Source organism: Fistularia commersonii, chromosome 22 (genome assembly GCF_037954325.1).
Source record: "Fistularia commersonii isolate RoL2024-O1a breed Wild chromosome 22, RoL_Fcom_v1.0, whole genome shotgun sequence".
Taxonomy (NCBI): domain Eukaryota; kingdom Metazoa; phylum Chordata; class Actinopteri; order Syngnathiformes; family Fistulariidae; genus Fistularia; species Fistularia commersonii.
The window spans coordinates 13,807,880-13,952,058 of NC_141305.1; the positions used below are offsets into that span (position 1 = coordinate 13,807,880).

Consider the following 144,179-nt stretch of genomic DNA (forward strand, 5'->3'; position numbering starts at 1 on the left):
CAGGCACTTTGATCATGTACATGTCGACCTGGTGGGCCCTCTACCTCCTTTGCAGGGCTTTACACACCTGCTCACCATTGTAGATTGGACCACTAGGTTGGGAGAGGCCATCCCGCAGTCCTCTACGATGCCCTCAGACGTTGCACGGGCGGTTCTTTCCTCCTTGGTCGCCCATTTTGGTGACACCTGATCTTTGTCTCAGTACCCAAACATGTTTGGACTCACATTTTTGGGTGGGATTTGCTAGCTATGAGGTATGTTTTATTTGTGTAAAGATGTTTTTCTTTCTTTTCAATGGTGTACATACTCACACAGAGGGTTGTGAGAGGCCTGAGGCCAAGGTCAGCTGGCACAGAGCAGAAGGTTGGGTTTAACCTGGAGCCTTCACTCGTCAATCACAGAGCTACAAATACTGAATGAGAGAGGAACCACTCGCTCTCTCAATCGCACCTACGGCAGATTTACAGTCTGCACCTAACAGAGAGATTCCAAAAAAAGATTATAATGTCTACTTTTAAAATTACACACAAATTAAACATGAAATTGGTGTGTGAACACCGATGCAATTGCGTGCTCGTCTGACATTGGTCTGAAAGGCAAATTGGACAGATCTATGGGGTGCGGCACATTTTGTGGATTATTTTGGTCTCCCTCTATTATTTTGCAATAAATAAACAGTGTGTGAAGCAGTGTGTCATTTGAATTGTAAAAAATGAGACAACTGGGCCTTCTGAATTTCTTCAAAGCTGCACTGTAAATAGTTGTATTTAAAAATGGATCAAATGAGCCAGATGATCACAAACCAACAGAACTGTCAACTCAGATCTACAAAGATTTGTCTCCAATTTGTCTTTAATAACAGTGGTTTACCCAGTATTCTGATAGGATTTAAAAGAAAACCTAATTATTATTAGATCGTATGAGCTTACATTCTTACTGAACTTGTATTAACAAAACAATGCTCTTATTCTCCAAAAAAAATAAAATACATCTGTATTCCTTGCAACATTAAATGAATGAATATATATGGTCACAGATACTAAATAACTGACTGGGGTCCAATAGTGATTGACTTTTCGAGCACTAACCTTCAAACAGTAGTGCAAAATCTTGGCAACATCCTTGGAATTAATGCTCAAGTACTTTTTGGATTATTTCAAACAAATCGGAGGGACTTTGAGGCAGCTTTTGGGTCATTTTACCGCTTATGTCACAATAGTCACTTCTTCTACCCTTTGCTTCTTTCGTTTTCATTCATTCACTCTTTAAAGCATTCTTTCAATCTTCTCTTCCCATCACTCTTCTCACATCTGTCATGCATTTCCATCTCTGTCTTTATTCACCCAGACCTGCAGTATGTCCTTCCCATCTCTATCTCTCTGTTTTGTCAGTCTGTATCAATCATTTTCTCCAACCTAGCATACAAATCATCTTGCACCCCTTGTTTGGCCTTTGCTACCTCTTCCTTTCCTTGGCGCTGCATCTCCCTATACTCCTGTCTGCCTTCTTTAGTACCCTCAAGGTCCCACTACCTCTTTGGTAGCCTGTTCCTCTGTACATATATATTACTGCACTTACTCATTCCACCACCAATTCTCATTTTTACTTTCCTTCTAGATGAGTACTCTCCTACCAGTCTCCCTAATAACACTAGCTGCCATTGTCCAGTCATCTGGAAGCTTTCCCTGACTTCTGAGAGCCTTTCTGAACTCCTCCCTGAAAACCATACAACACCCCTGCTTTTTCAGATTCCACCACTTCATCCTTTATTCTGCCTTTGTCTTGTTCATCTTCGTTGTCACCACACTCATCCCACAAACCACCATCCTAGGAGCATGACTACATTCTCACCTACCATTACTTTGCAGTCACTGATCTCTACAAGATGTAGTCTACTTGCGTGCTCCTACCTCCACTATTACTAGTTACCCTATGTTCCTGTTTTTTCTGGAAAAAAAATATTTACTGCAGCCATTTCCAGTCTTTTTTCAAAGTCTACCACCATCTGTCTATCTGCATTCCAATCCTGGATCCAAAACCTGCCCATCACTGCTTCCTCACCTCTATTTCCCGCACCAACATGTCGACTGAAGCCTGCCCCCAATTACCACCCTCTCTAGAATATTCTGCATCACTTCATCTAACTTACTACAGAATTTTTCCTTCTCTTCTAACTCACATCCCATCTGCGGGGCATAGCCACTGACAAAATTTAGCAACACGCCTTCAATTACTAGTTTCAGACTCATCAGTCTATTGAACACTCTTTGCACTTTCACAACCTTCTTAACAATCCCCTCCGTCAAGATAACTCCTGCCTCATTTCTCTGTGATACCATATCAAAACCATGTTAGTAAAACTTAAAGTCTGCTCCTAAGCTTCTAGCCTTGTTTCCACTCCACCTGATGTCCTGGACACACTGTATATCCACTTTCCTTCTCTGCATCATGTCAACCAACTCTCAAGCCTTTTCTGTCATCATCCCAGCCTCCCAACCTTCAAAATCCCACTCTAGGTCAAAACTCCTGCCTTTTCTTTTCTCTCTCTGCTTTGGAACACACAGTCCTTCTCGCATTCTTCCACCCCAGTGGTTTAATTTCCACAGGTGCCCTGTAGGACATCGGCGCCAGTGGCGGTCGATGTTAACCAGCAGAGATGATGGAGCAGAAAGTTTCAGCGACTCCACGGCAAGAACAGTGGAAGAGAAAGTGAAAGCTGGTGCTGGCCAAGCAGGTGGCAGGGAAACATGTGGTCTCAAATAGCAGTGATTGTGAGCACTGCTGTTCTAACGATAGTGACGTTTCAGTCCTGAACACACGGTTGACCAGCCAGACCAAATTGATGAAAGTTGTTAAATGAGAACTCCTCTTTCTGGGCCGGACAATGTTTCATCATTCAGCATATACACAACGCATTGTGTTTTCACCGACCAAGAAGTGTGGATTAAAAAAAGGAATGTTAGAGGACAGATTGTATGAGTGTATTGCTGGACAGAACTCCATCATCACTGTCCATTTCTTATTGCCTGTTTTAGTTTCGCTCTTCAAGCCTCTCATCTTACATGGCACCCTTTAACATCGGCGGCTTACATCATAACTGTGCCAGAGATGTAAGGGACAAGAACTATTGATCTTCTTCTTATTATAAAATTCCTTTGAGCTTTTCCCTTCAGGAATCGCCACAGCGAATCCACCTTCTCCGTCTTCTCTGAATCCTCCTCTCTCACACCAGCTACCTTCGTATCCTCTCTCACTACGTCCATCAATCTTCTCTTTGGTCTTCCTAGGGACCTCCAAATCCAGCATCCGTCTACCTGTGGAATTTGAAACACAACTCAATATGATGTCATAGCGTCACAGTATTTAATCCGTTGTAGTGAGTAACAAATCTTGGGGCTTATGTCATGTTTAAATCATAATGCTTGTTTTCTGTGATGTTGGGGTTGCTGGGAATGATGTCGGTGTGGTTTGGGGTGCAATATTTTTTTTTTTTTTACCTGGAATTGAGCGGGAACAGTTGGTTAACTTGCAGACTCGTGTGGCGTGGCTCCGGCCAACAACAGCTAGACGTTTTAGCGTCACCCGGGTGTTTCCCTGCCAAAAACGCAACACCATCATGAGATAATGCCAGACGAACAGATTGTTTTTTTATCATCTGTCACTACCTGAAGTCACCGTGAGGAGTCAGGCTGCAGTGATAGTACGAAACTATGAAAACAGTGCGTGTGACCCACATGACAGTTTGTGCACAGGATGTGCAGGAAGTGAGAGTGTGCAGTTTAGTGGGCCATGAACTCATAAATGGGTCCCGACCGAGGCCACGCCCACTCATCTCCTATTGGCCGCCTCGCTAGACACGTCACGCTCCCCCTCCCGATCATTTAAATAGCCGCTTTGCGCAAGTTGATGAATAGTGTCGCTGTCAAAAGAGTCAGAGTCGACGGAAGGCATGTTGACATACTCACCGCCGTCACAGGGAGCGATGAGGCAGAGGAGCCGCCTCATGTTTCCTCCTCTCCCCTCCGTCTAGTTACTTCTCGGCCGGGCTCCGTGTCGGAGAGTTTCCCCCAACTATCCCCGTCCCAGGAATATACGCCGCGTTTCTTTGCCTCTTCCTGGAACACCGCGGAGCCCTCCGGGCGTGTCGAGGCGTTTCTGACATCAGTTTCCACTTTTGTAAAGTTCAACGCAGGTGGAGGAGGCTTCGCGACACTTCCACGCAGGTGGGAGCAGCTCGGCTGAGGCAAAGGTAACGTCTTTTGCGTGTCTTCCGCTTCACGCGCGGGTTCCAAATCGCCGAGGCTCGTGATGACGTCACAATCGCGGTTGCAAAAGTATTCAAGGTGAAACTTGGGTAAGAATAACCGTGTCTTTCTAACATTCGGTTTGAGAGCAGGACTCTTCCCGTTTGTTGACTTCCCCCATTTCCAAAGTAGACGTCAGAACTTCATGTTAAGCCTGCAACCTCCGCCTGCGAGTCAGTGAAAGGTTCGCATCTTTTTTCATTATTTGGATAAATATTCTGTACGTAGTGGAATATTGGCTGCACATGCGGGGGCGTTGGCGGTTTTTGCATGACTGTATTTTTGTGTCCAGGCCAACGGGAGCTCTGGGTGTAGGGGTCACCGCAAAGTTGGGTGTCCTTTATCCTACCGGCCTAACCTACAACCCCGATGGTTTTCCGTGTTGCAGGAGCCGCGGAGGGCCCGCGTCAACATGGTGAACAGCCAAGCCTCAGGCGTACCAGCAACCCCCAGGTCCTGTGCAGGATGTGGGGGGAAGATCGCAGACCGCTTCCTGCTCTTCTCCATGGAGCGATACTGGCATACTCGCTGCCTCAAGTGCTCTTGCTGCCAAGCCCAGCTGGGGGACATTGGCACCACCTGCTACAGCAAAGGGGGCATGATTCTGTGTCGGAGCGACTACATCAGGTGAGGTCTTGAGATGAGCGGAAGCTGGTAATTATGTTTATTTTTTCCATTCGGAGGCGACCCAGCAATCTGTGTTTTTGTGTTCGCAGGCTGTTCGGGCACAGCGGGGCATGCAGCGCCTGCGGCCAGTCGATCCCGGCCAACGAGATGGTTATGAGGGCACAGGGAAATGTTTACCACCTCAAGGTAAAGCCCCCAGCGCTCACATCAGCTTGTTCAGTCTCCCGCTGCTTGTTTGACAGAAACATCTGGGATTTGGTGCAAAGCGACAGGAGGATGCGTTCCCACATTACGTGTAGAGGAACAAAATGTGCTCTCCCTTTTTCCTGAGCACTAAGTACATGCCCAAATACATTTTTTTACACATTAAATTATAACATTACATTGTTCCCCAAGTATCACCACCCTCGGACGAGATAGAAGATTTTCACCTTTCTTTTGCTGTTTTGACTTGATTTTAGAGTAAAGGTTGCCCGAATTTGGTTCGATGCCAGCTGGATTATTTTGAATGCTTGTTTGTCTGCTTTAGTGTTTCAGCTGCGCTACGTGTAGAAACAGACTGATGCCCGGAGATCGTTTCCATTACATCAACGGGACAATCTTCTGCGAGCACGACAGACCCGGCGCTGCCCTGCTCAACAGCCACCTGCCTCCACTTCAGAGCAACTCGGTGTTGACAGACCAGAAGGTGAATAGCTTGCACTGTGGCCATGGTGTACGTTGTCTTCCCGAGAACTTGGTTAACTGCAGAAAGATGCAGCCAAGCGGGTAAAGAAAAAAATTTGAATTGGCACTCGCAATACGTGGCTAATCGTGAGTACGTGAGTACGGAGAGATCTGCGAAATCTCAGCAGATCAAGTAGAAAGAAGGAGGGGTGGCCTTCAGGAACAGCATCGTCGTTACTTAAGCCGAAAGTTTATTCTCTCAAGAAATGTCTGTTCCTGACTTTGAGTACCACATTTCAGAGCAAATTGAATTATGTGTAAGTCAAGTTGCTTTATAAATGATTTCTTACAGATACATTACGTCATCTTGCAGACTATGATTCATTTTGATTGTTTGAAATAAGCTTTATTTTGAATCAAATGCTGCATTACGATGCTCCTTACATGTTCTTGCATGAGTATTATTGCCATAGCAATGAGCTATTACTCCATTCTGTTATTCATTCTTCAAGATAATATGAATTTACTATATTTATGCATATCGTTTTACTCGATGAGCTAGAACACGTCATAGATCAATGATTCTGTTTCTCCTTCGACACATGAAAAATAGCCATTATGGAGACAAATCAGTCACACAAATCATAGTTTTGTTGTGATTTTTATTGGTATTTTAATGTACACTACGTAGCGATCGGTCACAAGTACATCAATTATCAGTGAACCAAATGACATTGAAATGTCTTTCCTCGTTCAAATTTCTTCACTGGGGATCAATAAAGCCTTATCTTAATTAAAAAAGGATATATTTGTATGAAGAATTTCAGACCAAACCTTTTTCCTACACTGTATTTCTTTAATTTGGGCTTTAGCAAAAGTTAAAGGTAAGGGTTAGTAAAGCAATTTGTGTTACGTCATGGAAATATCTTCTTCTCCTTTGGGCTTTTCCCTTCAGGGGTCTCTACGTCGAATCCACCTTTTCCATCTAACCCTATTCTCTGGATCCTCCTCTCTCACACCAACTATCTTCATATCCTCTCTAGTAACATCCATCAATCATCTCTTTGGTCGTCCTCGAGACCTCCAATACCAGCATCCATCTACCAATTGATTCACTGTCCCTCCTCTGTCCATGACCCAACCATCTCTGACCTTCTTTCCAAAACATCTAACCATCCCTCTGATGGACTCATTCCCGATGTTCTCGATCCCGATCACTCCCAACGAGAACCTCAGCATCTTCATCTCTGCGACCTCCAGCTCTGCCTCCCGTCTTTTCTTCATTGTCAGTGTTTGTAGATGAACTCACCACCGTCTCCTCCACCTTTCCTTTCATTCTGGCTGATAGTCTTCTATCTTGTAGTGAGACTGACACTTCCAACGTGTTTTCCACACTCTACATTGTGGAAATATATAGATATATTTTTGATTTATTGGGTTTTATCAGATTGGATTATTTGGTTAAAATCAAATGAATGAGAAATCAGATTTGACTTATTAGTATTGTAGGAATAGTCCTCTTGGATATAGCTCGGTGCCCAAAAGAGTCTCCTGCTAGTCTACTAAAACACATGTATGACAGAAGAAAACACAGCATGTGTTACAGTAGTGTATCAGTCTTGTACGAAATGAATGGTATTGGAACAGGTGCATTCACTGCAATATCCTTTTCTACAAATGCTGAAATGCCATGTGATATTAGCGAATGAAAAAAGATGAATCTGCAGGAAACAGAAACTTTGGTAGTCGCATGACCAGATGACTGTAGTGTTCGAGCTGACATGTTTTAACTGTCTGCAGGTTTGCTGAGTGGCTGGTTTTTCCCCCCCGAGTCACCCCAGAGGCTTCACATGCTCTTCTGCTATTGTCACCGTCGTCGTGGATTCTCATCCTCGCCCCACATCTTTCTCTCTCTGAGAGGACGGGTTTTCAGCGAGATGTCCCGTCCCAGACTCTATACAAAGTCCCATTATTGTTGTATCCAATATTAAAGCTCTGTGCATCACGCGAGGACGTGCAGTGTGAATGGACTCCACTGAATTCCCTGGACTTGGACTGAGTCGCAGAACTTTGTCGAAAAGAGCCGGCGTGATCAACCGGAGGCCGAGTGAACAGTTATCGGACTACAGTAACAGTCAGTAAAGCCGAGTTGCATCGTGTTTTGAATGAACTTCTTGATCTCTCTTGTAAATGTTGTTCTGAGATCACTGGGCAGTGAATATAAATGAATTGGAGTGAGGCAAAAAAGAAACCTATGCATTCGCATAAAAACAACTGTCAAGGTGTACTCGATCCAAGAAACTTTTCCGAGGAGAACTCTGACGTCACATTTTTCAGACACCCTGCCATGGAACCACCCAGTGAACTTGCTTTTATCATCTGTAGAGGTTTATTTCTTTATTAGCTGCCTGTTCAGTGTGTGGAAAACAAAATGCGATTAAAATGATCACGTAGTGAGTGGAGGTGATTTTGAAGCCCCTTGGCGACACGAGGGGTGGCACTGCAGAGCACGGTACCTTGCATGGTGGATGCGTTGCTCCCTCTCACTCTGCACAGCCCTGTAGAGTGAAAACATGCCTGATTACCCCAAGGAATGGAATTAGGGAGCTTGAGCTTTGACCATTTACAGAAGCAATTAAACATGAGCCCTGTATCTGCTGTAGGAGCTCCTGGGGGTCTGAACTTGGGGCATGTCCTGTGGCTGACTGGCTCCATTGCTGCATGCCTCTAATAAAGCCTAATCTGGAAGAAGGCTAATTAAAGGGGAGTGGCCCCCTCTGCATCCAGGGCGTTAGAAACAATCTGATGTATTTACTGTTTACCGTGTTCCAATTAACGCTCCCACACAGCTTGGTTTGTTTCCCATCACAGCTCTTTGTTCCACTCCGCTTTCCACGCGGCCCCTGAAAGTCATCTCTCCGAGCTGCATCTAATTTGCTTTAATTCAGGTTGCCGTTTTAATGCTATGTAAAAACTTTAAGTCTCAGCGTTCCATCAGAGGTTGGGAGTTAATCTCTATGATAGCGGCGATGAGTGCGCGGCGTGCAGTTAGCAGAAGATAGCATCTGTTCCACTTTCACACCTTGCCTGCGAGCATGGCAGCCATCAAACTTGCACCTTAATGCGCTTAGCTAATTCGAAATGTCCCACTTGTCATGGTAGGTGCTGATACCGCATCAATTATTTATTCCATGTCTGATCAAGAGGTGTCACGCAAATTCATTAACGTATGCAAATGCTCACAATTACAATTATCTTCGTATCATGATGGTGAAGAAATAAAACCCCGGCACATTCCCGAGTCCCACCGCACCACGAGTTACACTTTGCATTCAAACTAATCAAGCCTCATCTGCCTTCTCCTAATTAGCCAGAACGTTCTCAGATGCCAATTAGCAGGTCTCAAGAAAAGGTTCTTTGCCATGAGGCGTTGTCTTTTATCAGAGCTTCTGCAGGTGTGCGGCTCACCATGTAGCTTGTGTCATAGGAGTGTTTATTCCTGCTAATTAATCATATTAACACATGCAGATGAGAGTAATTGCCTGAGCTCCTCCACCTCACACTGTGTGACGACACGAAACGATGCCAGGGTATTTTTACATGCTCATGATGAAGAGGGAGACTGCTGAGTGTCTCCTTCTTGCCCAGACACTCCTTTGATACAGATCCAAGATGGCTGCCTTCCTCGTGCCCCTTTTCCTTGTGACGGGATGCATCGAGGGTAGCCGGGAGGTGGGAGCTCTGTGTGCGGAAAACCGTCGGCCGATTTGCCAGCCTTAGCGGCTGCGAATACTTTCACAGCCACATTGTATCTTTGCGGTGTCCCCGGCTGTTTGTTGAATTTCAGCCACTTTACCGTTGTTCACATTTTTCTGGGTTTGAGCTCTCCAGTCACATCCTCCGAAAACTCAACGTCTCCGAAGACATCAAAATAGGACGTATTTGTATCATCATACATCGCTATTTTGTTCCTTTTTGAAAAAATGTTCAGAATGGCATCAGAATAATGTCCGGTTTGATTGATTTATTTATACGTTCTTTTTGCGTGCCCTCGGGACTGTGGATAAAATACACAAGGGCAGTTAAATGTTAATGTTAAAAAAAGTCTATTGGGAAATATAAGGGAAAAATCTATGTAAAATATTTTTGGAGAAAACAAAACACATACACTGTATCTACAATGCAAAACCTTGGAAATAGTCAGTATGGGTCATTGACACAGAGGTCTCCTAAATTTTATTTATTCATTTATTTTACTATCTTGTATATCTCGATTGAAATGTACGAATACCAAGAAAAGGATATGTTCCTTTCCTTCTTCTCTACTGGTCCCTTTAATGCATGCATCGCATGACTTCAGTCATGGTATTTAGTATTTTCTGCTTAAACCTCACATACACATACAAACCCTTATTATTTATCTATAACCTAATAAACTAAAAGTCTAACAAGAGAAAATATGCGAGGAAAGTGTCCAGATTCCAAATATACACAGTTGCAAAAGACGCTTTCTTTATTTCAAGACAGTGAATTTATGTCTCTGAAATGAACCAAGCTAAACAGTTTCGGCTCCCCACATTCTATGTTCCACCTTCCAGGATCCAGGTTCAAGGTTGAAGATAAAGAGTAGACAAGACTTGTCTCACAAATTCTGTTCAGATGAAGAGGATGGAGAGAGTGACCGAGGCAGGTTAAGGCAACATTGTTTTATGTAAGAGTACAGATGGGTGATATTTTCATTTGAAATGAATTGCAATATTCAACTTTTAGCGACCTTCACGTCTCTGTATCGACAAATGGACTTGTTATCTGCTGGGCTGAGATGTAAAGCATCAAATCAGGAGCCTGCTGTCGAACCAAACCATTACCAATAAAAATTCCAATCTACTCCAAATGCTTTGGATTATTTCTCGGTGACTGATGACTTGATATATAACCGAGTCCGGGAAACGGCCAACACATTTCCTTGACAAGTAACCTCGTTTTTAGTCTTTTATTTTGAAACGTCCAAGCAGCAAAAGTGCTTTTCTTAGTTCAGGCAACCAAACCGCTTGGTGAGGATTTTAGAAGCAAAGAATCATGGAAGCAAAAATGACTGCAACCGAGGTTTTGGTCACTGTCCGACAAAACGGAGAACCATCAAAATGATCTTAATTTAAAGTTAGTATTCACTGATTGAGTTAAAGCTCAGAGGAAAATGTGTCCTGTTCTGCCTCACAGCCCTGGTCTTCTGCATTCACAGCTGCACAGTTCAACCTACTTCCACTATTTTTTTTTTACTGCAGCTTAAATCGCTGCATGTTGCTTTTTTTCCTGCCGCCCCATCTTCAACAGATGGCCGTTTTGTTGTTGTTGCTTTGTTTCTTTCAGTGTTCATAAAGTACACAGATTCCAGAAGAGAGTCGACGTTTGCTAAATTTTCACAATCAGTGGCCAATTCCACAGAGCAATGGACAGGTAGAGTTCATGGTGTCTGAATAAATTGTCTTTTGCCCCAATCTGTTCCAGCAGGTTCTACACAAGTTAAGCTTCCTGCAGATTTTATATGATGATGAGATGTGTGACTTTGCATCAAGGACAACAAGAAAGGTCCCTGTTTAGATAGCAGTTGCGCAATCTAGTGTGCTTGCTCCTTGTTTGAAGTTAATTGGTTCAACAATCACGTTCATATCTTTATGTGTGTTTGCAGAGATATCGGGCTTTATTTTTTTTCCTCTCCTGCTGTTTCACAAAATATTGTAAAACTTTACCTCTTTTAATTTCATATAAACTGGATCCCCAACATCTTTGATATCCCGCTGTAATTAATTTTTGTTACGCATCTGTCATATCTTTTCCAAACCTCGACAGATTTGCATGGTGTGACATTTCGTTGTTCTTTTCTTTCTTCTTCTTCTAACTGGCAAGCGGTATAGGAGGTGTGGTTGAGAGAGGATGAGCCTTTGTATTGTTCTTTTTGACAAAGAACCCCAGATAGATAGATAGATAGATAGATAGATAGATAGATAGATAGATAGATAGATAGATAGATAGATAGATAGATAGATAGATAGATAGATAGATAGATAGATAGATAGATAGATAGATTGTATATTTGAACTTAACCCAAATGTGGAAAAATTATGTCACTTTCACAATTTCACAACAGAAAATGAATGTGAATGATTATGGCCTTAAATAAATATATACTAAAGGTCAGGTTGAAGTCGCAGGTCATGCGGCCCTGTTGTAAAGCCATCCTGATGAGATGAAATCAACCAATGGAGAGAAAAGTCTTGTCCGCCCTTAGGCGATGAAGCACAATGTAAGCATGTTTGCAGTAAATCCGCCATCTGCTTGTCACCATTTAGAAAGAAAAAAAAGCAAAGAAAGAAAATAAAGAAAAGCCACAAAGACACACACACACACACACACACACACACACACACACACACACACATTCATGCCAATGCAAAAGTAGTGTGCTGAAGTCCTGGTGAAAGACGCCCAGGCTGCCAGAGCTATTATATGGCACCAGATGACTGTTCAGATGCTACTACCACAACTTCTGACTTCCCCCCAATTTGTCACAACCATGGTTTGTTAAATGGTGTAAAGTCATCTTTGAACTGTCGACGTGGTGCCGTGCGCTGCTCTGGGCGCGAGTGAAACACGAGACACTGCTGGAACATGTAAGAACTGAGGCACGTTGCGGCCACAACTCGCTGCCTTCAGCTTCGGAGGAGCAGAGAGGCATAATGACAAAGAGCGAGAAGGAGAGACTACACAACTCTGAGCTTCATACAGGAATGTCAACGCAGAAGGAGGGATGGGGAGCTGGGGGGGTTGGGGGTGTAGAAAACTTCTCCTGGCCAATCAGAATGCTTTGAATAATTAAAGTGATCGGCTTAATTAGCTCAATTACGTTAATTTGACCACGGAACACGACCATATGGTGAAAGGAAACAAAAGAGGGGGGAACTAATTAAAAGTAAAATAATGAGGATTTTAATTAACTGGCTCCCCAGACAGTGGAGCGCAGGGATCAGGAGCCTGCTACCATAATTAAAGTGCTGTAACGCTGGCAACATCTCTCCTCTCTTGCTTATATCTGTGAGGGCTCTATCCATCTAATTAAATCTGTAAATAAATTAGCAACATTGAGGGTTCCTGCTTGACTTAACACTGCCTACAATCCACAATCCACCCCCCCTACCTTCCCAATAACACGCTCACCTTACTCTCAGCACACTTAAAGTAAGCGACGGCGGAGCTGAGGTCTGTCGTTCACGGAGAGATGTGGCCGGATGAGTGTGTTTCCCTGTATTACGTTTGTGCAGCCTGACGCCCATGTTTGCTCCCTGATAATGTTTTGAGGCTCGATCCTCCGCCTGACACTGATCATGGGAGGGCGAGGCCGAGGTGACGGTGATGTCACCTTATCCGGCTTCAGCCGTCCGCCATGCCCTCAGCGTGCAGGCTAGTTATTCTTCAACCCTTTCTTTGGCCTGCTACACCCACAGCCGCTGTCGACTCGCACCACCCACCCGCCTTACAGAAGCGTTTTCATGAAGATGCGCTCTGATTGACGAGAGACTGATTTGCATATTAAATTAACAAGCACTTAAGAGTTCGGAGCGAACCATTACACTGTCAACTCCAAGCGTGTGAGGAACGAGCAAGCATTCGTCTGTCATTAACCGCGGTGACAGTGCTGGACACGGCTGAGGAAGCGGAGATAGAGAGGCAAACACAGATGAATGTTACTAAAGCAACGCCTCTATTCTCTTACGCCTCCAAGAATATTTAAATTCCACGTTTGATACTCCTCCATAGGCTCGAATGGTGGTCTTTGGAAAGACGAACATTAAGAGCATTATATTTGGAGCAGCATTAACATCGCCTTGATGAAAATAAAACATTGAATTTACAATGAGGTTTTCTGTAGGGCTTTCTTGCTGTGCGCTACCTTTAAGAAAATTCTGAATGTTTTTACGTGAAAAAACATGCGACTGCTTCGAGTGGTGTAAGTAATTACAGTTGGTGACACACACAGTAAATCAGTGCAAGCTTCCATTTTTAAACAGTATTAGGAGAATTAACAGTAGCGCAGCAACAGGGCCTTTACAGTGTCAACGACACGCTTGTGAGGAGCTCTATTAGTCATGAGAGCTGCACGTTTTCATCTGTTTGCATATTATTCTTCGTTTACGTAAAATGAAAGCATTTATACATATATATATGTGTGTGTGTGTGTGTGTTTGTGTGTTTGTGTGTGTGTCCCTGTTTGTGTGTGCATGTATACAGAACTGTGGTGAAAAATGCATGGACAGTTTTATAAGGAATGTTTCAATGTATCAGAGGCATCAATGGCAAGGATGAAATAAAGCAGCCATGTCTTTGGGATCTTGTTGTTAAACAGAAATGAATATATATATATATATATATATATATATATATATATATATGTTGCAGGCTGAACAGCTGAAATGGTCATGATGATTCCAGGATTAATATTTCCACTATACAAGTCCACTGCTCTGTTTTTTATCAAAAACGTGTTGATAACCACGCAAATACCATGGAATAAACTCCACAGGAGGTCTTTCCTACCTGAGGCTATCAGACTTTTTAATTCCTCCTCCTTCAGCCGCAGGGAATCTTCAAATCTTTGTACTTAAGACCTTAAAACACTTAATAGCCTTTACTTTGACACTTTATAGTTTTATTTGTATTTCTAATTCCCCCTCCTTTTTTTTTACTGTTTATACAATTTCCTACTATTATTTATTATTGCTATGTTTTACTTGAAACTCTGGCACAACAATTTCCTTCGGAATAAATGAAGTTGTTCTTATTCTTATTCTTATTCTTATTCTTATTCTTATTCTTATTCTTATTCTTATTCTTATTCTTATTCTTATTCTTATTCTTATTCTTATTCTTATTCTTATTCTTATTCTTATTCTTATTCTTATTCTTATTCTTATTCTTATTCTTATTCTTATTCTTATTCTTATTCTTATTCTTAAATAAGCCAACTGACTGCCAATCACAATTTCTTTTTTTCAAGGCTGAATCTGAATATCACAAGAGGAATTGGACTGTTTTTCTAATGAAAGTTTGCACTAAAGCCACTCGCTGTTTTCAGCTGCAGGCTGCTGGTAAACTGGTAAATGGTCTCAACTTAAATAGCACTTTCACACCTTGTGGATTCAAAACATTTTACACCAGATAGCGTTCACTCTCGCACACAGAGCGGCAGAGCTAGCCAGGCCATCGGGGGCCACTTGAGGTTCGGTATCTTGCCTAAGGATACTCCAGCATGCAGACAGAAGGCGCCTGGAAGCAAACAGCCCACATTCCGATTAAAAGGACGTCTGCTCTACCAACATAGCCGCAGTCACCCTGACAAATAAAGTGAACGCAAATGACCCAGTAGAAAGATGCAGCAAACAGGGGTCTCGCTCATGTTGTGAGAGTCGAAGTCATCACTACTTTACAAATCTCTTGGCTAAATGTGTGAGGAGGGATTTTCATTTCACAATTAAATACATCTTAGTCATGCTGTTTATGGGGAAAAAAATGAAACTTGTCTTTCTGCTTTAATTTAATAGCTTTCCTCAGCAACTAGCCAGCGCCACAACATGGTCACTGCACTTCTAACTATTTAGATCCTAACCATTCTTTGCCTGCGCACTGCTAATATCAGCATCAGGAATTACAATTCCTGTAATATCTCAATGTGTTGAAGAAGCAAACTACATTGGGTATCCATTGGCCCTCATCAAGTGTGAATACTCACTTTATGAGAATATTTAAAGATAAATCGCATACCAGTCATACTTACCTCACCTCCAAACCCAAGTGCTGTAGCTGTCATTTAGTTTACTGAAATCAATAGTGAGTGGTTCTTACACTTATTTGAATTGTATGCATTCCAAAACCTTGGCAGCATTTTAGTAAGAAACCTCTCATTTTTCGGAAAATGGGTCCATTATCAACTTCAGTACAAAAGAAATTAAAGAATCACTCATAATCTGTGATGGAAATAAGCTGTACTAAAATTAACAGACGGCAGACCTGTCTGTGTCCTGTATGGCGATAGGATTTAGAGAAGGACGATTCATGTAAATACTCAAAAAAGACTGGGGGGTCTGATATAATGAGATGGGGACAAATAATGCGAAAAATAATGCGAGACATCACGAGGTATTTAATATAACCGATGCAAATTAGAATGGATTTAAATGCACTGACACATGCAATTAATATGGTATTAGTGATGATGTTAATTCTAACAAATCAGTAAAGTGGTAAGAGCAAATCCCCTCCATCTCAGCAATTAATGATACTCATGGATCAAAATTTCTTGGGGGGGAGTCGATGCCCGGATTCCCCCGGCATCCATGTTAAAAATAAAATGGTTTCTGTTGCAATGTTAATTTTTCCATTCGCCCTCACTTGTTACAATGATCACAGGGATATACAAGGAGCTAATGATTTGCAAACAAAATGATGGGATCCAGAAAATTATTTTCCAAGATTCTAGCTTATTGAAGCCTGTGGTGGAGATGATTTTGCCAACTGGTAAACGTTTTTGTTTGGCACAAATAACTTTTTACTTTTATAAGGTGGCAAGAGCCAGAGAGTAACGCTCACAGGTGAGGAACACAATGAAAAACACATTTTAATACTCAGAATAATCAGCAACTCCTCCTCTTTCTTGTAACGGAAAAGTCCTACAAAATGTAACATATCGCCACATCATCGAGAGGGAAGACTCCATTGAGGAAAGCTGTGACAGTAACAGCAACAATCACACCCACTTTCCACAGTATCCACTTGGCACTAATTATCAGTCGTCAACAACCTCACACTCCCTACTTTTTATTGACATCTGTCATTACAAGTCCATGATCCTGACGCCCTTAAGAGGCCACAGCTCCCTCTATCCTGTGAGACTGTGGTGACGATGTCCCCGATCCCATGTAGTGTGTGCAGTCGTGTGTCATACGGATGTGAACCTCAGCAGGCTGGGGGAACGACCCAAGGGAAGACTTACCGCCGCAGAGACATGTACCAGCTGCAGATCAACAGGAGCAAGCTGTTTGCAAAGTAACCGCAGTGTCAGGTCGCATACCTTTCCTTACTGCTACTCTGTTGATCGATTTGTTCTTTTGTGATTCTATGGCAAGATAGTTCCTCTATCTATATGATTACTACGCTTGAATTAATCTCCATGCTCACTTTGGCAAGAGAGTAGTGTTGATATTCATTGGATTTTCCACCCTGTTTGCCAATCTGCCTCAAAATGAAGCTAATAAAAATCAACATACATATGATTGAGATACGTCACCAAAATGTGATTTATAGCGAACAAATATTTGATAGAGACGGTTTCCTTGACTGCCCACCAGAGCGGCAAATTTCCCCTGCAACTCCAAACTTGCTTCACTTTGTTTTCTTGTTTGATTGATTGTTATCGTCGTTCTGATTGTCATGTTATTATTTCTTCATTTTATTACTGCTCCCGGTGATTTATTATCTGTTCATTTTATCGTTGCCATTTCACCACTTTTTCATTTTGGTTTATCGTGTTCCTCATAAGGCATTTAATGCTGTATAACTTGTTTTCAGTGCAAGGTGCAGGCAAACAAGTAGAGGTATTTCTGTGTATGTACTGTTCATCGCTGTATGCCTGCCAGTTATTTGCTAATATGTCTGTCAGAGCCAACGCGTTTGTACATCAACAAGCAGCAGTAACATATTCAAAAGATCCCATCAAGCTCGGAGTACTGGAAAGCAAAGAGACCAAGAGTGCATGAGAAGGAAATGGCAATATATCTGACCCATAATTGAACGTTTGGAAAACAGAACTATATTGTATAAATGTGTTTTGCACTTGATGTCTGGGAATCCTTCATGGCAGACTAACTGAGTCTGACAGACTGCTTGGATGTCACAGATACCGCATGTGGGATAGCCACTATGTCTAAAAACCACATATTAAATGTTGATGTTACATCGGTGCAATCTCTGTTGTCCATGGGCCAGACCCATAATTTAACATTGAGATGAACTAAATCTGACATTTGTTTTATTTTATTCATCAGCAGATTATGTTTGGATATCATAGCTATTGCTGATCACGGCTTAAAATTGAGTTGTTGAATCAACCGAAACCGAAAAATCAGTTTTTGGAGTTAGTTTGTAAGGTAGTAACACGGCATACCACTACGCAGATCAAACCAGACATTTTTATTGCTTTTTAAATAAATAAAGTGATGATCATCAATCAAATACTGCTGCTGATAAAGTAGACAATACAATCAAAAAGAAGAAAAGCAGATGGAAAGGCCAATGTAAACACCCCTCCCCAAAGCTTTTAGTTTATTGTATCTGGATGCTTGCTTACAGAGCTCAATGCTTGTGCAACATTTTCTAGCTTTGTAGAAGAACCATTGGAACAGCTTTTCCCCATTCTGGCAAAAGAAGAAGAGGCTGTGCTACAAAAATATTATTTTCAAATCTATTTGGTTGAATGAAAGAAGTAATAGAAGTAGAAGTGAGAAATCAGACATATAACTCTGCACACAGTACAATCCAGTAAGAATATTGTGAAATCAAGAAAGGAAAAAAACAATGATGAGTGAGCTGAGAAACATCTCGATCCATTGATTAGTGTGCATCAGCAGCCTCGGGCCGGACTTGGAGACAGCCACAGGGTTGAGCATGAAGCCATTTGTCCCTGTCGGTCTCTTGAATACCTTATTAGATTCCCATGACTGGTCCAAGCGACGGGAATTTAGACACGGCTCCTTGTAGGAAGGGGCCATGTATTTTGGGGTAGTTATGATGTTTTACTGAAGCATGAGCCAAACGCCATTGCAATATCTTAAATTGCCAGCAATCAGACCCACGCGATCCCGTGTCTATCTATGAGGGTCGGAAAACCACATAGTGTCTATATGCGCTCTATAAGGAGTCAATTTGAGTATTGTAAAATCTCAATTTTGAGGGTAATTATGACATTTTCTGAGCGTGTGATGCCTGACAGACATGATTTCAGAAGCTGTGCAATGATCCTTCAGGCTTTTCTTAGTTGGTAAACTTCTTGTGTTTCTCATGTTTATCTTTGCCTCAAGAGAAATCCTTTTCAGAAGAGCCTCATCAAAGTGTGGTAGACAAGCTTGCGTAGCCTGACAGAAAAGGATAATACAGTCTGTGCCGGCCTGCTTTCCTGGCAAGCCGCTGCTTCCTTTGTCTGAAGTTGGATCTATCATTACCCTTCTGTTAATTATGTGACTCCAAAAAAAACAGCTACGATTTTGTTTGAATTGAGATTATTTAATATTTAATGGAGTCCCATGTGCAAGCTCTGCGTTGTTAAAGGAACAGATTGAATTTTATTGTGAACCTCTGTTGAACACAAAACACATCACTGATATTACCGATCAAATAATCCGGTGCAAAAGTAGAGGTAATTTATAGTACTGTCGAGAATACTTGATCCTATTGTGCGTGTTTGCCTCAAGTGTAAAATGAATATTTGATACACATCAGTTTATTTATTTGCATGTATTAACCACACACTTGCATACAGAAGTGCATATGCTATGTACTGGATGTTATTTATAAACATGCATGTACACACAGACATAAATATGCCATCCTTATGTGTGCTATAGAAAAGTAAAATAGTCAAATTTATAATTGATCTTCAATTATTGACATGTGAGCTTTGGCCTCTCCATTTGTAAGTAGTCCACCTGAATGGAACTCTAAATCTTGCCATTCATGACTAACTAACTAACAATACCTATCAAATGGCAGCTATGAAGCTTGTAGATTCGAGACGCTTGACTCCAAAACTTTCCAGAAAGCTCTAAATGTTTTGTATTACTTTTTTTTTCAACATATCCTTGAATTAATTGAGCCAAGCAATATAATTTGTCCTATCGCTTGAAAACCTTGCTGATTTGCAGACCTTTTGTCATGCACAATTGCAAACACCGGCATGGTTTGTTGAGGCCCATTTCATAGATTTCTGAAAAATAAGTCGGGTGTACCAACCACTGTCAAAAACATCTGCATCACATTCCCCAGCAATTCTCAAATAACTGTTGATTTTTTTTTTCTGAACTATATTTGTAGATAAACTGAAGAAAAACTTTTTTTTTTTTTCATTCTCTTTAACTAGGGTCTCCTGTCAAAATATTTTTCTTATAACCAGTGCAGAATTCATATGCATTAATGCAGCCTCAGGCCGGCACGGGCCAGTGTCTCCCTGAGCTGGTCCCAAACCCGGATAAATCCAGAGGGTTGGGTGAGGAAGGGCATCCGCTGTGAAACTTTTGCCAAAACCAAACATGTGAATCAAACCTGATAATCTCAAACTGGATCGGTCGAGGCCCGGGTTAACAAGGATCACCATTGGTACCAATGAGCTACATGGTCCAATGGAAACCGGGCTATTGTTGGTCAAAGGAGAGGGGAAGACGTGTTCAGAAGCAGAGAAAAAAGAGGAAAGGCAAGACTCTGGGACTTAGAGTAGGGACTTTGAATACCGGGATGATGGCAGGTAAAGGTAGAGAGTTGGTCAACATGATGCAGTGGATATACTTTGTGTCCAGGACACCGAGTGGGAAGACAGTAAGGCCAGAAGCTCAGAAGCAGGCTTTAAGTTGTACTATCATGGTACTGACAACAAGAGAAATAGAGTAGGAGTTATCTTGAAGGAGGAGTTTGTAAGGAATGTTCTAGAGATGAATAGAATGTCAGAAAGACTTAGGAGTCTGAAACTGGAAATTGAAGGTGTGATGCTCAATGTTGTTAGTGGCTATGCCCCGCAGGTGGGATGTCAGTTAGAGGAGAAGGAGAAGTTCTGGAATGTGTTAAATGAAGTGATGCAGAGATGAGAGAGTGGTCATTGGTGCAGACCTCAATGGGCATGTTGGTGCAGGCAATGGAGGTGATGAAGAAGTGATGGGCAGGTTTGGAATAAAGGATAGAAACGCAGAGGGAAAGATGATGGTAGAATTTGCAAAAGGGATGGAAATGGCTGTTGTGAACACTTTTTCCAGAAAAGACAGGAACATATGGCGACTTATAAGAGCGGAAGTAGGTCTACACAGGTAGACTACATCTTGTATAGACGGGGTAACCTGAAAGAGATCAGTGACTGCAAAGTAGTTGTAGCCAGACAGCATAGAATGGAGATTTGTAGGATGACTCTGGTGACAAGGAAGATCAAGAGGACAAAGGCAGAGCAGAGGACAAAGTGGTGTAAGGTGAAAAGGGAGGAGGGTTTTATGGTTTTCAGGGAGGAGTTGAGAAAGGCTCTGGGTGGTCAGGGAGAGCTTACGGATGAAAGGACAACTTATGTTAACTAATGTGATCAGGGAGACAGGTAGGAGAGTGCTTGGTGTATCATCTGGAAAGAAAGTAGTTAAGGAGGTGGTGGAATGAGGAAGTGCAGGAGTATATACAGAGAAAAGGGTTAGCAAAGAAGAAGTGAGATACTGAGAGGACTGAAGAAAACAGACAGGAATACAGGGCGATGCAGTGTAAGGTAGAGATAGAGGTAACAAAGGCAAAACAAAGGTGGTACGATGACCTGTATGCTCGGTTTGACAGTAAGGAGGGAGAGAGTGATCTATACAGGTTGGCGAAACAGAGAGATAAAAATGTGACGGATGTACAACAGTAACGGATGATGAAGGACAGAGAGGGAAATGTATTGACAGATGCTAGATCAGTGATGGGAAGATGGAAAGAGTACTTTGAAGAGCTGATGAATGTGGAAAATAAAAGAGAGGAAAGGGTAGAAGAGGTGACTATTGTAGACCGCAAAAAAGTAGCAGAGATTAGAAAAAGTGAGGTGAGGAAGGCATTGAAGAGGATGAAGACTGGAAAGTCAGTTGGTCCTGATGATATACCCGTTGAGGTGTGGAAGTGTCTCGGAGAGGCAGCGGTAGAGTTTATGACTAGATTATTTAACAGGATCTGTTGAGTGAGAAGATGCCTGAAGGATGGGGACGATATTAGATGGTGCCCATTTTTAAGAATAAGAGGGATGTGTAGATTGCCATTCAATTAAGTATGGGAAAGAGTGGTGGAAACTGGACTCAGAGCAGAAGTCAGCATTTGTGAACAGCAGTATGGCTTCATGCTTAGAAAGAATACTACAGATTAAAAATTTGCTTTGGGAATGCTAATACAGTAGTTCAGAGAAGGCCAGAGGGAGCTGCATTGTGTTTTTGTAGACCTAGAAAAAACATGTGACATGCCAAGAGGGGAACTCTGGTATTGTATGAGGAAATCTGGAGTGGCCGAAAAGAACGTTAGAGTGGTGCAGGACATGTATGCTAGCTGTGATACAGTGGTGTGGTGTGCTGTAGGGGTAACAGAGAAATTCATGGCAGAGCTGGGACTCCGTCAGGGATCAGCTCTGAGCCCCTTCATGTTTGCAGTGGTGATGGACAAGCTGACAGATGAGGTTAGACAGGAATCTCCATGGACCATGATGTTTGCAGATGACATTGTGATCTGTAGTGAGAGCAGAGAACAGGTTGAGGAAAATCTGAAGAGGTGGAAGTATGTGCTGGAAAAGAGAAGAATGAAAGTTGCAGCAAGACTGAAGTTATGTGTGTGAATGAGAGGAACTCGGGTCGAGCGGTGAGGCTACAGTGAATGGAGATCAAGAAGTTGGAGGATTTCAGGTAATGGTGGTCAACAGTCCAGAGCACCGGAGAGTGTGGAAAAGGGGTGAAGTGACGGGTTCTAGCAGGTTGGAATGTGTGGAGAAAAGTGTCAAAGGTACTATGAGATAGAAGACTATCAGCCAGAATGAGAGGAAAGGTGGACAAGACAGTGGTGGCCTGGAAACAGTTACAATTATGAAAAGACAGGAGGTAGAACCAGAGGTCGCAGAGATGAAGATGTTGAGGTTTTCTTTGGGAGTGACCAGGATGGATAGGATCAGGAATGAGTCCATCAGGGGAACAGAACATCTTAGATTTTTTAGAGAGAAGGTCAGAGAGGCTAGACTGAAATGGTTGGGTCATGTACAAAGGAGGGATAGTGAATACATTGGTAGACAGATGCTGGAATTGGAGCTGCCAGACAGGAGGTCTCAAGGAAGACCAAGCAGAAGATTTATGAGCTTAGCGACAGGTTATGAGGGTAGTTGGTGTGAGAGAGGAGCATATGGAGAAAAGGGTTAGTTGATTCGCTGTGACAACCCCTGAAGGGAAAATATGAAAGGAGAAGAAGAAGAAGAATCCATATGCATTGAAAATTGAGTGATGTACACAGTTCTACTGTGTGATGATAGTGATGATAGTCTCATTCTGGCTACACAGTGATGTACACAGTTCTACTGTGTACATCACTGTGTAGCCTGGCAATCAGAGGCATGGGACCGGAAGAGTACTAGGTTTTCTCATTGTGATCCAAGAATGAACAGAGCGTGTGCTTAACCTGACCAGTGTGAACCACAAGACTAGAAGTGGCAGGTTAGGACAGTTAGGATGGACCCATCGTAATCGTATTACGAAACTTAAAGATTTGGAATGAAGGGTTTTGTTTGTTTGATTATTTTATTCTTGTGTGATTTTTGTTTCTTGAGTTTTGCTATGTATACTGTCAAACATAAATCGATGGAAGACGATTACTTTTTGAGACATGCAACAGTGCGTCTTTCAGATGTGGAGTTTGGAAAACCTACAACAAGCTACAGTTAGTTTTATAGACCGAACTTTTGTCATTTCTCATTTTGCAATAACATTTTCATGAGTGTCATAACCGTTATTTTATTTGATGTTTTACTTCTTGAAACTTAAAGGAATTAATCTTGATGTGCTCTAAAAATGATGTGCTTCAACTCGGTAACATTCTAGTTTCTCTGGATAATGAGATCTGCTTGTGTTAACACTGACTTAGCACTGATCCGAAAGAAAAAAATTATCAAAACTAATCAAAGTGTAAAATAAATCACATTTTCAATCTCTACTCTCTGAATCGCTCTGCTTTTGATACATTTTACAAATTCAAAGAAAAAACAAACATCATCCTGTGTTATTTGTTTTCTTTTCAACTGACTATCCAGAAACGTCACATGATGGGAAAGATTGCCATTGTACTGAAATATTACTAAAATATTCTAAATGACCGCAGTAGCATGTTATGTGTTACCAGGAACAGGAGTGATATGAGAGTTTCATATTTTTTCTGTAGGTTGGAACGCAATTTTTCTATTGAAACACGAGCAAGTCTGCATTTAAGTGTCAGGTTGAGGCAATGTTAAGTACCGCAAAACACCAGAAAAGACACAGACCATTTTTCTTTCCAATTAATAAGTATCGGTGACATGTCTGATGGCAACATATTTCTGATGTTGTATAAACCCTCGCAGAAAGGGAGGAAGAATGTAAACATAATCCACAAAGGCAAATTTGCCCATCTGACAAATTTACATCCAGGGTTGGTAAGGTGGCCTTTTTCCATTCATGTTTATTCTAGCGGTGGGAAATGTTGATCCAAAGAGCAAATAATCCACTCTGGCCAATAATTTAGACAACAGTTTAAAAATAGAATAAAAAAAAAACACACTAAAACAAGTAATGGTCATACACACAACACTTTCCAAAATTGCCTATTACCATGACATTAGCTAAAACTCCAGTGTTCATTCACCAAAGTTTTCATACTATCACCCACCAAAGCCTGAAACTCCTTTGTGGTAGTAAGTTTCTGTAGATGAGCCAGAATGCAGCAACATGTCTCATGGCTCAAATCATGTATGTCAGAATCCTTCACTCGAATTCAATTCCATCTCATCTTCAAGATAAAATAAAAATGATCCTGCCTAAACAAGCACTTTTGACAAACAGGCCTATCCTCATTGGATTTACTGTGTAGTTACCTGATAGTGGAACGGATCATAAAACTCTGAACTGCAGACTCAGTAAATATGAGATGAATCACCTGAGTCTGTAAAAAACAACAAAAAACAAACAACAACAACAATCTAAGTTCTAGAAAAACATAGAAAATCTGCTTCTATGTATCAGATGCACTCTCCCCAAAGAGTCAACCATTTTTATTATAGCTCCTAGCATGATCATGCGTTTGTTGACTGAACAGTCGCTTTGGGTCTGATAAACAAAAACTGACATCGATGAGAGCCTTCAGACGCATTATCGTTGCTGAGAAGAAACAACAAAAACACAGTCTTGTGAGGTAGGGCCCATGGCTGAGCCGCACCACTAATAGAGGAGGAAGTGCCACGCCGCTGTTGGATCATGCACTCCTGTATTGTCTGGAGGGTGTTTTAATGACAGGAGAGCTGGGAAAGGCCAGGGCCTCACCCGCAACCCCCCTCCGTCAGACCAGGTGGAGCACACGTGCGTTCATTAGCGCCCTTTAACGAGGAGCAGATGCAACAATGCCACCTCTCACGTGCTCTCGCTCTCTCTCACAGGCACAGATTCGCACAAAGAGCCATGCAAAAAGACACAACACTCTGAAAACACACAGCTGCTGATACTGTGGGAGGTTACAGAATTAACGCTTATGCGTGTCTGCGTTCATGCACTCGCACCGGTTGGCATTGATAAGCATATGGTACTAAATGTGCGCGCATGTGCTACCGCAGTCCACAGTTTTTTTGCCCATTCGTTCAGTGGTAGAGGGGGATCTTTCACAGCTCAGATGTGTGGGCCTCATTTGTCCAATTTAGATGAATGACTGAGATCATATATCACTTCCCATATGTCAGACTATTTTTATCCTGGAGGAAGTCTATGCAGCAAACTGCAGGAGCCCGAGAATCACCGAGAAAGTGATTTGGGCCAGATCTGTAATGCTCGATCAGATGCCTCGTGTTTAAATGCTTGTGTGCTAAATGGTCCCCATTTAGCAAAATCCCCTCGAATGGGGATTTGCTGTTCAGTGACAATGAACTTGAGGTTCCCTGGCACTGAGGAGGGGAAGCTCTGTGCAAACAAGTCATTTGTGAACGCTAATGTCATTTCTAAAAGGGTCAATGCATCATCTGCATTATTTTTATATACGGTCTAATTTGTGATGATAAGGTCATCTCGAACATATAATGGATAACATACAAATATTTTAAAAGACGTATGAGCCTCATCAGACACTTTATAGAATTCAAATAACCAATCTTATTTCTTAAACAATCTCACTAAATCTTTCTTGGTCTCTTTTGTTTATCCTTTGTTATTATCTATTGATAATAGCTTAATGAATATTGAGATGTATTTTAAATATGTTAAACATTTTAATTCATCTGTAAATATTACAATTCTCGATTTGGGGGCATTATCCATTAGATTCAAATAGCTCATGCCAGTCCAATTTCATATTAGCATCTCAAATTTTGAGGAGATAACATTTTATAGGGCGTTACTTTAGTAAAACAACAGGGACGCTGACACTTTTGCATGTGCTCTCTGTTGATGATGGTGAAATTGATAAGCTGCATATAAGGTCCTCAAACAAATCCAACTATTTCAACCCTTATCTGTACTTCACCGATGCTGCAATTTCCGTCTGGAATCCGGGATCAGAAATGCTTCATTGATGAGCCAATGAGAGCGGCTGAATATTTCCTTTTGCCTTCAGTGCCATGAAAGCTATATTCAGTTACACTTGTTAAATCGATGAATACAGTGGCGAAATAGGTGGTCGACTATGCGGTGTCCTGTCAGACAGTGGGCTTTGTGTCTGGAAATGTATCGACCGCTCGAGGCCGCACTGTCACAGACAAAAACCTTCTCTTAAGGCGGCCGTTCCTTAACAAGGTTGTTTTGCCTGGATGTTCTCTCCGTGTGAGTTTTGAAGCCCCATTTCTTTCTACTGGAGGGCCAGGCTTTAAAATACAGATCCCTTTATTGCCTATTAAAGTTAACTCGCAACATCCCAGCCCTGTTCCCTAATTTAGGCCTCTGAATAGAGGCGGTGACTGGGCTTCGGGCTGCCACATCGTGCTGAGGCTCAGCACGACGCCCTTTGAGCCCTCAAACACTGCAATAGCAGGATTCCCAGAGCGGAGAGCGGGATCAAAAAAGTCAGATGGGCATTGCAAGCTCAATCTCAGAAATCAAATAAAATGTTTAGAATGCCCACTTTCTGCTTAGCCAGTTACAAAACAGAAGATGGAAATCACGAAATAAACAGACACTTTAAAACACATTGACTTGACTTTGGGGATTCTTTTGGTTGTTAGTATTGTTTAAAAAACTGTTTAAAACAATAGTTTTCGCAATTATTTTACTTCTCTATTTTTTCAAAAACTGCTTTTTATCTCTGCTTTTTAACCCCCTTTTTTTTTCTTTTCTAAGTGCCATGTGAAAACTGAAAGGTAATTTTGGCAAGATCGTAGATAAACATTGGAATAATAACAAACAAACAACAACAACAAAAAACAAACAAAAATAGAAAATACCAAAAGAGCTACCAGGTGTAATCTATTTCTTTTCAAGGTATCATTTTGACACAAGCTACCAAAACATTATCTGAAAACAACATGAAAGAAATTATTACAACAAATGTTGACAATGTTTAGCTCTAAGTAGAGTAAATGTCTCTAAATGCAAATTTTGGAGATATGAATCACCACCTTTAAAACTTCTAAAGGACTTTCATGTATGTTTTCAATATCAGTATGCATGTGTATTTTCAAGGAATATCACAAATCTATGTTCCCTTTATTGTCAGAGCGAAGACCTGAAATGTTTTGAACCCCCTTCACTTCTGCTTCTGCAAGATTTAAAGTTTCTTATTAGGACCTTTTTTTCAGACCAGATATCAAGCAGAAAGATTGGAAAATAAATGATTTAAAATTAAATTACCTTCCACCTCATGTGCAGTTATTTGCGTCCCGCTTTTAAATGACTTCTTTGCTACGTTGACTCATTTATTCTGATATTAACCTGATGCTGTCTCCGAAAGCAAACATCTGAATGACAGCCGCACCCAGGCAGTTAGAAGTTCACTGTGAATTTCATAACTTCACACCATTTTGACAACTGGGGACCAGTTAGTAAGCTGACACTCATTGGTGATTTATAATTGCCACATAGGAAATCACATTTAGTAATGTGTTTCATTATATAATAAATCTGTGCAATCATTTGTGAGCTGAAAATAGAAGCTTGATTAGAAGAATCAGTGTTAAGTAGCAGAAGTGGCTTTATGTCAACACATTGAAGGTGGGTTTGGAACTACCAGGTTGCCAGTAGCTCTGCTTACAGTTAATATTATAATGTTAGTTGATGTGTGGTTGTTCACCAGTAGTTTGGATGCGCAGTAGTAAATGTATAATATATCAGATTATGCAATGGGAACAGTACTTATGCCTCAGTTGGACCAGTTGGGAATTTACAATTGGATTTGATGGCATAAACTGTTGAGAGTTACTTCCAGAAGAAAAACAAGCAAACAAAGGGGACCTCGATGGTTCTTTAATAGCCTTCTCTTACAGCAACATGAATTTTCGAAAGCGCTCCGCAACCAACTGTTAAATCTTTTTCCTGGGTTTTTCGCACAGAAATGACAGAACTGTTTTTGTAAGATGTAGTGCCTGTTGCCAGATCTTAGATCATCCATCTGAAAATGTAATCATCAGCATACATTAGCAAATTCATCCTTTGAAAGTTGTACATGCATCAGACATAAAACTGCAGTCCATATGATCAGTGTTGCTGGGTACATGGGTGTAAGTTGGTGTCTAACATCCTTTTCCATGCTAAATATTGATGAGCTTGAATTGAACAATGGCCCAATGTCTTTCTTTTGGTCCCATGTACTTCAACTTCCACTCAGAGCAGAGTGTTTTCTAGATCATCCAGTCACATTTTGGTACCAGCATTACTGTCAGCAGTTTGATTTTTCAGTGCAACTTTGTTAAGCAGCTGTCCAGGCCTGGATAACTCATTGCACAGCTATAGTAGTACTTATGCAGCAATGACCGTCAAGGTAAATTGGTTATAATTGAAAGAAAATTGCCCAAAACCTCAGTGAACAAATGTCACCACTGCTGTCAAAATCAGTGATAATAAAGAAAATATGGAAGAGCGGTTGGAATGGCTGATGGCTACTTCAGGAAGTTTGAGATAGGTAACTGAAACTGTGTGTGTGTGTGTGTGTGTGTGTGTGTGTGTGTGTGTGTGTGTGTGTGTGTGTGTGTGTGTGTGTGTGTGTGTGTGTGTGTGTGTGCATATACACATGTTTATGTCTGCATGCACGTGTGCACTGACGGATTCATCATGGAACAATTGCTGAAGACATATAATTTATGCAAGAGATGCCAAGAAAGTGTAAAGAAAACAAATAATGACATTCAAATCCAGTTTCTACTCCGATCCCACTGAGTGGTGCCAATATCAGAAGCTTCCCCTTTTCATCCCCCGAGTATGACGGAGAAATTCTCCCACTTTGTGCTATAAGTCTGAAAGGGCATTGAGTTCAATTTTTGTCTGAAAAGGGGGCTCTGGTAGCTGAAATGGCTCTGAAATTTGTAGACTTGTTTACTTATTCATTTCCCCACCACTGACAATAAGATTTCCAGTGAAACCGTGTTTTTGCTTTTAAAATATGGCGGCCCGTAGTGCAAGTCCTCGAATGAAAGTAGGTCACTAAAGGGAAACAGGAATGGAAGGAATAAAATAAGATAAGATAAGATAAACTTCATCAATCTCCAGAGGGGACAGTCTTTTGTCAAGGCAGTAATTTTGTCAATAAATATGAATATCATGTATTTTATATTCACAAAATATGAATATTGTATCACTAAATTAAGGTGTGAAGTCTATACTCTCCTCTTCAACTGTTTTTATTCAATGATAATGTACTGATGCTGATACTGTAAATTCATAGTGACTCATTCATTGACTGCCTTTGTGTTGCGTTATCCCACCAGTAGTCACAAGCAGTTATATTCATTCTCAGATAAGAAACGTGGATGAGGGGCCATTACAGAAAGTGTGAAGTTAAATGTTGTGTTTAATGCAGCTTTTCCTTAAAGGTTTTCCTTTTTTCCATATTTTAAGGGCAATTATACAATATCAGTTAGGACTGAAAGCAATGTATTAATCAAGTGAGTCACTGTTTGTGTTTTGTTCAAACAGGCCTTATATGACACATTATGCACACATTAACACTAATGATGAACATTCATGGATGGAATATAACATGACAGAAGGTCCAGACATAACACTAGCACAAAAGATACACAACAACAGCAACATTATTATTATTATTATTATTATTATCATCATTATTGTTATCATTATTATTATTACTACTACTACTAATAATAATAATGATAATGATAGTGGAAGCAGGTATTGATTTTCAGATGGATACTCATAAGTCATTTTTCACAAAATAAAAGTTGAATGCAAAGTAGAAATTCAAACCCTGAAAATGTCTGAAATGAAGTTACCCATGAATTACAAAGAACTTAAATAACCAGTTTGCTCACTTCCTTAAGGTACAAATGTGTAAGCCCCAAAACACACACAAAAACAGCTCAGATGAAATAGTTGTCAAAGTTGCCATGGCCAGTCAATGTAATAAATATTCTATTTGCATAGTTAAGTATTTGACATATCCAGACACGAGAGCAACTGTAAGAAATCGTGATATATTTGATTTGGATCCCATTTTGTTCTCAGAAGTTTGTAAACTATTGAGTGCAAAAGCATGTTTGAACAAATGGGAGGTTTATCTTGTAACGCAAGCAGCAAATATACTGTACATATGCATACTGTAGCTTAGTCAATGACTGTGCGATCCTAAGTGAAATCTTCCCTCCATTTCAAAAGTTAAAATTTGTAATACTGGTACTGCCTTTTTATCTTCCTTCTTAAAGGTGAAAGTCCTTCGGCGCTCAATCTTTCAAATGTTTCAAGTGGTATTTGAACAATATTGTAGAACTGCTCCGTCACAGTGCCGCCAGTAGAGCAAAAACCCATCTACATGTCGGGGATAGTAAATGACATGCACAGTCACTTAAAGTTCTGACAATGGGTTGATGCTTTTTACCCATTTTTTTCTACATTACATGATCACATCAGAATGTAAATGTGATGAAATGGTGCATCCAGATATATAGACAAATAGATTCATCAATGTGTCGCCAGTGTAGTTTCAAGCTTTGAGAAGGCAAATACGGTGCATATTATGTTTGCTTCTGTTTTACACACTTGGCTTTGAAAATAATACAAGATGAATTGGAAATGTCCATGAAAAGAAATACTCAAATGAATTGAAGGCAATCATGAGCAATGTGCTGTTGGTGACATGTACCCCCATTTAAACAAGTTAATTTTACAATATCCAGACACTACCTGTGCTAGGTCTGTCTTCAAAAAGCATTGTTTTGTTCTGATGTTTTTCCAATCACTCTACTTGGGACTACTTGGTTGAGTAAAGGGATACAAAAGGGCTTTATATTGACAGGTATTCTCTTATTACCTAATCGGTGCTAAGATAACGCATAACACTCCAACTTTGACCTGAAGTCACTCAGACATCATACAATTCTAAAGGGCCGAGTTCAAGCAAAGGAGTTTACCAATCAGAAGAGGTGAGGCTGAAATGTCAGTGTGTGTGTGTGCCTCTGTGTGCGTGTGTGTGTGTGTGTGTGTGTGTGTATGAGGTCTGGCATTTCAGACAGAGATATCATTGCAGAGTAGGGTGAGAGGTGTGTTAAGCTAGTTCAGCAAGGGTGAGGGGTGTCCAGTCTCACCCTGAAAGCAGCGGGCTGTTTTTCGCTGGCCCCGTTACCAGACAGCATCGGGTGAGATGCCGGGATGCAGGCTAAGAGTTCAACTCCCTGTGGCTCTGCTAGGTGTCTGGCCCTCAGTTCTCAGCTTGATAAGAGTCACTGTTTCTGCCCTCCCCAGTAAAACTTCCCCCCCGTTGGAAATGCCAGGGAAGGACCGAGGGCAGAACTCTCCCGATGCAGCCCCATCTCGTTGAACCATGGGACACCCATGTGTCTTATCAGCACCCATGCACCTGCGCATCCGACACAATAGGAGGCCGCGGATGCAGCTGAGTGTGGTGGAAGCGGGAGGGCAAACAGAGAGACTGGCGGAGGAAAACCAATGGCTGTGCTGTTGCTGCTTTGTTCATCTCGTGTATGGGCATAGAAAGTTTGCCTGACTGTATCTGCTGTTAAACTGAAATTTCTATTTGCAGCAAAGGGTGACAAAGGTGCTGCGAGATAAGATATCATCTATTTCTCTGCTGGTTATGCTACTAGTTGTTGCCTCAAAAACAGAGGGGAGCTGAAACATGGTATTGCAAACAGAAGTGAACGCAATGATGAATTTCGAGAGGGAGACTTGATGCTCTAATGGTCTGTGCAACCTCCATGCTACCTTGCAGAGGTTAAGTTGATCTATTTTGGATTTAAGTGGGCTGCTAAATGCCTCTTTGCTTGTGTGCATGTGCACTAGCACAACACTGAGTGTATGCGTAGCAGAACACTTGTGTGTGTTTTCTGTAATTGCGTAAACCAGTGAGGACCGATAAGCCTAGTGGAGCCAGACAGCAGACACTTAAAGATGTCTGCATTGATATGAAAGACAGAGTTAGTATAGGCAACCACTCACACACACGCACACACACATGCATGTGCACACTCTCTCTCTCTTACGCTCACGCACAAGCACACACACACACACACACACATGCAAACTCACATGCGGCGCGTACAAATGAGGCAGTATCATGCCAACCTGTACTTAAGTTTCTTGCTTTGACTGAACAGTATATGCATTCACGTGTGTGTATTTCTCAAGTCAAGAAAACAGCGAAATGATTCATCTCATCGGCACCGGTGGCGGGCAAAGCTCATGTTGAATTCGGGAACACGCGATGTTATCTGAGCACCGTTTGTTGTCATAAGCATCCAAGCAGGGTGGCGCTGAATTCTTGCGGCCTCGCCGAGAAAGTTGCGCTCCTCCCTCCACCTTAATGTAAATGTCCGTATCGGGTTTGGAAACCACAATGCTTGTGTGCAGAGCCTCCGGTCTGCTCGTGAGAGATCAAAGCATGAGGCAGACAGTGCTGAGGCGGGCTTATCTAACTGTGATGGTAGGAGGTCAACAATCTTAAAGCAGCTGTGTTAAAATGAATCCTCTGTTTCTGTGCTCCGTGCAACCGTGGCCTTGAAAGAAAGGGACTGCGGAAAGGAGGTTAAAAGCTAATTGATAGCATGTTGTCAGAGTGCACGAGGCTTGAACTGTGCACAAGGACATCGTCATAGTGCTTGTGCATGTGCTGGCCTCCTCGCCCCCATCCCTCCTGTCTGTGTTTTTGAACTTGGAGATGAAGCCATCTGCACTGCTCTCCGGAGACACAGAGCTCCCTCGCCTCCTCGTCTCTCCTTCATTTTCTGCTCCCTCTGTAATGGGAAAATTGCTCTGCCTTTCCGCTCTAGTTGGGATTGGCAGCGTTGATAAGCATTGCAGGGACAATTAGAGGTAGGAGTTTCATTGAGAGGCTTTCAAACGATGCTTTGCTGTCATTGGTGGCTGACCCACGGGACATACCGTTGCACTGAACTCTCCTCGCTCGTAAAACATTTGTGCTGTTTTGCTCCCTAACTGACTTTTCGGGCTCAGAAAGAATCTTAACACACTTTATCTTCCTCTGTGAAAGCATTGATATGAAACACAATTGGGGTACCGCCTTTTCATTCTCCTTTAAGAAAAAAATGCCCGGTTTCTCTTTGCTTTGTTTGGATGTGTATACCAAGCCTGTCATTATCTCAGCGGGCTTCAACTTACACAGCCTTACCTTGCATTTCGCTGTCCCCCAGAGATGGGAATGAATTAGGGGAATATCTTGCTGTGTTGCAGCCCCTCAACTAATTACTGTTGAAAGGTCTGATATGACTGGGAGGTAGGCATGCAGTAAGAGGCTAGAGCTCGTAGGCAGACAGAAATATGAAGGTGTGGAAGGGGCCAGGGGCATTGTTTATGAGCAAAGTGAAGTGGACCATCACAGAGGGAGTCAGGCAAAGGCCAAGTAAGTGATGGAGGGAACGATTAGAGGAGAGTGAGAGGGGTATGAAAGAGGGGGAGGCAGCAGAAACATTCCTGTGTGAGACTCGACCTCCTCTTCCAGGACCAGGAGACTCATGTTTCTGCAGGATGAGCATCAAGCAAGAATGTTTTGTAGCTTTCAGGACTGCTTTGCAGTGCCTGCACTCAACACCTATAACCTGTAGCATTCCTGGGCCTCCTGGTCGCCACCCATTTTGTGTACCTAGGGGTCAAAGAAGCACCAAAGGCGCGGTTCGCGCTTTTCCAGGTCTCACCAAGGCTCTGATTAAAGCTTTTATAATCCAACGCTTGGTGAGTTGGTGGTGCTCTGCTCACAGCACACTGCTAATTGGCCATAAATGAGCCCATCTGGTTTGATTTGCTGTTTGGTGAAGCAGCAGGACAGCCAAGCTACCCACTCGGCCCTCAGCCCCACGAACACAGAGACCACCAAAGCGGAACCCATAACATGAAACCTTAACTACACCAACACATGAAGAAAAAAAAAAAACAGTAGGCAAGGCATATACTCAAACCCTCCTTCAATGGCTGTCATCAAAAAACAAAAAAACATTGACTTCACCCTACAATTGCATCCACTGGTCAATCCGAAGATGTTGAGGATGAAATATTGACATGAAAATTCAGGCACAACCCGAAGGAACTGAAATGTTTTTATTTTTTATTTTTCCAGGAAGGTTTGACTTTCTCTCAATGAGGTAAGGTAGCAAGTGTTCATGGTGGTGTTTATCAGTTTGAAATGCCAACAGCCATTTGGCAAATGCTGATAAAGTGATTTTGAGGACTGCATAATTTAGTGGGGGGCCAGGCTGAGATTTGCGTATGTAAGAAAAAACGTATATATTGTCATTTTGATCATATCTGAGCAGCTTTCGAGAAATACTATGATATTGGCCAGAATCAAAATCATATGAAAATGATGACACTTCCCCAGTAAGGAGGCCTTCAAAGATCATTGATACTGCTTAAGTTTTTTCTGCTGGGATTTAAAACAATATCAAAACACACTTGCTACATTTTCAGATAATGGTTTGAAGATAAATTTTTCATGAAGATCATTTGCTGCTTGAAAGGGAGTGTTAAGTTCATATTGTCTTGATTTGAAATGCAGTTTAAATGTTCACAAAAAATGCATTTTTTTTGAAGTTTTCTTTTCGTGTATGAATTCTTTTTCTTTTTCAAAGTGGACGGACATCGAAATGCACGTAAAGTTATCTTGGGGGTAGAAAATGATTATGTTTTGGTGTAAATATGGGTGGATCCATCAGTGCTCACATTTGAATGTTGATTGATGCAGATGAGGAAACAGTGAGGTACTCAGTCATTTGAGGGCATCTGAATTAGATCGATTTGATCACTGTTAAAACAAAAGGTAGGTGCTGGTTTGACAAACTGGGTTGTCCATTCAGGTGAACTCTTCAGAGCGGACGCCGTAGGCTTTGTCTTGTTTGAGACTGTTAAAATTAGATTTGCACATGTTAAGTACACGTTTACTGGATCATTTATTCAATAAAAAAGCCATGCCAATATAGACTTGGCGTGAACTACTTTATTCTTTTGGTGTGTGTGTGTGTGTGTGTGTGTGTGTACTTGCTGGGGGGCTCAGCTTTTCTTAGACACAAGTAGGCATGCAGGGAAGGTTAGTAATATTGGTTTGAAACCCCTGCATCTATATAGCAGCATAAACACAAGAAAAGTGAATGTAGCAATCAAATGAGGGGGAGACAGTAAAATAGCCAGAGAGGTGGCCAAATGAAATTGCAATGCCCAAAAATGTATTCCATGAAACCTTACAAAAGGAAAGTCACATTCCCAAAGTCAAAAAGTCCATTAACCTTTGCTCAGTTTAAACCCAAATAATGGTAAATTTGACTGGTTCCACTCTGTGGGGTCCAGACCTGTTGGCACCACTTCCCCACCTTTAGCCTCAGATCAATCCCAGCACATCCTGCTGACTGTTTGCACAGCTTGCTGCCCAACACTCATACTAATACAATACTTACCTCAGAGCACAAAAAAACTCACAAACCAATATCATGCACCACCTCTGTGCTGCACAGGGGTGAGGACAATGCATTTGTGACATAATTGTACGACCTGAACATTTTTATTGTCTGTGTATTTGCGTCTATTGGCTCACCCAGATCTGCGCTGCTCTCTTATAAGACCCTAAGGCAACGTCTAAACACAGAATTGATCTTGGATTCCTTCTGAGTCACTTTGCACTCTATCCTCTGTCCCTGCAGAAGCAACATCCCTAAACATAAGGTATACAATGCAACAGATGCAGCAAAAAAGTTTGCCACTAAACCCTTTCTTTATAAATATCTTTCAGTGTTTCTTGGTGTGTACAAAGCTTGAAAGTGCAAGCCAAACGCTTGTATTCTAATATGTAACAAAGGATGTGAATGCGTGGGTTCTTTCTTTTATCAGAGCTGCATTGAAATATTTCATTTTTCACCGATATGAACAACACATAATGTTGCCATTTTGTTGCTATTTCATCATCATAGCGTTCTGTCAAGAACAAACTATTAATTGTTGATGGCATATTTTGTGTCACTGTGCAGCTGTAAAACACAGCTATTGGATACAAAAAAAAATTATATTTCATCATTTGACATCATTTACAGTTTGATACAGTTTTGAAAAATGTTTTTCACATGGACTCGGAGAGAACGTGCAAGCTTGACACAGAAAGGCCCCTGCGGGAGTCAAAACACAGTCCTTGTAGCTCTTGAGCTGAAGCACAAACCACATTTTGCCCTGGGTGAGATGTGCAGATGAAATCAACCAGCTCATTTTTTTTTTCCAAATACCTTAACAATTGATCACACTGATGCCAAATCTCCATTTTTACAAACAATGGTTGCTGTTATTTTCTCATTTTACTTTTAATATTAGCACTTACATTTTGAATAATACACATGCATATATTTTCATATTTTTTATGTATGTGTGTCAGTTACATTAGTCATTTTTCCACCAACACGCTAATCAGTCAATATGATATTCAAAATGAAAGTGTACAGTTAAGTTGAAGAAATGCCTTTTGATGTGAGATATCATGTGCAGTGGAGCAGATACTATGGCAGAGGGGATCATGATCTTCACCACTGACCAATCATATGCAATTTTAACATTTGGTATTGGTAATTTTAAGTGTGAAGTTCGCTTTTCTTGTCAATTGGATACTTTTTTCCCTAATAATTTTCTACTTGAATCAGATTTTTCAATATCTTTTTAGTTTTGTCTCTTTAACCTTCTAAATATGTCTTTTTTTTAAACCCCAACATGACCTTTCATCATTGTGCATGTCCTTTGCCACTTTAGATGCACAGAATGTTTACCAGGGACAAAAGTCATTTTCCTCACAGTATCAGACAGTTTTTCTGTCTTGCAGAATTGGTTGTTAAACAGCCTTGTAAATGATTTGTATTTGTGCCGAATGACATCCTGTGAGTGAGTGCATGGAAACCACAGTATTTCCGTTTTACAATGCTTCGAAATTACACGTCATCTTAACCATGAGCGGCACACCATTACCCCTCGAGTCACTCGGATCAAGTTTCATGTGTAATATAAAAACAAATAAGGCCAGACGAGTGAGATAAGCCACTGCAAACAACTCCGTAAGTGTGACAGGTGGTAAACTGAGAAGAGCAGAAAAGCAATTTTGGTCTCATTCATTTTGGTAATAACCATGGTGCACCGGAATGTTTCCACTAGCGCATCACTTGCAGGTAACTGCCTGACAAAAATAGATTTTTAATCTCATTATCTCCAAAACAGTTATGCAGGAAGGGGGAGTGTGACAAACAGAGCAGTACTGTGTGTGTGTGTGTGTGTGTGTGTGTGTGTGTGTGTGTGTGTGTGTGTGTGTGTGTGTGTGTGTGTGTCGTGAGTGCATATGCACTGTGCGACTGTTCATTAATGACTGTGTTTGAGAGCTGGGGAAGAGACAGAAAGCAAGGAGGGCGAGCGGGGGAGGGAAAAGGGGTACAGATCGGCACCCCAGCTTCCCTCCCACCTCGGCTGTTCTCATCGAGAGGAGTTTTTTGTTACATAAATGAGAGGTAAAATGAAATGTTTGAAGAGCAGGCCACAAGCTTTTGAAAATAATATATATTCAAGTGGGTGAACACTGATCTCAAAGGGGTGCGGATGAAGAGGTGGTTATTGGCATGGAGAGCCCGCTCTCTGCACCAGAGTCAATTCTCACCTCGCCTCTCCTTCACAACAATGAACACAATAGCCGCTCAAACTCTAATCCCGCATGCTCAGATTGGATCGGCTCCTTGTTACTCTGTTTTTAACTCTGCCTCCATGTTCGGTGCTAAGCGTTCATTACCACGGCACATCCTGGAGATCAGTCAGCATGTCTGATACTCAGAAATCTTTTTGTCTTCCCATCGTGAGGTTGGAGTTTCTGCAAGTGGCATTCCTTTGAGTCTTTGGCTATGTGGCTTGCACTGTGCTAATTTGTGTTTCCGATGTGTCAGAAAGTTGGAAAGTACGACATCCTATGAGCTGCGAATCTAAATGATGAAGGCAGAAAATGTGACACCATTTGAACGACTTCGACGCAGCCCGTCTCAGATGCTTTTTAAAATACTTGTTTGTTAAAGGCGAACATTTTGGCTGGTTCGGATTAGTCACGGAAAACAACGGGTACGACGATTGCAGTAAAACTGCTCGATGAGGCTTATGTAATCACAAAAAAAGTCACTTGTGCAACATTATCTGACGAGAGGAAGGTATTGAAAGTCTGGAAATTTTCATTGCTGCGATGATTGTCACTTTACAGCAGCAAGTTCTGGTGGAGCAGTGTGCTGTGATTTGGTGCGGTCAGGTCACCGTTGGCTTGTGGCAACTACATGATGATTGCTGTTGTCCAATGTCACTCTGTGATTTCACTCCACCCATGAGACAACCCAGCCAAAAATGTGTAAAAGGACACAGAGGATGATGGGGTGACCTAAACACAGCAAAATGCCGGAAATATGCAATTATATACATGTGCACAAGTAATGATGCATCCGAAATCATTGGTGTCCACGATCTGCTGAAGATACAGGATTACCTGGGATTAGTCAACACCAGACTTTTCTAAGTCTACCCCTTTCCTTTCTTAGATTTTCACAGATTTTCCACAGATTTCCGTTCCATTAGTCATAGCGAGATCACACTTCCTAAAGTTCAGCCTCGTTAGGTACTCAATGGAATTATCATTCCCATCAGAGGAACCAAAATGAGTACATTCAGGTTATTTTGCAAACTTAAGAGCTTTTGGAAAAAGATATTCTGGGCGCAATGCTCATTTGTGGAGGGTAAAAACCCCTCATCTAAAGAATGACTCAGTCTTGCTCAGCTTTTTCCTGACAGATCACGTCTTTGAAGAAAATATAACCAGAAAACATCAGTTGCCCCACAAGAGAAAGCAAGATTGATCTTACAAAGGTTGCAGAAAATGAGAAATGAGAAGTTTATTCAGTAATGCATGATGTGGCAGAAACACGCAAATAAAGAAAATCACTTGTCATTTGTCATGTTCCTGCATGACACTCCACTGATATTTTTCATGTGGTTGAAACAATTTTAACATTTTGTGGCCGATCATGGTAACATCTGTCCTGAATGTGGGAGGGTTTAGATCACTCCTGTTCTAGTATGGCTCTTCTAGTTAAACTGACCCCTGTCGAAATCACTATATTTTCATGTTTTAGTGAACACACTGTTTGACTCCGCACTCTATAAAGTGGTAACGTGTATTATCACGTCGTTTGACGGGAGTTATTCACCTTGCACATTGAAATGCGTCAGGTTTTTCGCTACCTTGGATGTCATAATAAGAAAATGCTTCATTTTTGTCGAAAGAGAAAGGAAATTCAGTTGAAGTTTGAAATACAAACTGGGAACTGCATCCAAAATGATAATGTGGGTTTTTCTTTTCATCATAGCCACTGCAATTAATGATAGGCATTTGGCCATAGAACAGGTTTCAATTTGATTTACAGACACCCCTTAAACATCTCTTTCGGTCTAAATTGATCTGGCACACATGAGAAGAAAATTAGTCTGCTTATGCACCACTAGAATGCAATAATGCCACTTAACAATAGTGGTCTACAGAAGCCTAATAGCTGATACAGCCGCTACTTAAAAAAAGTGCTTGTCGCAGAGGGGAAATAGGCACTGGAGAGTCCGGTGTGAATCGATAAAAGCCATCTAACACCTGAGGGGTCCCTCAATTTTCACACAAACCACTCCAACCCCTGGGTAGGGGGGAAACAATGGCAGGGCATCAATACCTGCAATTGGGAGAAGGTGGAGCAGGAGAGACAGCGAGCAAAACCACACAAGTGGGTCATCGCACCTCTAGACAGCAAATGGGGGAGCAATTGTTTGCATCAATTCAGTCCAGTGGGAGATGGAAGGTGGATGGGAAAGGGGTGCCATTAGGAGTGCATTGCTGCAGAAGGTGGGTGCCGGGGAGGATGACGTTGTGTGGAGGTTTTTAAAGCAGGTAGAGATGGAGACCCAGGGGGATATAGGTGTTTTCAATTACCTACAAATTCAGGGCAATTTCCTCCTCTCTCTGACCACACCCCCTGCTGCGAGGCTGATGGGAGTCCTGAACAAAGAGGCGTGGAGATCGCAATTGTTTGACAGCAGGTTGGTTGGGAGGAGCAGGAGGAGGTCGGTTTTCATCCGCCTGCCTTGTTCATCCTTTCTCTGTCACCTTGCAGCTTTTATTGAAGCCCCCGATGTGTGTGTGTGTGAGTGTGTATGTGTGTGTTTGTGTGTGTGTGTGCGTGTGTGCGTGCGCGCGCGCATGCACGCACATGCACGCACGCATATACCTCTACATACATGTTTGTTTCTGTGCACGTGTTCCAATGGGAAGGAACATCAAAGAGTGTTTCAACTTCTGTGTAGATGCTGATAAGCTACTTCCTGAGAGAGATACTCTTATACTTCGTGCAGATAAAAGCCAAACACGTGCACATACATACAAACTGCATTGTTCCATTACTGCTTTGCTCAACTCGTCTCACTGATAGTCGTTAAAAACTCCCCTGACACTGCCGTTTGCACTCAGATTAACAGAGGGGTTTTCATGATGTTTTGGATGCAAATATAGCACGTACATTGTTATGTGATGCATTGGAGTACTGTCACGCTAACAAACACGGCATTGTTTTCAATGGGAGTGGGAGGTCTCAAACATTCGAGGAGGCCTTTCTGGCCTTCCATCAGTTCAGGGAAACTTTTACCAATTTTAATGAGGGCTATAAACTGAAAGCAATATGCAACAACAAGATTGAGTACAAAGCCCCAAAAAGCAAACACATCCTAAACACGAGGACAACTCACCTGATATAACAGATCACAGAACCCTGGGGGAGCACATGACCTGCCAAGGCTAAGAGACAAAATATTAGATCATTCTCTGCTGGAGAATGTGAATGTGCCAACGATGACTATCTCCATGGAAACCATCGCTGAGACCGATCAGCTGATGTATGCAGCAGTGATGCAACAAGATGACAAGTGGTGGCCGGGAGGAACTGGAGAGAGGTTAGCTTGCTAATTGAGCTTCAGAAAGATGTAGAAATCTAAAGCCAACTGTGAACACAAGTATGAGATTTGGTAGATACCAAGGAGATGCATTTCCCCCCTTGCTGTTTTGCACAGGCCTGAACCCCCTCAGCCAGATCATCACCAACCGTGACATAGTGGAACGACCTTTACATGAATGACATCACGCTGTATGTCAAGATGGAGTGTAACTTAGAGTCCCTGATTCTGCTCCAGAAGATACAGTAGTGACAGTAGATTAATAATAATAGTAGAATAACATAATGATAAAAGAAGAATAGATATATTTATAGTGTACTTTCCATCAGAAAAAAAATAAACACACATTCATTCTACCTTTTCCTTAATGAAGGACATGGTGGGTTAGGCCTTCCAATTAACCTATTACATATTTTTGGACTGTGGAAGGAAACCCATGCAGACATGGGGAGAACATACAAATTGCCTACAGAAAACCCACTAGTCAGGATCAAACCGAGAGCCATCTTGCTACATGGCAGAATCATTCACCACTGTGTCATTGAAAGAAAAGGTTTAATGTTGTTTTCCTCTCTAATGAGGAAAATTAACAAAGACGCATGTGAGTTCAACGTTATTCCTCAACATATTGTTCCAGAAAAAACAAAGACGTAAACCATGTCCCCAGCAAACAGTCCTATAGGGTGAGATTCATTGCCTCTACTGGCAACACACCCCCCCCCGAACACACTCAGAAGAGACTAAGGGACTCCTGGAAACAAATTAGTCTCTTACTGGAGGCTTTAGCAGCCTGCCATGATGACTACGTCACCCCCCCAACCTCCCCCAGCCCTCAGGCACTGCCAGGGTCCTGAAAGGAGGGCGACCATGACAGAGAGCCCGGGCAAGAAACACAACTTCATCCGCCACCCTGTTTTTCCATTTAAGTCTGTCCAGCATGATCTGCTCTCTACCCTCAACCACATCCAGCACAAAACCCTTAGGCCTGTCTCAAGAATGCCAAATGGGTCATCATATGGTGGCTGGAAAGGTGAACAGTGACTATCATGTCCCATAGACACAAATCAACATGCTGGCCCACAACATGAGCTATGTAAGCACAAAAGACCCTGGAAAACAGTGGTAGATGGGGTCTGGAACCTGAGCACTTTTACGCAAAAAAGGATGAACAGCTGCACAGAGTAGAGGGACAGCGCTCTGCGGCAAAAGTTCCCCCAGAACACACAACGGCTGAACGAAAACCAGCTCAGTGGGCAATGCACTGAGGTCCTCCTTAGGAGCTGCATGCAACTGAAGCATAACCCAAGGTAAATAGTCCATCCAGCTGCCATCTGAGAGCATAGAATACAATGCTGCCTTGAGTGACTATTAGCCTGAGCGTGGTATGTAGCAGTATTGTGGACCTTCACACCCAACGATCTGCAAAAGCCAACCAGAGTTCTGACACAAGTGTAGACCCCTGTCTTATGTGAGAACTGATGGGGAGCCAAAACAAGAAATACAAGTGTAACATCTTGGGATGTCATGGAGGACAGCGGGACAGCCTCTGGCAACCTAGTGGTCATTTCCACCAATATGAGCAGGTGTGTAAAGCCCTGCAAAGGAGGTAGAGGGCCCAACCAGTTGACACGCACATGGTTGAAGCACCTTGCTGGAATTGGAAACGGTTCGAGGAGTGACCACGTGTGCTGGTAAATCTTACCATGTCTGGCATGCCACACATGGTGCCGTCCATCCCTTGATGTTCTTGCGGAGGCCAGGCCAGACAAATTTGGAACTAACCAATTTCACTGATTCCCAAAATACCGTAGGGCAATGGACTTAGTCAAAGACAAAATGACGCCAGGCCACTGGAATCACATAGAGAGGATGGCCAGTGGAGAAGTCAAAAAAGGAGTGCAGGACTACCTTCCTGCACCACGGCATCCTCTAGCTTGAGGCCGGTGTGCATTGACCCAAGGGCAAGGACATCTGAGTCGCCGGGCTGGTCAGGGGCCATAGCTGAGAAATCCACCCGAAGGCGCACATGACTCACAAGCACATACGACAGACAATCAGCAATAGGGATGCACTTTCCAGCCACATGCTGAATGTCAGTTGTGAAGCCGTAATGGGGTGATCAGCCCAGTCTTGGGCACATTCTCTGTGCATGCAGGAACACAGCCACACACTGGATCCACCTTCAAAAAAATAATGGTACTCACCAGCCATATGGAGAGGTCCTGTACATGGGAGATGGGAGAGCAGTCATTTGTGGTGATGTTGTTCAAATGGTCACCACAGGTCCCACACGACCCATCAGCCTTGGGCACCATGTGGAGCAGCAAGGCCCAGGGCTGCTGGACCGCCTCACTATACCCATGGTGACAAACTCATCCTTCGCCGTGGCCAAATTTAACACATCAAGGCGCCACAACCGTGTGAAAACTGATGGCCCCATAGTGGCCATGAAATCATCTATACCTTGTTTAGCAACCACAGTGGAAAAGGCAGGTGTGGTGAGCCATGATAAATCCGCCAGCGTTTAGTTAGTGTGTGTTAGCAGCCCAGCTCCCCCTATCACGAACAGAAAGGTGGTAAAAGACACAGCATCAATTAAACAATGGCTCATAACGTCCACAAGCAGACCATTAACACCTAAAAGTATCTGAAGTCATCCATGAAATCCATGCAGGTGATAAAGTGCTCCAAAAGACTGGAACAGGAGGCCAGGTCACTTTGCCAGAATTATGGAATTTTCACAATCACACCAAGAATGGACAGCTGTAGGATTGCCTTCATATAAAGGTGCCTTCAAATAAAATGTATAGACTCATTCCTGATCTTATCTATCCTGGTTACTCCCAAAGAGTGCCTTAGCATCTTCATGTCAACCTCCATGCAACCTCCAGCTCTGCCACTTTTCTTTTTGTCATTTTAACTGTTTCTAGGCCATATAGTATCACCTGTCTCACCGATGTCCTGCACACCTTTCCTTTCATTCTGGCTGAAAGTCTTCTATCGCATAGTACCCCTGATGATTTTCTCCACCCATTCCAACCTGCTTGAACCCATCTGGTAACCTCTTTTCCACACTCTCCATTGCTCTAGACTGTTGACCCCAAGTGCCTGAAATCCCCCTGTACCCCTAGAGCACACCGTACCACTGTCATAGCTGGCATACATGTCCTACACCAGTCTAAACACAATGCAGCTCCCTCTGGCCTTCTCTGTACTTCTGTATTAGAATTCTCAAAGCAAATACTGCATCTATAGTACTCTTTCTGGGCATGAAGCCATACTGTTGTTCACAAATGCTCACCTCTGCTCTCAGTCTAGTTTCCACCACTCTTTCCCATAACTTCATTGTATGGCTCATCAAATTTATCCCTCTATAGTTGCCGCAATTCTGCACATCCCTCTTATTCTTAAAAATTGGCATCTTAAGGCATCTTCTCACTCTAAGAGTCTGTTGAATAATCCAGTCAGAAACTTTTCCAGACCTCCACAGGTATATCATCAGGACCAACTGCCTTTCCTCTCTTCATCCCCTTCAATGCTTTTTTCACATCACTTTTACTAATCTCTGCTATTTTGGGGTCTACAGTAGTCACCTCCTCTACCCTTCCCTCTCTTTCATTTTCCACATTCATCGGCTCTTCAAAGTACTCTTTCCATCTTCCCATCACTCTTCAAGCATCTGGCAATACATTTCCCTCTCTATCCTTAATCACCTGGACCTGTTGTACATCTTTTCCATCTTTATTTCTCTGTTTCGCCAACCTGTATAGATCACTCTCTCCCTCCTTACTTTCCAACCGAGCATACAGGTCATCGTACGACCTTTGTTTTGCCATTGCTACTATACTTTGCTCTATCTTTACCTTACGTTGTATTTCCCTGTACTCCTGTCTGTTCTCTTTGGTCCTCTAAGTATCCCACTTCTTCTTTGCTAACGCTTTCTCTGTATATACTCCTGCACTTCCTCATTCCACCACCAAGTCTCCTTATCTACTTTCCTTCCAAATGATACAAGTACGCTTCTACCTGTCTCGCTGATAACACTCGCTGTAGTTGTCCTTTCATCTGGAAGCTCTCCCTGACCATCCACACCCTTTCTCAACTCCTCCCTGAAAACCATACAACACTCCTCCTTTTTCAGCTTCCACCACTTTGTCCTCTGCTCTACCTTTGTCCTCTTGATCTGCCTTGTCACCAGAATCATCCTACAAACCACCATCCTATGTTGTCTGGCTACACTCTCACCTACAAGTCACTGATCTCTTTCAGGTTACCTCGTCGATACAAGATGTAGTCTACCTGTGTAGTGCTACTTCTGCTCTTATAAGTCACCATATGTTCTAGAAAAAGTGGTCACTACAGCCATTTCCATCATTTTTAAAAAGTCTTCCACCATCTGTCCCTCTGCCTTCCTATCCTGTATACCAAATCTGCCCATCACTTCTTCATCCCCTTCTTTGCGTGCTCAATCATGCCCATTGAAGTCTGCAGCAATTACCCTCTCTCATGTCTGGGGATATTCTGCATCGCTTCATCTAACTCTTTCCTCAACTTCTCCTTCTTCTCAAACTCACATCCCACCTGTGGGGCATAGCCACTAACAACATTAAGCATCACACCTTCAATTTCCAGTTTCAGATAAGTCTACCTGAAACATTCTTTTCACCTCCAGATCATTCCTAACAAGCTCATCCTTCAAGATAACTCCTATTCCCTTTCTCTTCCTGTCAGTACCATGATAGTGCAACTTAAAACCTGCTCCTGAGCTTCTGGCCCTACTTCCCTTTCACCTGGTCTCCTGGACACACAGTTCATCCCCTTCCTTCTCTGCATCATGTCAACCAACTCTCATCCTTTTCCTGTCATCATCACAATATTCAAAGTCCCTTCTCTAAGTTCCATACTCTTGCCTTTCCTCTTCTCTCTCTGCTTCTGAACACACCATCCTCCTCTCCTTCTTTGACCTACAGTAGCTCAGTATCCATTGGTACCAATGGCGGTCCTTGTTAACCCCGGCCCCAACAATCTGATATGAGATTATTAGGTTTGATTCACATGTTTGGTTTTGGCAAAAGCTTCACGCCAGAGGCACCTCCTGATGAAACCCTCTGCAATTATCCGGGCTTGGGACCGGCTCAGGGCGACACTGAATGACTGAATGAATGAATGAATGAATGAATGAATGAAAGTAGACGTCAAGCCACTATCCAGAAGGAAATAGCAAACTTCCAGGTGTACATTGCTGAGTGACCAGGAAAACAGTGCCTAAAAAAGGCTGAGCTCAAAGAAACATTGATCATGGCATCACAGGAGTAAGCCTTGAACACAAGATACACCATACCAGACAAGCTGCAGGCTTTGAAACAATGCCCCTGAAATAATTCAGCACATAACAGCAGTCAAAGCATCTGTCAAAAATAGCATACAGGGAGCATCATAACCAGGTGGCTAGCATCGTACACTGAAACATCTGCACCAGGTATGGGCTTGAGGCACAAGCACAAGAAGCTTGGAAAAATTCCTGGGCCTCAAAGAGGAACTGGAGCAGATATGGGGTGTGATGGCAAAGTGATCCAAGAACTGATGGGGTTATTTGGAGCGGTAACTCCCAAGCTGAAACAATGGCACCAACAGCTTCCAGACAGAACATCTGAGAACTTTCCCCAGGAAAGCACAATCCTGGGAAAAACTAGGATCCGACACAGAACCCTCGAACTCCCAAGCCTCTGGTAGAAGACCTGAGCCTGAAGGAGACACATATCGTCCAGATGGGTGGGGAATTACATATTTATATCCATCCATGTATCCATCCATCCATGTATCCATCCATCCATGTATCCATCCATCCATCCATCCATCCATCCATCCATCCATCCATCCATCCATCCATCCATCCATCCATCTCCAGCTTCTTTTCCAGGGCCAGCAAGCTAAGCAGAGGCCCAGACTTCCCTCACCCTGGCCACCTTGTCCGGCTCTTCTGGGTGAATCCCAGCATATCCTGGGCTTCCTCTCCACGGGACAGAGGGCAAGGAACACCTCATCAGGGAGACATCCAGGAGGCATCCTAACCAAATGCCTGAGACACTAACTCTGGTTTCTCTGCATATGGAGAGGCAGTGGCTCTACTCCCTCTCTCTCTCTCTCTCTCTCTCTCTCTCTCTCTCTCTCTCTCTATATATATATATATATATATATATATATATGTATATGTATACATGTATACATATTATATATACATATAAAACTGTCAATTACAACAATGGAAGTATTTTCCAACTACTGCAGAGCAGATGCTCACACTTGTCAGTGTGAATTGAATAGGTTTTTATTCTTCCCAAGAGAAGTGCAATAGACAATAAAAGACTGTATAATTATTGCTGTATATTTACGTTCGTTGATACTTCTTGGCACACATTCTGTATTTGCATTAAAACATTCACATTTTAAAATTTTGACTTTTTTTTTATACAGTGAGGAGAGCATTTTCAGAGGTGTAGTGCAAATACACTCAAACACACCATTTAGTCATTACATAATACTAATCCACTGCTGAGGTTCATGTGTGTCAACTTATAGAAGTAAATCACATAACTACTTGAACCACTGGAAACCCTTAAAGGGACTATTCATTATCAATCAGTTTTTTGGATTTCAACATGAACATTTTCATAATATGAAATAATTCTCATATAAGTTTAAATGTGTGGACCAAATACACTGCAACTATTATAGGTGGGGTGAGGACTCATACACGGCAATAACAAGCAGGTCGGAAGTTGAGGAATTGAAAATTGTATGCAAAGTGGAAGAAAGGCAGGGAGGAGCAGCATGTGGAAAGAAGGTCATGTAGTATGAGAAAACAGAAGTTCCAATATGGAACTTCTGTTTTCTCGCTGGAGCGACTCCAAAGCGACTCTATTGTAAGTCGCTTTGGATAAAAGCGTCTGCCAAATGCAATGTAGTGTAATGTAATGTAATGTAATATGAGAATAGAATTTGAAGATCAGACAAAAAAGGGGCAAATTAAGGTACCATTCTAGTACCATTTAGTCCATAATTATAGAACATTAATCTGAGCTTTACAAAAACTGTACAAGAACTGTCCAAAAAAATAGAAAAAAACTTCTGCTGCTTCCCTCTATATTCAAGTTACCCTTATTTCTACACTTCGGTCTTCATGCCGTCAAATGTCATCTTTTCACTTGACCAGCAGTTTGTATCTGCATGCACTTTATGGTTTAATGCTTACTGTTTAATGCACTACTGCACTTTACTGTTAGCTTGAACTCTATTATTAATATTTTGTTAATTTCATGTCACCGTGGGATTGCGAGAAACGTCTTATTGATTCCTCTGTATGTCGAGTCCATGCAGAGAAATTGACTTTTGATCCATGTAATGTTGGAATAACCAGAAAACAAACTGATCCTCTCCTGTCAGTGTCACTTGAAGCTTGATGAACAAGGCAATCGGGCATCTCCTTGTTATATAATTTACAGACTCCTAACATATTGTATACGTATTATACCCGAGTATTCTAAGAAGTATGGGACAGCTAGAGAGGCAGCAGCAAACAAAAAGGTAGTATGCTGCAAGAGTGCTGCTGCCCCAGGTGAAGAAGGCGTTCACGGCGAAGTTGGAACACTGGTTGGACTGGTGGGTCAGCGCAAGAGCAACCACAGAGTTGCCACAAATTAAACATACTTACACAGCGATTGGTGAACAGAATTAAACCTGTAGAAAGGGGGCTACTACATAAGATTGATGAATGAACTTGAGTTCTGTTGCTGTCATTAAAGACAACAAACAAGCAAATATCCTCAAGGAAGCAGACTGAATTGGAGACATATTTATTGTTTTTAAAATCAATATAATTATGATCAATCAAATCTTGCTAATGATAAAATACACAATGTAATCAAAATGGTAGAAATGCAGATGTAAACCATCCTCTGTAAAACATCCCCTAACTCACTGATAGAACAGCATTTGTATTGTTTCAGGTTTCTACAGGAAGTAGAACATTGACCAGGTGTAAAGTTTGTTAGCAGAAAAGAAACAATCCTAATTTCTTTTAATAAACCAACTTTCTAGTCCATCAAGACAGAGAACAGGCAGAACAACAGAAAAGAACATTTCAAACAGAAATTAATAAAAATATGAGTACAATTGTTTCAGCAAAGCAAGAAAAAGGAGAGATCAGAAAAGCATCATGACAAAATGTGAAAAATATTTGTGGTATAGTCTCATTTCTCATTCTTATTCTAGGTTGTTGCTTTTTTTTTCAAAACACGCATTTGTCAAAAAACTGTAAATTGTACATTATAGTTAATATTGTCGTTATTGTTATAATAAAAATGTTTGATTATTATTCAAAACAAAGATAACTATATCTATGTATATATATATATATTGCCAATAATCATAAAATAATAAAAATAATGGAGACGACAATGATGATTTGACACTGACAATGTATCCTCTTGGGAATATTATGAGCCTCCCCTTACACTTTATTTCTGTGCAACATCTTTAAGGAAAAAAAAGGAGTCCAAATACAGTGAGGTGGCCTGCATTTCTTCTTAACCTCACAACGTCCATTCCAGTGCAACTGTCTGCAAATCAAACCCCTCTGTGCAGGGGACAGGAAGTCCCACCTGCACATGTTGCAACATGCAGACACGAGAGGCCCGATAGGAGCCTGTATCAGCCTTGTCACGTTGCCTGTTTGCGGCTCAGTCACTGTGATGCCACAGCAAATGTCATGTGTGCCTATGTGTTTGTCATGAATGTGTTTACAGTCACGGTTCCTGGGACTTGCCTCACTGCCGAGCACAAGTATCCATGAGGTGACCCATTAGGGTGAATCAAATTAAGACAGCTGATTGTGTGTGTGTATGTAAGGGGGTGGGGTTAGGGCTCTTTCTGGATGGTTAGTCTTATCTCCCCTCCCATGCACAGTGACAATATATGCAGCACCAGATGGCCAGAGAACACAGAGGCACTAATCGTAGCATTTGATCATGCCTTTGCTCTGCTATAAATCAGTATATTAACAATGAACATAAACGCCATACTCCAAGTTTTGATTGATCCCCTTGTGATGTATTAAGACACTTCATAAGAAACACTGAAAGCACAATGACGTTTTAGCCATGCGTGCCCTGGTGCTGGTGTGTAGGAAAGCTATTGAATTACACAATTTAAATACAAATAACATGCCTATTACTGAAAAGTATGTAAAGCAGGTATGAGCCTGATATCAAGGAAGAGTGACTGCCTCTCAGAGCCACATGTATTAAACAAATGCACTAAACATGCAGACGTCCATGTGGTGAGATAAACATATTTAAAAAAAAAAAAAAAACAGAAATAGTGGGAAAAATGTTTTAATGTAGTTGGGCAAAATTCTAGAAGCCACTTTGATTTTCAAAGCATGCTCTAGGTCCAAAATAGGAATACCTTAATGCCAGAGGAAATGGTGTAAAGCTGAAAAACTCTAAATAGATGTGAATAACCAAAAGGACTATGCCTTTTGGGATGAGATTGGGGAAACAGACTGGTGCAGGTTAATTCTTCCCCCCCAAAAAATGTATGGAAATTGATGCAATAAATTTAAGAAAACCAGGTGGGGCTGAACTCCTTTAAGGGTATTTTCCTCCTCCAGAGGCCGCTTCAGGTCAATGCGACCAATGTACAACTGGCCTGTTCAGCACGATCACTTTTTCGGCATTTACTTACGTACCAGTAAGGGTTGAAGTCTTGAACAAAAGCAGGTCTACATCGCCACCCAGTGGTCGTTGCGGAGTTTAAGTTTCCACTGATGATCTGCTAGAAATCTGCAGAGCATTTTCATTGACGTGCTTCAAATGTCAAGCAGCTGGTGTTATAGCCATGTACATTCCAGTCCAACTATTTGTACATGCTGTCTTACACTGACCGAGTCTGAGCAATCAAAACTAGTTCTGGTCCATTCACGCAAACTTTATTAACACTTCATTGAAGATAAACATTGAAAACTGGACATTTAGAACTGCTCCTCATCTTGCTCACAGAAAAATGGAAAAGACTAACATCACTGGACAGATATTTTTCAAGAATGCAATTTAGGCAGTGTCCTCCTCAGCATCTTCCTCAAATTCTCCCTCCTCCTCAGCTGTGGCATCCTGGTACTGCTGGTACTCGGACACCAGATCATTCATGTTGCTCTCTGCCTCAGTGAACTCCATCTCATCCATACCCTCTCCTGTGTACCAGTGGAGGAAAGCCTTACGCCTGAACATGGCGGTGAACTGCTCGGAGATGCGCTTGAACAGCTCCTGGATAGCGGTGCTGTTCCCAATGAAGGTTGCAGCCATCTTGAGGCCACGTGGAGGAATGTCACAAACAGCGGTCTTGACGTTGTTGGGAATCCATTCAACAAAGTAGCTGCTGTTTTTGTTTTGCACATTCAGCATCTGCTCGTCCACCTCCTTCATGGACATGCGACCACGGAAGATGGCAGCCACCGTCAGGTAGCGGCCGTGGCGAGGGTCACAGGCCGCCATCATGTTTTTGGCGTCAAACATCTGCTGGGTGAGCTCTGGCACAGTGAGAGACCTGTACTGTTGGCTGCCTCGGCTTGTGAGGGGAGCAAAGCCCGGCATGAAGAAGTGCAGACGGGGGAATGGCACCATGTTGACAGCCAGCTTACGCAAGTCGGCGTTCAGCTGTCCAGGGAACCGGAGGCATGTAGTCACGCCGCTCATTGTAGCAGAGACCAGGTGGTTCAGGTCACCATATGAGGGGGTTGTGAGTTTGAGGGTACGGAAGCAGATGTCATACAACGCTTCGTTGTCAATGCAATAGGTCTCGTCTGTGTTTTCTACAAGCTGGTGGACTGACAGGGTGGCGTTGTAGGGCTCGACGACAGTGTCTGAAACTTTTGGGGAGGGAACCACACTGAAGGTATTCATGATGCGGTCAGGATACTCTTCACGGATCTTGCTGATAAGCAGAGTTCCCATCCCTGAGCCAGTTCCGCCCCCCAGGGAATGGGTCAGCTGGAAGCCCTGAAGGCAGTCGCAGCTCTCAGCCTCCTTTCTCACAACATCCAGGACGGAGTCAACCAGCTCAGCACCCTCTGTGTAATGACCCTTAGCCCAGTTGTTGCCAGCACCACTTTGCCCTGGGGGGAGGGGGGCAGAGACAAATTAAGCTTTATTGAACTAAATCTTCAGGGACACATTCTAGATTTTAATGACAGAAAATGGGAGAGAAATACCAGCCCTCTTAATACAGAGAACAATTTTCCCAAAAACCTTACCAAAGACAAAGTTGTCTGGTCTGAAGACCTGACCAAAAGGTCCAGATCTCACAGAGTCCATGGTGCCTGGCTCCAGATCAACCAACACGGCACGGGGAACATATTTGCCACCTAGAAATGTAGAAAATCTTTGAACAAGCAATTCTTTACATATAGGTTCTTTAGTAGATTAAAATTCAAGCTCATACTACCTGAGGCTTCATTGTAGTAGACATTGATCCGATCCAACTGCAGGTCGCTGTCACCATGGTATGTGCCAGTTGGGTCAATGCCATGCTCATCGCTGATGACCTCCCAAAACTAAAAGCAGATGAGTGATGCAACTTCAAAAATCCCATCATTCAGTAAATTCATAAAACGAAAAGTTCAACAGAAGCTAAATATAAACCAAGGCCTTTGCTGGTAGTACATTTGGCAGAGCAAAGCATCGCATCACTGCAAGACATGTTCCAAGAAGTAGAATTTGAGGTAAATAATCGAAGAACTTCATAAAAAGGGTTGCCGCTCATCTGCAATTTATAACGAAACAGACCAATTGCGTCCTATCGTTAAGCCCGCCCAAATTTCATTAACCAATCACGAGTCCGCTAAAACCCCGCCTAATACAGAGAGTTCAACAAATCAATGGGCGATGGGCGGGATTAGATTTAGGCCCATTCATGGGACAGCGTTAAGCCATACCAAAGGAAATATATACATTTTATAGAAGATATGGAGATACATGAACACTCATCGTTTGATTCTTGCGGAAATTCTAAATAAGAAAATCTTGTGCATCGATTGACATCAAAGAATTTTTCGATAAGGTCACGGCTTCCGATTTCGCATTAAACCTATTTCGACAGTTGTACAAAATTGGATATTAAGACTGAATATCCAACAATATTCCATTTTGGATGTTTAATATGTAAATTGGGTATCCGGATCACTACAATTGACATTTGTGCGCTAAGGGGAAAAAAATGACTGTAAAAGTCATTTAAAATCTGTCTTGAAATAAAATGTTTACGTTGGTAGAGAATTCCTTTGTGACATATTTAATTGACAGTTAAAATTCGAAGGGAATGTTCCGAGGTAAGACACAATCAGTCGTAGGGTGTGGTTTCTGGGACACCGGGCACAAAGCGCCGTCCTCTGAACAGTAAAAATGGTTATTTTGTATAAGCACACGACGAGTAAAAGCTCAACATATAATCATGAATATACGAACCTTTGCGCCGATCTGGTTTCCGCACTGACCGGCCTGGAGATGTACGATTTCCCTCATTTTTCTCTTGGAGGTAGAAGCAGATTTCAAAGACTTACTGGCTTACTGGAACTGCGTGATTCCGGGCGCAACGCTCGGTTTTATTTCAGTTTGCCCGCCTTCCGTCCCCACAAGCCAACATTCTATTGGTTTATAATAGGCTCACGCGTTAACAGACGGAGATGTAAACCAATGGTATTTCAAATAGTCGTTCGCCATTGGTCTGATTCAACTGTCAATCTCACTCCATTCAAACGTAGGACTAACGTGTCTGAAGACGGTGGTGAAGTATTCGCATGATGGCGGATTCGAAATGCGACACAGAGGAGAGATGAATTCGTAATTTTAACGGCATGTCAGCGACAGTTGGCGACATTGAATCCCGTTACAGGTGGACATGTTTCGAATACTTCGAAATAACAAGTCATTTTGCACCGTCCTCGGTTTTCTGCCGTTTGTCCAAAGTCCACGTGGCTTGCTGGCCAAGTACAATGGTCCACCTTAGCATAAGTTTCACTAGCGGAAGCTGTCCGGCTGTGACCGTGAATATGGCTGCGGCAGAGATTCACGCTCCTGTGTGGAAAGACCAGTGGGTTTCCTGCCCAGCAATGCAGCTACAGAAAACAGAAAGGGCTCGGTGAATGAGGCGGATGGTAAGAGGATGGTTTATGTCTGAAAAAGTGGCATTTCTGAGGTAACACACCACAGAGGAAAACATGTTTATGGAACAGGACACATAACATTTGGAATTAAACTACCAATTTCACAGTAGTCACAGTAACCAATGATATCATATTTGTAATAAACTTCTGAGACAATTGACCTTGCTCGAACTATAAATGACATGGAGATGCATGTTACACAGTCATCTTTACACCCCGAACATCCACATCTGCAGATCACGGGTCAGTTCTACCTGTTATTGAACATAAAAATGACAAAAAGGAGTCGACTCTGACACAGAGTCTTGAGGAGGAAGGCGGGCCTCACTGTCGCCGTCCTGGATTGAGGGCAGAGGATCTTATTAATAGTTAATCTGAATGCCAGGCAAGAATGTGGCCGTAATGCCTGCATGGTGCAGTTGCCACAGCCCTGTCTCGGAGGACTGAAAAGGTGGCCATAACCATTAGGCTCTCCAAAAGAGGGGAACATACGCTTTCTACAGACCCATGGGGATTTTAGAACGTTATTGTGCATACCGTGCATTTTTATACAGATTTACAATTGTGCTGGCTGGTAAAGTGTTGGGTGGGGACCAGTGAATGGTACTTTACAGTGATTCTTACTAAATCCGAGTCAGTGGGAGCTGCTATGCACTCTGGGTGCCGTCACACAGACTCCAATGCTATGCTGATCACAAACAGAATGTAGGTCACACTCATGGTTCACGCACTGTGGGTGTTGTAATTTGATGCACAAAGACCTCGTCTGTTTGCTACATGACGTTGTCATGTCAAAAAGGATGAGTCAGGATACAATGACCGATGTCTCTGGTTGTGTTTCAGGTCTCATGCGCAGTTTCCTCTTCGGGTTTTGCTGACATTAACGTGCAAAAAAGAGCACGTTGGCACAGGGACAACGACGAGCAAAGCCCCAGTGTTCACCTCAAGGAGCTGTTAACTGTGATGTATTGCTCTAGATTTGACAATTTTAGTGGGACAGGAGAGATGAGTTGGACTTTGTTTATGCCTTTTAAAAATGGGATTAGATCACACGAAGACAGCTTTAAATACAAGTGTAAATCACTCTCCACTCATGCTATTGGCCAGTGACATTTAAAAGACACAATTTTTACATTTTTTTATCCAAAAGAACAGTATCTCTCTTTAGAATCCCCGCGACATATAGGTCAAATGATATGTTTCCATTGAAACACGGTGACAGAAATGACAGCGTGTAACTGACTAAAACAGATGTATCACAGTCTCTGCCACAGTGTTTTGAAGCTATCATTCCAGCAGATGCTCGTGCTATCTACTGGCTTGACAGCGGGTAAGTTGCCTCATTTACCTCACAGCCAGTGGCGGCAACAATTTTTTAATAATGCTGCCAAATTATTATGTTAAATTTAAACACTTTCAGGTACTGCTTAAGCCTAATGCTGACTCATTGATGTGGGCGATTGCTTGAGGAGAAATATTCATCAAATGTTTCAGGACCTCATAGTAATATTTGATATAAAAATGGTCATTAAACAGACAAGAAAAGTCTAAATACATGTTTTTTGACTTTTCTCTAAGTCATGCTGCTATTTGGTCTGATATCTAAATCTCTTAGAAAATGATCTCAAACTATGTCCAGCATTATTTATATAATTACTGTTAGGCTGCTGTGACAAAAGAATTTCCCCTATGGCGATCAATAAAGTTCATCTTATCTTATCCTTTAAACAATGCTAAAACATAAAACATTTTTCCCAATATATTATACTTCATTCATTTTTTTCAATATTTGGTTTTATTTTCAAAAATTGATTTTTATTGTTTTCCCCTCACTTCAAAACAAATTATCAATTTAAATTGATTGTATCAGAAGTCTTCAAATAGGAAATAGAACTATAAAAATGTCTGTCCTGTGGAGCCATTTGGTTGTCTGTCAAGTGTTAATTTAATTTTTTTTAAATTTATCCTTTATTAATCCCTCAGGAAATTTGTTTTCTGCAATGAAGCCATCATGGATGAACCATGAGCAGTAGGCTGCCAGGGGAACAGTGAGGGGTTCAGTTTGCTGTTCAACAACACTGACACACTCCAAAGAACTGGGAATCAAACCAGGAATGATTGCTTTACCTCCTGTGCCACGCTGCCCCTAAAAAAAAAAAAAAAAAAAATTTAAGTGATGCATGCATCTTCCTTCTCTCATGTGCAGTGTATGGCATTTTTGGTTTGTGAAGTACCGAATGTAACATTGAAGAGCCTCAATAGCTACAGCTACGTGAGATATCCTGTCTACTTCATAGCTCTTATTCAAGTTCAGGGAGGTTTTCATTTTGTTTTTCAGAAATATATTTGTTCACGGTACTGTGGGTGGGCAGTCAGAAGAAAGAGCGATTGTCCTTGGACAAGAATATTCCTGGTTCGATTCCCAACTCCTCCTTGTGTGTTGTCGAGCAAAACACTGAACTGAGCACAGAAAGCTAATTTAGCCATGTTAGCCTAAAACAAAGGCTGAGTAGTGATGCAATGCTCCTGTTAGCAGTACATATGTCTTTGTAAACACAGATTGTGTACATACCAAAGGCTGACTTTGCTGACTGACATGCCGTGTAATTTCTCAAATAGTTCCATCTGTCACTTAGCCAATTGTCTTTTTAGCAGTTGACTACAATATGACTGCAGCGGCCCGACACCTGTACTGCACGAAGAAACCTATCTGTGACTGTATCTCTTGAGGGTTTTTGACCAGTGTCTGAGAAGGTAACTGAACTGTGAACTGCGATGAAGTGCGAGCCACTTCAGGGTGCTTTGTGCTTTGATCGGCTCTGAAGAGGAGACACTTGAGAGTTTAAACCTGTGACTGTTACGCACACACCCACTCACCGTCGGTCTCATTCAGTGACTTCCTAAGAACTTCAATCCTGACATGTCATCCGCAAGACCTGTCTGCATTAGGCCTGAACTATACACTTATCTGCAAGCGTTTACACATAGTGATCCAATTCACAAAGGACCTAAAAGTTCAATGTTGTATGGATGTTAACCGCAGGTTGTTACGATGAATTTTGCTCTGAAGTCTGTTTGGATTGGGTTACAGGAGCCATAGAATTCTCCGGCATGCATTGAAATGAAAGTTAAACAAAGTTGTCTTACATTCTGCATTTGAAAAAGAATTTCATTACATTTCCTTCAAAATGTCAGTTTCCTGACCTAACCTTGCAGCTCGAACTGTGGCAGTGTCCCAAACCTACTTTGATGGTTATTTGGGTCGGTTTGATTTATGAACCCTGCATTGCCATTGCAAATTAATAATTGACCACCCCCTTTTTAAAGATAGTGCACAGAATGCTTTCTGACAATTGCAGCAGTTCAGTTGCTATTTGATACTTTAATGCACCATGATAAAGCTTTTCCATCCAGTAAAAGGCAGCATCATGTCTCATGACTCAGCATCTGTCAGGCCACTGCAGCATTCGGCACCCAGCCTCGAGCAGCAGATCAATATCACACCAGTGGAGAAGATGCTCTGCTAGTTGGGACGGACACGCCCTGAGACTTTGAAAACCACAATTACTGCTGAGATATTTCAAAAAAGAATTACGCAAATACTAGAATAAGGAGATTCTTCTCTCTATCTCCAGACACGAAACAAAAACATCATAATGACAAAGACATGAGTCATACTAGAATTTGCGGAAAAACAATCGGACACGAAAACAGTCTCTATGCCTAATATATTAAGTTTTAATCAATCTAATTTCTCACCTTTTTCACGAACTATCCTTTTCTGTTATAAGTTTTCATGGTTTATATTCTCATACAAAAGGGGCAATAGTCAACCACAGGCAGACTGTGCTGGGAAACTATGTTTATTTGAACTATATTTAGCTCCAAAGACAAATTAGATGGACTCCTATCCAAACGCAGAATAAAATGTGGCATTAATGAAGGTTTGGATTTATTTGAACATTATAAAAAAGAGAACATACTTGAATACTTTATCCAGTACTTTTTAGTTAGTATTCTCTATCTCTGTCTCTCTCTCCCTCTTGACAAAGAAAATAATGCAGTACTTTCTTTTTGCTTTGTTTTAATTGTTGTTAAGTGAGTCATCATATTTGAAAAATAATATTTTTTTCATTACATTATCAATCTCTGAAGATGTAATGGGTCCAACATTGAAACCATCTTATGGCAAAAATGTCTATCATATCTCCGGAGAGCGTCCAAGGAATAGCCAAATTTTTGCGTCATGAATGCGAGAATAATTGTTTTGTGTTACATGTAAAATAAATTACCTTTACTTTTTCTCTACTAAAATGTCTATCCTCTCATCATTTCCCCATACCCCTCTTCAGACAACTGTAGAACTGTCTTTTTTGGATAAAACAAGCAGTAATGGAGGTCATAAAGTGTTCCACATGATTTCAATTGTTTTGGTGATATACTTAATTTGACATTTTCCAAGTTATACATAGCTGGACACAATGCTCCTGAAAGGAGTTTCCAGCGTCTCTCAGTTTGGAGTTAGATGGGTGGGACACTGGGACAGGTGTAAGCACTGAACAGCTGTCTGCTGGGTCAAACTGACTCACACAGATCATGTTACTGACTCGCACTTCACCGCCTTTCAGCTACATTCTGCTGCAGAATGGTCATCTCTCTCTCTCTCTCTCTCTCTCTCTCTCTCTCTCTCTCTCTCTCTCTCTCTCTCTCTCTCTCTCTCTCTCTCTCTCTCTCTCACTCAAACTCATACACAAACACAAAAAAATGCAGGTTACACCCTCATCCAACATTGTGAGGCAGGCAGGAAAACTACAGTGGCTCTGGTGGGAAAATAGCCTTTTATCCATCCTATCTATCTATCTATCTATCTATCTATCTATCTATCTATCCATCCATCCATCCATCCATCCATCCATCCATCCATCCATCCATCCATCCATCCATCCATCCATCCATCCATCAATCATATCTTCTGCTGATTTACTGCCAATCTCATACATTTTACACCCGATGCGTAAATCCTGTCCTGATTCATGTTGTCAAATATATCCAACAATACATTACACTGTAGCCTCATCGTTTCCAGTTTTGCGTGTCTTAATGTAAATCACTTTGAGCCCCAATGTGTGATGGTGCTAAAATGAAAAACAAAACAGATATTTCAGTCTCCCTTTCATGTACCTCCTTTGCATGCTGCCATCTCAACTCCTCATCCTTTATAGCCACCCTTTTTGGATACCTTTACATAATGAATTGTTAAAATAGCAACTAAGAGGCAACGAGAGGACCTTGTGGATATTTGTTCTAGTGTTTAATAAAACTGCCATACTGCGGATCTATTTCGGCTGCTGCTTCGTCCTGTTAATTCTGTCTGCGTGATGTGCCTTTAAGAGGCGGCCTGTGTCTGCTCCCCAGACACTCCAGGCAGGAAGTCCATTTGACGCCAGCACAGACAGAGAGTCATCACCAGAGCAAGGTATGCCGGCCCATTGGTCTGTTCCAGGGGAAGTCCAAGCGGATGGCAAAGCAAGAAGATCATTGTACAGGGACAGTAAACACTTCTGTACCATGATACTTACATACGGTCATTATATTGAGCCGGCCTGCTCTTAGTAGGGCACTGGTAGTTTTCAGATGGGATTTAAAGATATGTTCTGTTTAGCAATCCACAACTATTTATTTTTGCATCCATTATGACATCATGTTCATATATCAAGACCGTCAAATGGCCTTCGAGTTCCACTGCAGTTTCTGGCAACCTTGGGCAGATAAAAATTCATACGCCACAATGAGATGCCAGCAGAAATGAGGAGCTGGGAAACAGCAGGGTTTTTGGGGAAGTGTGGAATTCATTTAAACTGTTGTTGCCCTCATGATCACCTCTTATTTTGAAAATGAATGGAATAATGTTGAATTGATTTGGAAATACTTCAGGATATTTCATAGTTCATATTGAATCTATAACGATAAGTAATTATTCAGGAAACTAAATGCATATTTTATTTGGTCTGCATTAATATCCCGTTTGGCCGGTTACTTTCACATTTCTATATATTTTACCTTCCCCACTCACTACCTCACCCACTCACGTCATGTCATGACTCTGCTGTCTCTCCTTGTTTGTCCCAGCCCGCACACATCCTGCCTATTTTGTTATTTATTTTATCCATTGCTAATTATTTTTGTCACTCTCTTTATATTGATGTTTAGTTCTAGTTGTGTATTTTTCACCCTCGCTGTTCCTTGATGTTGCCCATTGACATCCCTGTTGTTGTTGTTGTTGTTGTTATCTGTTGTCTACTTATCTGCTGTCTATTTATTCGGGGATTTTTTGGCTTGCTATATCCTGTCTTCTGCCTTTATTTTTATATTTATACTCATATTTACATTCATATTTATTTCCTTTTTTTGACATCATAACTGGTATGCTGCTGTGACAAAGGAATATCCCCTACACTTTTACTTTCCCTTTTTTTTGGGATTCCATAGTTTTTAATTGTGTGCATATGAAACATATTTGGTGGAGAATCCTGTCCCGGAATAGTTACAGTTATAAAACACAATTTTATAATCCTACTATTACTCTTTTAATGTCACTCTTTATTTGTAAGGTTCAATCTTTTATTGACATTTGTTCATAAGAATCTTTCTACCTGAGATATATTTAAAAGATGTTAATGAAGATCCCTATTTTTCTCAACTTATAATTTTCTGCTCTATTCTATTATGTTTTCTTACTTTTACTTCCACAGAAAGCACATTAGGATGCATCTGATACATCAAATGTGTCACGTAAATAATCTCATTTAACAAAGGATTTATATTCATTATAATTCATATTTGTTAAATGCTGGTGTCGTCATATGCATTGCTTTTATGTGTTTTGCTTCTTTGTTCGCTTTGCCTTTGTAGCTGGTTTGGTATGTTATAAATGTAGGCTATAAATATAAGGCAATCATTTATTTCAGATAAGAAATGCAGCCTCAGGGCGGCACTGGCCCGTGTCTCCCCAAGCCTGCCTGGGGGGGCACGGAGCAGTGTCTCCCTGAGCTGGTCCCAAGCCCGGATAAATGCAGAGGGTTGCGTCAGGAAGGGCATCAGGCATAAAACTTTTGCCAAAACCAAACATATGAGTCAACCATAACCGTATTATATCGGATCGGTCGAGGACTGGGTTAACAACGACCGCCATTGGGACTGATGACCTGCAGGGTACCTGTGGAAATTGGGCTACAGTGGGTCGAAGAACAACAAGAAGAGGAGGAGGGCGTGCTTGGAAGCAGAGAGAGAGGAGGAAAGGACAGCGCTTGGGACTGAGAGTGGGGACTCTGAATATTGGGAGTATGAATGGAAAAGGTAGAGAGTTGGTCGACATGATACAGAGAAGGAAGGTGGATATACTGTGTGTCCAGGAGACCAGGTGGAAAGGTAGTAAGGCTAGAAGCCTAGGAGCAGGCTTTAAGTTCTACTATTATGGTACTGACAAGAAGAAAAATGGAGAAGAAGTTATCTTGAAGGAGGAGTTTGTTAGGAACGTTCTGGAGGTGAAAAGAATGTCAGATAGACTTATAAGTCTAAAACTGGAAATTGAAGGTGTGATGCTCAATGTTGTAAGTGGCTATACCCTGCAGGAAGGATGTGAATTTGAAGAGTAGGAGAAGTTCTGGAATGAGCTCGATGAAGTGATGCAGAATATTCCCAGAAATGAGAGAGTGGTCATTGGTGCAGACTTCAATGGACATGTTTGTGAAAGCAATAGAGGGGATGAAGACGTGATGGGCAGATTTGGTTTACAGGATAGGAATGCAGAGGGACAGATGGTGGTAGATTTTGCAAAAAGGATGGAAATGGCTGTAGTAAACTCCTTTTTTGAGAAAAAACAGGAACATAGGGTAACTGATAAGAGTAGAGGTAGGAGCACGCAGGTAGACTACATCTTGTATAGACGAGGTAACCTGAAAGAGATCAATGACTGCAAAGCAGTTGTAGGTGAGAGCGTAGCCAGACAGCATAGGATGGTGGTTTGTGGGATGACTGGTGACAAGGAAGATCAAGAGGACAAAGGCAGAGCAGAAGACAAAATGGTGGAAGGTGAAAAGGGAGGAATGTTGCATGGTTTTCAGGGAGAAGTTGAGAAAGGGTCTGGGTGGTCAGGGTGAGCTTCCAGGCGATTGGACAACAACAGCTCGTGTTATCAGGGAGACAGGTAGAAGAGTACTTGGTGTGTCATCTGGAAGGAAAGTAGATAAGGAGACTTGGTGATGGAATGAGGAAGTGCAGGAGTGTATCCAGAGAAAGCGGTTAGCAAAGAAGAAGTGGGATACTGAGAGGACTGAAGAGAACAGACAGGAGTACAGGGAGATACAATGTGAGGTGAAGATAGCAAACGCAAAACAAATGGCGCACAATGACTGGTACGCTCGGTTGGATAGTGAGGAGGGTGAGAATGATCTATACAGGTTGGCAAAACAGAGAGATAAGGATGGAAAGGCTGTACAACAGGTCTGGGTGATTGAGGATATAGAGGGAAATGTATTGACAGATGCTAGAAGAGTGATTGGAAGATAGAAAGAGTATTTTGAAGAGCTGATGAATGAGGAAAATGAAAGAGAGGCAAGGGTAGAAGAGGTGCTTATTGTAGTCCTGATGATAAACCCGTGGAGCTGTGGAAGTGTCTAGGAGAGGCAGCGGTAGATTTTCTGACTCGATCATTCAACAGGATCTTAGAGAGTGAGAAGATCCCTGAAGAATGGAGACGAAGTACTATGGTGCCTATTTTTAAGAATAAAGGGGATGTGCAGAATTGCGGCAACTATATAGGGGTGTTCTCAAAGGTGATAGACAGGCTGACAGATGGGGTTAGACAGGAATCTCTATGGACTATGATGTTTGTAGATGACTTTGTGATCTGTTGTGAGAGTAGGAAACAGCTAGACGGACATCAAGAGAGGTGGATGTATGTTCTGGAAAGGAGAGGAATGAGAGTTAGTCTCAGCAAGACAGAATATATGTGTATGAATTAGAGGAACTTGGGTGGAACGGTGAAGCTACAGGGAATGGAGATCAAGAGACTGGAGGATTTCAGGTATTTGGGGTCAACAGTCAAGAGCAACGAAGAGTGTGGAAAAGAGGTGAAGAGACAGGTCCAAGCAGGTTGGAATGGGTGGAAAAAAGGGTCGGGGGTACTATGTGATAGAAGACTATCGGCCAGAATGAATGGAAAGGTGTTCCCACTTGACAGTGGTGAGACCAGCGATGATGTATGGCCGAGAAACTGTTACAATGACGAAAAGACAGGAGGTAGAACTAGAGGTTGCAGAGGTGATGTTGAGGTTCTCTTTGGGAGTGACCAGGATGATAGGATCAGGAATGAGTCCATCAGAGGAACAGCACATGTTAGATATTTTGGAGAGAAGATCAGAGAAGCCAGACTGAGATGGTTCGGTCATGTACAGAGGAGGGATAGAGAATACATTGGTAGACGGATGCTGGATTTGGAGCTGCCAGGCAAGAGGTTTCGAGGAAGACCAAAGAGAGAATATATGGACATTGTGAGAGAGGATATGAAGGTAGTTGGTGTGAGAGAGGAGGATACAGAGAATAGGGTTAGATGGAGAAAGTACATTCGCTGTGGCGACCCCTGACGGGAAAAGCCGAAAGAAGAGGAAGAAGAAATCATATTTACTGCCACTAGAGGGCATACTGTGTCTTCTAAAGACGACGGGCATTTGAATTCAGGGCTTTTGAATGTGATAGATGAGGTTAGACAGGAATCTCCACGGACCATGATGTTTGCAGATGACTTTGTGATCTTTAGTGAGAGCAGAGAACAGGTTGAGGAACATCTAGAGAGGTGGAGGTATGCGCTGGAAAGGAGAGGAATGAAGGTTAGTCGCAGCAAGACAGAATATATATGTGTGAATAAGTGGTGAGGCTACAGGGAGTGGAGATCAAGAAGTCGGAGGATTGGATTTCTCTTTTTTAATATATAGATGTATGCATGATATATATATATATATATATATATATATATATATATATAGTATTTATTTGTGTGTTTATGTATGTTAAAACAACCTTGACCAATGCAATTGCATATTTGCATCCTTAGATCCTACATCAGAGATAAAGTCATTTAATATCAACACTTTCTACAGATAGTAGTAGTAGTAGTTTAGATATTGAAAGAAATAAATTAATGCAGACAGATTTTTTTGATAGCTATCACGGCTTTTACATTTTTTCCTTAATATAGTTTGAATGTTAAGTTGACCTCAACTTACTATCCTCTTGTTCTGTATCTGTGTGAATTATCTTCATGCAATCTTTGAAATATCCTTAACATGTACAGTGGGGAGAACAAGTATTTGATATACTGCTGGTATTTCAGCTTTTCCCACTTGAAAAGCATGTAGAGGTCTGTCATTTTTATCATAGGTACTCTTCAACTATGAGTGACGGACTCTAAAACAAAAATCCAGAAAATCACAAAAGCACACACTGTAGCAGGGATTCTGGCCCGCTCCTCCATGCAGACCTTCTCCAGATCCTTCAGGTTTCAGGCCAGTTGCTTGGCAATATGGACTTTCAGCTCCCTCCAAAGATTTTCTACTTGGTTCAGGTTTGGAGACTGGCAAGGTCACTGTAGGACCCTGAGATGCTTCTCACGGATCCTCTCCTTAGTTGCCCTGGCAGTGTGTTTAGGGTCATTGTCATGCCGGGAGACCCATCTTCAAGACTTTTACTGAGGGAAGGTGGTTGTTTAGCGAGATTGTGGGATACACGGCCCCATCCATCCTCTCCTCAATAAGGTGCAGTTATCCTGTCCCCTCTGCAGAAAAGCATCCCCAAAGAATGATTTTTCCACCTCCATGCTTCCTTTTTCTTCCTCCTCCTTTTGACCAAAAAGCTCTATTATTGTCTCATCAGACCACATGACCTTCTTCAATTCCTCCTCTGGATCATCTAGATGGTCGTTGGCACAGTTGAGACGGGCCTGGACACGTGCTGGCTTGAGCGCCACAGGATTTTAATCCATGACAGCGTAATGTGTTACTCATGGTTTTCTTTGAGACTGTGGTTCTGGCTCTCTGCGGGTCATGTACCAGGTCCAGCAGTGCAGTTCTGAGCTGATCCTCACCTTCCTCATTGAGATTGATGTCCTAGGAGGTGAGATCTTGCATGGTGCCCCAGACCAAGGGAGGTTGTCTGTTATCTTGAACTTCTTCCATTTTCTAATAACAGTTGTTGCCTTCTCACCAAGCTACTTGCCTCTTGACCTGTAGCCCATCCCAAAATTTCATCCCTGATGTTCTTCCACAGCTCTGGTCTTGGCTATTGTGGAGAGGTTGGATTTTGTTTGATTGGGTGTGTGGACGGGTGTCTTTTGTGCAGGTAAGAAGTTCAAACCAGTGCAGTTAATACAGGTAATGAGTGGAGAACAGGGGGGGCTTCTTAAAGAAAAGCTTATTGGTCTGTGAGAGCTGCCATTCTTGCTGGTTGTAGGTGATCCAATAGTTATGTCTTGCAATAAAATGCAAATTGATTATTTGAAATTATTGTGGAGACGAAGGCAAGTTCTAACACAAACACAAAGCTGACAGTCAACTTCCTCGGACCATAATGCCCCTGACCAAAACCACGCCCCCAGCCTATAGTGCTGTGGGGTGAGAGGCCACGCCCTTTAGCATTCGCTTTACAAAAAACAACTTTACATGAGTGTTTAATTCAGTGCTTTTTTTTATTGACATGTAAGTGTAAAGGGGAGTGCTGTACGTGTTTTAAAGTAATATGCAGCAGTTTGTGTCACTGCCCCCACCGGCTCTGACTGTCTCTCCGGTCCCTCCACTGGAAGGCTTCCCTGCTCCGCTAGCCGGTGTACCAGCTGAAAAATAAAACAGTACACATGCAAATTGTGTAACTATTTATATTTCATCTTTTTTTGAGCAGACATCAAGAAAGGCCTCTTACTAAAAGAAATGAAAAAGTAAATGGAAGTGTCAGAAACACAAATAAAAAGTTCCAAGCTAAAAATGAGGCAGGGTAGTAAAACAAGAAGGTAGTAAAAGAATGACAGTACAAACTCAAACGACAAAAAACAAGGTTTTTAGCTAATCTGAAAGCCTCTTCTAAGTTAGAACTGAAGAAGCCTCTCGGATGAGGGGTGAAATGTCTTCAAGGGAAGAAATTCAAGTCCAGTTGCAACAACAAGAAGATTTCGACAAGAATTCACCATGACCTGGATGACTCAGAACCTCCACAGAAAAGCTTTTAGTAGTTTTTTTTTTCATGATCTGAGAGGCCACAGATCTCAAGTTATGTGCAAAGCTGTTGTGCAAGGTCTCCACTTGATGAAGAATAGAGTGTGGTTTATCCGAAACATTATTTTTTCTTGAATGCAGCAACCCAGAAGTGCTTTAGTTGTTGCTGTTGGTAGTAAAATATTATTTTCTAAAGTATTTGATTGGAAGTCACGTGACATTATCATAAGAATTATGTTTTTTGTTCCGCTAAAATTCTCCATATTGTTCTAAACAAACCCTATGTGATATGTATCATCATTTTGCTGTGTGCTGTGTGTCATGTGCTGTAACTCTGTGGTAATATTTTCAATTACTTTCACAAGGAAACAATGTGGATAACTATAATTTACTTATAATTACTTATAGTTACATACTTATAATTTACTCAAATGCTACATACACTAAAATGTTATTTGGAGTTGGATATTAAATTGACCCCTCTGTGCGCTGCCACCTTAGCGTGGTAGAGAGGTTCGTGTGTCCCAGCGATCTTGGGAGCAATGTTGTCGGGGGCTAGATATATTGGACTCACCCCAATGCAAAGTGTTGGGTCTGGAACCAGGCCTCTCAAGAGGGGCTGGATTCCTTTTTCATTCTGGAGTTGCCCAGAGTGAGAGGCGCAGGGTAGGCATATTGATTGGGACAAATGGCCCCCTGATCTGAACCCGAGTTATTAGACTTCTGTGCTCGTCATGAATTGTCCATAATGAATACCATGTTCAAGCACAAAGATGTGCATATATGCACTTGGCACCAACACATCTTAGGCCACAGTTCTTTGATCGACCCTGTGGTCGTATTTTGGGCTCGTGTCTGCATGCACTGGATACTTGGGTGAAGAGAGGGGCGGAGCTGTCAACTGATCACCACCTGGTGGTGAGCTGGCTCCGATGGTGGGGGAGAATTCCGGTTAGACTTGGTAGACCCAAACGTAATGTGATGGTCTGCTGGGAATGTCTGGCAGAGTCTCCTGTCAGAAGGAGTTTCAACTCCCACCTCCAGCAGAACTACAACCAAGTCCCGAGGGAGGCGGGAGACTTTGAGTCCGAATGGGCCTTGTTCAGTGCTTCTATTGTCAAGGTGGCAGACTGGATGGAAGGATGCATATTAAATTAAGTAAACTGAAGTTAACTAAAGTACTCTAAACTATAATGTACTTTCACACGTTAGGTTAAATCAATTCGCCCAAGTTAATTTTAGAGTGTATTATTTTTCTTATTTTTCATTTTGTGCATGAGCCACAAAAGCTCTTTTCAGTTTTCATCCTGTGTCTAGTGGGAGCAATAGCTAACAAACACTTTTTCACATATGAGACACAGTTAGAACTCTTTTACACAGAAGAACCAGTGGAATCATTACTATTAATAAAAAAGAGGGACAAGAAAAAAAAGACAGATTGAAGAGGGTGCTTGGTTCAGATTTCATGGAAGTAACCAGTTTAATGAGTTATTGTAAGGGAAAAGTTCTACACAGTGATTGGTCAAGAAAAAGGAATGCTATATATGGGTCCATCTTTAGTTTCGATGTATATGTGGAGTGAACTTTGCCAAGCTTATTAACAGAAGAAATTGGAATAGCAGGTAAGCCCTATTGGAAGTTTAACCCACATTATTATTGTCTGTTAAAAGTCTCAAAAATTGTGCAAGTGAAGCTTTGTGTATGTCAACCAATGAGTCGGGTGTAGCATTAATTAAAAACAGAGCCTTAACAATTAATATGTTATTAAACCGTAGGGCTAAAGTAAGAGATTGTATAATATATAGGGTTGATTTCAGGACCAGAAAAGAAAATATCAAGACTGTAAGAAAAATGCTTTCAGACTGAGATGTTTCAAGTCAGACAAACCAAAACCTGCTTGTCCATAGACAATTGAAAAGGATCGGAAAATTCATTGCACATGTTGGGATAGGTTGTGAACTACCTCCAGTTGTGATCCATATATTTGCTCATCAACTGACAGGAAATGGGAAAGCAAGTCCGTCATTATGGCCTAAAATTAATGCCATGCCGCTGCAAGTTAATAGAGGAATTAAATCTTGGGTTTGTTCACAGACATGGGCCTGTGGACATACGTAAACCACATTTCTAAACCTGAAGCCATAGATCCATCTACAGAACAGAAAGTCGTGGCTAAGGCAGGAGCGGTAAAGGAAAAGTTTTGCAGATGATCCAGTCACTTCTCCATTATCACGAGAAATGTTATGAAGGGCAGGATAGACAGAAAATAGTCTAATATTTCAATATAAGCAAATCTGCCAATGGAGAAGCAGGAAAAGTCAAGGTTAAACCCAGCTGAAATTGTACTTTTATTCTGCCAAATTGCTTTATAAACCTTTGTTAGAGCTACCAAGGTTTTGTTCCTTCTCCCTGGAATTTTGCTGGAGGAAAGACATACTGTATATTATGTTTTTTGGCTTCCTGCTTTCATTTTTTTTAAATTAGGCTTTTTGGTGTTTTTTTTAAAGCTACTTAACTGTAGAAAACAGTGGACAGAAAAGTAGGCCAGAAATAATTGTAAAAAAAGGAATTTTACTGATAACAAAGTTGCAATAAACCAGAGCAAAATAAGGGTACAATCCAAGTGCTGCTACTCAGACAAAATACATAAATATAAAAGTAAAATATTACCTGCCACTACATTTCTTTCAAAGCATCCGTCATTGGTAATGTTGCCCCTTGGTCGGTACTGCCCGACCACGTAGACCACTCTGCCATCGGTGGCCATGCCCACTCCCAGTTCAGTGCTGTCCTTCCAAACAACCTGAGTAAAATGACCTGGAGAAAAACATTCATGAGGTAGAATCACTATGTGCTGTTGAGAAGAGATATATATTTACACAAATTTTGAGATCAGTCAATTGGTAATTGTTGACAAATGCAGCATCAGGGCAGCACGGGCTGGTGTCTCCCTGAACCCGGATAAATGTAGAGGTTTGCGTCAGGATGGGCATCCGACGTAAAACTTTTGCCAAAAGGTAGAGGTAGCAAGGTGCCAAAAATGTAGAGGTAGAAAAGGCAAAACAAAGGGCATACAATGACTTCTATGCTCGGTTTGAAAGTAAGGAAGGAGAGAATGATTTATAAAGGTTGTCCCAGCAGAGAGATAAAAATGGAAAGTATCCGGATGATTACGGTTAGAGAGGGAAATGTATTGAAAGATGCTAGAAGAGGGATCAGAAGACGCGGAGAGTACTTTGAAGAGCTGATGAATGAAGAAAATGAAAGAGAGGCAAGGGTAGAAGAGGTGACTATTGTAGACCCCAAAGTAGCAGAGATTAGTAAAAGTGAAGTGAGGAATGCATTGAAGAGGATGAAGAGTGGAAAGGCAGTTGGTCCTGATAATAAACCTGTGGAGGTGTGGAAGTGTTTAGGAGAGGCAGTGGGAGAGTTTCTGAGTAGATTATTCAACAAGATCTTAAAGTGTGAGAAGATGCTTGGAGAATGGAGTGTGATGGTGTGATGGTGCCCATTTCTAAGAATAAGGGGGATGTTTAGAACTGCAGCAACTATCAAGGGATAAAATTAATGAACCATACAATGAGGTTAGAAAGAGTAGTGTAGAATATAGAAGTGTAAAAGAGTAGGGAAGGAGTGGTGGGAACTTGACGGAGAGCAGAAGTCAGCATTTGTGAACAGCAGTATGGCTTCATGCGTAGACAGAGTACTACAGAGGCAGTATTTGGGTTGAGAATGCTAATAGAGAAGTACAGAGTAGGCCAAAGAGAGCTTCAATGTTAGATAGAGTAGGTGAATTCTCTGTGGAAACCCCTGAAGGGAAAAGCTGAAAGGAGAGGAAGAAGATTAGTATTGGTTGACTGAAGTAAGCATTTGTAAGCAACTATATGGCTTCATGCCCAGAAAGAGTACCACAGTATTTGCCAGAGGAACTCTGGTACTGTATGAGGAGGTCTGGAGTGGCAGAGAAGCATGTCAGATTGGTGCAGGACATGGATCCAAACTGTGAAACGATGAGGTGGGCTGCAAGAGTGACAGAGAAGTACAAGAGGAAGGTGGGACTACACCAGAGATCAGCTCTGAGACCCTTCTTGTTTGCCATGTTGTGCTGATGGACAGGCTAAGAGATGAGGTTAGACAGGCATCTCTATGGACCATGATGTTTGCAGATGGCATTGTGATCTGTGGTGAGAACGGAAAGCAGGTGGTGGATAATCTTGATAGGTGGAGGTATGCTCCAGAAAGGAGAGGCATGAAGGTTATTTGCAGCAAGGCAGAATAATGTGTGAGAATGAGAAGTACCCAAATGGAAAAGTGAGGCTACAGGAGATGGAGATAAAGAGGGTTGAATTTTTTTAAAAACTCCAGGTCAACAGTCCAGAGCAATGGAGAGTGTGGAAAAATGGTGAAGTACTTTCAAGGTTGGAACAGTTGGAGAAAATAGTAAGTAGGTAATATGTGATGAGCCAAAATGAAAGGAAAGTTATTCAAGTGGTGAGACTAGTGATGCTGTATGGTTTAGACAGGAAGCAGAGCTGGAGGTAGTAGGGCAAGTTAGATGCTTTGGAGACAAGGTCCCCCAGACTGGGTTTATTTGTTTGTTATTTAAATAGTGAATATTTTGGTAGAAGAATGCTAAGGTTGGATATGTCAAGCATGAGGCCTGGGGGAAGACCAAAGAGAACATTTTTGGACGTAATGGAAGAGGACATGAAGTTAGTTTGTGTGAGAGAGGAGGATCGAGAGAATAGAGATTAGATGGAAGAGGTTGACTCGCTGTGGCAACAACTGAAGGGAGTACCTGGAAAGAGAAGAAAACATAATGGTTGGATGGTGAATGGTTGTAAATGATGGCTTCTCTCCAAGGCTTGTGGGCACACATTTGTCTTGGGGGTTTTACCTGTGTTGACATTGAATCCAGGGCTGCTCCACTTATAATCCTTAGCCTCGCTATACCAGGAATCTACAACTTCTTTTCCTAAACAGACAGAAATAAATGCCACTGTTTATCAGGGAGATGCAGGGGAATTGAAAATGCCAAAAGTATGTGTTTACTATGTGGAAGAAAAATACTGGGAGAATATTTTGAGAAGCACTTAAATTGGAAATAGAAGACAGACTAAAGGAAACAACAAATAACATCCATCCAGCCATTGTCTACTGCTTATCCTACTGAGTCACCTTTGATGCTAGAGCAGGCCTGGCCAACCTGTGGCTCCCAAGCCACATGCGGCTCTTACGTTCATGTCGATTCTTGTATTTGTGTGTTTTTTTTGCTGTGCGCGGAGAACACTGGAGCGGCACGTGATTGCACAAGTAAAAAACACACAAACACAAAAGTCGACATGACATAAGAGCCCCATGCGGCTCAGGAGCCACAGGTTGGCCAGGCCTGTGCTAGAGCTTATCCCAGCTGCCATTGCTCGAGGCAGGGAACACCCTGGAGTGGTCGTCAGTCAATTGTAAGGCCACATAAAGAGACAGGTAACCACTCATTCTGTCATTTGCACATCTGGGCAATTTTTCCCAACTAACATGCTGTATGTTTTTGGACTGTGTGGGAAACTGGCAAAAAAACCCATGCAGAACTCCACACAGAGAAGTCCCCTGTCAGAATGGAACCAGTGTCCTTCAAGCTCTGAGGCCAAAGCTGCATCACCCAACAAATAACGTTCTTATCTGAAATAAGTTCTTCTTCTTCTTCTTCTTCTTCTTCTTCTGGCTTCAGATCACAATGTCATCTGGAAACATCATGGTCCATGGAGATTCCCGTCTAACCTCATCTGTTAGCCTGTCTATCACCACTGCAAACAAGAGAGGAATCAGAGCTGATCCCTGATGGAGTCCCACCTCCACCATGAATTTCTCTGCTACCCGTACCACTGTCTCAGAGCTAGCATACATGTCCTGCACCAGGCTAACATACTTCTCTGCCACTCCAGACTTCTTCATACAATACCAGAGCTCCTCTCTTGGCACCCTGTCATATGCTTTTTCTAGCTCTACAAAAACACAATGCAGCTCCCTCTGGCCTTCTCAGTACTTCTCTATACTGCACCTGTAGTATTCTTTCTAGGCATGTGAAGCCATACTGCCGTTCACAAATGCTGACTTCTGCTCTCAGTCTAGTTTCCACTACTCTTTCCCATAACTTCATTTTATGGCTCATCAACTTTATCCTTCTGCAGTTGCCGCAATTCTTTACATCCCCCTTATTCTTAAAAATGGGCACCATCACACTTTGTCTCCATTGTTCAGGCATCTTATTACTCTCTAAGATCCTGTTGAATAAACGAGACCAACTGCCTTTTCACTCTTCATCCTCTTCAGTGTCTTCCTCACTTCGCATTTACGAATCTCTGTTACTTTGGGGTCTACAATAGTCACCTCTTCTACCCTTTCCTCTCTTTCATTTTCCTCATTCACAAGCTCTTAAAAGTACTCTTCCCATCTTCCCACTACTCTTCTAGCATCTGTCAATACATTTCCCTCTCTATCCTTAATCACCTGGACCTGTTGTACATCCTTTCCATCATTATCTCTGTTTCGCCAACCTTTATAGATCATTCTCACCCTCCTTACTATCCAACCGAGCATACAGGTCATCGTACACCATTTGTTTTGCCTTTGCTATCTCTATTTTTACCTTACATTGTATCCCGCTGTACTCCTGTCTGTTCTCTTCAGTCCTCTCAGTATCCCACCTCTTATTTGTTTACCACTTTCTCTGTATATACTCTTACACTTCCTCATTCCACCACCAAGTCTCCTTATCTACTTTCCAGATGATACACCAAGTACTCTCCTACCTGTCCCCTTCTCTGCCTTTGTCCTCTTGATCTTCCTTGTCACCAGAGTCATCCTACAAACCACCATCCTATGCTGTCTGGCTACACTCTCACCTAAAACTACTTTACAGTCACTGATCTCTTTCAAGTTCTCTTATCTATACAAGATGTAGTCTGCCTGCATGCTCCTACCTCTGCTCTTATAAGTTACCCTATGTTCCTGTTTTTTTCTGGAAAAAGGTGTCCACTACAGCCATTTCCATCCTTTTTGCAAAATCTACTCAAGGTCCATCTGTCCCTCTGAATTTCCTTTCCTGTATACCAAATCTGTCCGTAACTTCTTCATCCTCTGTATTGCTTTCCCCAACATGTCCATTGAAGTCTGCACCAATTACCAGTCTCTCATTTCTGGGGATATTCTGCATCCCTTCATCTAACTCATTCCAGAACCTCTCTTTCTCCTCAAATTCACATCCTACCTGTGGAGCATAGCCACTAACAACATTGAGCATCACACCTTCAATTTCCAATTATAGACTAATAAGTCTACGTGACACTCTTTTCACCTCCAGAATGTTCCTAACAAACTCCGTCTTCAAGATAATTCCCACCCCATTTTTCTTCTTTTCAGTACCATGATCGAACAACATAAAGCCTCCTCCTAAGCTTCTGGCTTTACTACCTTTCCACCTGGTTTCCTGGGTACACAGTATATCCACCTTCCTTCCCTGCATCATGTCAACCAACTCTCTACCTTTTCCTTTCTTAGTTCCAATATTCAAAGTCCCCACTCTCAGTCCCAGGTTCTTTCCTTTCCTCTTCTCTCTCTTCTTCCGGACATGCCTTCCTTCTATCCTTCTTTGACCTAAGATAGCCCAGTTTCCATTGGTACCCTGTAGGTACCAATGGACCCTGTAGGTACCAATGGCGGTCCTTATTAACCCCGGCCCCAACAATCTGATATGAGATTATTAGGTCTGATTCGCATGTTTGGTTTTGGCAAAAGTTTCACGCCAGAGGCCATTCCCAATGAAACCCTCTGCATTTATCTGGGCTTGGGACCGGCTCAGGAAGACATTGAATGAAAGAATGAATGAATGAATGTAGACGTCAAGCCACTATCCAGAAGAAAATAGCACACTTCCAGGTGTACATTGGAAGACGCACCTCAAAGACAACCTGCTGAGTGACCAGGAAAACAGTGCCTGAAAAAGGCTGAACTCAAAGAAACCTTGATCATGGCATTACAGGAGTAAGCCTTGAACACAAACTACCATACCAGACAAGCTGCAGGCTTTGTAAATGTGCCCCTGAAATAATTCAGCACATAACAGCAGAGTAAAAGCATCTGTCAAAAATAGCATACAGGGAGTGCCAGGGAGCAAATAATACGGAATAATGGCTAAAAGATTAGGTAAGAGAAAAAATAGATTCAGAATGCAGGATATTGAACCTGCAGTGGACAAACGATAACTTTTTTGTTCAAGTCATGGAAAAGGCTGTTTGTCTTATCTGTCAAGAGACAGCGGCTGTTCAAAGAATACAATCTGCTCTAACACCATGAATCCTGTCACAAAGATAAGTATGATAGCTTGCAAGGCAAAATGTGAGCAGACAAGCTCTCAAAGGTAAGAAGTGCAGAGTAGGAAGTGCTCAGCAGAGTACATTTGTACTCTAAGCTCAGCTGAAACAGTCCTTTGTTTGAGCGAGCTTTCAGGTTGCCCAACTGATAGCAAGCACCGATAAACCTTTCACCGATGGAAGATTTGTCAAGAAATGTTTGAATGCTGTCGCGGAGGAGGTGTGTCCCAAGAAGAAAGACGTCTTTAATGTTGTGAGTCTGTCGGCGACTACAATCACAAGACGGATTAAAGAAATTAGGTAATGTATATGCTCAGCTGCAGCAGAAGACGAAAGACTTGGACTTTTTTTCAATAGCACTGGATGAGAGCACGCATGTGCAGGAAACAGCGCAGCTGCTAATTTTTATTTGTAGAGTTAGCGTAAACTTTGAAATGTCCGAGGATCTGGCAGCCCTCCAGAGTCTCAAAGGGACTATGACAGGGGAGAATATTTTTGGCAAAGTATGCCAAACCACGGAAGAGTTGAAACTGGACTGGTCAAAGCTTGTTAGCATCACAAGTCATCTGCCTAATTCACCAGCAAGCACTGTGCTGCAAAGTGTTGAAGTAGGATTCTGTCATGAAGGTTTTGGCATAAATGGTGATAAAATAGTGGTAAAAGTTTTATGCCAGGTGCCCTTCCTACGCAACCCTCTGCATTTATCCGGGCTTGGGACCGGCTCAGGGAGACACTGCACCATGCCCCCGTGAGGCTGGCTCGGGGAGACACCGGCCAGAGGTTGCATTTCTCATCTGAAATAAAGTATAGCCTTATAATTATAGCCTAAATTTGTAACATACCAAACCAGCAACAAAGGCAAAGCAAACAAAGAAGCAAAACAAATAACAGCAATGCATATGACAACACCAGAGTTAGGGTTAGGGTTAGGGTTAGGGTTAGGGTTAATTCTAATTATGCACCAAACAGGTTTGCCCAACAACTTGAAAAATGATGCAACAAATACTTTGCAGCACATGAATGTGTCATGTGTGCCGTTCATCAGAAGATTTGGCAACAAAAAACAAAACAAATGTATATCGAAGAAGTCTTCAATGTATTAAAGGTCAAATAATCATTGCGTAAAAGCTATTTGATGTTCTCTGTGAAGTGGTTATAGTGCATAGTGATGACAGTTCTCCTGACTTGTTTACATATATGACAGTAGATGTGAAGGTAGCTTAACATTAGTTCTCTGTTACCCCTACAGCACACCGCAACCACTGTGTCATAGTTAGCGTACATGTCCTATTAACCCTCTTATTATGTTAAGGGTCAATTTGACCCATTTCACCTATTGACTCAATGGGTCAAATTGACCCTTAACATAATAAGAGGGTTAAGTCCTCAACAATATTTATTAAAATAATCCTATCTGGATAAATTCATCTTGAACCAACTTCAACTAAAACTGTCCAATAAATGGGAAATAAATGCCCAGAATAAAATCAAGCTAACTTCATTGATACCCAACAAAATGAAAAGATAGCCTTGATTTCTTCATGGAAATATATCTCATGTAAAAAGGTGGATTAATGAATGGCTATGTTTTATGCAATCATGACATAGGATTTCCAATTATATCGAGGAGCGACTGTACCAGCATTGTACTGACCACCAGCATTTTCAACTGAAAATGCTGTTGTTGACATATTTGGTGTTGAAGAAGTGAGATCCACCTGTCAGTGAAAGGGGGACTGAGCGCTGCTTGTGATAGATATTCTCCCCATCTGTTGTGTCGCTGTGGTTATTTTTCCCAAGCTGTTGCAGGTAATCGGCCCACTTCTGAGCCGTTTCACTCATCTCACTGTTGAGGGTCATTGGCGGGGCTCCATGTTGTGCCCTGTAGTCGTTGTGTGTTTTCAGAAACTCCTGTTGAAAGCTTGAATCTGTAAACATATGGGCAACTGATAAGCTCTTATCTTTCCCCCCCTGCTGGTTTTACCAATGTCACTGTTTGGCATGAATGACTAATTTTCTCTGCTACTTGTCATTTTTTGTGGAAAGACAGTCACTCAACATACAAAACACTAACCTGACATTTTGCCTGCAGTTCTGTGGGCTGACAAAAGGGCAAAGCTATAGAAAAAAAAAGAAACAAATGGTTATAGACGATTCATGATCAAACTCATTGTCATAGATGTAAGAGAGAGCATTAGTTTCCAGCTCTTACCTGGTTCAGAGGTGCAGGTATTTCCTACAAAGATACAGTTCCTTTCTACCACTGCTATTTGTATTCCTGAAGTGGGCGTCGCTAAATACTCCACCTGCAGCAGCAGTAAAAAGCACAGTAAAAAATCCAGTGAGCCTGTGCTTTGTTTTTTCTATACCAGCCCTGTCTGTACCAGCCCTGTACAATGTATGCAACCGCGCAACCTCTCATTATGAACAAAAGACGCACATTTTGTAAAAGGTCTGACTTTGAGAATGACAGACAGTAGCCTTCGGGGCGGGTCTTGGTTTTTAAGTTCATGCCTTCCAAGTTACATGGTGGTTGTTGTGCACTGTTCCACTCTAGCCTCACACAGGGTACTATTTGTCGTGCAACGAATGGAGCTGGAATTTGTCATTAGTAATAACCAATAATTATTAATGATGATTATGAGTTTATCAGAATATCATTAATTCAGTATTGATATTTACCTTAGCTTGGGGCACCGCCAGCAAAGCTGGAAGATAATAACTGAATAGCGGAATACAGTTGAAGGAAAAAGCTTTTGTCTAATTTAACATGTTCGATGAATAAGGTGTAAATTTGAGCACTGACCCTGTCACACATTCTTGTCATAATGCACACAGAAACTTCCAGGAAACTCCCCCTTTGAATGATCATAACATTTATTTAACAACCCAAAGTGCGTGTTAAAGGACTCAGAAAAAAAACAACAACGAAATGGCGGCCTTGATGAAGGACCAAAGGACTGAATGGGTTACTAGGAAAGAAAAAGGAAGCAGAGAATTGGAAAAGCAGCAACGTCGCTAAGTTAGAAAGTTTAACAACGGCATGGGAATACAGTGATGGCCCAAGGCACGATAGGAAAAAAGCAATTTCAACACCCACAAATCACTGATTGATGGCTCGTGCTTGCCCAGACACTAAAACTACCCTGTTAGACCGACTTGATCAGTGACGTGTAGTTTCAGGGACGGATGGTCTATTTTCAATGATGCTTTCGTCCGCTGGCTTATGAGCGCGACAAGAGAGGGTTGGCGTCTCAAAGATCTTCGGGTGCAGTCTGCAGAACCGCTAAACAGGTTGGGGCGTTAAGCTTGGATTGATGGTGAACAATGGGTTTTGCTTCTATATACAGACACCTCTTGTGGATTAGAGAGTAGCTATGGGAGTGGTGTTTCAGTGCGCACTTTGTGTTTGTGTGTGTCACAGAGCATATCTCCGTCTGCTCCAGTGGGTGAGGGCGCTGGGACGAGCCCCCCTGTAGTAGGCGGCTTCTCCTCTCATCTGTCACCTCTGGAAAGTGGACCAGAGTTAGGTAGAAGGTGAGGATGAGTTTATTCCAGGGTCGACCCTTGGAACAAAGGATTGGATTGATCCCTTGTGTGTTGATCCCTGGTGGTTGAGTGACAGCTAGACATTTTCTGGCAAAAGTTACACATTTTTCTTTGCTTTTCCAGAAGCACTAAATTTGTTACTTATCTCAACTTTAAGATTTTGCTGCATTGAGTCCTTTCATACAATCCACACAGATTTATATTTCTAATTTCCTGTGTTGTATGTTTACTGAAAAGCCTTTTCACAACTTCCACCATTCCACCATTTCTGTTAAATTTTCTCTGGTGTGTCACTAATGTTTGGTTTCTCGTCTTGTGAGTTTACCCTTCATTTTCAGTTCTGCAGATCAGCTGTCATCGGTTCCTTCCTATACCTTATCCTGTCATTTTTGTGCAATAAGCTTCACCGTATCAGAGTTCTTTTTCGTCTTGGGGGGTTCTCAGTCATCTTGGTCATTTTCTTTCTTTTTGTTGTTGTGTTTCACAGCAGAGTGTTTAGGGAAGTGATTTTACAAGGAAGCATTCAGATTTCGATTGCTGTGGACTGCAACTCCTATTTTGTAACATCACCGCATAGACTATTTTCAGAATCATATGTTTTCCTTTTATTTATGGCCAGTGGTTGTAACACGTCTAGGTGCAGAATTGCAACCTTCTGACAACAAACACACTTTGTAGAGGATTGGGGGCTCACTAATCGACATTAAGGGTCCGAATTCTACACACCTTATAAAATACCATGCGAATGGGCTGGAAACAGCACAAACACACCTTTGTGCGATATAAGAAGCTACTCAAGGACAGAAATTGACGGCTTTGAGCGAGCCTACTGTCTTGTTTTTGGCACAACAATGTCCTTCGGGATTAATGAAGTTGTTCTCATCTCATCTCATCTCATCTCATCTCATCTCATCTCATCTCATCTCATCTCATCTCATCTCATCTCATCTCATCTCATCTCATCTCATCTCATCTCATCTCATCTCATTTTCTTCCTCAGAAGGGGAAAAAGGGACTGGAAACTCATTATGGAAAGCAAACATTCGTGGTTGGATTCCCGGCTCCTCCTCTAAGTGTTGTTGAGCAACACACTGAAGCCCTCACCGCTCCCCTGCAACCTACTGCTCATGGCTCATCCATGACGGCTTCAATGCAGAGAACCGATTTCTCCACGAAAGATTAATAAAGGACAAATTATTATTATTATAGCTAAGCAGTGTTGTTGCGGTGATTCGTAGACTGTGGCTGTTACATTTGACCACCAGAGAGCACTATCACATTTGTTTTCAAGCTTTCTTGTGTGGAAACTGTAATTGGCCAAATCTAGGGTGTCTATACGGCGTAGTGCAACCGTTAACTGACAATAACAACATTTTTTGTGCTCTTATTATTCTGCTAATAGTTAGTGCAATCTGCGTCTCATTAAAATCCACAGAATGACATCGATGTGGATGTGTATTTAAATATGAACAATCTGGAGGTCAACAATTTTAGTCATACAATCTACAATTTTGCAAACTTAAATGAAAAAATTGCTGAGTGTTGCTGAGCAAGACACTGAAGCCCTCAGTGCTCCCCTGGCAGCCCACTGCTCATGGTTCATCCATGATGGCCTCACTGCATAGAACCGATTTCCCCAGGAATTAATAAGGATAATCTAATTATGATTAGCCGAAAATGTCCAACTGGTTTGAAGAGAAATTCAACCGTTGGACTGATTCACGCACATACAGGTAATGCGAGTTGACATGTGCTGGTGAATTTGATCCTGCTCATGATGTCCATGTTACAAGCATCATCCGGGGCACACAAATAAAATCGTCTCTAGCCCTCTGCGTTTAGGTGCTTCTGACAGTGAACTGTATTTCATCAGAATACGGCCCACAGTGTCCTAATGGGCGTCATTCCAGACCCTGAATCTAAGATGAGACACTGTGTTTAGGCGGCTCACAAACCCCGCAAGTGGTAGTACCAAGAAATGTATAAAAATGAATAAACATTTGTTTTGTTTTGTTTTTTGAAGGAAGAATATGAATTACCGGTCAGCAATATTATGATACATTAAGTTGTACTGGTTATTACAAATAAATATTATTGATAATATCTGTTTTTTTGTTATCAGTATGGCATTAAGGCGTCATCATTTGAAGGGGTAAACCAAACAAAATGAGTTATTGTTGTTTTAAAATACTTTGCAGGCTGTTTACCGACCAAAAATATTTTATGTGAGTGAAGATGACGTTTCGTTAACTTGTCCCTGAACAGGATAAGGAAAAAGCTTATCGAAAAACTTTCTCTTAATCAGTGGATTTGATCAACCATTGTGAGTTGGTGAGTAAAACCATGCGAAGAAGACGCCTTGTTGGAATCAGAAACACCTCGAGGAGTGTCGTGACGCGGCGGTGAATCTTAGTGCGCTGGTAAGCCACACATGAGGCTGCTCAATCCTTGATGCCTTTGCAGATGCCGGGCAAGACGAACTTTGAACTCACCAACTTCACAGATGCCCGAACTCCTGGGTATGAGCGGGAGTGAACTGGATCAAAAACCCGATGATGCCGGGCCACTGGAATCGTTGGGTGGCGACGGCTGATAGAGATGTGACAGAGGGGGGCAGGAATACCTTCCTGCACATCGCTGGCCGGCCGCCATAGGCGAGAAATCCATCCCAGTGTGCACAGGACATGTGTACCCATGACAGGCAGTCAGCAACGGGATTGGACTTCCAGGCCACATGCTGAACATTCGTCATGAACTCCGAAATGGCTGTGAGGTGACATTACTGGTGACCAGACCACGGCTCAGTCACTTTGGACATGGTGAAAGTCAGTGGCTTGTGATCCACTTAAGCTGGGAAGCGGTGGCCTTCCAGCAGGAACCGGAAATGATGCATCGCCAGGTGCACAGCCAACAACTCCCTGTCAAAAACAGTCTTCTTGCACTCGCTATCCCATAGTTTGTAGCATAAGAATGCAAGAAGCTCTCATGCATTCGCCACACTTTCGACCATAGCCCCAATGGCGATGTCAGATGCATCAGTTGTCAATGCTACGGATGTCATACGTGTGGGATGAGTGAGAAGGGCTGCGTTAGCCAGGGCGTGCTCAGCCTGGACCTGTTCAGGAGTCCAGTAGACCATGTCACCCACCTTCTTCAGCCACAAAGCCCCATAAAGTGGCTGAAGACGGTGGGCAGCTTGAGGGGTCAAGCGGTTGTAGAAATTAACCATGCCAAAGAACACCTACAATGCCTGAACAGAGGATGGGCAGGGAAATACCACTACTGCTTGCACTTTAAAAGGCAATAGGACTGTGCCTTACAGTGAAATTAGATGATCCAAGAAGTCAATCCCTGGTAGTCTAAACTGATACTTAGTTGGGTTGACTATGAGGTTGTGTTTGTCCAACTGACGGAAAACCTGTGTGAGGTGCGCCGGGTGCTCATTAGCCAACACGCTGGCCACCAGTATGTCTTTGAAATGGATGAGCACAAAAGCAAAGTCTCGCAGCGCTGAGACCATGGGCCTCTGAAAGGTTTGAGCAGCACCCTTCAAACCAAAAGGGAAACGGGTTGATCATCATGGTCTTGGGCACATCCTCCATGTGCACAGGCACCTGGTGATAACTGCGCACCAGGTCTACCTTGGAAAAGATGGTGGCGCCCGACAGTCATATAGGGAAGCCTTGAATGTGGGAGATGGAGTAGCAGTTGTTTGAGGTGATGTTGTTCAAACGGCAAAGGTCACCGCAAGGATGCCACAACCCATTGTTCTTGGGCACCATGTGGAGCAGGGAGGCCCACGGGCTGATGGACCGCCTTATTATCCTCAGACGGCTCATGGTGACAAACTCCTCTTTGGCCATGGCCACTTTGACTATGAAACAATGAATTTTTGATGAGTTTTTTTTTTACTCTATTTACTCTTATTTGGATGTATTGATGTCAATTATCTTCTTACAAGGCAATATTTCAAGCTTATTTTTGTACCAACTAAGGCTTCGTTAAAATTACCTGAATATAAAAATATTAAATGGGATAAAAAAGATCCGATAAATGCACCAGAAGAATAAGTCAAGACTTGATGTACGATGGGTGTACGATGGGTGTACGATGGGTTTACGATGTTGCAAGACCCCAGGATACATCACTGAGGATGCATCCCAGTGCATCCATGAGCTGATTCTTGTGTATTTAATGAGAAGTTGCAATGTGCCAATACGTGAATAAAGCACACTTCTTGAATGCATAACACAAATATCACGAGGGCAGCCATCTGTCAGACCTGCAGAGTATCCGCTCTTTGCTCAATTACTCGGTAAGCTCTGCATGGATTTATTCAAGCAGAGGTAAACGTGGTGACAGATCATAACTCTGCTCTGAAAAACATGAGCTTAAATGGTTGTGTAACAGTCGTTACATACTCAATAGGCCAAACCTGTGTGAGTTTCAAAGACTATAGCGACAGATATGCAAATCAAAACAACTTTACATGAGCGTTTAAGTTGGTGCTTTTTTTATTGACATAGAAGTGTGAAGGGGAGTTTGATCTAGAAACAGTTACAATGATGAAAAAAAAGGAGGCAGAACTAGAGGTTGCAGAGACGAAGATGCTGAGGTTCTCTTTGGGAATGACCAGGATGGATAGGATCAGGAATGAGTCTATCAGAGGAACAGCACATGGTGGATGTTTTGGAGAGAAGGGCAGAGAAGCCAGACTGAGATGGTTCGGTCATGTACAGAGGAGGGATAGTGAGTATATTAGTGGACGGATGCTGTAATTGGAGCTGCCAGGCAAGAGGTCTCGAGGAAAACCAAAGAGAAGATTTATGGACGTAGTGAGAGAGGATGTGGAGGTAGTTGGTGTGAGAGAGGAGACAGAGAATAGGGTTAAATGGAGAGAGTTGATTTGTTGTGGCGACCCCTGAAGCGAAAAGCCGAAAGAAGAAGAAGAAAAAGAAAGGCGAAGGGGAGTGCTTTGGGTGTTTTATAGCCCGATAGCTAAGAATGTCTTTCCGGTCCCTGAGAGAAAGGGTCAGGGTGGTCAGGGTGAGCTTCCAGGCGATTGGACAACAACAGCTCGTGTTATCAGGGAGACAGGTAGAAGAGTACTTGGTGTGTCATCTGGAAGGAAAGTAGATAAGGAGACTTGGTGGTGGAATGAGGAAGTGCAGGAGTGTATCCAGAGAAAGCGGTCAGCAAAGAAGAAGTGGGATACTGAGAGGACTGAAGAGAACAGACAGGAGTACAGGGAGATACAATGTGAGGTGAAGATAGCAAACGCAAAACAAATGGCGCACAATGACTGGTACGCTCGGTTGGATAGTGAGGAGGGTGAGAATGATCTATACAGGTTGGCAAAAGAGAGAGATAAGGATGGAAAGGATGTACAACAGGTCTGGGTGATTGAGGATTAGAGGGAAATGTATTGACAGATGCTAGAAGAGTGATGGGAAGATGGAAAGAGTATTTTGAAGAGCTGGTGAATGTGGAAAATGAAAGAGAGGCAAGGGTAGAAGAGGTGCTTATTGTAGTCCTGACGATAAACCCGTGGAGCTGTGGAAGTGTCTAGGAGAGGCAGCGGTAGATTTTCTGACTCGATCATTCAACAGGATCTTAGAGAGTGAGAAGATCCCTGAAGAATGGAGACGAAGTACTATGGTGCCTATTTTTAAGAATAAAGGGGATGTGCAGAATTGCGGCAACTATAGAGGGGTGGTCACAAAGGTGATAGACAGGCTGACAGATGAGGTTAGACAGGAATCTCTATGGACTGTGCTGTTTGCAGATGACATTGTGATCTGTTGTGAGAGTAGAAAACAGGTAGACGGACATCAAGAGAGGTGGATGTATGTTCTGGAGAGGAGAGGAATGAGAGTTAGTCTCAGCAAGACAGAATATATGGGTATGAATGAGAGGAACTTGGGTGGAACGGTGAAGCTACACGGAATGGAAATCAAGAGACTGGAGGATTTCAGGTACTTGGGGTCAACAGTCAAGAGCAACGAAGAGTGTGGAAAAGAGGTGAAGAGATAGGTCCAAGCAGGTTGGAATGGGTGGAGAAAAGTGTCGGGGGTACTATGTGATAGAAGACTATCGGCCAGAATGAATGGAAAGGTGTTCAAGACAGTGGTGAGACCAGCGATGATGAATGGCCGAGAAACTGTTACAATGACGAAAAGACAGGAGGTAGAACTAGAGGTTGCAGAGGTGAAGATGTTGAGGTTCTCTTTGGGAGTGACCAGGATGGATAGGATCAGGAATGAGTCCATCAGAGGAACAGCACATGTTAGATGTTTTGGAGAGAAGGTCAGAGAAGCCAGACTGAGATGGTTTGGCCATGTACAGAGGAGGGATAGAGCATACATTGGTAGACGGATACTGGAATTGGAGCTGCCAGGCAAGAGGTCTCGAGGAACATTGTGAGAGAGGATGTGAAGGTAGTTGGTGTGAGAGAGGAGGATACAGAGATTAGGGTAAGATGGAGAAAGTTGATTCGCTGTGGCGACCCCTGAAGGGAAAAGCCGAAAGAAGAGGAAGAAGAAATCATATTTACTGCCACGAGAGGGCATACCGTGTCTTCTAAAGACAACGGGCATTTGAATTCAGGGCTTTTGAATGTGGTAGATGAGGTTAGACAGGAATCTCCACGGACCATGATGTTTGCAGATGACTTTGTGATCTTTAGTGAGAGCAGAGAACAGGTTGAGGAACATCTAGAGAGGTGGAGGTATGCGCTGGAAAGGAGGGGAAGGAAGGTTAGTCGCAGCAAGACAGAAGATATATGTGTGAACAAGTGGTAGGGCCACAGGGAGTGGAGATCAAGAAGTTGGAGGATTGGATTTCTCTTTTTGAAAATATAGATGTATGTATGATGAACAAATGTATATATATAGTATTTATTTGTAAACAGTATTTATTTGTAAACATCCTTAGATCCTGCATCAGAGATAAAGTCATTTAATATCAACACTTTCTACAGATAGTAGTAGTAGTAGTAGTAGTTTAGATATTGAAAGAAATAAATTAATGCATACATATTTTTTTGATAGGTATCAGGGCTTTTACATTTTTTCCTTAATATTGTTTGAATGTTAAGTTGACCTCAACTTACTATCCTCTTGTTCTGTATCTGTGTGAATTATCTTTATGCAATCTTTGAAATATCCTTAACATGTATAGTGGGGAGAACAAGTATTTGATATACTGCTGATATTTCAGCTTTTCCCACTTGAAAAGCATGTAGAGGTCTGTCATTTTTATCATAGGTACTCTTCAACTATGAGTGGCGGACTCTAAAACAAAAATCCAGAAAATCACAAAAGCACACACTGTAGCAGGGATTCTGGCCCGCTCCTCCATGCAGACCTTCTCCAGATCCTTCAGGTTTCAGGCCAGTTGCTTGGCAATATGGACTTTCAGCTCCCTCCAAAGATTTTCTACTGGGTTCAGGTTTGGAGACTGGCAAGGCCACTGTAGGACCCTGAGATGCCTCTCACGGATCCTCTCCTCAGTTGCCCTGGCAGTGTGTTTAGGGTCATTGTCATGGCGGGAGACCCAGCCACGACCCATCTTCAAGACTTTTACTGAAGTAAGGTGGTTGTTTAGCGAGATTGTGGGATACATGGCCCCATCCATCCTCTCCTCAATAAGGTGCAGTCGTCCTGTCTCCTCTGCAGTAAAGCATCCCCAAAGAATGATGTTTCCACCTCCATGGTTCCTTCTTCTTCCTCCAAACACGCCAAGTGGAGTTTCGACCAAAAAGCTCTATTATTATCTCATCAGACCACATGACCTTCTTCCATTCCTCCTCTAGATCATCTAGATGGTCGCTGGCAAAGTTGAGACGGACCTGGACACATGCTGGCTTGAGCGCCACAGGATTTTAATCCATGACAGCGCAATGTGTTACTCATGGTTTTCTTTGAGACTGTGGTTCTGGCTCTCTGCGGGTCGTGTACCAGGTCCAGCAGTGCAGTTCTGAGCTGATCCTCACCTTCCTCATTGAGATTGATGTCCGAGGAGGTGAGATCTTGCATGGAGCCCCAGACCAAGGGAGGTTGTCTGTTATCTTGAACTTCTTCCATTTTCTAATAACAGTTGTTGCCTTCTCACCAAGCTACTTGCCTCTTGACCCGTAGCCCATCCCAAAATTTCATCCCTGATGTTCTTCCACAGCTCTGGTCTTGGCTATTGTGGAGAGGTTGGATTTTGTTTGATTGGGTGTGTGGACGGGTGTCTTTTGTGCAGGTAAGAAGTTCAAACCAGTGCAGTTAATACAGGTAATGAGTGGAGAACAGGGGGGGCTTCTTAAAGAAAAGCTTATTGGTCTGTGAGAGCTGCCATTCTTGCTGGTTGTAGGTGATCCAATAGTTATGTCGTGCAATAAAATGCAAATTGATTATTTGAAATTATTGTGGAGACGAAGGCAAGTTCTAACACAAACACAAAGCTGACAGTCAACTTCCTCGGACCATAATGCCCCTGACCAAAACCACGCCCCCAGCCTATAGTGCCGTGGGGTGAGAGGCCACGCCCTTTAGCATTCGCTTTACAAAAAACAACTTTACACGAGTGTTTAATTCAGTGCTTTTTTTATTGACATGTAAGTGTAAAGGGGAGTGCTGTAGGTGTTTTAAAGTAATATGTAGCAGTTTGTGTCACTGCCCCCACCGGCTCTGACTGTCTCTCCGGTCCCTCCACTGGAAGGCTTCCCTGCTCAGCTAGCCGGTGTACCAGCTGAAAAATAAAACAGTACACATGCAAATTGTGTAACTATTTATATTGCATCTTTTTTCAGCAGACATCAAGAAAGGCCTCTTACTAAAAGAAATGAAAAAGTAAATGGAAGTGTCAGAAACACAAATAAAAAGTTCCAAGCTAAAAATGAGGCAGCAGCACAACAAGGTTGTAAAAGAATGACAGTACAAACTCAAACGACAAAAAACAAGGTTTTTAGCTAATCTGAAAGCCTCTTCTAAGTTAGAACTGAAGAAGCCTCTCGGATGAGGGGTGAAATGTCTTCAAGAGAAGAAATTCAAGTTCAGTTTTTCATGATCTGAGAGGCCACAGATCTCAAGTTATGTGCAAAGCTGTTGTGCAAGGTCTCCACTTGATGAAGAATAGAGTGTGGTTTATCCGAAACATTATTTTTTCTTGAATGCAGCGACCCAGAAGTGCTTTAGTTGTTGCTGTTGGTAGTAAAATATTATTTTCTAAAGTATTTGATTGGAAGTCACGTGACATTATCATAAGAATTATGTTTTTTGTTCCGCTAAAATTCTCCATATTGTTCTAAACAAACCCTATGTGATATGTATCATCATTTTGCTGTGTGCTGTGTGTCCTGTGCTGTAACTCTGTGGTAATATTTTCAATTACTTTCACAAGGAAACAATGTGGATAACTATAATTTACTTATAATTACTTATACTTACATACTTATAATTTACTCAAATGCTACATACACTAAAATGTTATTTGGAGTTGGATATTAAATTGACCCCTCTGTGCGCTGCCACCTTAGCGTGGTAGAGAGGTTCGTGTGTCCCAGCGATCTTGGGAGCAATGTTATCGGGGGCTAGATATATTGGACTCACCCCAATGCAAAGTGTTGGGTCTGGAACCAGGCCTCTCAAGAGGGGCTGGATTCATTTTTATTCTGGAGTTGCCCAGAGTGAGAGGCGCAGGGTAGGCATATTGATTGGGACAAATGGCTCCCTGCTCTGAACCCGAGTTATTAGACTTCTGTGCTCGTCATGGATTGTCCATAATGAATACCATGTTCAAGCACAAAGATGTCCATATATGCACTTGGCACCAACACATCTTAGGCCAGAGTTCTTTGATCGACCCTGTGGTCGTATTTTGGACTCGTGTCTGCATGCACTGGACACTTGGGTGAAGAGAGGGGCGGAGCTGTCAACTGATCACCACCTGGTGGTGAGCTGGCTCCGATGGTGGGGGAGAATTCCGGTTAGACTTGGTAGACCCAAACGTAATGTGATGGTCTGCTGGGAATGTCTGGCAGAGTCTCCTGTCAGAAGGAGTTTCAACTCCCACCTCCAGCAGAACTACAACCAAGTCCCGAGGGAGGCGGGAGACTTTGAGTCCGAATGGGCCTTGTTCAGTGCTTCTATTGTCAAGGTGGCAGACCAGAGCTGTGGTCGTAAGGGACGGCAACCCTCGAATCCGCTGGTGGACTCCAGGAGTGAGGGATGCCGTCATAATGAAGAAGGAGTCCTATCAGGACTGGATGGAAGGATGCATATTAAATTGAATTTATGTTTGAGTCTGTCGGCCTCTGTCAATCTAATAAAAATATAATAAAAGTAAACTGAAGTTAACTAAAGTACTCTAAACTATAATGTACTTTCACACGTTAGGTTAAATCAATTTGCCCAAGTTAATTTTAGAGTGTATTGTTTTTCTTATTTTTCATTTTGTGCATGAGCCACAAAAGCTCTTTTCAGTTTTCATCCTGTGTCTAGTGGGAGCAATAGCTAACAAACACTTTTTCACATATGAGACACAGTTAGAACTCTTTTACACAGAAGAACCAGTCGAATCATTACTATTGATAAAAAAGAGGGACAAGAAAAAAAAGACAGATTGAAGAGGGTGCTTGGTTCAGATTTCATGGAAGTAACCAGTTTAATGAGTTATTGGAAGGGAAAAGTTCTACATAGTGATTGGCCAAGACAAAGGAATGCTATATATGGATCCATCTTTAGTTTCAATGGTATATGTGGAGTGAACTTTGCCAAGCTTATTAACAGAAGAAATTGGAATAGCAGGTAAGCCCTATTGGAAGTTTAACCCACATTATTATTGTCTGTTAAAAGTCTCAAAAATTGTGCAAGTGAAGCTTTGTGTATATCAACCAATGAGTCGGGTGTAGTATTAATTAAAAACAGAGCCTTAACAAGTAATATGTAATTAAAGTGAAGGGCTAAAGTAAGAGATTGTATAATATTTAGGGTTGATTTCAGGACCAGAAAAGAAAATATTAAGACTAGACAGAAAATAGTCTAATATTTCCATATAAGCAAATCTGCCAATGGAGAAGCAGGAAAAGTCAGGGTTAAACCCAGCAGAAATTGTACTTTTATTCTACCAAATTGCTTTATAAACCTTTGTTAGAGCTACCAAGGTTTTGCTCCTTCTCCCTGGAATTTTGCTGAAGGAAAGACATACTGTACATTATGTTTTTTGGCCTTCTGCTTTTTTTTTTTTTTTTAAATTAGGCTTTTTGGTGTTTTTTTTAAAGCTACTTAACTGTAGAAAACAGTGGACAGAAAAGTAGGCCAGAAATAATTGTAAAAAAAGGAATTTTACTGATAACAAAGTTGCAATAACCAAGAGCAAGATATGGGTACAATCCAAGTACTGCTACTCAGACAAAATACATAAATGTAAAAGTAAAATATTACCTGCCGCTACATTTCTTTCAAAGTATCCCTCATTGGTAATGTTGCCCCTTGGTCGGTACTGCCCGACCACGTAGACCTCTCTGCCATTGGTGGCCATGCCCACTCCCAGTTCAGTGCTGTCCTTCCAAACAACCTGAGTAAAATGACCTGGAGAAAAACATTCATGAGGTAGAATCACTATGTGCTGTTGAGAAGAGATATATATTTACACAAATTTTGAGATCAGTCAATTGGTAATTGTTGACAAATGCAGCATCAGGGCAGCACGGGCTGATGTCTCCCTGAACCCGGATAAATGTAGAGGTTTGCGCCAGGATGGGCATCCGACGTAAAACTTTTGCCAAAAGGTAGAGGTAGCAAGGTGCCAAAAATGTAGAGGTAGAAAAGGCAAAACAAAGGGCATACAATGACTTCTATGCTCGGTTTGAAAGTAAGGAAGGAGAGAATGATTTATAAAGGTTGTCCCAGCAGAGAGATAAAAATGGAAAGTATCCGGATGATTACGGATAGAGAGGGAAATGTATTGAAAGATGCTAGAAGAGTGATCGGAAGATGCGGAGAGTACTTTGAAGAGCTGATGAATGAAGAAAATGAAAGAGAGGCAAGGGTAGAAGAGGTGACTATTGTAGACCCCAAAGTAGCAGAGATTAGTAAAAGTGAAGTGAGGAATACATTGAAGAGGATGAAGAGTGGAAAGGCAGTTGGTCCTGATAATAAACCTGTGGAGGTGTGGAAGTGTTTAGGAGAGGCAGCGGGAGAGTTTCTGAGTAGATTATTCAACAAGATCTTAGAGCTTGGAGAATGGAGTGTGATGGTGTGATGGTGCCCATTTCTAAGAATAAGGGGGATGTGCAGAACTGCAGCAACTATCGAAGGATAAAATTGATGAACCATACAATGAGGTTAGAAAGAGTAGTGTAGAATATAGAAGTGTAGAAGAGTAGGGAAGGAGTGGTGGGAACTTGACGGAGAGCAGAAGTCAGCATTTGTGAACAGCAGTATGGCTTCATGCCGAGAAAGAGTACTACAGATGCAGTATTTGTGTTGAGAATGCTAAGAGAGAAGTACAGAGAAGGTCAAAGGGAGCTTCAATGTTAGATAGAGTAGGTGAATTCTCTGTGGAAACCCCTGAAGGGAAAAGCTGAAAGGAGAGGAAGAAAATTAGTATTGGTTGACTGAAGTCAGCATTAGTAAGCAACTATATGGCTTCATGCCCAGAAAGAGTACCACAGTATTTGCCAGAGGAACTCTGGTACTGTATGAGGAGGTCTGGAGTGGCAGAGAAGCATGTCAGATTGGTGCAGGACATGGATCCAAACTGTGAAACGATGAGGTGGGCTGCAAGAGTGACAGAAGTACAAGAGGAAGGTGGGACTACACCAGAGATCAGCTCTGAGACCCTTCTTGTTTGCCGTGATGTGCTGATGGACAGGCTGAGAGATGAGGTTAGACAGGCATCTCTATGGACCATGATGTTTGCAGATGGCATTGCGATCTGTAGTGAGAACGGAAAGCAGGTGGAGGATAATCTCGATAGGTGGAGGTATGCTCCAGAAAGGAGAGGCATGAAGGTTATTTGCAGCAAGGCAGAATAATGTGTGAGAATGAGAAGTACCCAAATGGAAAAGTGAGGCGACAGGAGATGGAGATAAAGAGAGTTAAATTTTTTTAAAAACTCCAGGTCAACAGTCCAGAGCAATGGAGAGTGTGGAAAAATGGTGAAGTACTTTCAAGGTTGGAACAGTTGGAGAAAATAGTAAGTAGGTAATATGTGATGAGCCAAAATGAAAGGAAAGTTATTCAAGTGGTGAGACCAGTGATGCTGTATGGTAAGTTAGATGCTTTGGAGACAAGGTCCCCCAGACTTGGTTTATTTGTTTGTTATTTGAATTGTGAATATTTTGGTAGAAGAATACTAAGGTTGGATATGTCAAGCATGAGGCCTGGGGGAAGACCAAAGAGAACATTTTTGGACGTAATGGAAGAGGACATGAAGTTAGTTTGCGTGAGAGAGGAGGATCGAGAGAATAGAGATTAGATGGAAGAGGTTGACTCGCTGTGGCAACAACTGAAGGGAGTACCTGGAAAGAGAAAAAAAAATTATGGTTGAATGGTGAATGCTTGTAAATGATGGCTTCTCTCCAAGGCTTGTATGCACACATCATTTTTCTCGGGGTTTTACCTGTGTTGCCATTGAACCCAGGGCTGCTCCAGTTATAATCCTTAGCCTCGCTATACCAGGAATCTACAGCTTCTTTTCCTAAACAGACAGAAATAAATGTTACTGTTTATCAGGGAGATGCAGGGGAATTGAAAATGCTAAAAGTATGTGTTTACTATGTGGAAGAAAAATACTGGGAGAATATTTTAAGAAGCAGCTAAATTGGAAATAGAAGACAGACTAAAGGAAACAACAAATAACATCCATCAAGCCATTGTCTACTGCTTATCCTAATGAGTCACCTGTGATGCTGGAGCCTATCCCAGCTGCCATTGCTCGAGGCAGGGTACACCCTGGAGTGGTCGTCAGTCAATTGCAAGGCCACATAAAGAGACAAGCAACCATTCATTCTGTCATTTGCACTTCTGGGCAATTTTTCCCAACTAACATGCTGTATGTTTTTGGACTGTGTGGGAAACTGGCAAAAAAACCCATGCAGAACTCCACACAGAGAGGTCCCCTCTCAGAATGGAACCAGTGTCCTTCAAACTCTGAGGCCAAAGCTGCATCACCCAACAAATAACGTTCTTATCTGAAATAAGTTCTTCTTCTTCTTCTTCTTCTTCTTCTTCTTCTTCTTCTTCTTCTTCTTCCTCTTCTGATCACAATGTCAACTGGAAACATCATGGTCCATGGAGATTCCCATCTAACCTCATCTGTCAGCCTGTCTATCACCACTGCAAACAAGAGGGGGATCAGAGCTGATCCCTGATGGAGTCCCACCTCCACCATGAATTTCTCTGTTCCCCGTACAGCACACTGTACCACTGTCTCACAGCAAACATACATGTCCTGCACCAGTCTAACATACTTCTCTGCCACTCAAGACTTCTTCATACAATACCAGTGCTCCTCTCTTGGGACCCTGTCATATGCTTTTTCTAGGTCTACAAAATCACAATGCAGCTCCCTCTGGCCTTCTCATTACTTCTCTATACTGCATCTGTAGTATTCTTTCTAGGCATGAAGCCATATTGCCGTTCACAAATGCTGACTTCTGCTCTCAGTCTAGTTTCCACTACTCTTTCCCATAACTTCATTTGATGGCTCATCAACTTTATCCCTCTGTAGTCACCGCAATTCTTCACATCCCCCTTATTCTTAAAAATGGGCACCATCACACTTTGTCTCCATTGTTCAGGCATCTTATTACTCTCTAAGATCCTGTTGAATAATCGAGACCATCTGCCTTTTCACTCTTCATCCTCTTCAATGTCCTCCTCACTTCACTTTTACGAATCTTTGTTACTTTGGGGTCTACAATAGTAAACCTCTTCCACCCTTTCCTCTCGTTCATATTCCTCATTCACAAGCTCTTAAAAGTACTCTTCCCATCTTCCCATTACTCTTCTAGCATCTGTCAATACATTTCCCTCTCTATCCTTAATCACCCAGACCTGTTGTACATCCTTTCCATAATTATCTCTTTTTCGCCAACCTTTATAGATCGTTCTCACCCTCCTTACTATCCAACCGAGCATACAGGTCATCGTACTCCATTTGTTTTGCCTTTTCTACCTCTATCTTTACCTTACGTTGTATCCCCCTGTACTCCTGTCTGTTCTCTTCAGTCCTCTCAGTATCCCACCTCTTATTTGTTTACCACTTTCTCTGTATATACTCTTGCACTTCCTCATTCCACCACCAAGTCTCCTTATCTACTTTCCAGATGATACGCCAAGTACCCTTTCTCAACTTCTCCCTGAAAACCATTCAACACTCCTCCCTTTTCACCTTCCACCACTTTGTCGTCTGCTCTGCCTTTGTCCTCTTGATCTTCCTTGTCACCAGAGTCATCCTACAAACCACCATCCTATGCTGTCTGGCAACACTGTCACCTACAACTACTTTACAGTCACTGATCTATTTCAGGTTATCTCATCTATACAAGATGTAGTCTGCCTGCATGCTCCTACCTCTGCTCTTTTAAGTTACCCTATGTTCCTGTTTTTTTCTGGAAAAAAAGGTGTCCACTACAGCCATTTCCATCCTTTTTGCAAAATCTACTCAAGGTCCATCTGTCCCTCTGAATTTCCTATCCTGTATACCAAATCTGTCCGAAACTTCTTCATCCTCTGTATTGCTTTCCCCAACATGTCCATTGAAGTCTGCACCAAATACCAGTCTCTCATTTCTGGGGATATTCTGCATCACTTCATCTAACTCATTCCAGAACTTCTCTTTCTCCTCAAATTCACATCCTACCTGTGGAGCATAGCCACTAACAACATTGAGCATCACACCTTCAATTTCCAATTTTAGACTCACTCAGTGTCTACCTGACACTCTTTTCCCCTCCAGAACATTCCTACCAAACTCCGTCTTCAAGATAATGCCCACCCCATTTTTCTTCTTTTCAGTACCATGATAGAACAACATAAAGCCTACTCCTAAGCTTCTGGCCTTAATACCTTTCCACCTGGTATCCTGGGTACACAGTATATCCACCTTCCTTCTCTGCATCATGTCAACCAACTCTCTACCTTTTCCTGTCTTAGTTCCAATATTCAAAGTCCCCACTCTCAGTCCCAGGTTCTTTCCTTTCCTCTTCTCTCTCTTCTTCCGGACATGCCTTCCTTCTATCCTTCTTTGACCTACGATAGCCCAGTTTCCATTGGTACCCTGTAGGTACCAGTAGACCCTGTAGGTACCAGTGGCAGTCCTTGTTAACCCCGGCCCCAACAATCTGATATGAGATTATTAGATCTGATTCGCATGTTTGGTTTTGGCAAAAGTTTCACGCCAGAGGCCCTTCCTAAAGAAACCCTCTGCATTCATCTGGGCTTGGGACCGGCTCAGGAAGACATTGAATGAAAGAATGAATGAATGAATGTAGACGTCAAGCCACTATCCAGAAGAAAATAGCACACTTCCAGGTGTACATTGGAAGACGCACCTCAAAGACAACCTGCTGAGTGACCAGGAAAACAGTGCCTGAAAAAGGCTGAACTCAGAGAAACCTTGATCATGGCATTACAGGAGTAAGCCTTGAACACAAACTACCATACCAGACAAGCTGCAGGCTTTGTAAATATGCCCCTGAAATAATTCAGCACATAACAGCAGAGTAAAAGCATCTGTCAAAAATAGCATACAGGGAGTGTCAGGGAGCAAAACAACACGGAATAATGGCTAAAAGATTCGGTAAGAGAAAAATAGATTCAGAATGCAGGATATTGAACCTGCAGTGGACAAACGATAACTTTTTTGTTCAAGTCAAGGAAAAGGCTGTTTGTCTCATCTGTCAAGAGACAGCGGCTGTTCAAAGAATACAATCTGCTCTGACGCTATAAATCCTGTCACAAAGATAAGTATGATAGCTTGCAAGGCCAAATGTGAGCAGACAAGCTCTCAAAGGTAAGAAGTTGAAGCTTGTACTCTTAGCTCAGCTGAAACACTCGTTTGTTCGAGCAAGCTTTCGGGTTGCCCAACTGATAGCAAGCAGCGGTAAACCTCTCACCGATGGAGAATTTGCCAAGAAATGTTTGAATGCTGTCGTGGAGGAGGTGTGTCCCGAGAAGAAAGAGGTCTTTAATGTTGTGAGTCTGTCGGCGACTACAATCACAAGACGGATTAAAGAAATTAGGTAATGTATATGCTCAGCTGCAGCAGAAGATGAAAGACTTGGACTTTTTTTCAATAGCACTGGATGAGAGTACACATGTGCAGGACACAGCGCAGCTGCTAATTTTTATTTGTAGAGTTAGCGTAAACTTTGAAATGTCCGAGGATCTGGCAGCCCTCCAGAGTCTCAAAGGGACTATGACAGGGGAGAATATTTTTGGCAAAGTATGCCAAACCACGGAAGAGTTGAAACTGGACTGGTCAAAGCTTCTTAGCGTCACAAGTCAACTGCCTAATTCACCAGCAAGCACTGTGCTGCAAAGTGCTGAAGTAGGACTCTGTCTTGAAGGTTTTGGCATAAATGGTGATAAAATAGTGGTAAAAGTTTTATGGCAGATGCCCTTCCTACGCAACCCTCTGTATTTATCCGGGCTTGGGACCGGCTCAGGGAGACACTGCACCATGCCCCCATGAGGCTGGCTCGGGGAGACACCGGCCAGAGGTTGGTCATCGTACTCCATTTGTTTTGCCTTTTCTACCTCTATCTTTACCTTACGTTGTATCCCCCTGTACTCCTGTCTGTTCTCTTTAGTCCTCTCAGTATCCCACCTCTTATTTGTTTACCACTTTCTCTGTATATACTCTTGCACTTCCTCATTCCACCACCAAGTCTCCTTATCTACTTTCCAGATGATACGCCAAGTACCCTTTCTCAACTTCTCCCTGAAAACCATTCAACACTCCTCCCTTTTCACCTTCCACCACTTTGTCGTCTGCTCTGCCTTTGTCCTCTTGATCTTCCTTGTCACCAGAGTCATCCTACAAACCACCATCCTATGCTGTCTGGCAACACTGTCACCTACAACTACTTTACAGTCACTGATCTATTTCAGATTATCTCATCTATACAAGATGTAGTCTGCCTGCATGCTCCTACCTCTGCTCTTATAAGTTACCCTATGTTCCTGTTTTTTTCTGGAAAAAAGGTGTGCACTACAGCCATTTCCATCCTTTTTGCAAAATCTACTCAAGGTCCATCTGTCCCTCTGAATTTCCTATCCTGTATACCAAATCTGTCCGTAACTTCTTCATCCTCTGTATTGCTTTCCCCAACATGTCCATTGAAGTCTGCACCAATTACCAGTCTCTCATTTCTGGGGATATTCTGCATCACTTCATCTAACTCATTCCAGAACTTCTCTTTCTCCTCAAATTCACATCCTACCTGTTGAGCATAGCCACTAACAACATTGAGCATCACACCTTCAATTTCCAATTTTAGACTCACTCAGTGTCTACCTGACACTCTTTTCACCTCCAGAACATTCCTACCAAACTCCGTCTTCAAGATAATGCCCACCCCATTTTTCTTCTTTTCAGTACCATGATAGAACAACATAAAGCCTACTCCTAAGCTTCTGGCCTTACTACCTTTCCACCTGGTCTCCTGGGTACACAGTATATCCACCTTCCTTCTCTGCATCATGTCAACCAACTCTCCACCTTTTCCTGTCTTAGTTCCAATATTCAAAGTCCCCACTCTCAGTCCCAGGTTCTTTCCTTTCCTCTTCTCTCTCTTCTTCCGGACATGCCTTCCTTCTATCCTTCTTTGACCTACGATAGCCCAGTTTCCATTGGTACCCTGTAGGTACCAGTGGACCCTGTAGGTACCAATGGCGGTCCTTGTTAACCCCGGCCCCAACAATCTGATATGAGATTATTAGGTCTGATACGCAGACCTAATAATCTGCTGTTTGGTTTTGGCAAAAGTTTCACGCCAGAGGCCCTTCCTAAAGAAACCCTCTGCATTCATCTGGGCTTGGGACCGGCTCAGGAAGACATTGAATGAAAGAATGAATGAATGAATGTAGACGTCAAGCCACTATCCAGAAGAAAATAGCACACTTCCAGGTGTACATTGGAAGACGCACCTCAAAGACAACCTGCTGAGTGACCAGGAAAACAGAGCCTGAAAAAGGCTGAACTCAAAGAAACCTTGATCATGGCATTACAGGAGTAAGCCTTGAACACAAACTACCATACCAGACAAGCTGCAGGCTTTGTAAATATGCCCCTGAAATAATTCAGCACATAACAGCAGAGTAAAAGCATCTGTCAAAAATAGCATACAGGGAGTGTCAGGGAGCAAATAACACGGAATAATGGCATAAAGATTAGGTAAGAGAAAAATAGATTCAGAATGCAGGATATTGAACCTGCAGTGGACAAACAATAACTTTTTTGTTCAAGTCAAGGAAAAGGCTGTTTGTCTCATCTGTCAAGAGACAGCGGCTGTTCAAAGAATACAATCTGCTCTGACACTATAAATCCTGTCACAAAGATAAGTATGATAGCTTGCAAGGCCAAATGTGAGCAGACAAGCTCTCAAAGGTAAGAAGTTGAAGTTTGTACTCTAAACTCAGCTGAAACAGTCCTTTGTTCGAGTGAGCTTTCGGGTTGCCCAACTGATAGCAAGCAGCGGTAAACCTCTCACCGATGGAGAATTTGCCAAGAAATGTTTGAATGCTGTCGTGGAGGAGGTGTGTCCCGAGAAGAAAGAGGTCTTTAATGTTGTGAGTCTGTCGGCGACTACAATCACAAGACGGATTAAAGAAATTAGGTAATGTGTATGCTCAGCTGCAGCAGAAGACGAAAGACTTGGACTTTTTTTCAATAGCACTGGATGAGAGTACACATGTGCAGGAAACAGCGCAGCTCCTAATTTTTATTTGTAGAGTTAGCGTAAACTTTGAAATGTCCGAGGATCTGGCAGCCCTCCAGAGTCTCAAAGGGACTATGACAGGGGAGAATATTTTTGGCAAAGTATGCCAAACCACGGAAGAGTTGAAACTGGACTGGTCAAAGCTTCTTAGCGTCACAAGTCAACTGCCTAATTCACCAGCAAGCACTGTGCTGCAAAGTGCTGAAGTAGGATTCTGTCATGAAGGTTTTGGCATAAATGGTGATAAAATAGTGGTAAAAGTTTTATGGCAGATGCCCTTCCTACGCAACCCTCTGCATTTATCCGGGCTTGGGACCGGCTCAGGGAGACACTGCACCATGCCCCCGTGAGGCTGGCTCGGGGAGACACCGGCCAGAGGTTGCATTTCTTATCTGAAATAAAGTATAGCCTTATAATTATAGCCTAAATTTGTAACATACCAAACCAGCAACAAAGGCAAAGCAAACAAAGAAGCAAAACAAATAACAGAAATGCATATGACAACACCAGAGTTAGGGTTAGGGTTAGGGTTAGGGTTAATTCTAATTATGCACCAAACAGGTTTGCCCAACAACTTGAAAAATGATGCAACAAATACTTTGCAGCACATGAATGTGTCATGTGTGCCGTTCATCAGAAGATTTGGCAACAAAAAACAAAACAAATGTATATCGAAGAAGTCTTCAATGTATTAAAGGTCAAATAATCATTGCGTAAAAGCTATTTGATGTTCTCTGTGAAGTGGTTATAGTGCATAGTGATGACAGTTCTCCTGACTTGTTTACATATATGACAGTAGATGTGAAGGTAGCTTAACATTAGTTCTCTGTTACCCCTACAGCACACCGCAACCACTGTGTCATAGTTAGCGTACATGTCCTATTAACCCTCTTATTATGTTAAGGGTCAATTTGACCCATTTCACCCATTGACTCAATGGGTCAAATTGACCCTTAACATAATAAGAGGGTTAAGTCCTCAACAATATTTATTAAAATAATCCTATCTGGATAAATTCATCTTGAACCAACTTCAACTAAAACTGTCCAATAAATGGGAAATAAATGCCCAGAATAAAATCAAGCTAACTTCATTGATACCCAACAAAATGAAAAGATAGCCTTGATTTCTTCATGGAAATATATCTCATGTAAAAAGGTGGATTAATGAATGGCTATATTTTATGCAATCATGACATAGGATTTCCAATTATATCGAGGAGCGACTGAACCAGCATTGTACTGACCACCAGCATTTTCAACTGAAAATGCTGTTGTTGACATATTTGGTGTTGAAGAAGTGAGATCCACCTGTCAGTGAAAGGGGGACTGAGCGCTGCTTGTGATAGATATTCTCCCCATCTGTTGTGTCGCTGTGGTTATTTTTCCCAAGCTGTAGCAGGTAATCGGCCCACTTCTGAGCCGTTTCACTCATCTCACTGTTGAGGGTCATTGGCGGGGCTCCATGTTGTGCCCTGTAGTCGTTGTGTGTTTTCAGAAACTCCTGTTGAAAGCTTGAATCTGTAAACATATGGGCAACTGATAAGCTCTTATCTTTCCCCCCCTGCTGGTTTTACCAATGTCACTGTTTGGCATGAATGACTAATTTTCTCTGCTACTTGTCATTTTTTGTGGAAAGACAGTCACTCAACATACAGAACACTAACCTGACATTTTGGCTGCAGTTCTGTGGGCTGACAAAAGGGCAAAGCTATAGAAAAAAAAAGAAACAAATGGTTATAGACGATTCATGATCAAACTCATTGTCATAGATGTAAGAGAGAGCATTAGTTTCCAGCTCTTACCTGGTTCAGAGGTGCAGGTATTTCCTACAAAGATACAGTTCCTTTCTACCACTGCTATTTGTATTCCTGAAGTGGGCGTCGCTAAATACTCCACCTGCAGCAGCAGTAAAAAGCACAGTAAAAAATCCAGTGAGCCTGTGCTTTGTTTTTTCTATACCAACCCTGTCTGTACCAGCCCTGTGCAATGTATGCAACCGCGCAACCTCTCATTATGAACAAAAGACGCACATTTTGTAAAAGGTCTGACTTTGAGAATGACAGACAGTAGCCTTCGGGGCGGGTCTTGGTTTTTAAGTTCATGCCTTCCAAGTTACATGGTGGTTGTTGTGCACTGTTCCACTCTAGCCTCACACAGGGTACTATTTGTCGTGCAACGAATGGAGCTGGAATTTGTCATTAGTAATAACCAATAATTATTAATGATGATTATGAGTTTATCAGAATATCATTAATTCAGTATTGATATTTACCTTAGCTTGGGGCACCGCCAGCAAAGCTGGAAGATAATAACTGAATAGCGGAATACAGTTGAAGGAAAAAGCTTTTGTCTAATTTAACATGTTCGATGAATAAGGTGTAAATTTGAGCACTGACCCTGTCACACATTCTTGTCATAATGCACACAGAAACTTCCAGGAAACTCCCCCTTTGAATGATCATAACATTTATTTAACAACCCAAAGTGCGTGTTAAAGGACTCAGAAAAAAAACAACAACGAAATGGCGGCCTTGATGAAGGACCAAAGGACTGAATGGGTTACTAGGAAAGAAAAAGGAAGCAGAGAATTGGAAAAGCAGCAACGTCGCTAAGTTAGAAAGTTTAACAACGGCATGGGAATACAGTGATGGCCCAAGGCACGATAGGAAAAAAGCAATTTCAACACCCACAAATCACTGATTGATGGCTCGTGCTTGCCCAGACACTAAAACTACCCTGTTAGACCGACTTGATCAGTGACGTGTAGTTTTAGGGACGGATGGTCTATTTTCAATGATGCTTTCGTCCGCTGGCTTATGAGCGCGACAAGAGAGGGTTGGCGTCTCAAAGATCTTCGGGTGCAGTCTGCAGAACCGCTAAACAGGTTGGGGCGTTAAGCTTGGATTGATGGTGAACAATGGGTTTTGCTTCTATATACAGACACCTCTTGTGGATTAGAGAGTAGCTATGGGAGTGGTGTTTCAGTGCGCACTTTGTGTTTGTGTGTGTCACAGAGCATATCTCCGTCTGCTCCAGTGGGTGAGGGCGCTGGGACGAGCCCCCCTGTAGTAGGCGGCTTCTCCTCTCATCTGTCACCTCTGGAAAGTGGACCAGAGTTAGGTAGAAGGTGAGGATGAGTTTATTCCAGGGTCGACCCTTGGAACAAAGGATTGGATTGATCCCTTGTGTGTTGATCCCTGGTGGTTGAGTGACAGCTAGACATTTTCTGGCAAAAGTTACACATTTTTCTTTGCTTTTCCAGAAGCACTAAATTTGTTACTTATCTCAACTTTAAGATTTTGCTGCATTGAGTCCTTTCATACAATCCACACAGATTTATATTTCTAATTTCCTGTGTTGTATGTTTACTGAAAAGCCTTTTCACAACTTCCACCATTCCACCATTTCTGTTAAATTTTCTCTGGTGTGTCACTAATGTTTGGTTTCTCGTCTTGTGAGTTTACCCTTCATTTTCAGTTCTGCAGATCAGCTGTCATCGGTTCCTTCCTATACCTTATCCTGTCATTTTTGTGCAATAAGCTTCACCGTATCAGAGTTCTTTTTCGTCTTGGGGGGTTCTCAGTCATCTTGGTCATTTTCTTTCTTTTTGTTGTTGTGTTTCACAGCAGAGTGTTTAGGGAAGTGATTTTACAAGGAAGCATTCAGATTTCGATTGCTGTGGACTGCAACTCCTATTTTGTAACATCACCGCATAGACTATTTTCAGAATCATATGTTTTCCTTTTATTTATGGCCAGTGGTTGTAACACGTCTAGGTGCAGAATTGCAACCTTCTGACAACAAACACACTTTGTAGAGGATTGGGGGCTCACTAATCGACATTAAGGGTCCGAATTCTACACACCTTATAAAATACCATGCGAATGGGCTGGAAACAGCACAAACACACCTTTGTGCGATATAAGAAGCTACTCAAGGACAGAAATTGACGGCTTTGAGCGAGCCTACTGTCTTGTTTTTGGCACAACAATGTCCTTCGGGATTAATGAAGTTGTTCTCATCTCATCTCATCTCATCTCATCTCATCTCATCTCATCTCATCTCATCTCATCTCATCTCATCTCATCTCATCTCATCTCATCTCATCTCATCTCATTTTCTTCCTCAGAAGGGGAAAAAGGGACTGGAAACTCATTATGGAAAGCAAACATTCGTGGTTGGATTCCCGGCTCCTCCTCTAAGTGTTGTTGAGCAACACACTGAAGCCCTCACCGCTCCCCTGCAACCTACTGCTCATGGCTCATCCATGACGGCTTCAATGCAGAGAACCGATTTCTCCACGAAAGATTAATAAAGGACAAATTATTATTATTATAGCTAAGCAGTGTTGTTGCGGTGATTCGTAGACTGTGGCTGTTACATTTGACCACCAGAGAGCACTATCACATTTGTTTTCAAGCTTTCTTGTGTGGAAACTGTAATTGGCCAAATCTAGGGTGTCTATACGGCGTAGTGCAACCGTTAACTGACAATAACAACATTTTTTGTGCTCTTATTATTCTGCTAATAGTTAGTGCAATCTGCGTCTCATTAAAATCCACAGAATGACATCGATGTGGATGTGAATTTAAATATGAACAATCTGGAGGTCAACAATTTTAGTCATACAATCTACAATTTTGCAAACTTAAATGAAAAAAATTGCTGAGTGTTGCTGAGCAAGACACTGAAGCCCTCAGTGCTCCCCTGGCAGCCCACTGCTCATGGTTCATCCATGATGGCCTCACTGCATAGAACCGATTTCCCCAGGAATTAATAAGGATAATCTAATTATGATTAGCCGAAAATGTCCAACTGGTTTGAAGAGAAATTCAACCGTTCGACTGATTCACGCACATACAGGTAATGCGAGTTGACATGTGCTGGTGAATTTGATCCTGCTCATGATGTCCATGTTACAAGCATCATCCGGGGCACACAAATAAAATCGTCTCTAGCCCTCTGCGTTTAGGTGCTTCTGACAGTGAACTGTATTTCATCAGAATACGGCCCACAGTGTCCTAATGGGCATCATTCCAGACCCTGAATCTAAGATGAGACACTGTGTTTAGGCGGCTCACAAACCCCGCAAGTGGTAGTACCAAGAAATGTATAAAAATGAATAAACATTTGTTTTGTTTTGTTTTTTGAAGGAAGAATATGAATTACCGGTCAGCAATATTATGATACATTAAGTTGTACTGGTTATTACAAATGAATATTATTGATAATATCTGTTTTTTTGTTATCAGTATGGCATTAAGGCGTCATCATTTGAAGGGGTAAACCAAACAAAATGAGTTATTGTTGTTTTAAAATACTTTGCAGGCTGTTTACCGACCAAAAATATTTTATGTGAGTGAAGATGACGTTTCGTTAACTTGTCCCTGAACAGGATAAGGAAAAAGCTTATCGAAAAACTTTCTCTTAATCAGTGGATTTGATCAACCATTGTGAGTTGGTGAGTAAAACCATGCGAAGAAGACGCCTTGTTGGAATCAGAAACACCTCGAGGAGTGTAGTGACGCGGCGGTGAATCTTAGTGCGCTGGTAAGCCACACATGAGGCTGCTCAATCCTTGATGCCTTTGCAGATGCCGGGCAAGACGAACTTTGAACTCACCAACTTCACAGATGCCCGAACTCCCGGGTATGAGCGGGGGTGAAGTGGATCAAAAACCCGATGACGCCGGGCCACTGGAATCGTTGGGTGGCGACGGCTGATAGAGATGTGACAGAGGGGGGCAGGAATACCTTCCTGCACATCGCTGGCCGGCCGCCATAGGCGAGAAATCCATCCCAGTGTGCACAGGACATGTGTACCCATGACAGGCAGTCAGCAACGGGATTGGACTTCCAGGCCACATGCTGAACATTCGTCATGAACTCCGAAATGGCTGTGAGGTGACATTACTGGTGACCAGACCACGGCTCAGTCACTTTGGACATGGCGAAAGTCAGTGGCTTGTGATCCACTTAAGCTGGGAAGCGGTGGCCTTCCAGCAGGAACCGGAAATGATGCATCGCCAGGTGCACAGCCAACAACTCCCTGTCAAAAACAGTCTTCTTGCACTCGCTATCCCATAGTTTGTAGCACAAGAATGCAAGAAGCTCTCATGCATTCGCCACACTTTCGACCATAGCCCCAATGGCGATGTCAGATGCATCAGTTGTCAATGCTACGGATGTCATACGTGTGGGATGAGTGAGAAGGGCTGCGTTAGCCAGGGCGTGCTCAGCCTGGACCTGTTCAGGAGTCCAGTAGACCATGTCACCCACCTTCTTCAGCCACAAAGCCCCATAAAGTGGCTGAAGACGGTGGGCAGCTTGAGGGGTCAAGCGGTTGTAGAAATTAACCATGCCAAAGAACACCTACAATGCCTGAACAGAGGATGGGCAGGGAAATACCACTACTGCTTGCACTTTAAAAGGCAATAGGACTGTGCCTTACAGTGAAATTAGATGATCCAAGAAGTCAATCCCTGGTAGTCTAAACTGATACTTAGTTGGGTTGACTATGAGGTTGTGTTTGTCCAACTGACGGAAAACCTGTGTGAGGTGCGCCGGGTGCTCATTAGCCAACACGCTGGCCACCAGTATGTCTTTGAAATGGATGAGCACAAAAGCAAAGTCTCGCAGCGCTGAGACCATGGGCCTCTGAAAGGTTTGAGCAGCACCCTTCAAACCAAAAGGGAAACAGGTTGATCATCATGGTCTTGGGCACATCCTCCATGTGCACAGGCACCTGGTGATAACTGCGCACCAGGTCTACCTTGGAAAAGATGGTGGCTCCCGACAGTCGTATAGGGAAGCCTTGAATGTGGGAGATGGAGTAGCAGTTGTTTGAGGTGATGTTGTTCAAACGGCAAAGGTCACCGCAAGGATGCCACAACCCATTGTTCTTGGGCACCATGTGGAGCAGGGAGGCCCACGGGCTGATGGACCGCCTTATTATCCTCAGACGGCTCATGGTGACAAACTCCTCTTTGGCCATGGCCACTTTGACTATGAAACAATGAATTTTTGATGAGTTTTTTTTTTACTCTATTTACTCTTATTTGGATGTATTGATGTCAATTATCTTCTTACAAGGCAATATTTCAAGCTTATTTTTGTACCAACTAAGGCTTCGTTAAAATTACCTGAATATAAAAATATTAAATGGGATAAAAAAGATCCGATAAATGCACCAGAAGAATAAGTCAAGACTTGATGTACGATGGGTGTACGATGGGTGTACGATGTTGCGAGACCCCAGGATACATCACTGAGGATGCATCCCAGTGCATCCATGAGCTGATTCTTGTGTATTTAATGAGAAGTTGCAGTGTGCCAATACTTGAATAAAGCACACTTCTTGAATGCATAACACAAATATCACGAGGGCAGCCATCTGTCAGACCTGCAGTGTATCCGCTCTTTGCTCAATTACTCGGTAAGCTCTGCATGGATTTATTCAAGCAGAGGTAAACGTGGTGACAGATCATAACTCTGCTCTGAAAAACATGAGCTTAAATGGTTGTGTAACAGTCGTTACATACTCAATAGGCCAAACCTGTGTGAGTTTCAAAGACTATAGCGACAGATATGCAAATCAAAACAACTTTACATGAGTTTTTAAGTTGGTGCTTTTTTTATTGACATAGAAGTGTGAAGGGGAGTTTGATCTAGAAACAGTTACAATGATGAAAAAAAAGGAGGCAGAACTAGAGGTTGCAGAGACGAAGATGCTGAGGTTCTCTTTGGGAGTGACCAGGATGGATAGGATCAGGAATGAGTCTATCAGAGGAACAGCACATGGTGGATGTTTTGGAGAGAAGGGCAGAGAAGCCAGACTGAGATGGTTCGGTCATGTACAGAGGAGGGATAGTGAGTATATTAGTGGACGGATGCTGTAATTGGAGCTGCCAGGCAAGAGGTCTCGAGGAAAACCAAAGAGAAGATTTATGGACGTAGTGAGAGAGGATGTGGAGGTAGTTGGTGTGAGAGAGGAGACAGAGAATAGGGTTAAATGGAGAGAGTTGATTTGTTGTGGCGACCCCTGAAGCGAAAAGCCGAAAGAAGAAGAAGAAAAAGAAAGGCGAAGGGGAGTGCTTTGGGTGTTTTACAGCCCGATAGCTAAGAATGTCTTTCCGGTCCCTGAGAGAAAGGGTCAGGGTGGTCAGGGTGAGCTTCCAGGCGATTGGACAACAACAGCTCGTGTTATCAGGGAGACAGGTAGAAGAGTACTTGGTGTGTCATCTGGAAGGAAAGTAGATAAGGAGACTTGGTGGTGGAATGAGGAAGTGCAGGAGTGTATCCAGAGAAAGCGGTCAGCAAAGAAGAAGTGGGATACTGAGAGGACTGAAGAGAACAGACAGGAGTACAGGGAGATACAATGTGAGGTGAAGATAGCAAACGCAAAACAAATGGCGCACAATGACTGGTACGCTCGGTTGGATAGTGAGGAGGGTGAGAATGATCTATACAGGTTGGCAAAAGAGAGAGATAAGGATGGAAAGGATGTACAACAGGTCTGGGTGATTGAGGATATAGAGGGAAATGTATTGACAGATGCTAGAAGAGTGATGGGAAGATGGAAAGAGTATTTTGAAGAGCTGGTGAATGTGGAAAATGAAAGAGAGGCAAGGGTAGAAGAGGTGCTTATTGTAGTCCTGACGATAAACCCGTGGAGCTGTGGAAGTGTCTAGGAGAGGCAGCGGTAGATTTTCTGACTCGATCATTCAACAGGATCTTAGAGAGTGAGAAGATCCCTGAAGAATGGAGACGAAGTACTATGGTGCCTATTTTTAAGAATAAAGGGGATGTGCAGAATTGCGACAACTATAGAGGGGTGGTCTCAAAGGTGATAGACAGGCTGACAGATGAGATTAGACAGGAATCTCTATGGACTATGATGTTTGCAGATGACATTGTGATCTGTTGTGAGAGTAGGAAACAGGTAGACGGACGTCAAGAGAGGTGGATGTATGTTCTGGAGAGGAGAGGAATGAGAGTTAGTCTCAGCAAGACAGAATACATGTGTATGAATGAGAGGAACTTGGGTGGAACGGTGAAGCTACAGGGAATGGAAATCAAGAGGCTGGAGGATTTCAGGTACTTGGGGTCAACAGTCAAGAGCAACGAAGAGTGTGGAAAAGAGGTGAAGAGACAGGTCCAAGCAGGTTGGAATGGGTGGAAAAAAGGGTCGGGGGTACTATGTGATAGAAGACTATCGGCCAGAATGAATGGAAAGGTGTTCCCACTTGACAGTGGTGAGACCAGCGATGATGTATGGCCGAGAAACTGTTACAATGACGAAAAGACAGGAGGTAGAACTAGAGGTTGCAGAGGTGAAGATGTTGAGGTTCTCTTTGGGAGTGACCAGGATGGATAGGATCAGGAATGAGTCCATCAGAGGAACAGCACATGTTAGATGTTTTGGAGAGAAGGTCAGAGAAGCCAGACTGAGATGGTTTGGCCATGTACAGAGGAGGGATAGAGAATACATTGGTAGACGGATACTGGAATTGGAGCTGCCAGGCAAGAGGTCTCGAGGAACATTGTGAGAGAGGATGTGAAGGTAGTTGGTGTGAGAAAGGAGGATACAGAGAATAGGGTAAGATGGAGAAAGTACATTCGCTGTGGCGACCCCTGAAGGGAAAAGCCGAAAGAAGAGGAAGAAGAAATCATATTTACTGCCACTAGAGGGCATACCGTGTCTTCTAAAGACAACGGGCATTTGAATTCAGGGCTTTTGAATGTGGTAGATGAGGTTAGACAGGAATCTCCACGGACCATGATGTTTGCAGATGACTTTGTGATCTTTAGTGAGAGCGGAGAACAGGTTGAGGAACATCTAGAGAGGTGGAGGTATGCGCTGGAAAGGAGGGGAAGGAAGATTAGTCGCAGCAAGACAGAAGATATATGTGTGAATAAGTGGTAGGGCCACAGGGAGTGGAGATCAAGAAGTTGGAGGCTTGGATTTCTCTTTTTGAAAATATAGATGTATGTATGATGAACATATGTATATATATATATATATATATAGTATTTATTTGTAAACAGTATTTATTTGTAAACATCCTTAGATCCTGCATCAGAGATAAAGTCATTTAATATCAACACTTTCTACAGATAGTAGTAGTAGTAGTAGTAGTTTAGATATTGAAAGAAACAAAATAAATGCATACATATTTTTTTGATAGCTATCAGGGCTTTTACATTTTTTCCTTAATATTGTTTGAATGTTAAGTTGACCTCAACTTACTATCCTCTTGTTCTGTATCTGTGTGAATTATCTTTATGCAATCTTTGAAATATCCTTAACATGTATAGTGGGGAGAACAAGTATTTGATATACTGCTGATATTTCAGCTTTTCCCACTTGAAAAGCATGTAGAGGTCTGTCATTTTTATCATAGGTACTCTTCAACTATGAGTGGCGGACTCTAAAACAAAAATCCAGAAAATCACAAAAGCACACACTGTAGCAGGGATTCTGGCCCGCTCCTCCATGCAGACCTTCTCCAGATCCTTCAGGTTTCAGGCCAGTTGCTTGGCAAGATGGACTTTCAGCTCCCTCCAAAGATTTTCTACTGGGTTCAGGTTTGGAGACTGGCAAGGTCACTGTAGGACCCTGAGATGCCTCTCACGGATCCTCTCCTCAGTTGCCCTGGCAGTGTGTTTAGGGTCATTGTCATGGCGGGAGACCCAGCCACGACCCATCTTCAAGACTTTTACTGAAGTAAGGTGGTTGTTTAGCGAGATTGTGGGATACATGGCCCCATCCATCCTCTCCTCAATAAGGTGCAGTCGTCCTGTCTCCTCTGCAGTAAAGCATCCCCAAAGAATGATGTTTCCACCTCCATGGTTCCTTCTTCTTCCTCCAAACACGCCAAGTGGAGTTTCGACCAAAAAGCTCTATTATTATCTCATCAGACCACATGACCTTCTTCCATTCCTCCTCTAGATCATCTAGATGGTCGCTGGCAAAGTTGAGACGGACCTGGACACATGCTGGCTTGAGCGCCACAGGATTTTAATCCATGACAGCGCAATGTGTTACTCATGGTTTTCTTTGAGACTGTGGTTCTGGCTCTCTGCGGGTCGTGTACCAGGTCCAGCAGTGCAGTTCTGAGCTGATCCTCACCTTCCTCATTGAGATTGATGTCCGAGGAGGTGAGATCTTGCATGGAGCCCCAGATAAAGGGAGGTTGTCTGTCATCTTGAACTTCTTCCATTTTCTAATAACAGTTGTTGCCTTCTCACCAAGCTACTTGCCTCTTGACCCGTAGCCCATCCCAAAATTTCATCCCTGATGTTCTTCCACAGCTCTGGTCTTGGCTATTGTGGAGAGGTTGGATTTTGTTTGATTGGGTGTGTGGACAGGTATCTTTTGTACAGGTAAGAAGTTCAAACCAGTGCAGTTAATACAGGTAATGAGTGGAGAACAGGGGGGGCTTCTTAAAGAAAAGCTTATTGGTCTGTGAGAGCTGCCATTCTTGCTGGTTGTAGGTGATCCAATAGTTATGTCGTGCAATAAAATGCAAATTGATTATTTGAAATTATTGTGGAGACGAAGGCAAGTTCTAACACAAACACAAAGCTGACAGTCAACTTCCTCGGACCATAATGCCCCTGACCAAAACCACGCCCCCAGCCTATAGTGCCGTGGGGTGAGAGGCCACGCCCTTTAGCATTCGCTTTACAAAAAACAACTTTACACGAGTGTTTAATTCAGTGCTTTTTTTATTGACATGTAAGTGTAAAGGGGAGTGCTGTAGGTGTTTTAAAGTAATATGTAGCAGTTTGTGTCACTGCCCCCACCGGCTCTGACTGTCTCTCCGGTCCCTCCACTGGAAGGCTTCCCTGCTCAGCTAGCCGGTGTACCAGCTGAAAAATAAAACAGTACACATGCAAATTGTGTAACTATTTATATTGCATCTTTTTTCAGCAGACATCAAGAAAGGCCTCTTACTAAAAGAAATGAAAAAGTAAATGGAAGTGTCAGAAACACAAATAAAAAGTTCCAAGCTAAAAATGAGGCAGCAGCACAACAAGGTTGTAAAAGAATGACAGTACAAACTCAAACGACAAAAAACAAGGTTTTTAGCTAATCTGAAAGCCTCTTCTAAGTTAGAACTGAAGAAGCCTCTCGGATGAGGGGTGAAATGTCTTCAAGAGAAGAAATTCAAGTCCAGTTTTTCATGATCTGAGAGGCCACAGATCTCAAGTTATGTGCAAAGCTGTTGTGCAAGGTCTCCACTTGATGAAGAATAGAGTGTGGTTTATCCGAAACATTATTTTTTCTTGAATGCAGCGACCCAGAAGTGCTTTAGTTGTTGCTGTTGGTAGTAAAATACTATTTTCTAAAGTATTTGATTGGAAGTCACGTGACATTATCATAAGAATTATGTTTTTTGTTCCGCTAAAATTCTCCATATTGTTCTAAACAAACCCTATGTGATATGTATCATCATTTTGCTGTGTGCTGTGTGTCCTGTGCTGTAACTCTGTGGTAATATTTTCAATTACTTTCACAAGGAAACAATGTGGATAACTATAATTTACTTATAATTACTTATACTTACATACTTATAATTTACTCAAATGCTACATACACTAAAATGTTATTTGGAGTTGGATATTAAATTGACCCCTCTGTGCGCTGCCACCTTAGCGTGGTAGAGAGGTTCGTGTGTCCCAGCGATCTTGGGAGCAATGTTATCGGGGGCTAGATATATTGGACTCACCCCAATGCAAAGTGTTGGGTCTGGAACCAGGCCGCTCAAGAGGGGCTGGATTCATTTTTATTCTGGAGTTGCCCAGAGTGAGAGGCGCAGGGTAGGCATATTGATTGGGACAAATGGCTCCCTGATCTGAACCCGAGTTATTAGACTTCTGTGCTCGTCATGGATTGTCCATAATGAATACCATGTTCAAGCACAAAGATGTCCATATATGCACTTGGCACCAACACATCTTAGGCCAGAGTTCTTTGATCAACCCTGTGGTCGTATTTTGGGCTCGTGTCTGCATGCACTGGACACTTGGGTGAAGAGAGGGGCGGAGCTGTCAACTGATCACCACCTGGTGGTGAGCTGGCTCCGATGGTGGGGGAGAATTCCGGTCAGACCTGGTAGACCCAAACGTAATGTGATGGTCTGCTGGGAATGTCTGGCAGAGTCTCCTGTCAGAAGGAGTTTCAACTCCCACCTCCAGCAGAACTACAACCAAGTCCCGAGGGAGGCGGGAGACTTTGAGTCCGAATGGGCCTTGTTCAGTGCTTCTATTGTCAAGGTGGCAGACCAGAGCTGTGGTCGTAAGGGACGGCAACCCTCGAATCCGCTGGTGGACTCCAGGAGTGAGGGACGCCGTCATAATGAAGAAGGAGTCCTATCAGGACTGGATGGAAGGATGCATATTAAATTGAATTTATGTTTGAGTCTGTTGGCCTCTGTCAATCTAATAAAAATATAATAAAAGTAAACTGAAGTTAACTAAAGTACTCTAAACTATAATGTACTTTCACACGTTAGGTTAAATCAATTTGCCCAAGTTAATTTTAGAGTGTATTGTTTTTCTTATTTTTCATTTTGTGCATGAGCCACAAAAGCTCTTTTCAGTTTTCATCCTGTGTCTAGTGGGAGCAATAGCTAACAAACACTTTTTCACATATGAGACACAGTTAGAACTCTTTTACACAGAAGAACCAGTCGAATCATTACTATTGATAAAAAAGAGGGACAAGAAAAAAAAGACAGATTGAAGAGGGTGCTTGGTACAGATTTCATGGAAGTAACCAGTTTAATGAGTTATTGGAAGGGAAAAGTTCTACATAGTGATTGGCCAAGACAAAGGAATGCTATATATGGTTCCATCTTTAGTTTCAATGGTATATGTGGAGTGAACTTTGCCAAGCTTATTAACAGAAGAAATTGGAATAGCAGGTAAGCCCTATTGGAAGTTTAACCCACATTATTATTGTCTGTTAAAAGTCTCAAAAATTGTGCAAGTGAAGCTTTGTGTATATCAACCAATGAGTCGGGTGTAGTATTAATTAAAAACAGAGCCTTAACAAGTAATATGTAATTAAAGTGAAGGGCTAAAGTAAGAGATTGTATAATATTTAGGGTTGATTTCAGGACCAGAAAAGAAAATATTAAGACTAGACAGAAAATAGTCTAATATTTCCATATAAGCAAATCTGCCAATGGAGAAGCAGGAAAAGTCAGGGTTAAACCCAGCAGAAATTGTACTTTTATTCTACCAAATTGCTTTATAAACCTTTGTTAGAGCTACCAAGGTTTTGCTCCTTCTCCCTGGAATTTTGCTGAAGGAAAGACATACTGTACATTATGTTTTTTGGCCTTCTGCTTTTTTTTTTTTTAAATTCGGCTTTTTGGTGTTTTTTTTAAAGCTACTTAACTGTAGAAAACAGTGGACAGAAAAGTAGGCCAGAAATAATTGTAAAAAAAGGAATTTTACTGATAACAAAGTTGCAATAACCAAGAGCAAGATATGGGTACAATCCAAGTACTGCTACTCAGACAAAATACATAAATGTAAAAGTAAAATATTACCTGCCGCTACATTTCTTTCAAAGTATCCCTCATTGGTAATGTTGCCCCTTGGTCGGTACTGCCCGACCACGTAGACCTCTCTGCCATTGGTGGCCATGCCCACTCCCAGTTCAGTGCTGTCCTTCCAAACAACCTGAGTAAAATGACCTGGAGAAAAACATTCATGAGGTAGAATCACTATGTGCTGTTGAGAAGAGATATATATTTACACAAATTTTGAGATCAGTCAATTGGTAATTGTTGACAAATGCAGCATCAGGGCAGCACGGGCTGGTGTCTCCCTGAACCCGGATAAATGTAGAGGTTTGCGCCAGGATGGGCATCCGACGTAAAACTTTTGCCAAAAGGTAGAGGTAGCAAGGTGCCAAAAATGTAGAGGTAGAAAAGGCAAAACAAAGGGCATACAATGACTTCTATGCTCGGTTTGAAAGTAAGGAAGGAGAGAATGATTTATAAAGGTTGTCCCAGCAGAGAGATAAAAATGGAAAGTATCCGGATGATTACGGATAGAGAGGGAAATGTATTGAAAGATGCTAGAAGAGTGATCGGAAGACGCGGAGAGTACTTTGAAGAGCTGATGAATGAAGAAAATGAAAGAGAGGCAAGGGTAGAAGAGGTGACTATTGTAGACCCCAAAGTAGCAGAGATTAGTAAAAGTGAAGTGAGGAATGCATTGAAGAGGATGAAGAGTGGAAAGGCAGTTGGTCCTGATAATAAACCTGTGGAGGTGTGGAAGTGTTTAGGAGAGGCAGTGGGAGAGTTTCTGAGTAGATTATTCAACAAGATCTTAGAGTGTGAGAAGATGCTTGGAGAATGGAGTGTGATGGTGTGATGGTGCCCATTTCTAAGAATAAGGGGGATGTGCAGAACTGCAGCAACTATCGAAGGATAAAATTGATGAACCATACAATGAGGTTAGAAAGAGTAGTGTAGAATATAGAAGTGTAGAAGAGTAGGGAAGGAGTGGTGGGAACTTGACAGAGAGCAGAAGTCAGCATTTGTGAACAGCAGTATGGCTTCGTGCCGAGAAAGAGTACTACAGATGCGGTATTTGTGTTGAGAATGCTAAGAGAGAAGTACAGAAAAGGTCAAAGGGAGCTTCAATGTTAGATAGAGTAGGTGAATTCTCTGTGGAAACCCCTGAAGGGAAAAGCTGAAAGGAGCGGAAGAAAATTAGTATTGGTTGACTGAAGTCAGCATTAGTAAGCAACTATATGGCTTCATGCCCAGAAAGAGTACCACAGTATTTGCCAGAGGAACTCTGGTACTGTATGAGGAGGTCTGGAGTGGCAGAGAAGCATGTCAGATTGGTGCAGGACATGGATCCAAACTGTGAAACAATGAGGTGGGCTGCAAGAGTGACAGAGAAGTACAAGAGGAAGGTGGGACTACACCAGAGATCAGCTCTGAGACCCTTCTTGTTTGCCATGTTGTGCTGATGGACAGGCTAAGAGATGAGGTTAAACAGGAATCTCTATGGACCATGATGTTTGCAGATGGCATTGTGATCTGTGGTGAGAACGGAAAGCAGGTGGTGGATAATCTCAATAGGTGGAGGTATGCTCCAGAAAGGAGAGGCATGAAGGTTATTTGCAGCAAGGCAGAATAATGTGTGAGAATGAGAAGTACCCAAATGGAAAAGTGAGGCTACAGGAGATGGAGATAAAGAGGGTTGAATTTTTTTAAAAACTCCAGGTCAACAGTCCAGAGCAATGGAGAGTGTGGAAAAATGGTGAAGTACTTTCAAGGTTGGAACAGTTGGAGAAAATAGTAAGTAGGTAATATGTGATGAGCCAAAATGAAAGGAAAGTTATTCAAGTGGTGAGACCATTGATGCTGTATGGTTTAGACAGGAAGCAGAGCTGGAGGTAGCAGGGCAAGTTAGATGCTTTGGAGACAAGGTCCCCCAGACTGGGTTTATTTGTTTGTTATTTAAATAGTGAATATTTTGGTAGAAGAATGCTAAGGTTGGATCTGTCAAGCATGAGGCCTGGGGGAAGACCAAAGAGAACATTTTTGGACGTAATGGAAGAGGACATGAAGTTAGTTTGTGTGAGAGAGGAGGATCGAGAGAATAGAGATTACATGGAAGAGGTTGACTCGCTGTGGCAACAACTGAAGGGAGTACCTGGAAAGAGAAGAAAACATAATGCTTGAAGGGTGAATGGTTGTAAATGATGGCTTCTCTCCAAGGCTTGTGGGCACACATTTGTCTTGGGGGTTTTACCTGTGTTGACATTGAATCCAGGGCTGCTCCAGTTATAATCCTTAGCCTCGCTATACCAGGAATCTACAGCTTCTTTTCCTAAACAGACAGAAATAAATGCCACTGTTTATCAGGGAGATGCAGGGGAATTGAAAATGCCAAAAGTATGTGTTTACTATGTGGAAGAAAAATACTGGGAGAATATTTTGAGAAGCACTTAAATTGGAAATAGAAGACAGACTAAAGGAAACAACAAATAACATCCATCCAGCCATTGTCTACTGCTTATCCTACTGAGTCACCTGTGATGCTAGAGCAGGCCTGGCCAACCTGTGGCTCCCAAGCCACATGCGGCTCTTACGTTCATGTCGATTCTTGTATTTGTGCGTTTTTTTTTTGCTGTGCGCGGAGAACACTGGAGCGGCACGTGATCGCACAAGTAAAAAACACACAAACACAAAAGTCGACATGAACGTAAGAGCCCCATGCGGCTCAGGAGCCACAGGTTGGCCAGGCCTGTGCTAGAGCCTATCCCAGCTGCCATTGCTCGAGGCAGGGAACACCCTGGAGTGGTCGTCAGTCAATTGCAAGGCCACATAAAGAGACAAGCAACCATTCATTCTGTCATTTGCACATCTGGGCAATTTTTCCCAACTAACATGCTGTATGTTTTTGGACTGTGTGGGAAACTGGCAAAAAAACCCATGCAGAACTCCACACAGAGAGGTCCCCTGTCAGAATGGAACCAGTGTCCTTCAAACTCTGAGGCCAAAGCTGCATCACCCAACAAATAACGTTCTTATCTGAAATAAGTTCTTCTTCTTCTTCTTCTTCTTCTTCTTCTTCTTCTTCTTCTTCTTCTTTCGGCTTCAGATCACAATGTCAACTGGAAACATCATGGTCCATGGAGATTCCCATCTAACCTCATCTGTCAGCCTGTCTATCACCACTGCAAACAAGAGGGGGATCAGAGCTGATCCCTGATGGAGTCCCACCTCCACCATGAATTTCTCTGTTCCCCGTACAGCACACTGTACCACTGTCTCACAGCAAACATACATGTCCTGCACCAGTCTAACATACTTCTCTGCCACTCAAGACTTCTTCATACAATACCAGTGCTCCTTTCTTGGGACCCTGTCATATGCTTTTTCTAGGTCTACAAAATCACAATGCAGCTCCCTCTGGCCTTCTCAGTACTTCTCTATACTGCATCTGTAGTATTCTTTCTAGGCATGAAGCCATATTGCCGTTCATAAATGCTGACTTCTGCTCTCAGTCTAGTTTCCACTACTCTTTCCCATAACTTCATTTGATGGCTCATCAACTTTATCCCTCTGTAGTCACCGCAATTCTTCACATCCCCCTTATTCTTAAAAATGGGCACCATCACACTTTGTCTCCATTGTTCAGGCATCTTATTACTCTCTAAGATCCTGTTGAATAATCGAGACCAACTGCCTTTTCACTCTTCATCCTCTTCAATGTCCTCCTCACTTCACTTTTACGAATCTTTGTTACTTTGGGATCTACAAGAGTAAACCTCTTCTACCCTTTCCTCTCGTTCATATTCCTCATTCACAAGCTCTTAAAAGTACTCTTCCCATCTTCCCATTACTCTTCTAGCATCTGTCAATACATTTCCCTCTCTATCCTTAATCACCCGGACCTGTTGTACATCCTTTCCATCATTATCTCTGTTTCGCCAACCTTTATAGATCATTCTCACCCTCCTTACTATCCAACCGAGCATACAGGTCATCGTACGCCATTTGTTTTGCCTTTTCTACCTCTATCTTTACCTTACGTTGTATCCCCCTGTACTCCTGTCTGTTCTCTTCAGTCCTCTCAGTATCCCACCTCTTATTTGTTTACCACTTTCTCTGTATATACTCTTGCACTTCCTCATTCCACCACCAAGTCTCCTTATCTACTTTCCAGATGATACGCCCAGTACCCTTTCTCAACTTCTCCCTGAAAACCATTCAACACTCCTCCCTTTTCACCTTCCACCACTTTGTCGTCTGCTCTGCCTTTGTCCTCTTGATCTTCCTTGTCACCAGAGTCATCCTACAAACCACCATCCTATGCTGTCTGGCAACACTGTCACCTACAACTACTTTACAGTCACTGATCTATTTCAGGTTATCTCATCTATACAAGATGTAGTCTGCCTGCATGCTCCTACCTCTGCTCTTATAAGTTACCCTATGTTCCTGTTTTTTTCTGGAAAAAAGGTGTGCACTACAGCCATTTCCATCCTTTTTGCAAAATCTACTCAAGGTCCATCTGTCCCTCTGAATTTCCTATCCTGTATACCAAATCTGTCCGTAACTTCTTCATCCTCTGTATTGCTTTCCCCAACATGTCCATTGAAGTCTGCACCAATTACCAGTCTCTCATTTCTGGGGATATTCTGCATCACTTCATCTAACTCATTCCAGAACTTCTCTTTCTCCTCAAATTCACATCCTACCTGTTGAGCATAGCCACTAACAACATTGAGCATCACACCTTCAATTTCCAATTTTAGACTCACTCAGTGTCTACCTGACACTCTTTTCACCTCCAGAACATTCCTACCAAACTCCGTCTTCAAGATAATGCCCACCCCATTTTTCTTCTTTTCAGTACCATGATAGAACAACATAAAGCCTACTCCTAAGCTTCTGGCCTTACTACCTTTCCACCTGGTCTCCTGGGTACACAGTATATCCACCTTCCTTCTCTGCATCATGTCAACCAACTCTCCACCTTTTCCTGTCTTAGTTCCAATATTCAAAGTCCCCACTCTCAGTCCCAGGTTCTTTCCTTTCCTCTTCTCTCTCTTCTTCCGGACATGCCTTCCTTCTATCCTTCTTTGACCTACGATAGCCCAGTTTCCATTGGTACCCTGTAGGTACCAGTGGACCCTGTAGGTACCAATGGCGGTCCTTGTTAACCCCGGCCCCAACAATCTGATATGAGATTATTAGGTCTGATACGCATGTTTGGTTTTGGCAAAAGTTTCACGCCAGAGGCCCTTCCTAAAGAAACCCTCTGCATTTATCTGGGCTTGGGACCGGCTCAGGAAGACATTGAATGAAAGAATGAATGAATGAATGTAGACGTCAAGCCACTATCCAGAAGAAAATAGCACACTTCCAGGTGTACATTGGAAGACGCACCTCAAAGACAACCTGCTGAGTGACCAGGAAAACAGAGCCTGAAAAAGGCTGAACTCAAAGAAACCTTGATCATGGCATTACAGGAGTAAGCCTTGAACACAAACTACCATACCAGACAAGCTGCAGGCTTTGTAAATATGCCCCTGAAATAATTCAGCACATAACAGCAGAGTAAAAGCATCTGTCAAAAATAGCATACAGGGAGTGTCAGGGAGCAAATAACACGGAATAATGGCATAAAGATTAGGTAAGAGAAAAATAGATTCAGAATGCAGGATATTGAACCTGCAGTGGACAAACAATAACTTTTTTGTTCAAGTCAAGGAAAAGGCTGTTTGTCTCATCTGTCAAGAGACAGCGGCTGTTCAAAGAATACAATCTGCTCTGACACTATAAATCCTGTCACAAAGATAAGTATGATAGCTTGCAAGGCCAAATGTGAGCAGACAAGCTCTCAAAGGTAAGAAGTTGAAGTTTGTACTCTAAGCTCAGCTGAAACAGTCCTTTGTTCGAGCGAGCTTTCGGGTTGCCCAACTGATAGCAAGCAGCGGTAAACCTCTCACCGATGGAGAATTTGCCAAGAAATGTTTGAATGCTGTCGTGGAGGAGGTGTGTCCCGAGAAGAAAGAGGTCTTTAATGTTGTGAGTCTGTCGGCGACTACAATCACAAGACGGATTAAAGAAATTAGGTAATGTGTATGCTCAGCTGCAGCAGAAGACGAAAGACTTGGACTTTTTTTCAATAGCACTGGATGAGAGTACACATGTGCAGGACACAGTGCAGCTCCTAATTTTTATTTGTAGAGTTAGCGTAAACTTTGAAATGTCCGAGGATCTGGCAGCCCTCCAGAGTCTCAAAGGGACTATGACAGGGGAGAATATTTTTGGCAAAGTATGCCAAACCACGGAAGAGTTGAAACTGGACTGGTCAAAGCTTCTTAGCGTCACAAGTCAACTGCCTAATTCACCAGCAAGCACTGTGCTGCAAAGTGCTGAAGTAGGATTCTGTCATGAAGGTTTTGGCATAAATGGTGATAAAATAGTGGTAAAAGTTTTATGGCAGATGCCCTTCCTACGCAACCCTCTGCATTTATCCGGGCTTGGGACCGGCTCAGGGAGACACTGCACCATGCCCCCGTGAGGCTGGCTCGGGGAGACACCGGCCAGAGGTTGCATTTCTTATCTGAAATAAAGTATAGCCTTATAATTATAGCCTAAATTTGTAACATACCAAACCAGCAACAAAGGCAAAGCAAACAAAGAAGCAAAACAAATAACAGAAATGCATATGACAACACCAGAGTTAGGGTTAGGGTTAGGGTTAGGGTTAATTCTAATTATGCACCAAACAGGTTTGCCCAACAACTTGAAAAATGATGCAACAAATACTTTGCAGCACATGAATGTGTCATGTGTGCCGTTCATCAGAAGATTTGGCAACAAAAAACAAAACAAATGTATATCGAAGAAGTCTTCAATGTATTAAAGGTCAAATAATCATTGCGTAAAAGCTATTTGATGTTCTCTGTGAAGTGGTTATAGTGCATAGTGATGACAGTTCTCCTGACTTGTTTACATATATGACAGTAGATGTGAAGGTAGCTTAACATTAGTTCTCTGTTACCCCTACAGCACACCGCAACCACTGTGTCATAGTTAGCGTACATGTCCTATTAACCCTCTTATTATGTTAAGGGTCAATTTGACCCATTTCACCCATTGACTCAATGGGTCAAATTGACCCTTAACATAATAAGAGGGTTAAGTCCTCAACAATATTTATTAAAATAATCCTATCTGGATAAATTCATCTTGAACCAACTTCAACTAAAACTGTCCAATAAATGGGAAATAAATGCCCAGAATAAAATCAAGCTAACTTCATTGATACCCAACAAAATGAAAAGATAGCCTTGATTTCTTCATGGAAATATATCTCATGTAAAAAGGTGGATTAATGAATGGCTATATTTTATGCAATCATGACATAGGATTTCCAATTATATCGAGGAGCGACTGAACCAGCATTGTACTGACCACCAGCATTTTCAACTGAAAATGCTGTTGTTGACATATTTGGTGTTGAAGAAGTGAGATCCACCTGTCAGTGAAAGGGGGACTGAGCGCTGCTTGTGATAGATATTCTCCCCATCTGTTGTGTCGCTGTGGTTATTTTTCCCAAGCTGTAGCAGGTAATCGGCCCACTTCTGAGCCGTTTCACTCATCTCACTGTTGAGGGTCATTGGCGGGGCTCCATGTTGTGCCCTGTAGTCGTTGTGTGTTTTCAGAAACTCCTGTTGAAAGCTTGAATCTGTAAACATATGGGCAACTGATAAGCTCTTATCTTTCCCCCCCTGCTGGTTTTACCAATGTCACTGTTTGGCATGAATGACTAATTTTCTCTGCTACTTGTCATTTTTTGTGGAAAGACAGTCACTCAACATACAGAACACTAACCTGACATTTTGGCTGCAGTTCTGTGGGCTGACAAAAGGGCAAAGCTATAGAAAAAAAAAGAAACAAATGGTTATAGACGATTCATGATCAAACTCATTGTCATAGATGTAAGAGAGAGCATTAGTTTCCAGCTCTTACCTGGTTCAGAGGTGCAGGTATTTCCTACAAAGATACAGTTCCTTTCTACCACTGCTATTTGTATTCCTGAAGTGGGCGTCGCTAAATACTCCACCTGCAGCAGCAGTAAAAAGCACAGTAAAAAATCCAGTGAGCCTGTGCTTTGTTTTTTCTATACCAGCCCTGTCTGTACCAGCCCTGTGCAATGTATGCAACCGCGCAACCTCTCATTATGAACAAAAGACGCACATTTTGTAAAAGGTCTGACTTTGAGAATGACAGACAGTAGCCTTCGGGGCGGGTCTTGGTTTTTAAGTTCATGCCTTCTAAGTTACATGGTGGTTGTTGTGCACTGTTCCACTCTAGCCTCACACAGGGTACTATTTGTCGTGCAACGAATGGAGCTGGAATTTGTCATTAGTAATAACCAATAATTATTAATGATGATTATGAGTTTATCAGAATATCATTAATTCAGTATTGATATTTACCTTAGCTTGGGGCACCGCCAGCAAAGCTGGAAGATAATAACTGAATAGCGGAATACAGTTGAAGGAAAAAGCTTTTGTCTAATTTAACATGTTCGATGAATAAGGTGTAAATTTGAGCACTGACCCTGTCACACATTCTTGTCATAATGCACACAGAAACTTCCAGGAAACTCCCCCTTTGAATGATCATAACATTTATTTAACAACCCAAAGTGCGTGTTAAAGGACTCAGAAAAAAAACAACAACGAAATGGCGGCCTTGATGAAGGACCAAAGGACTGAATGGGTTACTAGGAAAGAAAAAGGAAGCAGAGAATTGGAAAAGCAGCAACGTCGCTAAGTTAGAAAGTTTAACAACGGCATGGGAATACAGTGATGGCCCAAGGCACGATAGGAAAAAAGCAATTTCAACACCCACAAATCACTGATTGATGGCTCGTGCTTGCCCAGACACTAAAACTACCCTGTTAGACCGACTTGATCAGTGACGTGTAGTTTTAGGGACGGATGGTCTATTTTCAATGATGCTTTCGTCCGCTGGCTTATGAGCGCGACAAGAGAGGGTTGGCGTCTCAAAGATCTTCGGGTGCAGTCTGCAGAACCGCTAAACAGGTTGGGGCGTTAAGCTTGGATTGATGGTGAACAATGGGTTTTGCTTCTATATACAGACACCTCTTGTGGATTAGAGAGTAGCTATGGGAGTGGTGTTTCAGTGCGCACTTTGTGTTTGTGTGTGTCACAGAGCATATCTCCGTCTGCTCCAGTGGGTGAGGGCGCTGGGACGAGCCCCCCTGTAGTAGGCGGCTTCTCCTCTCATCTGTCACCTCTGGAAAGTGGACCAGAGTTAGGTAGAAGGTGAGGATGAGTTTATTCCAGGGTCGACCCTTGGAACAAAGGATTGGATTGATCCCTTGTGTGTTGATCCCTGGTGGTTGAGTGACAGCTAGACATTTTCTGGCAAAAGTTACACATTTTTCTTTGCTTTTCCAGAAGCACTAAATTTGTTACTTATCTCAACTTTAAGATTTTGCTGCATTGAGTCCTTTCATACAATCCACACAGAGTTATATTTCTAATTTCCTGTGTTGTATGTTTACTGAAAAGCCTTTTCACAACTTCCACCATTCCACCATTTCTGTTAAATTTTCTCTGGTGTGTCACTAATGTTTGGTTTCTCGTCTTGTGAGTTTACCCTTCATTTTCAGTTCTGCAGATCAGCTGTCATCGGTTCCTTCCTATACCTTATCCTGTCATTTTTGTGCAATAAGCTTCACCGTATCAGAGTTCTTTTTCGTCTTGGGGGGTTCTCAGTCATCCTGGTCATTTTCTTTCTTTTTGTTGTTGTGTTTCACAGCAGAGTGTTTAAGGAAGTGATTTTACAAGGAAGCATTCAGATTTCGATTGCTGTGGACTGCAACTCCTATTTTGTAACATCACCGCATAGACTATTTTCAGAATCATATGTTTTCCTTTTATTTATGGCCAGTGGTTGTAACACGTCTAGGTGCAGAATTGCAACCTTCTGACAACAAACACACTTTGTAGAGGATTGGGGGCTCACTAATCGACATTAAGGGTCCGAATTCTACACACCTTATAAAATACCATGCGAATGGGCTGGAAACAGCACAAACACACCTTTGTGCGATATAAGAAGCTACTCAAGGACAGAAATTGACGGCTTTGAGCGAGCCTACTGTCTTGTTTTTGGCACAACAATGTCCTTCGGGATTAATGAAGTTGTTCTCATCTCATCTCATCTCATCTCATCTCATCTCATCTCATCTCATCGCATCTCATCTCATCTCATCTCATCTCATCTCATCTCATCTCATCTCATCTCATCTCATCTCATCTCATCTCATTTTCTTCCTCAGAAGGGGAAAAAGGGACTGGAAACTCATTATGGAAAGCAAACATTCGTGGTTGGATTCCCGGCTCCTCCTCTAAGTGTTGTTGAGCAACACACTGAAGCCCTCACCGCTCCCCTGCAACCTACTGCTCATGGCTCATCCATGACGGCTTCAATGCAGAGAACCGATTTCTCCACGAAAGATTAATAAAGGACAAATTATTATTATTATAGCTAAGCAGTGTTGTTGCGGTGATTCGTAGACTGTGGCTGTTACATTTGACCACCAGAGAGCACTATCACATTTGTTTTCAAGCTTTCTTGTGTGGAAACTGTAATTGGCCAAATCTAGGGTGTCTATACGGCGTAGTGCAACCGTTAACTGACAATAACAACATTTTTTGTGCTCTTATTATTCTGCTAATAGTTAGTGCAATCTGCGTCTCATTAAAATCCACAGAATGACATCGATGTGGATGTGAATTTAAATATGAACAATCTGGAGGTCAACAATTTTAGTCATACAATCTACAATTTTGCAAACTTAAATGAAAAAAATTGCTGAGTGTTGCTGAGCAAGACACTGAAGCCCTCAGTGCTCCCCTAGCAGCCCACTGCTCATGGTTCATCCATGATGGCCTCACTGCATAGAACCGATTTCCCCAGGAATTAATAAGGATAATCTAATTATGATTAGCCGAAAATGTCCAACTGGTTTGAAGAGAAATTCAACCGTTGGACTGATTCACGCACATACAGGTAATGCGAGTTGACATGTGCTGGTGAACTTGATCCTGCTCATGATGTCCATGTTACAAGCATCATCCGGGGCACACAAATAAAATCGTCTCTAGCCCTCTGCGTTTAGGTGCTTCTGACAGTGAACTGTATTTCATCAGAATACGGCCCACAGTGTCCTAATGGGCATCATTCCAGACCCTGAATCTAAGATGAGACACTGTGTTTAGGCGGCTCACAAACCCCGCAAGTGGTAGTACCAAGAAATGTATAAAAATGAATAAACATTTGTTTTGTTTTGTTTTTTGAAGGAAGAATATGAATTACCGGTCAGCAATATTATGATACATTAAGTTGTACTGGTTATTACAAATGAATATTATTGATAATATCTGTTTTTTTGTTATCAGTATGGCATTAAGGCGTCATCATTTGAAGGGGTAAACCAAACAAAATGAGTTATTGTTGTTTTAAAATACTTTGCAGGCTGTTTACCGACCAAAAATATTTTATGTGAGTGAAGATGACGTTTCGTTAACTTGTCCCTGAACAGGATAAGGAAAAAGCTTATCGAAAAACTTTCTCTTAATCAGTGGATTTGATCAACCATTGTGAGTTGGTGAGTAAAACCATGCGAAGAAGACGCCTTGTTGGAATCAGAAACACCTCGAGGAGTGTCGTGACGCGGCGGTGAATCTTAGTGCGCTGGTAAGCCACACATGAGGCTGCTCAATCCTTGATGCCTTTGCAGATGCCGGGCAAGACGAACTTTGAACTCACCAACTTCACAGATGCCCGAACTCCCGGGTATGAGCGGGGGTGAAGTGGATCAAAAACCCGATGACGCCGGGCCACTGGAATCGTTGGGTGGCGACGGCTGATAGAGATGTGACAGAGGGGGGCAGGAATACCTTCCTGCACATCGCTGGCCGGCCGCCATAGGCGAGAAATCCATCCCAGTGTGCACAGGACATGTGTACCCATGACAGGCAGTCAGCAACGGGATTGGACTTCCAGGCCACATGCTGAACATTCGTCATGAACTCCGAAATGGCTGTGAGGTGACATTACTGGTGACCAGACCACGGCTCAGTCACTTTGGACATGGCGAAAGTCAGTGGCTTGTGATCCACTTAAGCTGGGAAGCGGTGGCCTTCCAGCAGGAACCGGAAATGATGCATCGCCAGGTGCACAGCCAACAACTCCCTGTCAAAAACAGTCTTCTTGCACTCGCTATCCCATAGTTTGTAGCACAAGAATGCAAGAAGCTCTCATGCATTCGCCACACTTTCGACCATAGCCCCAATGGCGATGTCAGATGCATCAGTTGTCAATGCTACGGATGTCATACGTGTGGGATGAGTGAGAAGGGCTGCGTTAGCCAGGGCATGCTCAGCCTGGACCTGTTCAGGAGTCCAGTAGACCATGTCACCCACCTTCTTCAGCCACAAAACCCCATAAAGTGGCTGAAGACGGTGGGCAGCTTGAGGGGTCAAGCGGTTGTAGAAATTAACCATGCCAAAGAACACCTACAATGCCTGAACAGAGGATGGGCAGGGAAATACCACTACTGCTTGCACTTTAAAAGGCAATAGGACTGTGCCTTACAGTGAAATTAGATGATCCAAGAAGTCAATCCCTGGTAGTCTAAACTGATACTTAGTTGGGTTGACTATGAGGTTGTGTTTGTCCAACTGACGGAAAACCTGTGTGAGGTGCGCCGGGTGCTCATTAGCCAACACGCTGGCCACCAGTATGTCTTTGAAATGGATGAGCACAAAAGCAAAGTCTCGCAGCGCTGAGACCATGGGCCTCTGAAAGGTTTGAGCAGCACCCTTCAAACCAAAAGGGAAACGGGTTGATCATCATGGTCTTGGGCACATCCTCCATGTGCACAGGCACCTGGTGATAACTGCGCACCAGGTCTACCTTGGAAAAGATGGTGGCGCCCGACAGTCGTATAGGGAAGCCTTGAATGTGGGAGATGGAGTAGCAGTTGTTTGAGGTGATGTTGTTCAAACGGCAAAAGTCACCGCAAGGATGCCACAACCCATTGTTCTTGGGCACCATGTGGAGCAGGGAGGCCCACGGGCTGATGGACCGCCTTATTATCCTCAGACGGCTCATGGTGACAAACTCCTCTTTGGCCATGGCCACTTTGACTATGAAACAATGAATTTTTGATGAGTTTTTTTTTTACTCTATTTACTCTTATTTGGATGTATTGATGTCAATTATCTTCTTACAAGGCAATATTTCAAGCTTATTTTTGTACCAACTAAGGCTTCGTTAAAATTACCTGAATATAAAAATATTAAATGGGATAAAAAAGATCCGATAAATGCACCAGAAGAATAAGTCAAGACTTGATGTACGATGGGTGTACGATGGGTGTACGATGTTGCGAGACCCCAGGATACATCACTGAGGATGCATCCCAGTGCATCCATGAGCTGATTCTTTTGTATTTAATGAGAAGTTGCAGTGTGCCAATACTTGAATAAAGCACACTTCTTGAATGCATAACACAAATATCACGAGGGCAGCCATCTGTCAGACCTGCAGTGTATCCGCTCTTTGCTCAATTACTCGGTAAGCTCTGCATGGATTTATTCAAGCAGAGGTAAACGTGGTGACAGATCATAACTCTGCTCTGAAAAACATGAGCTTAAATGGTTGTGTAACAGTCGTTACATACTCAATAGGCCAAACCTGTGTGAGTTTCAAAGACTATAGCGACAGATATGCAAATCAAAACAACTTTGCATGAGTGTTTAAGTTGGTGCTTTTTTTATTGACATAGAAGTGTGAAGGGGAGTTTGATCTAGAAACAGTTACAATGATGAAAAAAAAGGAGGCAGAACTAGAGGTTGCAGAGACGAAGATGCTGAGGTTCTCTTTGGGAGTGACCAGGATGGATAGGATCAGGAATGAGTCTATCAGAGGAACAGCACATGGTGGATGTTTTGGAGAGAAGGGCAGAGAAGCCAGACTGAGATGGTTCGGTCATGTACAGAGGAGGGATAGTGAGTATATTAGTGGACGGATGCTGTAATTGGAGCTGCCAGGCAAGAGGTCTCGAGGAAAACCAAAGAGAAGATTTATGGACGTAGTGAGAGAGGATGTGGAGGTAGTTGGTGTGAGAGAGGAGACAGAGAATAGGGTTAAATGGAGAGAGTTGATTTGTTGTGGCGACCCCTGAAGCGAAAAGCCGAAAGAAGAAGAAGAAAAAGAAAGGCGAAGGGGAGTGCTTTGGGTGTTTTATAGCCCGATAGCTAAGAATGTCTTTCCGGTCCCTGAGAGAAAGGGTCAGGGTGGTCAGGGTGAGCTTCCAGGCGATTGGACAACAACAGCTCGTGTTATCAGGGAGACAGGTAGAAGAGTACTTGGTGTGTCATCTGGAAGGAAAGTAGATAAGGAGACTTGGTGGTGGAATGAGGAAGTGCAGGAGTGTATCCAGAGAAAGCGGTCAGCAAAGAAGAAGTGGGATACTGAGAGGACTGAAGAGAACAGACAGGAGTACAGGGAGATACAATGTGAGGTGAAGATAGCAAACGCAAAACAAATGGCGCACAATGACTGGTACGCTCGGTTGGATAGTGAGGAGGGTGAGAATGATCTATACAGGTTGGCAAAAGAGAGAGATAAGGATGGAAAGGATGTACAACAGGTCTGGGTGATTGAGGATTAGAGGGAAATGTATTGACAGATGCTAGAAGAGTGATGGGAAGATGGAAAGAGTATTTTGAAGAGCTGGTGAATGTGGAAAATGAAAGAGAGGCAAGGGTAGAAGAGGTGCTTATTGTAGTCCTGACGATAAACCCGTGGAGCTGTGGAAGTGTCTAGGAGAGGCAGCGGTAGATTTTCTGACTCGATCATTCAACAGGATCTTAGAGAGTGAGAAGATCCCTGAAGAATGGAGACGAAGTACTATGGTGCCTATTTTTAAGAATAAAGGGGATGTGCAGAATTGCGGCAACTATAGAGGGGTGGTCACAAAGGTGATAGACAGGCTGACAGATGAGGTTAGACAGGAATCTCTATGGACTGTGCTGTTTGCAGATGACATTGTGATCTGTTGTGAGAGTAGGAAACAGGTAGACGGACATCAAGAGAGGTGGATGTATGTTCTGGAGAGGAGAGGAATGAGAGTTAGTCTCAGCAAGACAGAATATATGTGTATGAATGAGAGGAACTTGGGTGGAACGGTGAAGCTACACGGAATGGAAATCAAGAGACTGGAGGATTTCAGGTACTTGGGGTCAACAGTCAAGAGCAACGAAGAGTGTGGAAAAGAGGTGAAGAGATAGGTCCAAGCAGGTTGGAATGGGTGGAGAAAAGTGTCGGGGGTACTATGTGATAGAAGACTATCGGCCAGAATGAATGGAAAGGTGTTCAAGACAGTGGTGAGACCAGCGATGATGAATGGCCGAGAAACTGTTACAATGACGAAAAGACAGGAGGTAGAACTAGAGGTTGCAGAGGTGAAGATGTTGAGGTTCTCTTTGGGAGTGACCAGGATGGATAGGATCAGGAATGAGTCCATCAGAGGAACAGCACATGTTAGATGTTTTGGAGAGAAGGTCAGAGAAGCCAGACTGAGATGGTTTGGCCATGTACAGAGGAGGGATAGAGAATACATTGGTAGACGGATACTGGAATTGGAGCGGCAGGCAAGAGGTCTCGAGGAACATTGTGAGAGAGGATGTGAAGGTACTTGGTGTGAGAGAGGAGGATACAGAGAATAGGGTAAGATGGAGAAAGTTGATTCGCTGCGGCGACCCCTGAAGGGAAAAGCCGAAAGAAGAGGAAGAAGAAATCATATTTACTGCCACTAGAGGACATACCGTGTCTTCTAAAGACAACGGGCATTTGAATTCACGGCTTTTGAATGTGGTGTTTGAATGTGACTTTGTGATCTTTAGTGAGAGCAGAGAACAGGTTGAGGAACATCTAGAGAGGTGGAGGTATGCGCTGGAAAGGAGAGGAATGAAGGTTAGTTGCAGCAAGACAGAAGATATATGTGTGAATAAGTGGTGAGGCCACAGGGAGTGGAGATCAAGAAGTTGGAGGATTGGATTTCTCTTTTTGAATATATAGATGTATGTATGATGTACATATGTATATATATATATATATATATATATGTATGCCTTGACCAATGCAATTTCATAATTGCATCCTTAAATCCTACATCATAAAGTCATTTAATATCAACACTTTCTACAGATAGTAGTAGTAGTAGTAGTAGTAGTTTCGATATTGAAATAAATAAATTAATGCATACATATTTTTTTGATAGGTATCAGGGCTTTTACATTTTTTCCTTAATATTGTTAGAATGGTAAGTTGACCTCAACTTACTATCCTCTTGTTCTGTATCTGTGTGAATTATCTTCATGCAATCTTTGAAATATCCTTAACATGTATAGTGGGGAGAACAAGTATTATATATACTGCTGATATTTCAGCTTTTCCCACTTGAAAAGCATGTAGAGGTCTGTCATTTTTATCATAGGTACTCTTCAACTATGAGTGGCGGACTCTAAAACAAAAATCCAGAAAATCACAAAAGCACACACTGTAGCAGGGATTCTGGCCCGCTCCTCCATGCAGACCTTCTCCAGATCCTTCAGGTTTCAGGCCAGTTGCTTGGCAATATGGACTTTCAGCTCCCTCCAAAGATTTTCTACTGGGTTCAAGTTTGGAGACTGGCAAGGCCACTGTAGGACCCTGAGATGCCTCTCACGGATCCTCTCCTTAGTTTTCCTGGCAGTGTGTTTAGGGTCATTGTCATGACGGGAGACCCAGCCACGACCCATCTTCAAGACTTTTACTGAAGTAAGGTGGTTGTTTAGCGAGATTGTGGGATACATGGCCCCATCCATCCTCTCCTCAATAAGGTGCAGTCGTCCTGTCTCCTCTGCAGTAAAGCATCCCCAAAGAATGATGTTTCCACCTCCATGGTTCCTTCTTCTTCCTCCAAACACGCCAATGGAGTTTTGACCAAAAAGCTCTATTATTGTCTCATCAGACCACATGACCTTCTTCAATTCCTCCTCTGGATCATCTAGATGGTCGCTGGCAAAGTTGAGACGGACCTGGACACATGCTGGCTTGAGCGCCACAGAATTTTAATCCATGACAGCGCAATGTGTTACTCATGGTTTTCTTTGAGACTGTGGTTCTGGCTCTCTGCGGGTCGTGTACCAGGTCCAGCAGTGCAGTTCTGAGCTGATCCTCACCTTCCTCATTGAGATTGATGTCCGAGGAGGTGAGATCTTGCATGGAGCCCCAGACAAGGGAGGTTGTCTGTTATCTTGAACTTCTTCCATTTTCTAATAACAGTTGTTGCCCTCTCACCAAGCTACTTGCCTCTTGACCCGTAGCCCATCCCAAAATTTCATCCCTGATGTTCTTCCACAGCTCTGGTCTTGGCTATTGTGGAGAGGTTGGATTTTGTTTGATTGGGTGTGTGGACGGGTGTCTTTTGTGCAGGTAAGAAGTTCAAACCATTGCAGTTAATACAGGTAATGAGTGGAGAACAGGGGGGGCTTCTTAAAGAAAAGCTTATTGGTCTGTGAGAGCTGCCATTCTTGCTGGTTGTAGGTGATCCAATAGTTATGTCATGCAATAAAATGCAAATTGATTATTTGAAATTATTGTGGAGACGAAGGCAAGTTCTAACACAAACCCAAAGCTGACAGTCATCTTCCTCGGACCATAATGCCCCTGACCAAAACCACGCCCCCAGCCTATAGTGCCGTGGGGTGAGAGGCCACGCCCTTTAGCATTCGCTTTACAAAAAACAACTTTACATGAGTGTTTAATTCAGTGCTTTTTTTTATTGACATGTAAGTGTAAAGGGGAGTGCTGTAGGTGTTTTAAAGTAATATGCAGCAGTTTGTGTCACTGCCCCCACCGGCTCTGACTGTCTCTCCGGTCCCTCCACTGGAAGGCTTCCCTGCTCAGCTAGCCGGTGTACCAGCTGAAAAATAAAACAGTACACATGCAAATTGTGTAACTATTTATATTGCATCTTTTTTCAGCAGACATCAAGAAAGGCCTCTTACTAAAAGTGTCAGAAACACAAATAAAAAGTTCCAAGCTAAAAATGAGGCAGCAGCACAATAAGATTGTAAAAGAATGACAGTACAAACTCAAACGACCAAAAACAAGGTTTTTAGCTAATCTGAAAGCCTCTTCTAAGTTAGAACTGAAGAAGCCTCTCGGATGAGGGGTGAAAAGTCATCAAGAGAAGAAATTCAAGTCCAGTTTTTCATGATCTGAGAGGCCACAGATCTCAAGTTATGTGCAAAGCTGTTGTGCAAGGTCTCCACTTGATGAAGAATAGAGTGTGGTTTATCCGAAACATTATTTTTTCTTGAATGCAGCGACCCAGAAGTGCTTTAGTTGTTGCTGTTGGTAGTAAAATACTATTTTCTAAAGTATTTGATTGGAAGTCACGTGACATTATCATAAAAATTATGTTTTTTGTTCTGCTAAAATTCTCCATATTGTTCTAAACAAACCCTATGTGATATGTATCATCATTTTGCTGTGTGCTGTGTGTCCTGTGCTGTAACTCTGTGGTAATATTTTCAATTACTTTCACAAGGAAACAATGTGGATAACTATAATTTACTTATAATTACTTATAGTTACATACTTATAATTTACTCAAATGCTACATACACTAAAATGTTATTTGGAGTTGGATATTAAATTGACCCCTCTGTGCGCTGCCACCTTAGCGTGGTAGAGAGGTTCGTGTGTCCCAGCGATCTTGGGAGCAATGTTATCGGGGGCTAGATATATTGGACTCACCCCAATGCAAAGTGTTGGGTCTGGAACCAGGCCTCTCAAGAGGGGCTGGATTCATTTTTATTCTGGAGTTGCCCAGAGTGAGAGGCGCAGGGTAGGCATATTGATTGGGACAAATGGCCCCCTGATCTGAACCCGAGTTATTAGACTTCTGTGCTCGTCATGGATTGTCCATAATGAATACCATGTTCAAGCACAAAGATGTCCATATATGCACTTGGCACCAACACATCTTAGGCCAGAGTTCTTTGATCGACCCTGTGGTCGTATTTTGGACTTGCGCCTGCATGCACTGGACACTTGGGTGAAAAGAGGGGCGGGGCTGTCAACTGATCACCACCTGGTGGTGAGCTGGCTCCGATGGTGGGGGAGAATTCCGGTTAGACCTGGTAGACCCAAACGTAATGTGATGGTCTGCTGGGAATGTCTGGCAGAGTCTCCTGTCAGAAGGAGTTTCAACTCCTACCTCCAGCAGAACTACAACCAAGTCCCGGGGGAGGCGGGAGACTTTGAGTCCGAATGGGCCTTGTTCAGTGCTTCTATTGTCAAGGTGGCAGACCAGAGCTGTGGTCGTAAGGGACGGCAACCCTCGAATCCGCTGGTGGACTCCAGGAGTGAGGGATGCCGTCATAATGAAGAAGGAGTCCTATCAGGACTGGATGGAAGGATGCATATTAAATTGAATTTATGTTTGAGTCTGTTGGCCTCCGTCAATCTAATAAAAATATAATAAAAGTAAACTGAAGTTAACTAAAGTACTCTAAACTATGATGTAGTTTCACACGTTAGGTTAAATCAATTCGCCCAAGTTAATTTTAGAGTGTATTGTTTTTCTTATTTTTCATTTTGCGCATGAGCCACAAAAGCTCTTTTTAGTTTTCATCCTGTGTCTAGTGGGAGCAATAGCTAACAAACACTTTTTCACATATGAGACACAGTTAGAACTCTTTTACACAGAAGAACCAGTCGAATCATTACTATTGATAAAAAAGAGGGACAAGAAAAAAAAGACAGATTGAAGAAGGTACTGGGTTCAGATTTCATGGAAGTAACCAGTTTAATGAGTTATTGGAAGGGAAAAGTTCTACACAGTGATTGGCCAAGACAAAGGAATGCTATATATGGTTCCATCTTTAGTTTCAATGGTATATGTGGAGTGAACTTTGCCAAGCTTATTAACAGAAGAAATTGGAATAGCAGGTAAGCCCTATTGGAAGTTTAACCCACATTATTATTGTCCGTTAAAAGTCTCAAAAATTGTGCAAGTGAAGCTTTGTGTATATCAACCAATGAGTCGGGTGTAGTATTAATTAAAAACAGAGCCTTAACAAGTAATATGTAATTAAAGTGAGGGGCTAAAGTAAGAGATTGTATAATATTTAGGGTTGATTTCAGGACCAGAAAAGAAAATATCAAGACTAGACAGAAAATAGTCTAATATTTCCATATTAGCAAATCTGCCAATTGAGAAGCAGGAAAAGTCAGGGTTAAACCCAGCAGAAATTGTACTTTTATTATGCCAAATTGCTTTATAAACCTTTGTTAGAGCTACCAAGGTTTTGCTCCTTCTCCCTGGAATTTTGCTGAAGGAAAGACATACTGTACATTGTGTTTTTTGGCCTTCTGCTTTTTTTTTTTTTTTAAATTAGGCTTTTTGGTGTTTTTTTTAAAGCTACTTAACTGTAGAAAACAGTGGACAGAAAAGTAGGCCAGAAATAATTGTAAAAAAAGGAATTTTACTGATAACAAAGTTGCAATAACCAAGAGCAAGATATGGGTACAATCCAAGTACTGCTACTCAGACAAAATACATAAATGTAAAAGTAAAATATTACCTGCCGCTACATTTCTTTCAAAGCATCCGTCATTGGTAATGTTGCCCCTTGGTCGGTACTGCCCGACCACGTAGACCTCTCTGCCATTGGTGGCCATGCCCACTCCCAGTTCAGTGCTGTCCTTTCAAACAACCTGAGTAAAATGACCTGGAGAAAAACATTCATGAGGTAGAATCACTATGTGCTGTTGAGAAGAGATATATATTTACTCAAATTTTGAGATCAGTCAATTGGTAATTGTTGACAAATGCAGCATCAGGGCAGCACAAGCTGGTGTCTCCCTGAACCCGGATAAATGTAGAGGTTTGCGTCAGGATGGGCATCCGACGTAAAACTTTTGCCAAAAGGTAGAGGTAGCAAGGTGCCAAAAATGTAGAGGTAGAAAAGGCAAAACAAAGGGCATACAATGACTTCTATGCTCGGTTTGAAAGTAAGGAAGGAGAGAATGATTTATAAAGGTTGTCCCAGCAGAGAGATAAAAATGGAAAGTATCCGGATGATGACGGATAGAGAGGGAAATGTATTGAAAGATGCTAGAAGAGTGATCGGAAGATGCGGAGAGTACTTTGAAGAGCTGATGAATGAAGAAAATGAAAAAGAGGCAAGGGTAGAAGAGGTAACTATTGTAGACCCCAAAGTAGCAGAGATTAGTAAAAGTGAAGTGAGGAATGCATTGAAGAGGATGAAGAGTGGAAAGGCAGTTGGTCCTGATAATAAACCTGTGGAGGTGTGGAAGTGTTTAGGAGAGGCAGTGGGAGAGTTTCTGAGTAGATTATTCAACAAGATCTTAGAGTGTGAGAAGATGCTTGGAGAATGGAGTGTGATGGTGTGATGGTGCCCATTTCTAAGAATAAGGGGGATGTGCAGAACTGCAGCAACTATCGAAGGATAAAATTGATGAACCATACAATGAGGTTAGAAAGAGTAGTGTAGAATATAGAAGTGTAGAAGAGTAGGGAAGGAGTGGTGGGAACTTGACGGAGAGCAGAAGTCAGCATTTGTGAACAGCAGTATGGCTTTGTGCCGAGAAAGAGTACTACAGATGCAGTATTTGTGTTGAGAATGCTAAGAGAGTTGTGCAGAGAAGGTCAAAGGGAGCTTCAATGTTACATAGAGTAGGTGAATTTTCTGTGGAAACCCCTAAAGGGAAAAACTGAAAGGAGAGGAAGAAAATTAGCATTGGTTGACTGAAGTCAGCATTTGTAAGCAACTATATGGCTTCATGCCCAGAAAGAGTACCACAGTATTTGCCAGAGGAACTCTGGTACTGTATGAGGAGGTCTGGAGTGGCAGAGAAGCATGTCAGATTGGTGCAGGACATGGATCCAAACTGTGAAACGATGAGGTGGGCTGCAAGAGTGACAGAGAAGTACAAGAGGAAGGTGGGACTACACCAGAGATCAGCTCTGAGACCCTTCTTGTTTGCCGTGATGTGCTGATGGACAGGCTGAGAGATGAGGTTAGACAGGCATCTCTATGGACCATGATGTTTGCAGATGGCATTGCGATCTGTAGTGAGAACGGAAAGCAGGTGGAGGATAATCTCGATAGGTGGAGGTATGCTCCAGAAAGGAGAGGCATGAAGGTTATTTGCAGCAAGGCAGAATAATGTGTGAGAATGAGAAGTACCCAAATGGAAAAGTGAGGCGACAGGAGATGGAGATAAAGAGAGTTAAATTTTTTTAAAAACTCCAGGTCAACAGTCCAGAGCAATGGAGAGTGTGGAAAAATGGTGAAGTACTTTCAAGGTTGGAACAGTTGGAGAAAATAGTAAGTAGGTAATATGTGATGAGCCAAAATGAAAGGAAAGTTATTCAAGTGGTGAGACCAGTGATGCTGTATGGTAAGTTAGATGCTTTGGAGACAAGGTCCCCCAGACTTGGTTTATTTGTTTGTTATTTGAATAGTGAATATTTTGGTAGAAGAATGCTAAGGTTGGATATGTCAAGCATGAGGCCTGGGGGAAGACCAAAGAGAACATTTTTGGACGTAATGGAAGAGGACATGAAGTTAGTTCGTGTGAGAGAGGAGGATCGAGAGAATAGAGATTAGATGGAAGAGGTTGACTCGCTGTGGCAACAACTGAAGGGAGTACCTGGAAAGAGAAAAAAAAATTATGGTTGAATGGTGAATGCTTGTAAATGATGGCTTCTCTCCAAGGCTTGTATGCACACATCATTTTTCTCGGGGTTTTACCTGTGTTGCCATTGAACCCAGGGCTGCTCCAGTTATAATCCTTAGCCTCGCTATACCAGGAATCTACAGCTTCTTTTCCTAAACAGACAGAAATAAATGTTACTGTTTATCAGGGAGATGCAGGGGAATTGAAAATGCTAAAAGTATGTGTTTACTATGTGGAAGAAAAATACTGGGAGAATATTTTAAGAAGCAGCTAAATTGGAAATAGAAGACAGACTAAAGGAAACAACAAATAACATCCATCAAGCCATTGTCTACTGCTTATCCTAATGAGTCACCTGTGATGCTGGAGCCTATCCCAGCTGCCATTGCTCGAGGCAGGGTACACCCTGGAGTGGTCGTCAGTCAATTGCAAGGCCACATAAAGAGACAAGCAACCATTCATTCTGTCATTTGCACTTCTGGGCAATTTTTCCCAACTAACATGCTGTATGTTTTTGGACTGTGTGGGAAACTGGCAAAAAAACCCATGCAGAACTCCACACAGAGAGGTCCCCTCTCAGAATGGAACCAGTGTCCTTCAAACTCTGAGGCCAAAGCTGCATCACCCAACAAATAACGTTCTTATCTGAAATAAGTTCTTCTTCTTCTTCTTCTTCTTCTTCTTCTTCTTCTTCTTCTTCTTCTTCTTCTTCTTCTTCTTCTTCTTCTTCTTTCGGCTTCAGATCACAATGTCAACTGGAAACATCATGGTCCATGGAGATTCCCATCTAACCTCATCTGTCAGCCTGTCTATCACCACTGCAAACAAGAGGGGGATCAGAGCTGATCCCTGATGGAGTCCCACCTCCACCATGAATTTCTCTGTTCCCCGTACAGCACACTGTACCACTGTCTCACAGCAAACATACATGTCCTGCACCAGTCTAACATACTTCTCTGCCACTCAAGACTTCTTCATACAATACCAGTGCTCCTTTCTTGGGACCCTGTCATATGCTTTTTCTAGGTCTACAAAATCACAATGCAGCTCCCTCTGGCCTTCTCAGTACTTCTCTATACTGCATCTGTAGTATTCTTTCTAGGCATGAAGCCATATTGCCGTTCATAAATGCTGACTTCTGCTCTCAGTCTAGTTTCCACTACTCTTTCCCATAACTTCATTTGATGGCTCATCAACTTTATCCCTCTGTAGTCACCGCAATTCTTCACATCCCCCTTATTCTTAAAAATGGGCACCATCACACTTTGTCTCCATTGTTCAGGCATCTTATTACTCTCTAAGATCCTGTTGAATAATCGAGACCAACTGCCTTTTCACTCTTCATCCTCTTCAATGTCCTCCTCACTTCACTTTTACGAATCTTTGTTACTTTGGGATCTACAAGAGTAAACCTCTTCTACCCTTTCCTCTCGTTCATATTCCTCATTCACAAGCTCTTAAAAGTACTCTTCCCATCTTCCCATTACTCTTCTAGCATCTGTCAATACATTTCCCTCTCTATCCTTAATCACCCGGACCTGTTGTACATCCTTTCCATCATTATCTCTGTTTCGCCAACCTTTATAGATCATTCTCACCCTCCTTACTATCCAACCGAGCATACAGGTCATCGTACGCCATTTGTTTTGCCTTTTCTACCTCTATCTTTACCTTACGTTGTATCCCCCTGTACTCCTGTCTGTTCTCTTCAGTCCTCTCAGTATCCCACCTCTTATTTGTTTACCACTTTCTCTGTATATACTCTTGCACTTCCTCATTCCACCACCAAGTCTCCTTATCTACTTTCCTTCCAGATGATACGCCCAGTACCCTTTCTCAACTTCTCCCTGAAAACCATTCAACACTCCTCCCTTTTCACCTTCCACCACTTTGTCGTCTGCTCTGCCTTTGTCCTCTTGATCTTCCTTGTCACCAGAGTCATCCTACAAACCACCATCCTATGCTGTCTGGCAACACTGTCACCTACAACTACTTTACAGTCACTGATCTATTTCAGGTTATCTCATCTATACAAGATGTAGTCTGCCTGCATGCTCCTACCTCTGCTCTTATAAGTTACCCTATGTTCCTGTTTTTTTCTGGAAAAAAGGTGTGCACTACAGCCATTTCCATCCTTTTTGCAAAATCTACTCAAGGTCCATCTGTCCCTCTGAATTTCCTATCCTGTATACCAAATCTGTCCGTAACTTCTTCATCCTCTGTATTGCTTTCCCCAACATGTCCATTGAAGTCTGCACCAATTACCAGTCTCTCATTTCTGGGGATATTCTGCATCACTTCATCTAACTCATTCCAGAACTTCTCTTTCTCCTCAAATTCACATCCTACCTGTTGAGCATAGCCACTAACAACATTGAGCATCACACCTTCAATTTCCAATTTTAGACTCACTCAGTGTCTACCTGACACTCTTTTCACCTCCAGAACATTCCTACCAAACTCCGTCTTCAAGATAATGCCCACCCCATTTTTCTTCTTTTCAGTACCATGATAGAACAACATAAAGCCTACTCCTAAGCTTCTGGCCTTACTACCTTTCCACCTGGTCTCCTGGGTACACAGTATATCCACCTTCCTTCTCTGCATCATGTCAACCAACTCTCCACCTTTTCTTGTCTTAGTTCCAATATTCAAAGTCCCCACTCTCAGTCCAAGGTTCTTTCCTTTCCTCTTCTCTCTCTTCTTCCGGACATGCCTTCCTTCTATCCTTCTTTGACCTACGATAGCCCAGTTTCCATTGGTACCCTGTAGGTACCAGTGGACCCTGTAGGTACCAATGGCGGTCCTTGTTAACCCCGGCCCCAACAATCTGATATGAGAGTATTAGGTCTGATACTCAGACCTAATAATCTGCTGTTTGGTTTTGGCATAAGTTTCACGCCAGAGGCCCTTCCTAAAGAAACCCTCTGCATTCATCTGGGCTTGGGACCGGCTCAGGAAGACATTGAATGAAAGAATGAATGAATGAATGTAGACGTCAAGCCACTATCCAGAAGAAAATAGCACACTTCCAGGTGTACATTGGAAGACGCACCTCAAAGACAACCTGCTGAGTGACCAGGAAAACAGAGCCTGAAAAAGGCTGAACTCAAAGAAACCTTGATCATGGCATTACAGGAGTAAGCCTTGAACACAAACTACCATACCAGACAAGCTGCAGGCTTTGTAAATATGCCCCTGAAATAATTCAGCACATAACAGCAGAGTAAAAGCATCTGTCAAAAATAGCATACAGGGAGTGTCAGGGAGCAAATAACACGGAATAATGGCATAAAGATTAGGTAAGAGAAAAATAGATTCAGAATGCAGGATATTGAACCTGCAGTGGACAAACAATAACTTTTTTGTTCAAGTCAAGGAAAAGGCTGTTTGTCTCATCTGTCAAGAGACAGCGGCTGTTCAAAGAATACAATCTGCTCTGACACTATAAATCCTGTCACAAAGATAAGTATGATAGCTTGCAAGGCCAAATGTGAGCAGACAAGCTCTCAAAGGTAAGAAGTTGAAGTTTGTACTCTAAGCTCAGCTGAAACAGTCCTTTGTTCGAGCGAGCTTTCGGGTTGCCCAACTGATAGCAAGCAGCGGTAAACCTCTCACCGATGGAGAATTTGCCAAGAAATGTTTGAATGCTGTTGTGGAGGAGGTGTGTCTCGAGAAGAAAGAGGTCTTTAATGTTGTGAGTCTGTCGGCGACTACAATCACAAGACGGATTAAAGAAATTAGGTAATGTGTATGCTCAGCTGCAGCAGAAGATGAAAGACTTGGACTTTTTTTCAATAGCACTTGATGAGAGTACACATGTGCAGGACACAGCGCAGCTGCTAATTTTTATTTGTAGAGTTAGCGTAAACTTTGAAATGTCCGAGGATCTGGCAGCCCTCCAGAGTCTCAAAGGGACTATGACAGGGGAGAATATTTTTGGCAAAGTATGCCAAACCACGGAAGAGTTGAAACTGGACTGGTCAAAGCTTCTTAGCGTCACAAGTCAACTGCCTAATTCACCAGCAAGCACTGTGCTGCAAAGTGCTGAAGTAGGATTCTGTCATGAAGGTTTTGGCGTAAATGGTGATAAAATAGTGGTAAAAGTTTTATGGCAGATGCCCTTCCTACGCAACCCTCTGCATTTATCCGGGCTTGGGACCGGCTCAGGGAGACACTGCACCATGCCCCCGTGAGGCTGGCTCGGGGAGACACCGGCCAGAGGTTGCATTTCTTATCTGAAATAAAGTATAGCCTTATAATTATAGCCTAAATTTGTAACATACCAAACCAGCAACAAAGGCAAAGCAAACAAAGAAGCAAAACAAATAACAGAAATGCATATGACAACACCAGAGTTAGGGTTAGGGTTAGGGTTAGGGCTAGGGTTAATTCTAATTATGCACCAAACAGGTTTGCCCAACAACTTGAAAAATGATGCAACAAATACTTTGCAGCACATGAATGTGTCATGTGTGCCGTTCATCAGAAGATTTGGCAACAAAAAACAAAACAAATGTATATCAAAGAAGTCTTCAATGCATTAAAGGTCAAATAATCATTGCGTAAAAGCTATTTGATGTTCTCTGTGAAGTGGTTATAGTGCATAGTGATGACAGTTCTCCTGACTTGTTTACATATATGACAGTAGATGTGAAGGTAGCTTAACATTAGTTCTCTGTTACCCCTACAGCACACCGCAACCACTGTGTCATAGTTAGCGTACATGTCCTATTAACCCTCTTATTATGTTAAGGGTCAATTTGACCCATTTCACCTATTGACTCAATGGGTCAAATTGACCCTTAACATAATAAGAGGGTTAAGTCCTCAACAATATTTATTAAAATAATCCTATCTGGGTAAATTCATCTTGAACCAACTTCAACTAAAACTGTCCAATAAATGGGAAATAAATGCCCAGAATAAAATCAAGCTAACTTCATTGATACCCAACAAAATGAAAAGATAGCCTTGATTTCTTCATGGAAATATATCTCATGTAAAAAGGTGGATTAATGAATGGCTATGTTTTATGCAATCATGACATAGGATTTCCAATTATATCGAGGAGCGACTGTACCAGCATTGTACTGACCACCAGCATTTTCAACTGAAAATGCTGTTGTTGACATATTTGGTGTTGAAGAAGTGAGATCCACCTGTCAGTGAAAGGGGGACTGAGCGCTGCTTGTGATAGATATTCTCCCCATCTGTTGTGTCGCTGTGGTTAATTTTCCCAAGCTGTAGCAGGTAATCGGCCCACTTCTGAGCCGTTTCACTCATCTCGCTGTTGAGGGTCATTGGCGGGGCTCCATGTTGTGCCCTGTAGTCGTTGTGTGTTTTCAGAAACTCCTGTTGAAAGCTTGAATCTGTAAACATATGGGCAGCTGATAAGCTCTTATCTTTCCCCCCCTGCTGGTTTTACCAATGTCACTGTTTGGCATGAATGACTAATTTTCTCTGCTACTTGTCATTTTTTGTGGAAAGACAGTCACTCAACATACAAAACACTAACCTGACATTTTGCCTGCAGTTCTGTGGGCTGACAAAAGGGCAAAGCTATAGAAAAAAAAAGAAACAAATGGTTATAGACGATTCATGATCAAACTCATTGTCATAGATGTAAGAGAGAGCATTAGTTTCCAGCTCTTACCTGGTTCAGAGGTGCAGGTATTTCCTACAAAGATACAGTTCCTTTCTACCACTGCTATTTGTATTCCTGAAGTGGGCGTCGCTAAATACTCCACCTGCAGCAGCAGTAAAAAGCACAGTAAAAAATCCAGTGAGCCTGTGCTTTGTTTTTTCTATACCAGCCCTGTCTGTACCAGCCCTGTGCAATGTATGCAACCGCGCAACCTCTCATTATGAACAAAAGACGCACATTTTGTAAAAGGTCTGACTTTGAGAATGACAGACAGTAGCCTTCGGGGCGGGTCTTGGTTTTTAAGTTCATGCCTTCCAAGTTACATGGTGGTTGTTGTGCACTGTTCCACTCTAGCCTCACACAGGGTACTATTTGTCGTGCAACGAATGGAGCTGGAATTTGTCATTAGTAATAACCAATAATTATTAATGATGATTATGAGTTTATCAGAATATCATTAATTCAGTATTGATATTTACCTTAGCTTGGGGCACCGCCAGCAAAGCTGGAAGATAATAACTGAATAGCGGAATACAGTTGAAGGAAAAAGCTTTCGTCTAATTTAACATGTTCGATGAATAAGGTGTAAATTTGAGCACTGACCCTGTCACACATTCTTGTCATAATGCACACAGAAACTTCCAGGAAACTCCCCCTTTGAATGATCATAACATTTATTTAACAACCCAAAGTGCGTGTTAAAGGACTCAGAAAAAAAACAACAACGAAATGGCGGCCTTGATGAAGGACCAAAGGACTGAATGGGTTACTAGGAAAGAAAAAGGAAGCAGAGAATTGGAAAAGCAGCAACGTCGCTAAGTTAGAAAGTTTAACAACGGCATGGGAATACAGTGATGGCCCAAGGCACGATAGGAAAAAAGCAATTTCAACACCCACAAATCACTGATTGATGGCTCGTGCTTGCCCAGACACTAAAACTACCCTGTTAGACCGACTTGATCAGTGACGTGTAGTTTTAGGGACGGATGGTCTATTTTCAATGATGCTTTCGTCCGCTGGCTTATGAGCGCGACAAGAGAGGGTTGGCGTCTCAAAGATCTTCGGGTGCAGTCTGCAGAACCGCTAAACAGGTTGGGGCGTTAAGCTTGGATTGATGGTGAACAATGGGTTTTGCTTCTATATACAGACCCCTCTTGTGGATTAGAGAGTAGCTATGGGAGTGGTGTTTCAGTGCGCACTTTGTGTTTGTGTGTGTCACAGAGCATATCTCCGTCTGCTCCAGTGGGTGAGGGCGCTGGGACGAGCCCCCCTGTAGTAGGCGGCTTCTCCTCTCATCTGTCACCTCTGGAAAGTGGACCAGAGTTAGGTAGAAGGTGAGGATGAGTTTATTCCAGGGTCGACCCTTGGAACAAAGGATTGGATTGATCCCTTGTGTGTTGATCCCTGGTGGTTGAGTGACAGCTAGACATTTTCTGGCAAAAGTTACACATTTTTCTTTGCTTTTCCAGAAGCACTAAATTTGTTACTTATCTCAACTTTAAGATTTTGCTGCATTGAGTCCTTTCATACAATCCACACAGATTTATATTTCTAATTTCCTGTGTTGTATGTTTACTGAAAAGCCTTTTCACAACTTCCACCATTCCACCATTTCTGTTAAATTTTCTCTGGTGTGTCACTAATGTTTGGTTTCTCGTCTTGTGAGTTTACCCTTCATTTTCAGTTCTGCAGATCAGCTGTCATCGGTTCCTTCCTATACCTTATCCTGTCATTTTTGTGCAATAAGCTTCACCGTATCAGAGTTCTTTTTCGTCTCGGGGGGTTCTCAGTCATCCTGGTCATTTTCTTTCTTTTTGTTGTTGTGTTTCACAGCAGAGTGTTTAGGGAAGTGATTTTACAAGGAAGCATTCAGATTTCGATTGCTGTGGACTGCAACTCCTATTTTGTAACATCACCCATAGACTATTTTCAGAATCATATGTTTTCCTTTTATTTATGGCCAGTGGTTGTAACACGTCTAGGTGCAGAATTGCAACCTTCTGACAACAAACACACTTTGTAGAGGATTGGGGGCTCACTAATCGACATTAAGGGTCCGAATTCTACACACCTTATAAAATACCATGCGAATGGGCTGGAAACAGCACAAACACACCTTTGTGCGATATAAGAAGCTACTCAAGGACAGAAATTGACGGCTTTGAGCGAGCCTACTGTCTTGTTTTTGGCACAACAATGTCCTTCGGGATTAATGAAGTTGTTCTCATCTCATCTCATCTCATCTCATCTCATCTCATCTCATCTCATCTCATCTCATCTCATCTCATCTCATCTCATCTCATCTCATCTCATCTCATCTCATCTCATCTCATCTCATCTCATTTTCTTCCTCAGAAGGGGAAAAAGGGACTGGAAACTCATTATGGAAAGCAAACATTCGTGGTTGGATTCCCGGCTCCTCCTCTAAGTGTTGTTGAGCAACACACTGAAGCCCTCACCGCTCCCCTGCAACCTACTGCTCATGGCTCATCCATGACGGCTTCAATGCAGAGAACCGATTTCTCCACGAAAGATTAATAAAGGACAAATTATTATTATTATAGC

The 144,179-nt window shown here is 42.4% G+C and overlaps 3 protein-coding genes and 1 long non-coding RNA gene across 6 annotated transcripts; 1 reads left to right on the plus strand and 3 right to left on the minus strand.

Moving 5' to 3' along the window:
- Positions 1-2,949: 2,949 nt before the first annotated feature.
- LOC147221767 (uncharacterized) lies at positions 2,950-3,744 on the minus strand. Its single transcript, XR_015107877.1, has 3 exons — positions 3,666-3,744; positions 3,498-3,594; positions 2,950-3,314 (listed from the first exon to the last, which is right to left on the minus strand). It is a non-coding gene; the product is annotated as an uncharacterized LOC147221767 (long non-coding RNA).
- Positions 3,745-3,905: 161 nt separating this feature from the next.
- On the plus strand, positions 3,906-8,052 carry lmo4lb (LIM domain only 4-like b). Of its 3 annotated transcripts, none has more exons than XM_086169921.1 (6): positions 3,906-4,354; positions 4,437-4,488; positions 4,693-4,931; positions 5,021-5,117; positions 5,461-5,619; positions 7,398-8,052. In XM_086169921.1, the coding sequence occupies exons 3-6, from the start codon at positions 4,717-4,719 to the stop codon at positions 7,404-7,406; spliced, it is 480 nt and encodes a 159-aa protein (XP_086026047.1). In that variant the 5' UTR covers positions 3,906-4,354; positions 4,437-4,488; positions 4,693-4,716; the 3' UTR covers positions 7,407-8,052. The 3 variants fall into 3 exon arrangements, with proteins under 3 accessions (XP_086026047.1, XP_086026046.1, XP_086026048.1); XM_086169920.1 differs by having other exon boundaries at positions 3,906-4,249; positions 4,397-4,488; XM_086169922.1 differs by lacking the exon at positions 4,437-4,488 and having other exon boundaries at positions 3,906-4,249.
- A 43,186-nt stretch (positions 8,053-51,238) lies between these two features.
- On the minus strand, positions 51,239-53,921 carry LOC147221769 (tubulin beta-1 chain-like). Its single transcript, XM_086169185.1, has 4 exons — positions 53,785-53,921; positions 52,766-52,874; positions 52,575-52,685; positions 51,239-52,436 (listed from the first exon to the last, which is right to left on the minus strand). The coding sequence occupies exons 1-4, from the start codon at positions 53,839-53,841 to the stop codon at positions 51,376-51,378; spliced, it is 1,338 nt and encodes a 445-aa protein (XP_086025311.1). The 5' UTR covers positions 53,842-53,921; the 3' UTR covers positions 51,239-51,375.
- Positions 53,922-68,055: 14,134 nt separating this feature from the next.
- On the minus strand, positions 68,056-100,123 carry LOC147221770 (uncharacterized). The gene is made up of 13 exons (XM_086169225.1): positions 99,904-100,123; positions 92,269-92,346; positions 90,087-90,233; positions 82,437-82,531; positions 82,069-82,204; positions 81,658-81,852; positions 78,531-78,616; positions 77,321-77,414; positions 77,183-77,226; positions 76,827-77,079; positions 71,640-71,717; positions 69,413-69,559; positions 68,056-68,081 (listed from the first exon to the last, which is right to left on the minus strand). The coding sequence occupies exons 1-13, from the start codon at positions 100,121-100,123 to the stop codon at positions 68,056-68,058; spliced, it is 1,599 nt and encodes a 532-aa protein (XP_086025351.1).
- Between the last annotated feature and the right edge of the window lie 44,056 nt (positions 100,124-144,179).

Coding starts and splice junctions, on each gene's coding strand:
- lmo4lb (XM_086169921.1), top strand. CDS start 4,717: ATGGTGAACAGCCAAGCCTCAGGCGTACCAGCAACCCCCAGGTCCTGT. Junction 4,932..5,020: donor TGTCGGAGCGACTACATCAG/GTGAGGTCTTGA, acceptor TTGTGTTCGCAG/GCTGTTCGGGCACAGCGGGG. Junction 5,118..5,460: donor GAAATGTTTACCACCTCAAG/GTAAAGCCCCCA, acceptor TGTCTGCTTTAG/TGTTTCAGCTGCGCTACGTG.
- LOC147221769 (XM_086169185.1), bottom strand. CDS start 53,841: ATGAGGGAAATCGTACATCTCCAGGCCGGTCAGTGCGGAAACCAGATC. Junction 52,875..53,784: donor GAAACCAGATCGGCGCAAAG/GTTCGTATATTC, acceptor ATCTGCTTTTAG/TTTTGGGAGGTCATCAGCGA. Junction 52,437..52,574: donor ACCAGACAACTTTGTCTTTG/GTAAGGTTTTTG, acceptor CCCTCCCCCCAG/GGCAAAGTGGTGCTGGCAAC.
- LOC147221770 (XM_086169225.1), bottom strand. CDS start 100,123: ATGTTTACAGATTCAAGCTTTCAACAGGAGTTTCTGAAAACACACAAC. Junction 77,415..78,530: donor AGCAGACGGAGATATGCTCT/GTGACACACACA, acceptor CTGCTGCTGCAG/GTGGAGTATTTAGCGACGCC. Junction 77,227..77,320: donor TACCTGCACCTCTGAACCAG/GTAAGAGCTGGA, acceptor TTTTTTCTATAG/CTTTGCCCTTTTGTCAGCCC.